Raw genomic sequence first — 116,685 nt, 5'->3', positions numbered from 1 at the left:
TGAATAATATCAAGGCATGGTAGTTTTGTTCTTCTTGGTATACCGGTGAACAAACTTTTTGGCAAAAACCCCCTCAAATCGCACAATTTATAAAAGTAAGAAAATAGGTGTGCAAAGACCTCAACAAATTTTTTGAGATAACAGTATAGATAAGAAATATTTTTATTTTATGACAACATAATGTAAATTCGAAGTCTATAACGTCATAAAATCTAATATGAGGACTAATTTACGCTTATAATTACATATTTGTAATTATGAGTAAAAGGTAACTCGATCGAGCATAGTGGTTAGTTTGTTTACGCTGTATTCCCTGCTTCTAAAACAGGAATCAAAGCATGGAAGCGAAGAAACTGGTAAAGCTTGCACTTGGAAAGAACCACGTAGCCCGTCAATTATCCTAACTTGTATTAGCAAACGTGGAATGATCATGTTAAGTGTTGTGAATCTATCATAGTGTACATCATGGCTGAAAATATATCAATGCAGTATTCAGTCCTTTTTTATGCTTGGTTTTGGTGAGGAACAATTAGATAACGCTGATTGTCGCCTGGGTCGATTGTTTGTGTTTGTAGTCACAATAGCTTGGCCGATTAATTTAGGACAAAAAAAAAATACTCCTGTATTGTCTTCTCATTTTGATGAGACAACAGAGACCGATCGACGGTTTGACCGAATAGGGAACCGTTTAGACACGATAAGATTGATGATCTTTTCTCGAAGTATTATTCCAAATAATAAAGGATAAATGTTCAATAAATTTCACTTTTTGTCTAATTTTGTCAAGATTTGTCAGAAACAATGCACTTGGATTGCCCTAATTTTTCTTTCAACGTAAGTTATGATCAAAAGTCAAAAATAAAATTTCTTTTTATTTATTTCTTAAAACAACCTCTTGCAAAAGCTTTGGCAAGAAACTTTAAAATATTTAATTATTAACGAATTAATCAAGTAATAAAGGGTCATAAATTTCTGTTCGCAGTGATCTATGGCAGTGATCAATATGTATTATAAATTGTATTCAATGTAATCAGAACGAAATGAGTACATTAGAATAGATTACATTGGCAGGATTGTTTAAAAAAACATGTATTTACTTTTATAAAAATTCATTGGAATTATATATCCAGTAGTTGCGTCATCATAAGCCGATCATATGACGATTAGTGTATTATTACTACTCTTTCCATAAAATATGTAAATAAACACAATTTTTGGTTTGTTTTTATTTGGGAAGCCTGGTCATTTCACAAAAATATGATATCTAAAATATTAAATTGGAATTCTTATGTCATCAATGAGAGCATCATGCTAATCTTCAATCAAATGTAAGACCATGTGTGAGTATCATGCCTTGAATATCATTAAGGCATAAAGAGGAAACGTGATTTTTAATAGATAATATTTATAGATAATACCCTATAATTTATAATCGAAAGTCTTTGTAAGATATTTAAAATACAAGTACTTAAATATAAGTTTCATATTATCATATGAAATCACTTCAGAATTAATATAATATTGCGTTTTTACTATCAAATCAAATGAAATGAAAAATACATAAAATGCGTCAATTGTCAGATAATTTTATTGATAAATACCTATAATACAATTGAACGTGTCTGTCTTATCTTAAGCCATTTAATTGTTTTAACATGTTTTGTGTAAAGGAAATTACCATCACGTATCCTAATTCACTTGAATGTAAAAAAACAGCTGATCTTAATTCGACAAGATCTGCCTGACTAGAAAATTCACCTCTCACATACCGTGAGTAGAGACGGGTGCGACCCTTGAGGTCCTCACGAATAACTTCCCAGTATAATAAAAATAAAAAAAACGACTCGACGGAATGTTATTAAATTCTTTTTGGCTCATATTGCTGTTTATACGCTTCGATCGGCACCTCAACGAAGTCGATATCATTTTTGTTCGCGCGATGTCGAACAGGAAAAAATTTAAGATCATATTCCTCGGTTTCACCTCGAGCATCATATCACTTAGTGCAGGAATCTCAAACTTTCTGTCCTTAAAGTGTAATATACTACTTTACATGGTAACAAGTAAATATTTTCAAGAAAAAATTTTGGTTCAAGTAAATTCTTAAGCAGTTAAATTTTTTTTAAAGCTTATATATCTAGATCATTGACTCAAGAAATATTTACTTTTTATAAGACGCGAATTAACAAAACGCGTCAAGTGAACGAGTTTACTTTAACTAAGTAATTTTTTGTACTATCCTTTTTGGAAAGACGTATTGCTCTGTTTGAGAGATGATCGCCGAAACAGCAGGTGAACCTCGCTGGAAAGAGTGTATCACTCTAATAGATGATAACGTTGACTAATAGACAATGGGTTCTGCAAAATTTCGGATTGACAAGGTAGCCATAATAAAAAAGGAAATGTATTGCATGATCGGAAGCATCTCATTGTTTGTTTACACACAATGTTGCATTTCTTAATATTAAATTTTCAAACGAAATCAAAATCTGACCTTATACTTTGAATATGATTTATTTACTAAGAAATAGGATTAAATTTTTAAATCCAATTGTAATCAGAAATTAATTACCGCTTAATAGTAATTAGACTTCATAAAAAATTTATAAAACCCGTCGCATGATAGTGACAGTGATAGTAAATTGTAATATCATGTTAGATGATTAGGGAAAACCTTTATCCAAATGTAAATAAAGACGTATTAAAAAAACATAATCCATATCCTACCTGTGTGGTGTAAAATGTTTCTGTATATTTACCGACGAAATATAACATTTACGACATTAAAACGAATATGCAATAAAGTTTACGACTGATGTAAACAGTACGATTCACTATCCTTACCAAATAATAAATTCATTTCCTTCGAAAGAATCAGGGCGATATCTCGAAACAAATCTTTTTAGGTATTTTATTGTAGAGAGGTCTGCGAAATCAACCATTTATTTTATTTTGCGGAAGTTTACGACATTAAAACGAATATGCAATAAAGTTTACGACTGATGTAAACAGTACGATTCACTATCCTTAGCAAATAATAAATTCATTTCCTTCGAAAGAATCAGGGCGATATCTCGAAACAAATCTTTTTAGGTATTTTATTGTAGAGAGGTCTGCGAAATCAACCATTTATTTTATTTTGCGGAAGTTTTGTTACGATGGTATCCTCTCAGAGATGTGCGTTATCGAGTTTTGTTGCGTGCTTAAAAATTAATTGCGTGCTTAATTGTTTACAATTTACTTGAAAAGCATGATGTTACTGAAAGTTTTGAATAAAAGTTGTAGCTGGCGTAATTTTCAAGACATGTTATTTTTTAGTTCATTGGATAATGGTAATAATACAAAAGAAAACTGATAGTATATTAAAGATATTATTGGAATGATGTTTGTTCCAGTAGAAGGAATGTGGCATTCTGATATTTCCTGCAAATGTGTGCAGTATAATTATAAGTTGCCTACTTTCGGAGGATCGTTATACTATTACTGCATTTACTGTTTTCCTATTGGTAAGAGAAAACCAGTAGATTAATCATGAAATCGGATTTAGATTATTGGCACCTGAAAAAACTGCTCTTTCTTAAGCCATCTAATCTTCATTCTCAAAAATTTTATTTTAAAAACGATTTAGACACAAAATGACAGTCAGACACACACACATAAACACACGTACATAGCGATCAAACTTAAAAACACCCCTTTTTTTGCGCCGAGGATTTAAAAATGTTTTCAATTTACATTACAGGTTTCTGAATTTAAAAAAAGTGGATCTAGCCTCTAGCTCTAAAGTTTATAGTCTAACAGACGGTATAATGCCAATCTTCATCCGTATGATAACAAAATGAGTCATATTTTTTTATGAAATTTTATTGATTTATAAATACGCCAGTCATAGTTTTTCTACCGGGTTCATATAATTTTTTCCATGAATAGATTTTTTCAGGAAAGTCTATACTGTTTTTGTAATTAAAATATCTTTCTTCTAATACCAATTATGATTGGTTAACAAATCAGTGTAGTTATCTATGATCTGATAGCCAACCTAAATGGGTATCAGGAGAAACATAATTTAAGTACGAAAATAATGATATAGGCTTGCCTGCAAAAAACTGTTCATGGAAAAAAATAATTAAAATTTATTTAAAAATAATTACTCTTGTACTATTAGTTTGTTGATTTTTGAATCTAATTAAAAAAGTTAACCAGATTAACCAGATTCAGTTGAAATTGTATATTGTTTAAAATTGACATTTATTTCAGATCCCGTGTTGGCCTTTCACACCACAAGTTGCCCATTTTTTTTAACCCAACGATTGTTTACTTTGGCATGCTCAGTACATAAGCATTTTCCTCAAATTTTTTTTCAATGTTGTAAATAGGTAGAGCAAATTACAGACTCAATAAGTTACTAATTAATAAATAAGAAATTATGATTTAATAAGGAATAAAAATAATAGAAAGATCTATTACGAAAGAAAAGTCTGCTAAATAATACAATATAAACACTTAACTTTTTCAAGGCATTGATGTGTTTCAGCACTAGACATAATAGTTTATAGATTATAAGGTGGGTATTTAGATTAAAAAAATCAATATTTGTCTTCGTTATCAAATTAAAACTAATATCATGATGAAATTAAAGAATTTAAATATCTTTAGTCAAGTGCTTTTTTTAAATTACAATATTATTTAAATTTTAACCTTTATTGACTTTTTTACTAATACAGAAAGGTGAAAAGCATTTAAAAAACAATAGAAGTGAGGAAAATTTCAACTTTATTATCAAACTACGTGCCCCGACAGACTTTGTTCTGTTAAAAGTAGTTGGCCTGTCGCAGTCCAAAAGAAAATATAAATAAATAAAACGTATTTCAGAGTGATCACAATATTTATTTATTTAATGTCTCAATAATAAACACTGATTACTTACAATAATAAGGCCATAATGTACACAATAAACATTAAAAAAGACCATAATGAACATAATTACAAAATTTAAAAAATCTCCAACAAATTTTTCGGGTACGGGACCTAAACTCACATTTGAAATATATCTAAGAAATTCTTCATTAAATTAGGTACATTTTTCCTTAAACCCTTTTTCAAACTGAGCCCATTTTGATGATCATGGCTAATTTTTTAGTTTTTTCGGGTAAGGAGAATAAAGCAAACAAAGCAAATCATTGAATGCTTAAAATAAGTCGAAAAGGATCTGAATAAGGTTCTCTGCAGGTAGAGTGACATCGATTCAGGTTAGCTGGGCGTATTCTAATAGTGTGCTTCAAATATTTTCGACTCTTATTTTAGGGTTAATGCAGCCAAAATCATTCTTTATTTCGACCTGTCAGGCATCTCTCTGGCCTGTCAGTATTATTTTGTTTTGTTATCCAAGAAATCATTAAGATTTGCAGAAATATTTTAATGAATTATTTTGTTGTAAAGAGTGAGATTGTTCGGTAATTAATTAATTAATCATCGACAAATATACGCTATAAAAACAAATGTTTTCAATTCGCAGAATCATGATCTTCCACAAATCCAAAATACATAATACACACAAAATATCTTACAATTATATCATAGAATCAATTGAGTTCATAATACTAGAACCACGCAAAATAACAACACCTTTGCTCATATTGCTTAGAAGTGCAAAGATCAATTATTATAATTTATTATTTTTTAATCAATTTTGTATTTTAAATATCGTATATCAAGATTAAGAACTTTAGACTAGTCAAAAAAAAGTCCTTGTACTTGCATTTAGACAAAATATGAATCATTTTTTTTTATAAATAAATCATGGAAATCCTGTAGTGAGTTGTCGTGATTCCCTGTAATGGGCCAAAGTTTAGCGTGACTCATATCTAAGCCAAAACAGTGGTTAAAAATACAATCAAAGTCTTCGTAATAAAAGCTACTCGTTATACTCTTAATTTAAGAATCAAAATAATTTCATCCGATAACGATAATCTATTTTAGCCCTCACCAAATCAAGTCAGGCGATGATATTTCGTTTGATCGAATATAAGACTTTAAAATGGTGTAAGTTTCAAAGTGTCTCAAGAACATTTTTTGCTTAGAAAAAATTGAAAATTTCATAGGTCACTGACGCCCCCCACCCTTCCAGCCAGGATGTCGATTTCACCATCCACATATTCGCATAGGTATTACTTGAAAAATCGATCCAGTGCGAGTTGGACTTGCGTGGAGAGGATGCGTCATAGTATTATCTAGAATGTTTTGTTTTGAAATATTAGCAAATATTTTAAAGGGATTTTTCAAAAGCATAGGGAAATAATCAATATTTTACTATAGTAATGAATAAATTTGACTATTTAAATTGCAGTAAAAAGTTTTGAAAATTGTGGTAGAATAGAAAATTATCATACTAATTAATTTGAAGCTTTGTACTTGATACTAGTTTTTTTATACACCGCAAATTCGTATTAATTTTCTGTAGTTACCAGACACTTGATTGAAACTGACGATGAAAGTTTTTGATAATTTTAATAAGGTTATGGAGTTTACTATATATGCTTTCATGAAGATACAGAGTGAGGCGTAAACTGATATATAGTAGAATCAGTTATTAATATTCATGCACTATGCGTGAAGTCCTTTACATTACTTACAGAAATATGTTCCTCATATTCGAGTCTTTAAATTGGTTGACGGAACCCTAAATGAATTGAAATAAAATATTATCTCAGGAAATTCTGCAATCCTTATATGTTAAATATAATCTTATGTTTACATTTTTTATTTACAAAACTAACAAATTAGCTGGTGGCTCCATAGAACCTCTATGTTCATTTAAAAGAATAGAACCGGGCTTTAGCTACTATTGACGTTAATATTATTATATAAATCTATGCACTATATCTGTAACTGTTAGGGGAAAAATATTTATAAAAATCCAGGCAAATTATACATTCAAACACACTGATCAATAGGTAAACGTGGTACATATAAACCAAAGTTAATTTCAAAGTGAACGAATTTTAGATAACTCAGCATATGTTTTTTGATGGAAAACACAGTCTTTAACGTAGTTTATTGAAGGGCGAATTCGACAATGCTGACAGTGACTGGAAGGCTTGAAAGGGATTGTAATACTCTATGTGTATTACCACCTTTTTTTCTGAACATGGCCACTACTCAGCAATTTTGAGAGGCTAAAGACACCTCTCACGAAGTTGGTCACTCTTATACCAACTTATACACTAAGGCCGGCAAAGAATCCACAAATCAAATAATTATATAGAAAGATAAAACTGCATTGCTACTAAATGGAAAGCAAATATAATGATTGTGAAATAGGTTCCACAAAAAAAAAAGATCAGAGTAAAAAGTAAATAGACAATATATTATTAGGACAGTATTCTTCTATCTCACTTGGACGTTTTCGTTGTTTCAGTATGTTTTTGCCGCTAGATTCTAAGGCAGTTCGATATGGACAAAATTTGAATGGAGAAAAAGGTTCTTAAGTATATTCGACGAGCAAATTCGGCATCTTTCTCAGGCGTCAAAAAATTTCACTCGATTTAACAGAACATTCTACATTCTAGAAAACTGCAGTTGTATTTTAAAAGTTTGGAACTCAAAAATGAACGTTATTATTAGGCTATTAACTGGAACTGTTAATGAATCAGAGAGAAGTACATTTTGGAACCAACATCGGACAAGTGACGCATTAAAACATTCGCTCCTAAAGTATTAGTTTATTTAAATAAAACTCTAGATATATCCTTCAAAAAGATGGCATAAATGTATGCATGTACAGTGAGGCACAGAAGCAGGTAGGTATATTAAAACAGTAGGAAGTTCAAACTGTCGAAAATATAAAATTTTTAGGCGATGATTGGGCAATCTATTTATATGAATTTTAAATTATCAAATAAAAAAATTTTAACCATGAACTAATTATAACTAATTGTTTATATTAAATTAATTTAATATACCTACGTGTAAAAGTACTTAACAGAAATACGCTATTCATTTTCAATTATTTAGTGGAAATTTTTCTATTAAGATAAGATATAAAATTTTAAGAAATGAAAGTCAGTCATAAACCAGTCAATAGTAAAACGAATTTCAAGTACCCCCCGCTATACTGGATATAATATTTGAAAAAAATCAAACACTTGAACTGCATTTTTTTTATTAATCAATTTAAAAAAACATATTACGACCTTATAATACTTATTGGTATCATCTGTCATTGATTGTTTTTCTTTATTTGTATAGTCTACCTAAGAGGATAAGATAGACTTGGTGGATTTGGTCTTTAGAGGCCAGACAAATACCTTTCTGAACAAATAAATTATTGTATTAATGGATTATAAGTAAAATATGTTTTCAACAAAATGAACTAAAAAATGGAAATTTGTTTTTAATTTCAATTGTAATGTAAATAACCCAATATTAGATAGGAAAATGGCTTTCTGTGAAACTTCTGCTTTTGATCAGAATGATACAAAGAGGGTTAGTTAGAAAAAAATTCATAGAAAAAAATTAAAAATATTTTAGGGGCTAGTCTAAACGCGCCACAATGAATATAGTTTTCCAAAATACATTGTCATCGAAACTAATCAAGCATGTCAAATTCCAGTGAAAAGAATCCGCGTATCCGCGGGTACAGTTATAATATATATTTATATTAAAATTAACATGCCTATAATAAAAAAGCATAAATTGAATTTCTTGTATTAAAATTCTGTACACTTTAATGCTACATAATCTTACATTTGGCCTATTCAAAATCAAAATTGTTTTGTATGATGAAATAATCTTATGAAATGTGCTCATAAATCTAAATCTTTCAATTGAATTTTCTCACGTAAGTCACTATAACTGCGCATTTCAGTAATACTTGAAGATAAATTTGTTTCTAACAAAATTAAAAAATTAATATTAATCCTAAAAAAATATGTTTTTTGATATTATCAAAATTTTCTATAGAGCACTTATGAATACAATGACTTTGTTAAGTCTCCATGGGGTAATTGTATTTCAATTAGAGAGATTTAAACAAATTTTTTTTCTTAATATTTGTCATTTATACTTATTCAAATCAGTATAAAAGATTAGATTTTGAAGTTTTCAGTTACTGACTACAAAATTAAATGCGTTTTGTATTTATAATTGTTTGTAAGATTTCAAGTATTACTTCGGTTTCCAAACTTTAAAATTACAGAAGAAAATATAAAAATATAAATTTTAAGGATTCAGATATTCAGTTTTTTTCATCAATACAAAAATTGTTTTCGTCATTTTCATAAGACGCTATTTGAATGACCGCGTCTGGACTTTCTGCAAAATTCGTTACTCTCAAGATTATTTTCGATGACTTTATATACTTCGTTGGCACCTAGAATGTATTTTAGAGAATATTTATTAGAAGTGTGCATCAACTTTTCAAGCTTGTTGACGTGGAGCGTTTAACCTTGGCGAACCATTAAAGAGTCGGAGCTCCTGACGTAAAACAAGTGTCTCAAACGAAGCAGTTAAAATACTTGGTTGAAACAATGTGTCTTTCACATATATATTGTCGATTGCGTCGCAAATCTTCGGTTTACAGGCAATTACAGCTCTGCTTTTGTTTATTAAGATACACAGGAGTTTCTGTATACATAAGCACAAAAATAGGATAGACACGAAGAGGTTACATATAATTATAATCACTGACATAAAGCAGGAGTGACAAAGTTGGTTACATTCTAGATCGAATATCTAGAAAAGCCGAATTTGAGTCCTTCTGTGTAATTTTTTTGTTTCTTTCTATTTGTTCAAATGAAAATACGTAATGTGCGTTTTCCATTGAAGTGTACAGTCTCACTCTCATATATTAAGTGATACAATATGTTAATATAACAAAAGTTATATTACTTAACACAAGTATCATGTATGAGAGACTTTGACTTATAAAGTAAACAAAAAATTTCGAATTAAATGTAAGAAGTTTATTTTAATAATAAAAATATGAAACAAGTTGTAGTTTAAATACGTGTTTATAGTACTGAAATTGATCTATATGTTATTTGAAATTTGGTTTAAAGAAATATATTCAATTTCTTGAGGAGGCTCTAGAAAGCGCTACCCAGCGCAACCGAATGTTATCCAGAAAAATAAAGTTTTATTAGATATAATCTCACTTTAACAGGTATCTAAAATTCTTTAGAGTTATTTTTCAAGTCATTGCTTGGAATAATATCTTTAAGGTATACAAAATATTTATTAATATGAAAGTTATGTGAGTAAACCGAATGTACATCCCACCCTAATTAATATTTTTCATCTCAAATAATAACATATTAACAAGATCATTTGGGATCTTCTTTTGTAAATAATTCAAATCAAAAAATAATTTTTATTTAATATGATTACTGATAATGAAATCTTGTCATCATAATACATTTATACTACATCACGTAATGTAAAATAAATTCTTTGACAATATAATAATTGTTCAAGTACGTAAGTATTTTTTTAATCTAAATCTTTAAAAAAAATACTGTTTTTATTTAACTCTTGAACATTGTACCATGAATTTAAGAATTGTTTCGTTACAAGCAATAAAAATTGTTCATGATCAATACAAAAAGGAAATTCAGAAAGGAAATTAGATGATTATGAACTTAAATTTTAAATTTATTTAAATCATATCTTTACTTAAATCGTCATCTGCATTGCGATTCATGAATGACTTTCGTCTGTTACAGAATACCATTCTAAACTGAACTTCCAAAGCAATTATCTTTCATTCTATGCTCAAGTTCTAAGTTCAGATCTGCCTCAACATTGCCTATCTAAACTCGCTGATCCAAACTGAACCGATAATTAAGACCAGCGCCTCTTGTTTAGTTGTTTTAGTTTTTTCGAAACCCTAAACTTGAACTTGAAAAAAAGCTAAGGACACTCTCCATTGAATTATTTTCTTTCAAACAAAAAATCAAAATCGGTTCATCCGCTTAGAAGCTACGATGCTATATGCATCGACATAGGACCGACAGACAGACAGAAACACGCACATAGTGGCCACCTATGTTTTTGGTTCGGGGGCTAAAAATATATAAATATACAATTGTCAAGTGTTCGTAAATAATCACTTTTCTGCTCAACTATTAACTATTTTAACTAGCGACTATTCACTTTTCAGACTCATTATGAGCCCGACTTTTCGAAAACAAAGTAAAATAACTTTTAAAAGATGCAGGAAAAAACAAAATCGAAGGCGTTAATTGAGTCGTAAAAAATAAAAATGGGAAATTTTCCTAATATGTCGACTTTGAAATCGGGTTAAAATGAGTTATGTTTATTTTGTCCAATTTCTGACTCCCAACTTGGTTCTTTCTTGATACTGTTAAATCATTATTTTTTTAATTTTCATCGACATTTGCTTTAAATCTTTTTTCGATTACATTTTTTCATAAAAAGTGATTTTTATCAAGAAAATTTCTCCAAGGACCTCGCACGTTACTATATTATTAGGCTTTGCAATTACCAAACGATAAAAATCTGGGCATCATTAATTTTTAAATGATTTTTTAGATGCTACTTTTGATTTTGGATTCTTAGCAAAATATAATAAATCTAGTCAATAAAGCCAGTAGTTTAAAATTTTTTTTTGGATATTATGAAACTTAAGTATCTACTATTTTAATCCTAGAAAAAAAACTAGCTGATATCAAAACACTATTAATACTGACGTCTAAAAACTATAATTATCACCTGATTCTTTTATAATTCATTATTTATAGTTTTAATAAGCATAATTTCGCAATTTCCTGCCAATAATTGTTTACTAATCTTAAGAATCCTTGAAAAATACAATATAAAACTAAATAATATTGATGTCTCTCAAATGATATACTATTTCTAAGGAACATTTAGATTAATTTTAAGGGAAAATGTTGTAACGCTGCTCTATTTATGAATACTGAAAAATTTTTAAGGTTCGCTTATCAAAATTGAAAAAACGAAACCCTTAGAATAAGTGTGTTTAAAACATTAAAACCTTTATAACTTTACCATTTACTCAATTTAAATAGCATATTGTTGGATTGCTCCTTCAGAAGAATAAAGAGTTTTAATTAAATTTTCTGCTCATATGGACACAGAGCCATGTTCGAAGCTCCAGAGGATCCAAAAGTGCACCCCCTCTAACCAACTGCTTGCACACAATCACACAAAATATGTTATGGATTTAAAATAAGAAGCGATAATACTTGGATGACATCGCTTCTCGAGAACCACTTCCACATTAAACGATAGCAGATCCACATTAAATGCACTTCTATTTTTTAGAAAATAAATTTACAGATAATTGTAATCCATAGTTCGCCGTTTAAAATTGAATGGATTGGCATCTTAGTGGCCAAACCCCCGACTATATTTTAAAAGGTACCGAGGTCTAAAATCTAAAATTTTTTTATCCAAATGGGATCCAAGGGGAAACCGTGTCAGGAAAATTATATAATAGATAGACTTCTGAAAATAAGTAATATGCTGGTTTCAGTCGATGTCATTGTTTTCCATAAATCCGTAAAATGGTTTTTAATTTTATCATAAACGGCATCAAAAATCTTATTAAGCTCATTAAATTCTTTTTTCAAGATAAACCTCTTGAAGAGGTTGAAAAACGAGTACAATTAATTTTTGGGTTTCTAAAATTTTTTCTCAAAATTATTATTTTTTTTCATATTCCAAATGCCCCATGAATTACATTTTAATATTTGTTAATTCGTAGTTTTATTTCTTTAATTGGATGAAAATGAAAAAGTAATCCATGGCCTCTCCTTTTCTGGCTCAAATCCTGAGACAGACAATTTTTTTTTAGAAATATGCGGTAGGCAGGATGTAGCGTGCCGTTTACACCTGACTTTTATCTTATGTTCTGATTAAAAGATAAGAAAATGGTTAGATTTTCAGATTAAAATGTCGAGAAAAAATCAATATCAGTTTTAAATATAATTGATAGTTAGACACTTATTACAAGACAATTTAAGCCACCTGATTGTTTCAATGTAATCATGATGCATTAAGAAAAAAAGTCGATAAGGAAACCTATAAATAAGAATTTGACGTCCAAAACTATAAATATTATCACCTGATCGATCCTCGAATTTTTCTAATTCTAAATGAATCGATAAAATAAAAACAAAACATTCTATTTCAAAATATTATATCTAGGTTTATTAATCTCAGTATCTGTCCATGCAATTTCAACCAAACAAAACTATTATTAAATTATCAAATATAATAAATAACAGCTACTTGTATTTGAAATTTCAATCATAAAAAATTTTTAAGAACATACTTTCAGACTACTATTCAAACTTAATTACTATATTAGTTTAGTAATGTACCTTTTGGACAATATACCAGCTTTTTTAGGGATAAAAATAAAACTATTCGAATGTATCGTTTTTTCTATCTCTATCAGACTAACACATGAGCTACAATTTATAAAGATATACCTGTTAAAAAATATTTAAAAATTAAATTTATTTATGATATTTCAGTTCGCCATCTATGAGTAAAATTATAAATGTAAATATATTTTACCTGTGTAAAACAAACTCCACCCCTATTTCGAAGGTTATGAAAGGCTTATAATAAAATAACCGATCAAGTGCTAGTAGGACTCGCACACGAACGGTTTCGTACGATCATGACTACTCATCACTACTTTTAAAATACTTTTATAAAAGAAAGAAACAAGAGATGCGCTTGAGGCTTGCAAAATTTTCATTGCAAATGCTTTTTTTTCGTTCATTTTCTAATATTGTATTGTTAATAGGGCTGTACCCGCATGCTCAATAGCAGCTTGATTGATTTTTTTACATTTGCATGTCAGCAATTTTGAAATTCGTTATCATTGTTTTAGAACCCTAATATTATAAATCTGGGTAAAGTGAATTTGATTTTCATGACATTTGGATTACTTTCACCTATATCATATATGTACCTTCAGATCTTACTTACCTGAGTTACCTTTAGCTTTATCTTAATTCAATCATTTAACTTACCTTTTTTATGGAGGTAGCTTAAAACGCTCTGTTCGAAAGATCATTGCCGATTTGGAAAAATGGAAGTATTTATTATTATTTTTATAAACCGAAATAATATTTTTTCGTTTTATTTTGAAATTGCAAATATCATAAATTTATACTTCATAAGAAAGGATTTTTAATTGACCGAAATTATCCATAATTAGTTCAAAATTAAATATAACTTCTAGCGGTGTGGGGTCTTGCTACGTTATAGGTATTTTTATATTTTTGGTAAAAATAAACTTACTAGACGGTCAAAAAATTGAAAGGCGATGAGTTGCGAAAAATTTTTTGAAATTAGGATTGAACCGTATATTAATATACCAATCATGATACAAATTCAGCCATATTAAATTCAAATCATTATCAAGGCATAATATATTTGGAAATTAGAGGAAGCGTAATTTTAATCAGTGTTATTCTGCTATGTGTCTATTTTCCATGTTCGATAAAATGGGAAAATGTAGCCAATCTTCAAACTTTAGATGCTTTTGTTCTTAAGAGGACTTGCGTGAAATGGGGAATTATAATAATTACAGGTTACAAAATGGTGAGTAAATTAAAAAGAAAAAAAAAACGAATAATTTTTTTGAAGAATTTTTATCATCAGTCTTTGAGTAATCTAAAAAGGGTTTTTGTTTTATTTTCTCAAATTAAAAACTATTCAAGAGTCAAATCTAAATAATGTGCTCATTTGGTGCGATTATTGTTACATAATATTAGTAGTTTTTCTCTATTCAAATTTGTACATCAATACTTACAAAAATAATGCTAAAAATATGAAGTAATAATCATAAACAAAATCGAAAAGGAATTTTACAATTACTTATTTACAGATATGAAGAGGTTTTTGAATTTTTTTTATTATATAATATATTATCTAATAAAAGCCTTGAATATATATTTCATGTATACACATCTTGACTTTGATAACAAAATTTACTTTCTTTTTTTAAATTTTACTATTTTACTTTTTATTTTAAATATTCAGTTGGTGTCATCACACAACCACAGTAAATGAATTATGCCTTTTTTTTTATTACATTAAAAATGTCTGGCCCCAGAAGTACGGATATTATTGTTATTTAATAGTATTGGTATCAGATAAATGCAAATCATAAACGCTCAATCTAGATTGGACGTTGGCCAATTTTGAAAATTCATAACCAAACCTATTTTTCTGGAGGAATTTTGAAATATCCAAAAAGTGTGACCCACTCTTTTCTTCGAAAATACGCTTCGTTTAGTTCACGGGTAATACGCTTCGTTCGTAATATAATACTTCATAGTAGACTTTGTGATCGGCGGCGTACCCAAAATATTGTGTCGTGTGACATTAAAAGCACGCTAATCTTGGGTTTGCCATCCCTGGTCAACTTGAACATAAATATTGTACATACATGTGATGTACATTACTAACATGCGTTGGAAACCGCTTTAAGATATACCATTTCAATAATTCGAAAACTTTTTTCGCTCGAGAGCAAATAGTGATTCGTTTACTTTTGTTTACTTCAAGAACCCTCATCAAACAGGCTTGTTTATCAATTTTTGAATTTTCAAAATTAGCAACCAATCTACTTTCCTTTATTTCGAAAAAATTTAAATTACGATATGCAATTAAAAATAAACTAAACAGTGCCAGTTAAAGAGTAAGGAGACTTACGTATGAAATAAAAGTACCTATTATAAAAATGTATGTTTAAATTTTTAATATTATTGCCTTTCTTCTTAGTTTGCCTAAATAGCTAGGTTGTCAATCGCGTCAAAAATATTTTCTCTTTTCTTATTCTTATATGTATCTTTAAAAAATAAACTTTCCTTTAAAACTAGTTTTATGTGCTAGTTTTTTGTCACAATATCCGCCCAAAACACCAGAAAACATTATTTATCTAAACTTCTAATTAAAAAACTGTCCACATTAGTTTTAACTAATAATATAGTCCTGTAAATGCATCATGCAGTTATGAAATGCGCTTCCACTGATTAATTAAATATCCACGAATATTTTGAGCTCGGTACAATCTTTAACTTCGCCTTTGGGTGGAGTACTTCAAACAGAAAACCTAGATCTTGAGTCTTGACTATCGAACTGGCTGATGGCGCGAGAAAGCAGAGGAAACGCTGGAGATGATTTCAGTAAAATTGATTCTTTCGGAGAGGCTTCAGAGGAGCTCCCACAATTAAACATATATTCTCGTCTCATATACACTCTACAAAGTAGGAATTTTCATCAAACAACGGAAATATTTAAAGGCCAAAGTTATCTAAAACTTTGCACTTCAAATAATTTAAAAAAAAATCAGTTTATTGAACATGGTGCTTAATGATATCTGTAGAAATTAATTTAACTTAATTGCGGACATACGGCATGGAGTTAGTTGTGATACGCTCTAAATATTTCTTGGAGTGACTTCCGTGGTTTTATTGCACTTATAATTATTTTAAAGAAAATCTTTCAATATTTGCGCAAGCGATATTATGCTCTAAAAAGTTCATGAATAGACCACCCAAAATTGAAATAAGTCACCTTACACTTTAATCGGCGCTGAACCTAAATCTTTAAAAGTTTAAATGGTATTAATCCAACTCTAACTTTTATAGTAACTTTATTATTTAGCAAATATAGAAATTAGTGCCATTGAAACTACATTGAAAAGAGTAAAAAATAAAAAAGGATGTGTGTACTTATGTACTCACGTAAGAAGTTATTCTTCTTTAGATGGCACTTAATCTGTCATCTAACTATTCTTGTCTATTATGACTTGTGAGTGGCATTTGGTTTATCGACTAACTTCATTAAGTTAAAATATTGTGACTAACTTCAACATGTACTTTTTTCGTCGCTCTGTGCGCCGCGCATCATAAAAATTCACTCCCATCAATTTTTCAAACCGCGTCTAAAGAAGAATAACTTCAATAATCAAAATAATTGGTATTAATAATAAACAGGATCATATAAATAAATAAATGGATATTTCGTAATGCAGAAAGAAATTTTTTCGCTACGAATGATTTATTTAGTCATGAAAATTTATTTATAACAAAAGTTGGCTTAGTATTTTTCAAGTCTATGGTTCTTTGATATTTGTTACAAATAATTTTTGTTATGGCCTCTGTATACAATTCAAATTCTCGGACACACGCCTAATAACAAATTTGAAATTAAAGTAAATGGAGAGCGTGGTTGGCAGTTTAATCGAGCTAAAATAATCTTGATTTCATTACGCTTAGAAATATGATTAAAGTTTAAACTGTAATAAAACATGTTGTCGTTCTGCTAACTTTAACAGACAACAAATTTTTTAAAAGAAATGTTTTGAACGACGTTTAACCTTAACTGTTTTTTGCTCTGATTATTAATGAGCTTATTTAATTCGTAAACATTCAAAAAATATATTTTTAGAAATAATTACCAAGCTTAAAAACTTATTCACTGGGAATGAAACAAGAGCTACAGTATTAGGCTACAGAGGATAGGGATAATTGAGATGTAAATTAATCAGGTACACACAAATTATTACTTTTTGACTCACTATTACTTGTGTTTCTTAAATAATTTGTAGATATTGCGTTTGTAATGGCGGAATTAACGAATTAGGATAATTAAATCGGCGTAGAACATAAGTTTAATAGATAAAAATAAAATTGGAACATAAGAAAACCAGTAAAACTTTCTTGATAGACACGCGAAGTGTCTACTACTACTGTTACTCAAAAGTAAAAACATTTTTTACAGTGCTCCATTTACTTTAACGTATGGTGTTTTTGAGCTGTTTGGAAATATACATGAACCGTATTAGAAACTATTTTGTCTTAATAACTTCTGAGATAATTAGATCTGCATAATTTGTGTCTTGCACTAGATAACGGAAAGTCCTCGAATTTTTGTTCCAATTTCCTTCAAGTTCTTAAAACATTGTTTCAAGTTCTTAAAACAATTCCAAGCGGTTCTGGCGGTTTATTATTTATGACTTGATCAATGCGATTAATGTATACATCCATCCATTTTAATCGGAGATATCGAATCGTGTACACAGGTCATTAAATAACTTCAAATTAATTTATATATTTTATAATTATTTAATTAACTTGAAATAAATATAAAAAAGAAAAGAATTATAGGAATATAATAAATATTTTTTAATTAATAATTAATTATTGTTTATATTTACATAATAACATCTGTGGTTGATTTTAAAATATTTTTTTTTTGCTATTTGTTCATAAGATGTTGCATACTCATACATACACACTCATTTTTTGTTTTTTTTATTATTTAACAAGCTAAAGGCCTCTATTTACAAAATTAACAAAATATACATATATTTCAAGATAGTATAAAAATAAGAAAGGTTCGTTAAACTAATAAATTTTTTATTTACCAATTTTTTAGATTATATTAGCATTTTTTTTTACAAATGTTCAATTTCTTTGTGGAAAGGTTGTGAAATAGGAACATTTCGTGTCGTATTGTGCATTAAAATGTTAAATTGATTTTTTATTTCAAAAAATAACGAAATTAAGAGTATTACAAAAATTGAGTTACTCTTAATTTCAGACATTCCGAGCTCTAGGTAATAAAATATTTTTGTATGTATAATTTATGCGTGTTGTGAAAGTTTAACTAACAAGTTGGAAAAATAAATACTGAGCGCACTTTTTATGCAATTCGAATTTTAAAGTGAAAATAAAAGTAAAACCTTGCTTGCATCCTTTTATTATAGTACATATTTCACTTTTATCTCTTGATGTATGACGCTTATTTTAAAATAAGAATAGTCTGTCAGCTCGTCTAAAGTGATCAGCTTCATATAAAAATGCTGGAAAGACTTTACTGACGTACTTCAATTTACGATTTGATATTAGGAAATTAAGAAACATAGTTTCATTATTTTACTTAAAACGCAAATTGTGCTTGTAAAACAATAATTCTTGCCAACGTGTCTTCATATTCAAATCCATCACTGATTCTTGCGTTCAAGAGACTCTGTAGTAGATATTAAAACATCACTAATATGTACTACGTTCAGTGTATAAAGAAATACAGTCCAAGTAGTCCTTTGTACACAGCCAGTTTCCTGATCGTTACAAATTAAAAATTTTTACATCATTTGTAAAGAATGTACAATTTATTTTCTGTATTTATACCAGTCCAAAAATAAGTGTTTCTACTGACCAGAAAGAGTTTTTTCTAAAGACTCGAAAGACAAGTCCTTCGGCGACGTGCCGACGTGAGAATGGTTTGCTAAACATAAAAATGTATTAGCCTGGTGGCAGCATTGAATTTCTTCCCTATCGAAAATTTGGTAATTTCGGGAGACAGCAGTATAGAAAATAAATTATAGTATTTAATTGTTTATAAATTTTTTCAAAAGCTAATACTTATATAATAGAATTCATTCAATTTATAATTTCGAACTTTAATAAAATTGATATTATCAAATATTTAATATGAAAATTTTGATTATTCATTACATTTGAAAAAATATAACGATTTAAAAATGCCAATACAATCTCAGTCTAAATAAAATAAAAAGGTTGGAAGAGTTCTTATATAATTTTTGTCATTAAATTGGCGCATATCCCAAATTTTTTCTTTGTAAGAATAAATGTATTTCTTGAAAACTAGGTCGTTCTGAAGCATTCCGTTTCCAACATTCACACATTAATTCATAAATATCTTTAACATTATTTGCAGTTTTTGGTAAGTAAGTGAATTGTCCATTATCATGGTGCATATGTGCCAAATTTTCAAGAACTTGTGGATCACTTAATCCTTCATATGGTTGCCGACGTGCTAATGTTAATATTTCCCATAAAGTAACAGCAAATGACCACACATCACTTTTCGTTGTATATTTGCCGAGAAATACGGATTCCCATGCCATCCATCGTATTGGAAGTGGAATATTTCCATCTACTTTATAATAATCGTTTGCGTAGACTTCATTTCCCGTTCCAAAGTCGGATATTTTTATTTGATATGCTTTTCCTACAAGGCAGTTTCTGAAAACAAATGAAAATATGTAGTTACAGTACGATGCTCATTTTGTAAAACGCATTTATTTAAAAATGATCAAATAATTAAAACCTACCTTGTAGCCAAGTCACGATGAACGAAATTTAAAGTTTCTAAATATCTCATACCAGAAGCAATTTGAGTAGCTATATAAAGAAGACAATTAAAGCTAATAGCCTTATATTCTAAAGGCAATATACGATTGTCTACTGTTAGATGATTTTTCAAAAATGTGCATAAATCACCATGTTCTAAATATTCCATAATAACACAAATTGGTTCATCTTTACTACAAATACCTAACACTCTTGATATATTCACATCCTCTAAAGCAGCTAAAATACGAACATCCCTATGGAAAAATTGCCTGCAAAATCAAGAAAAAAAAATTATATTTTAATTGACTTAAAATGAGTAATAGAAAATGTTAATTTTTAAGGGTGAAATATTTATTTTAATAAATTAAAATAGTATGAAAAACGATTAGAACCACGTTTCATCAATATCAATAAGTATATAGTTAATTATGTCAAATGAGAAAAAAATTTTTTTTTTTAAATTACTAAATAATACATACTTGTCTTTCTCAGCGGCATCCTGCAAAAGAAATTTCACTGCGACTAATCTTTTTCCTAATGTAGTTTGTGTAGCATACTCGGCAATACCATCTGCTTCTGCTATATATACCTGAAATGAAATAAACTTGAAATTAGTGAATTTTCTTAAGGCCAGGACGACATAGAAAAGTAGAAATTTGTTAATGAGTTCACATTAAGCCATTTAATCTTTTAATTGAATACATTAGAAGGTTCAAATTTTTTTAACAAAAACTGTTAGAGGACCATATAAATACTGTTTTTTTGATAAATACAACAAATAGTATATTTTTGAAAAGCAAAACGTAAATAGTCCAATTGTCATCCAGAAAGTAAAATGCAAATGCATAAACTTACCGTGCCGAATGTGCCTTCTGCTAATTTTGAAACCATCCGTAATCGATGTCTTGGAAATTCAGGAACTACTGTGGTTTCTAATTTTATTTTTAATGCGTTTAATATATCGTTCTGAGAAGTTAACTGTAAATAAATAACAAATTATTAATATCAACGTAAAAATGTGTTTTCCAAACCAAGTTTTTTACCTTTAATTCGTCAATTTTCTCACATTTTGGTAATGTATCAGTTAAACACTTATTTAAAGTTCTATTTGTGACTAATAGTGTACTATCGGAATTTAGGAGTGGTACAGTTCCCATTTCTGCTGGAACTGCATAATCATAGGATGAATCTAAAAAATAAAAGTGAAAAATCAAATCTTTTAATGATTTTATGAATAAGCTAAAATTATTGGGTGTTTTTATGTTATTTTTATGTTAAGTTATTTTTAGGTTAACTTAAGTTTTATGTTAACTTTTAGTTAAAGTCGATTGGAAAAAGAGATCACGATCATCTATTGAAAATGTCTTTCATATTCTAAATGGCCTAGAAAAATAAATACCAACCCATTTTACTGATAGTAAACAACATTGTATTAATCAAAGAATTTTACATTTCCAGAAAGAAGGCTTGAGGGTGGAAGAAGTTACTCGTTAGCCATTGGACAATCAGTTAATACGGTATACGAAAACTTAGGATAACTTTGAGAAAACTGGAGACTTTGAGAAACTTTGAGAAAAATCTGGCTTAGGTACTAAAACCTCCAGGAAGTCGTAATATTCGATAAATGCGCGCAAATTGTATTTTTGTTTTATCAACATAATACTGTTGAATTTTTTCGTGTACATTTTGAAGCTCGACATATCGAGATCCTACTGTATCGTTAAAATTTTTTACTCACCTTCACATTTATTAGGCATCATATCCTTCATTTCCATAACAACAGCACTATAACTATAATATGGTGCATATTTTAATGCTTGATACGGTTCCTGATATTCATCCAAGCGCATATCAATATTATTATCTATACATGAACTAACCAATGTTGAGCGTCCACTAATATTTAACATTGCTGATACTTTACCACTATGATTTAAATCATCAACATTTGTAATTCCATATGCAACAGAAGGCACTCCTTTTTCATTTGTTGTGCATGCCGAACTCAGTTGATTCTCTTCAAGACGTGATTTTGCTGTTAAGGGACTAGCAAAACATTTACGTTGTCTATGACGATTTATAATAATAAATATTGCTACAGCTAATAAAAAAATTATGGCCATTAATATTCCAATTATAATTGCCATAAATATTGGATCTTCAGGTTTGGCGGTTGATATTGGTAATTCTGATTCGTTATGTTTATGAACACGTACATCACTATGAATTGGTAATTTATCAACAGTTGGAGTTGCTGGTGTTTCAACATCAAATGTTCCGTGAGCTACACCTGAAAAAAATTAATTTTATAATTACCTTCTCTAAAATTATTGGTCCGTTTTGAAGCATGGTCGTGAGCCATGAAAGGCCAGAAAATTATAAAGTACGAAAGAGAAGGAGGTACAGTAAAGTGATGTTACAAAAGTCCAAAATCCAAAATTTCAACATTTTGTGGCCTATAATAGTCTTTTAAGATATGAGCCGAAGCAGGCTAAAATGAATTCTGAATGAATATTTTCGTTGAAAACCGAACAACGATTTTTGTTGTTGTGATTTTACAAGGAAAATAAAATTACTATCATGGAACCAAATAATTTTCTTTGATAATTACCTGAATCAAACATTATTTCACTAATCATTATCCATTTCGATGCAAAGGTTAGTTGAATTTTAACAAAACGACCTATACGGTGATGCAATTTAATACTGACATTTCGTGATGATTCAAATATTCTGTCCTCCATATAAGTATAAACAATTGGTTCGCCTAAATAAAATTCTCCACCTATACTGAACCAAATTTTAGCTTCTTGGAAAACCTGAAAAAAATTTATAGTTTTAAACAACTGAAGTTTTATTACATAGGATATTGAGCGCAATTGTAATAACTGAGGATAAAAAATTATATTTCATAAATTGCAAATGAGACATTAATATTCCAGAAAAAATTTAAGGCTTTGTTGTTTTGTCCTCAGTTGAAACAGTTCCTACGTGCCTAGCAGTCAAACTTCAACCTACCTGTACATCTCGTGTAAATTGATTATTGCAAAATATATGAACATCAGTAAATTCTCTAACAGTATCAAATTCAAATTTGATTTCAATTGGTTGACCATTTCGAGTATCATTTTTCCAACCAACCCATCCTTGACCCTGTTCATAATATCCAGCTTTAAAATTGTCTGGTCCAATTTTACCATCTGTCAACTGACCTAATCCACGTTTAAGTTCTCCATCCCAATATCCGTCATACGTTGCATCGAAAAATTCCCATCCACCTCCACGTTTATCTCCTTGAGGCATTGAGTAACTAATAATGCCATCTGAAATCAAAGAAAAAATATTTAACTAACCAAAAGGCAATAAAATTCAGTTTTACAGCTCACATATAACCCTCAAGTAATAATAATGCTTACTGACGATAAAATTTCTAACCCACAAGCCTGTGACATAGCTAAATTTTTTTGATTCATTCGTAATACTTTTTTATTTCTCCGATTCATGTTTCCCATAATTAATAAAGTTCCCATAATTAGTAAATACTACAAGTCACTATAATACCACTAAAGCGAACACAACATTCGAATTCAATTCGCATATTTTGTCGGTATTTACATCACCATCCCATGGCTCGCTGATTTTTCCTGTACCAGCAGCAGGCACATCTGGTTTTGCTTCATGATTCAGGTGATTCAGGGTTTCTATATTGTAATGCTGGTTGGCTATATAGTCATAGTCAAATCTGTAGGTACTCTCAAAAATAATGCTCACGTACCACAATTTTTCGTGATATAAAAGACTATTAGCGCACTTTTTTTATTGAGGGTTGAGGCAAAACTTCATAATTACAAATAAATAAAAATACAAATTAATAAAAACTTAATTTTACATCGAAAAATTGTTGTTAAAAAAATAGTGGTTTATAGAATATTACTTACCATTCCAATAACATCCATAAATTTCCACTCTCATACATACCGTACGAGTATGATAGCTGTACGGTAAAAATCGTATTTTACTTGCCCAAACTGGTGGATTTAAACTATATTTGGATTCCAAATATGTATTGGTATTAGCTGGAATAACTTCTTCACCTTTATAATCTCTATATCTATACCATTTTCCTAATTTTGGTCGCCAATATTCTAAAACATACGCTTCAGCAAATTCTACACCCTGACCATTTCCAAAACGTCCCTGTGTACCCGTTGCAGTTATTAAGTGTACTTGTCTTAGATTTATTTCAATCCATTCTTTTGGTTCTTTTGTAATTTGGTTCTTTGGACACCATGCACCACCGTTGATTTCTTTTTTTAATCTATGGATATAAACAAAATAGGTTATTATATAAACAAAATAGGTTATTATTGTTTCATAATTGAGTCAAAAAGGTAGTACTCAAACTTACCGTCCATGTTGTGGACCCACATTTTTACTATCAAACGATGAACTAGCTGTTATGAATTCATCCGGTATCGCACCACTTTCCATTCCCAAAGGCGCTATGCATTGTGCTGTAATAACAAAAAGTAAATATGTAAATAGTAACAAAATCTTTAAGATGATACAGCAATGTGGGAAAACATCAACAAGTTCTTTTCTTTACACCAACGCCAATATCGTTCTCAGAGGGATCAGTTTCCCAACTTTATATTCGGTTTTATTTATTTAATTATATATATATATATATATTTTTACAATATCATCTATTGTTTTCAATGGAGACTGGGGGCCTCTTGTATCTACCGAGTCCTTAGATGCAGCCCAAAAAGCCTTTAAGTAGATCCCCCCAGTAGAGAACGGTTGCTGGATGGAATCTGTGAAATACTAGTGGCAATCACGTTTGTAAAAGTTTATAGTGGATCAACTAAAAATGACATAATTATGCCGGATACTAAAACATCGCTCCAGTTCAAAGCGTCAAATAATATAAGTTCAAATGTGATGATGAGTTGTTGAAAATTGCTACCGTAAATACGTGTTGTTAGGATCTCCTAACAGTGGATTCTTATCCATCATAATCCGACGATAAAGACGATAGACTAGCTTAATACTTCATTATACACATTATTAATACACAGTAAAAAACAGTAGTCTGGGAGTTAGGCAAGACAGTAAGCTTAAAAATAAAACCCCATTCGATTGAACAGCCATGGCTTAAGACACTGGGCTTAGTGTTTTCTTCACTAGCTTGCTGACTTAAAAAAATACTTTACTGTTCAGGTTTACCAGTGGCCTGTACTCCGGAACTATATTGACTACTTATTTAATTCTTCATTTTAAAATATGGAAGACCCCACTCTCGAAGCAAAGAATTGAAAAGCACCATTCTGTTGACTTCTGGCAGTCGTGTTACGTAGCTACATCCTTTCAAAATACTATTTGATTTCTTTACAGAATCCTTAGCACTAGAGTACCAATTATAAAATGTTGTTATAGACATAGGTACTTTATGTAAAATTAATTAGTCTGATGTGTGTATAATGACTTCTTGAACCGATCTCAAGCTCAACCATACCTGAATAAATATTTATAATATATTCAAAGATGTATTATTTCTCGATGAAATCACATACAAATAATTTCCTCTTTTGTACCCAATCTGTAATACATTTCCTATTCATTATTTCAAGTCACACAGTTTTATAATATCATCAACAAAGAGGGTATGTGTAGTATGTATCAGCAATAGGGAGATAATATTGTGTAGGGGTAGAATATTAGCAGAATAATTCTAATTGAAGTCGGTTGGGTCTACTATCTACCGGGTATCCTACTATAAATGTCAATATTTGTATGGTTGTGCTCATTCACGTAAACACGGTTCAACGGATTTTGATGAAACTTGCTATACAGATAGTTTCTTACCTGTATTAACACATGCAATACTTTTTATCCCAAAAAAGTCAAGTTCCTGTGGTATTATCAAGAGGCGAACTATAGAACGTATCCACTTGAAATTTGGTATAGATTTGTCTTTATAACAATATTTCGAGGTAATAATAAAAAATTTAAGCTACTTTCGTTTTAGAATATGTGGATAACATTGAACCTGTTTGTATAAAAAAGTACCTACAAAATGTCTTAGCTGAAATATTAATTCCAACAAATTTACATTGTCACACTTCACCTAGAAAATCCGGTATATGTATAAATTGTACATACATATTAATATCTGTACATAATATACATATTTATATATTATAAAAGCTTCTGTATACGATACTTCGAACACAGTCTAAGTGTTCTTACATAGATTATAATAATCATATGATGTCACTGAGTTAACTAATCATGAGTTGTTCCTTGTGGGTAAATCATGCTACCCAATATTTCACTAAACACACTACTCTTAAACTTTGTCCAGAAGAATGACCAGAATTTTTAAATGTTTGCCGTTTCAAAGTATCGAAGACTTGTCTATAAAAGTAAATGTAAAGTTTTGCATGTTTTCAAAGTAAGAAGAAAAGAGTAAATAAAAATCAGGAATACAGCTTTATGAAAAGTTTTTTGAATAACCTTTCAATTTTGCTGTTGATTACTCATATTTTAGTTCTTTTAATCTGGAAAAGTCCGGAAGTAAGCAGTGAGGTTATGTAGCAGTGGCTATCGGAATGATACACTAAGCCCATAAGTGCCGTTGTACTGCCTTAAAAATGGTACCATTTCCAACGAGTCACTGTAGCTAAAGTCAGTGATTAGTAATTCAAGAATAGAAAATAAAAAACATTTGAAGTTGGTAGATTTTAGTGAGAGGGGCTCCCCAATAAATGTCTCACCAACGGGTTTTTCATAGGAAGAGATAGATACTGATATGTTTTGCATAATTTTTTCACGGTTTTGAATCGATCACTCCCATAAAATACAATAGAGAAGTTGCTTTAATTTTCTTTAGCCACAAATTCATATACACATAAACGACTTGTGATTGGTTGGGACGTCATTATATTCGTTGAAGCTATATTTGGAATCACGCTTTACACTTTTATCTATGTAAAAATATGTTGTAAAAAAATGAAAACAAGTTGAGAGACAACCCATTTATCATCCTCCATGTTATTTTACAATTTTTCCACACGGTGGCGTTACTGAAGCGATATGATGACGTCATTGGCGTTTGTATTACATTAAAAATCAATGGATGTATAGGAAAGCACCTATAAAATATGTATTAAAAAGTGGAAAGTATGTTAAATGGGTTTACTTCGAAGGTGGCAACACAAATATTGATTATTATTTGACTTAATAATTCCCGTCACGATACAAAAAGCAACTGAAGATCATTTCCCTAGGAGATTTTCTTATAAGCTTAACAAATCTAAATATGATCACATGCATAGGTATTACATGCTCAGTGAAATTGAAATGAAAACAATATACATATGACTTTGCTCTGAGTATGATGATGATACTTTGGTTTTAGTGGTTGATATAATACTTACACAATTCAACAGCGCTGGCAACAGACAGATGTATAATCGCTGCCAGAAGCACTTCTATCTTCATCTTCGTATTAGACAAGTAAGTCTCTTCATTTCACCATAATCTGGTTACAGGCTGTATGAATGACAAAATGAAAACAAAATATTGTTAAAATCTGTATTATATATTATCATTATTATTATTATTCAAATATATGTAAAAATATATGCATAAATATTTAATATTAATAAAAAAACTTTTAACAAAAAAGAAACCCGACTTAAAAAAAACTGTTTTAAAACAAAATAATATGCACTTAAAAGTAAAAAATAATTGCGTATTCTTCTGAATAACAAACAATAATTAAAATATTTTTAAGAGTTCTCCTAATATAAGTAAAATGAAATAAAAATATTAGACTACTTAAAAGTTACTTTTAAGTTAAAAAAGTTACTTTTAAGTTAAAAGTTACTTTTAAGTGCATATTAATTTGTTTTGAAATAGTTTTTGTCACTAAAAAAAGAATCATCTTATATGGATTTCTCATGGATGCCATTGTCAGAACCGAAAGTTCTGAGGTCACAAACAAAAAATACAGTCGAATTGAGAACCTCGTCCTTTTTTGTTTGAAGTCGGTTAAAAAAAGGACGTATCTAAAGGAAATACCGAGACAAGACATTTTTTCAGTTCGGTATCAAGGTGCTATTATCAACAGGAAATACAAGTGTTTTTCTTTTAAACAACCAAATTCAGTACACTTGAATCAACGATGACTTTAGAGGGAAGACCAATTCTAATTCCCACCATATTTTTCTCATTTTCAGTGCTAAAAAGTTATATTTCTACATTACTTGGCATAAGCCTATCGATACTCAATTTTGGTTGTAATAACAAATATTTTCGAAATGAACCTTCTGACCATTCTTACAAACTGAAATTGAACTTCAATTCTAGACTTCTGAAGATCTTTTAAAGCGGATTTCTATTTCTGTTCGCCTTCGAACCCTTAAGATGTAGGTACCTAGAACTTTGAGAAACAAAGACGGTATACTTGAAGGTGATTAATTTTACGTTTTATAATTAATTAACCGAATGATGTAAAGAAGTGATACTCTTTAATATAATTCTTTTTTTTATATTGTATACATAAATAATATTTAGGTACAGACTGTTGCCATTCAGATTATCTATTGAAATATTCAGGCTATGAACGGCTATTGAAATATTCAGGTTATGAACGAATATCATGACGCATGTATTCGCACCGTACGTGAGTTTTATTGAAGGCGTTTCCATTGTAACGATACACTACTTTAATTATAGAATTGTATGGATGCTTATATAATTGTATGGTTTGCATTTATGACTTACATTGAAAATTTAATACTATTGTCTCACAATTTACATTTGAAAAATAATATTTGTGCAATTTGATTTCTTATTTTCACAATTTTGAATGCATTAAATTTAATTAATTAGTGTTTTTCAATAATTTAAAGTTGACATTTTCTATAACATTAACATGTAAAGAACTGCAAATTAGTCATAACAGCCTCCTTTATCGCAAAAATTTTTCATTTTTCACTGGAAGCGCTGGCATCGATTTTATTGTGCCTGCCATGACTACTCACACAACGAATAGTATATTTTTTTGTAAAAACAAAAAATATAAAATAACATATTCTTGATTGTTGACATGCATTGTCAACATTAACAGCACTATAAACAGCATGCATAAAATTTTACTATTGTTAGGTATTTCAATTTTTCAATAGCTAACGTTTATGGTAACATAGTGTATATTGGGTTTGGTATTATCTAGTGTGTTCATAATTATTCTCTCTTATCAGTCAAATATAATGTTAATCAAATAAGAATTATCTTTTGTTAACTTAAATATTAACTAAACATATATTTGTTAAAAAAGTATGATAAATAGATTATAGGTTTCAAAGAACTTATTGTTATTAACTATAGTTAATGAATAATGCATTTAAAAAAAATGTCTACATAATTAAATTAGTGATTCAAAACAGGTCTTTTTCTTTACCTTTAAAATGAGCTTGAGTCGAAAAACAACAAAATAACATGCATGCAAACGATATATGTATTTTATCGAAAAAAGTATCGCGTTTATCTTTCGTTTAGCCGCTCAGTATATTTATATGTTTTTTTAATTTTAACTTAAGTTCGTTTTTTTTTTATTAAAAATTATTTGGTTTTTATTACAAAAAAGTAAATATTCTAATATCCGAACATTCAAAATTTTTATGGAATGAATTCGCAGCATATTTTTCATGAGTTTTATTATTAATTCAAAGATCTTATTCGCTTACAATACTTTCTGTATGGAATAGCCTCTTATTTTTCAAGTGCAATTTATAATACGTTTTTTCACCAACTCATCGTTTTTTTTCTTTGAAGAGAAACAGCCAAGTTTATGCTATTAAAAGGCATATGAAAAAAAGGTAGTCAGTCATGGAGACTATCGATGCAAACTGTGAAAACTTAAAATTTTTTTGCTTTAATGTATGAATAATTAAAACTTCATAATTTGAAAATTGAAATTATGAACGGGTATATAAAAACTATTATAAATAATAATCATAAAAAAGAGCCATCTTTGAACAGTAATAATAAGTAACCAAAGATCAGAATCAGTTAGTTAATAGTAAATGGTACAGCTTTAATTATTACTAGATAGATGTCGTTTTTTCGATTGAAAAAAGTTGTAGTTTTCTAGGTAACGGTTTTAAATCTGTACCTGTAGCTAGCTATACTCATACTATGTTGATGAAGAGAAATGAGAGAAGATGATGTTGAAAGAGAAGAAGATACGATATGGTATTCAGCCGACCTACATCGAGGGCACAGATGTAGAAATTCAGTTGTAAATACGTACTTTTAAAATAATTTAGCATTTATGCTTGCTACTAAATGGAAAAGAAGTAACCTATGAGAAATGAGATGGTGCTCAACGTTTATAACCAGGATGACGACTTGAAATAGGTCATTGCTATACATATTTAATGGCGTAAGCAGACAATTCTTGGAAATTGATTGACGTTATTTAATGAAGCTTTATTTGCAAATCTATATCAGATAACATAGATTTCGTATATAATATCTTTTGACGATATAACGGTACCGCCTCTCTAGCTTGTTTTAAAAATCACGATAAAAAAATTGAAACAAAAAACAACCGACTTCAAAAAAAAAACTCTAAAAAATATGCACTAAAAAGTAAAAAAATAACGATAATGTAATGTAGCTACAATTATTGTTATTTTGTCGGTGTCAGCCAAGTTATAGTAGCAAACTGCTCTGTCACAGTTGTTTCCTTGGCTGACATCGGCTCCAAAAATAACAATAATTGTGATTACATTTTACTATCGTTATTCTTTACTTTTAGTGCATGTTATTTTGTAGTTTTTTTGGAAGTCGGTTTTTCTTTTAAAGTTTTTTAGTTTTGTGATTTTTAGTGAATCTCAAGTACAATATTTGTCATTTAAAATAGAATCAACGAAATCGGTTGGCGTGATATACAGTTATTCGACCATTTGTCGTACACTTACTTAATCCAAATTTAAGACTTATATGGTTGCTCATGGAAGCCATTGTCAGAATTGGACCACATTGAAATCGGATCACGCGGGAAGCACTAGGTTTGATATAAAACAAAATCATCAAAATTGGTTCACCTAGTCGAAAGTTCTGAGGTAACAAACGTAAAAAAAATGGAGTCGAATTGAAAACCTTCTTCTTTTTTTGTTGGTTAAAAATTTATTGGGTTTTAAAATTAACATCTTAGAGCGAGCAACTGTGACAAGTAAAAAAGAAATTTGAGGATTATTGTATTTAAAGCTTTATTTTATATACCATTTGTTTGACTTAAAAATTTTACTTTTTGAAGTTTAAAAATATTCGTAATTCAATAACAAAGGTGTTGGACGTTATAATTTAGTCTTAGAATTTTTCTTTTGTACAGGGTTTTATGTTGTTTATAACTTTATCATTTCCACATTTGATTCAGTGTGCACTATATGTACTTTCCCCTTTTTAACGGGAAAACGACATATAATTTAAGTTTTTCAATCTCCTGGAGTTTTTTTTAAATGGCATATTAAATACGGCAAGGGTATACAACCTTTATTTTATTAATATTACTTACAATACTTCGTCATTTACATTATTCGTTATTGTTACCAATGAAAACGTTTACTTCTTATTCTCATACTGTGTGTTTTATGTGTGTAAACAAAGCCAGCTAATCAATAAACAGAAAATATTGGCCTAAATGTTTCATTGAATTCCATTATACTATATTTATACTAACATTGCAATACTACAATCATCGTGCCCGTATGCTTAAATGCGTTTCTAGTATTTATGTTTATTTATTTATTACGAAAAAAAAAAAAAAACATTATTTTCCTTCTTATACTTTGGACAAAAGTATTAGTGGAGGGGGGGTACCTCTTTGTTTTTTACTCACAATTAGCTCAAACATTATGAAGAAGTTTGTTTGTTGTACAAGATCTTTGTTGGACTACTGGCTGAAAGTTGTGGGTACGAATTCAGGCAGTGGAGACAAAAATAGCTAATGGGGTGGTAAATTGATCACACTGTCGTCACTTGGATAAGCACGAAGTAACCGACACCACACAGATCATAAAAAAATAAAGAATAAAAATAATGAAGTGGGTGGCCTCTGTTATAGACGTGATCTCTGAAATGGAGGTTAAACCCCATCATTATCATTTATTTTATCTATTATAAGTTTATTGAGAAAATCATTATTTTAATTGTATATACAATTTGATACTATAACTGGAACCCTCTTGTATAAGTAATCAATTTTGCCTCAAGAGCAAAATGAAAAAAGTGAGTTTTTAAAGATTCAATGAACATATTCTGTTAAAAATTCCAATCATAAATTTGTAGTATTAGTATTTTTGTTGTAAGCTTTCGGTGCTTTATTATTGAGTGGAATACTCGTAAAGAAATTACCGTTACTTGGTCCACTGCCAAATTTGAGAGGTTATACATGGCTTACACTTAATTTTTTTTACCTCTATTGTATACTTAAAGTCAAATAAATTTTTTAGGGAAGTTGACAGTCTCTCTGACGACAACATTCTCTTAATTTACTTTTAACGGGAGAATAAAAAATCAATAGTTATACACATAATATTTTCTATACTGTATAATAATAATAAAATCAATATCGAAAGAAAAAGAAAGAAAACCACACACAGACACACACTCACAAACTAAGACAGTTATAAAATTGAATTGGAAAATATTTATTAAATTTTACATAATAAAAATAAATATCTAATAAAAGAATATAATTTTAATAATATAAAAAAAAATATCATATAACGTTGTATAATATTATATTATAAAAAAAAAATCTTCTCTCTATGATATAAATGAAAATATTAAGTCATTTTGAACGTCTTCTAGAATTGATAGAATCAACAACAACGTATGAACAAGAGTGAACCACACACATTATATACAATATATATATATATATATATATATATATATATATATATATATATATATATATATATTATGTGGATATAAATTGTACGCTTATTTTCGGATACATCGAAACAACTTTTCCTTTAAATGAATGGTGAGTATTTGTTATAAAATGCAGGTTTATTCTAAATGAATTACTAGTGATTTTCGAAACTTATTATATATATCTATATATATATATATATATATATATATATATATATATATATATATATATATAAGAATTGCTCCTATAAATATATAAGATATAGTCCGTGAACCTATAGAAATTTCCTTGATTTATTTTGTTTGCCATTTTGACGATTAATTCTAACAAAGTGTTCTAGATTTACGTGAATAGTTTCAATTACAGTTTAGGTGACCATCAGTGGGTAGTTACCGTTCATCTATTCAGCAGATCTATTTATAGTTCCTTTAGGAACTGATAAAAGAATATTAGGAAATTAAAAAAAAAAAAAATTAATAAAATAAAGTTTGGTATTCAAGAAATTTTAATCATGACTTGAGAGTTGAATTTATGAAAATAGAATTTCTCAATGTTTGTTTATTTCGACTCATTTGTTGTCTTGTACATGTTAAAAGAAAGTCATTGAATCTATGAAAAACATGACAAAGAGCTTGCAACTGTCGAAAGAGTACTTAATTGTGATAATAGGATTAGGATATAATTTAAGACTTTTAACGATGCACATTTATATACTAGGTTTAGTCCAAAGTTTGTACCACTTAAAAATCTTGATATTACGAACAAAACTTTGGTAAACTTGTTCCTAAAATCACCTAAAGAGTCCATTTCCGAATGTATGCCTGTCCTGTCAGCACGATAACTCAATAAAATGAAAAGAGATATCGAGCTGAAATTTAAAAGCATACTCAGAACGTAAAAAGTGAGGTGGAGTTCGTAAATGAACATCATAGGTCGTCAATTGGATCTTGGGTCCGTAGGACCCATCTTGTTGTAGGACGATCCTTTTATTGTAGGACCCAAACGTTAGAGATGGAACAAAAGTTTGTATGTATAAGTGTATTGTATTGTATCAAGTATGCATGTTTTGTACGTACGTATGTGTTTGTTTACGACTATGTACACTGAGGAAGTGAAAAGAAAGATAGTCTTATTACTTTGTTTGCAACAGTCATTATCTTACTTTACTTGCATGACGTAAAAAACAAACGATTGCGTAATGAACATTGCCTCTACATGGCATTTCAACAATTAACTCAAGTCAAATGTTTGATTTCATTTTTCTTCAATCTAATTTTTGACATTTGACATATTTAGTTGTTATAGGTCTCCTAGATTTTTTTTTTCAGAATAGTTGGAATAGTTGTTTTATTAGTCTAGAAGAAAAGAAGAAATTTATTGAATTTGAGTGTATATTGACATATTATATAGAATATCTGTAGAAATGTAAAACACAATAACGCGTGTAAGCATAGTATATTGACTATTATAATAGCATATAACAAAGTCTTTCAGCATTCACATTATATTCTTAAGTATATGTTTTACAATCTGTATTCGAAATTAAGCGTTATTATATAAATAACCTGAACAAGGATCCAGTACGCTTTGTACGCCATGTAGATAGTTAAAGGAATTTCATTGAGCATTTATTGGCGCTTGTATCATATTTATTCTATTCGCGACTCCAAAAACCTTAGGTGGTACTTTAATGGCAGTTGAAGAAGGTGTGATGAACATCTATATCCATGGTATGAACAAACAAAAAATCATAGAACATATTATCTATTTTATATCATTTACAACTCTATTTCGATTGCCAAATAGTAGAAATTACCATGTTTACTGAATAAATTCTATGATAGAATCTAGAATCGGAAACGATAAGCATAAGTGTTGTAAGTGAATAAACGATTAAAAAAAGCATTCGATTTTCTGGAATCATGGAAATTTTGTTAATTTTGTTAAGTCAAGTATAATTCTGAGAAAAATTAAAATAAAAACCAACACTCGCATCTATGTCCTCATGTTTGTCAACACTAAAATACTAAAATACATAATATCCCTTTCTGAGGCAAAAACAAGAATAGTGATGAGCGAGACTAAAATGAAGAAGGCCAATTATATAGTTATCTTGGTCTTGATCTTGTCGATTGAATCTTCGTCTTGGCATTATAAGGCTTAGTCTTGGTCGAATCGAGTCTTGAACTTGCAGAGTTGAGTCTTGGTCTTGAAAAATTTCAGTTTTGATCTTGCATCAAACATATTTTTAACTTTTAAGTTTCGTCTGAGGCAAAACCAAGAATAGTGATGAGCGAGACTAAAATGAAGAATTATATAGTTATCTTGGTCTTGATCTTGTCGATTGAATCTTCGTCTTGGCATTATAAGGCTTAGTCTTGGTCGAATCGAGTCTTGAACTAACAGAGTTGAGTCTTGGTCTTGGCCTTGTAGTTTTGATCTTGCATCAAACATATTTTTAACTTTTAATTTTCCATTTCTTAATTTTAGTAATCATTACAATATTAATAAATTATCTATATACATAAATGAAGGTGTTGTATCGAAAGTTAGTATATATGTTTTTGTTTTTTCTTTATTTTTCTGGTTTTACTTAAAATGCGAAAGAAAAATTTACTCAGGTATAATAAAAAACCACATTGAAAATTTCTCTAAGGAGTTCATTAATTATTTTTAACAATAAGTTTGGAAAAAGTTTCATTATGAGTCTTACATACATACATACATACAGATAGGGTCTTGGTATTGATCTTGTCGAGGTGGTACTATATTGGTCGTGGTCTTGAAAAATTTGCAAGACCAAGTCCAAGAATGCAAGACCGAGACTAATTTTGTCCATTACTAACCGAGAAATTGAGACACCCAAATTTGTGACTGTCTTATAGTTAGCCTTTGATGTGTAAAAATTTGCAGTTTTGTAGAAAGTATTCGTGAACTTTAACTCTTGAGTGTTATTATCGATTTCTGGTTTTGATTGTAAAATATAATCCACAGTTTGTACAAATATTTCATATTTCGTATATGTATTGACAGAACACATAGATACAACAACATTCAATAGATAGCGTTATTATAGTGTGTGTACTTCAATATTATTGTTATTATCTGTGAATATGAAGACGAACGAACGTGTTTTCAAATACATATTAGAGATTTACCTACATTTTCATCGATATAATAATATTCTGTTATGTGTATAGAGTAGCTACAAGCTACTAACTCCTCGAACTAGATAGGATGAGGTGCGATAGGGAGTATATCCTTATCAATACACTTCTTTTTTTTATATTACCAACACTATATGTCATGTTTCCTTTATTAAATCCTTAAGTTTACCACTTTTTTTTTCAATTTTTAATATTTTATTATTATAATAATATGTTGATAAATTTATTGACATAATCTCTTTTTTTTGTTACTTATTTTAGTTTTATCAACTTCCCAGTAGAGGAGGTTATTGAAATGTGTCCGATTTTCGAAATCGAAATTTTGAACATATCTTTACGTTTCATGGTTAAGACAAGGCATTAACACCAATTTGGAGAAGTATGTATGTGTGTGTGTGTAAAAAATGACCACGATCGTACGTACGTGGTCATTTTTCTTGATCCATATCGTGCGAACGGAAAGATATTGACTTCGTTGAGTTGTCGATGAAAGTGTATTGCCGACAATATGATCCGAAAAAAATTACCTTACATTCGGTCGAGTCGTTTTCGAAAAATTTGTTTTTTAATTTTCGTTACTTAACTGGAAGGTTAATCGTGTGGACCTCCATGTTTGCTTGTTTTATTACTTATTTGTGTTTTATTATCATTTGCAGAAAAACTTGAAAATGACTTGAGAAATTTTGAGGTTTGTCTCTTCTTCCCCTTATTTTTGTATTAGGTATCTTCATGGAACATCCTACTTATTTTCAAATCATTTTTCATACTAGAGAGAGAGAAGACACACAAAACAAGAAGCAAACAAATTTAAGTTATTAATATTCATTTCTTATGATTGGCTTTTTTTAAGACGCCCTTCCTTTGGTTTAAGCTGAGCAGGATACTAATTTCAGAAATTCTGCTGGAGACGTAGATTACCTGTATCATAACGTATTTTATTTTCTAAATCGGCCTTGTCCTGAAATTTCCAAAACACAACCAAATTCATTTTGTTAAAAACCAGATAATAAACCATATTGATTTTCAAAGGCAATTTTTTCAAATAAGCCAAAGTAAATTAAAAAATTTCTTTCTATAACGACGGAATTAAAAAAAATTGAATAAAAATAAAAAAAAAACTATTTTACATTTATACCGACAGGAAGAGATAAGGAAAAAAAATATATGAATATTAAAAACATTTAATGAAGGCAAAGAAAAATTAATTTAAATTCAATTCCATATATTTATTATTCATGCAAATATCCGTCTTTACAGTTCCTATAATACATTCTCTATTTTTCTCGTATTTGCATAATATTAAGGAATAAATAAGACTTATTCATATAAATTAATGTTGATATATATACCTATAGATATTTTTTTTATTAGTTATATCATGTTATATATAAAAATAGTACATAGGGGCAGATTTGAAAATTAAGGCTTCATTTTGTAGATGAGTCAATATAAATATATTATGGTTAAACTGGAGCGAAATATAATTTGTCTAGACATATGTAAATAAATATTATAAAAATTATTTTAACATTAGTTTTCCTAAAACTGAAAATTCTTTATTATATTTGATTCAAAAAAGTTCGTTTCGGAACAGAGCAAAATGTAATTCGTATTAAATATAATTTTATTATGTTTTCTACAGGCCATTACTTATGCAATATGTATTGGAAATTCTGTAATATGATATACTGTGTACACTTATGTAATACAGGCGTGATACCCACCCACTTCGCTGGGTTTAAAATTAAAGATTGATAAAGACCACCGTGTTATAGCTTCCACATCTCTTGCACTCACTTATCCCTTTTCTATAACACTTAAAGAAGTGTTAAGGATTGTTTTACACAGGTAATATATATGAAGTTTTCTATTTTTTTAAATGTAAAATAATCATAATTCCTTGAGTAAATCAGAAAAGCTTTCCATGATATATTTTACTTGACTATTTTTTTTTATAAATCTGTAATTTTTGGTAATGTCAAATTAAATTAATTTTTTTTTTTTAAAATATATCTTTATAAATTATAGCTCATGTGTTATTCTGATATATAAGCTATATTATTGTTAAGTTTTATTCAAATCTATTCATAAGTTTTTGCGTGAAAGCGTAAAAAACAAACATCCTTATTTGATGAAGTTGATTTCTTCAAGTTGGAGTAGCTTGTATTTCAAAGTACTACAGCGATTTGATCCAAATTTTTTTAGCTGAATTTGAAGTAGCACTGAAGTTTGTCGGTGTAGTTGTATCTGTTGGCGATATCATAGTTGTCTAACGTATGACTAGATTTGAATCCAGTATTTTATAACGTTGTATCTCAAGGGTTCTGAGCTATGTTTTGAAGAAAAATTGACTAGCCATTTTTCTAGTTATGTATCTGATAAATATTAAAATAAGAAAATATTGACAAAATGTGAAAACGTTGGATGCCTCACCTATACTTGTGTATCCCCCTCCGTACCAAAGAACGTCTTTATTAATTATATTTCCAAATGAATAGTTTCCCAACACTTTCATAATAAAAATATAATAGTTTTAAGCACAAGACGCCAAAATTTGTGCTGTTTTTAATACCTATATTACCAATGTTTTGAAAGTACAAAAACCATAACATCAACCCAATAGGTTTCAATGAAATGCCTCATTTTAATATCCTAGGAAATGTGCATTCGATATACGGTAGAGAAATATTTAGAAAAGTCATTCTTGTGATTAAACAAATAATGCTTAATCAAGAGTGTTTTAGCTATGTTTCAAGTTCAAGTTCGATAACTAGAAAAGAAGAGATGATCTTCAAGCCTGAGCAGATTTTCTTAAAACAAAGCTTGAGACATAAACTCTCCATCAAATTAACATTGAAACGAACAAAAAAATCAAAATCGGTTCATCCGTTTAGGATAATTTTGAGACATTTTGTGTAAAATGGCATTTCTAGAGTCAAAGCAAATAAATGTCTGATAAAGGTAAGTATAAAAGAGAAATATTACTACTGAATAAAGAAAATTTTAGCATAATATACATAAATTACGTCACATATGTTAAGTTTTAAACTATCATTTTCTTTCACATTATATTTTAAACATTTGAAAAAATACCTGTTGAAAACCGAGTAAAGATGTATCTTTACGGATAATTTTTTTAAAAAGAATTTCAATTTATCGAAGCAGCAGATAAATGCATCAAAATTCAGAAAGAGTTCAGGAATCAGTTTTCTTAAAGCATGTACGATGGAAATTAAAACTAGTTTCATAAGAAGAATCGGCCTAAAATATTTTATGGATGCTGAATCTATTTGTAAGTGGTCACTTTCCTAAATTCCAGATATTGAAAAATATTTATCTACCTTAAACCAGGCAGAGGATACTCAAGAAAACTCTTTATGTTAGCTATTTTATTACAACGATAAAGTTTGAAGTAACATTAAGAATTTCTATTGTGTATGCATATGCATTGCTGTATTCTAACACTCTGTAGTTTGAATATAGAATATAATGCATATGTAATGATAATAATAATAACGTCATTATAATATAGAAATGTCGGCTAAACTTAGATCGGTTTACTTCACTTGACAGACAGGCAACTTACATAGTAGGGTAAGATGTATTATCTACAGTACAAAGCTCTTTGAACCAATCTGTAATTTTCAGCAGATCTTGACAAGACTTGTAGTGAAACGAGAGTATATCATTAGAAAACTGTGAGCTTTAAGACTGGTTCTCAATGTGGTTTTGGTTTTTGATAAGCTAAAGATAAAATTTTTTTATGCGAAAAAAAGTTAAAAATATTGATTATTCTGGCTGTCATTGGTTATTGATGCGTTAGTTACTATACCATATTCCAGTCTTAAACATAACGTTTAATTCTTGTTTTTGCTGCGTAACCAAGTATAGCTAAGTGAAAAGTAAGTGGAAAAACGAAGTTTCATTTAATATGAATATCCCAACAGAAGCGTGTAGAATTTTCAAGATTTTAATCACATATTTTCTGCCCTAAAGTAAACTGTAATGATTACATGTTGAAGAAGCGGCTTCAAGTACAACCGATGGGAGTAATTATAGGAAAACTAAATTTAATTTCTTGGTACTTCTTAATATTATAGCATGGTTTACTTGCATATATCATGGGTCACATGTTTTTATCGATAGTTCATAAACAATTAAATTTCCCAAACAATACATTGTGTTGAGACTATAGAATATTATACATAGATAACGCGAGGAATATGTTAGCCTGTAAGTGGATGCGATATAATGAATGAAAGAGAAGACTGCCAGCTAGTTCCTTTGTGTCTTGTCATAGTCATATGCCATAATCATATGATGCATAGGGCTTTGTGCCTGCTACTATTATATTTGTTTTGTACAAAGCGGTTACACTTTTTTTATTTTTTCTTTTGACGTGTCTACTTTTTGAATAACTTTCAATGTATTAAATAATATTCCATAAATCGTTTTTGAATTACTTATTTAGGTACCTCATTCATCATATCGCAAATTTTGGGCCATGGCGTTCTCCATGTATAATATTCTATGGTTGAGACATAGCAATGCTATAAACAGCGACAATTTCCATTGTGATATTTTAATGTATATAGCTTTAAAAAACATATAAATGTTAATTTTTGTTCTAGGTACTACACCCACCCCTATACAGTATATAGAACATAGAATAAATTACAAAACTATCTACTTCTATATTCACGGTTTATACTTTTAGTTTTATTTTATATTTTGTTTATAACGAAATAGTTTAATATAGCATAGTTATGTATTCAAATGTTTGTACAAAATGCCTTAAGAGAATTTGATACTGCCTGATTCATGCTGCTTCATCGTGAACCATTTTGAATACCACAAACCGATTCAGTTTTTGTTTAAAGATAAAACATAAACATTATGCTTAACAATATAAGGTGGTATATTTCATTTTCCAACAAAATCGAAGAACACAATGTTCCTTCTATCCTACCGCTGATTGTTTTCATGGTGTTTAAGGAGACAAGGTATTCTATAATATTCTAGGATAAGTGGGAGTGGAAAAAATCTTCCAGTAGTGGAAGTTATTTGGCAAGCGGCAGAAATTGTTTTCAATTTTATCTTACTTTGTTTTACAGGAGTTTTCGGGCTTTATTCCACGCTTAATTCCAAGTTGCAGTCATTCTGTCAGTCTACGGTATAACCTATTTTGACTTAGTGCTTTTTTGTATATTATTGATCATTATTCCAATAGTAGTTGCACAAAAATTAAACATAGTTAACTGAAGTTGGCATAAACATAAATTCTAGCATTTCAAAACTAAGTTCATATTTCACTTTTCTTAGAACATACTGTAAGTATATGAAGCATAAAATATATTATTGTACTTTATAGTTTTAGAATCTAGGTGACATTTTGTAAGGTTTATTTTTGCAAGTAAAAAGTTTATAAAACATATAACCTAATACTAAACACACATATTTAACACCATTGTATCGTCTGATGCGGTTTTCAACTTTTATAAAATGTTATGCCATGTTCTCTGTGTAATAGTTATGGAATATTTAAATATTTATTAAGTAAAGTTTATTTTTAAGTTTTTTTTTTTTTTTTTCATTTTGCTTTTTTCTTCTTTTTTTTTTATTAAATATAGACAAAATGTTTTAATGTTTATGGTTTATTTAAATGTTCTAAGCAAGTGTATCTAATTTAAGATGAATTAATTTAAGTAGAAGTATCTGTTCGGATTGAACATATGTCATACGTTTTAAAATAATAATCTATTTTGACGGATGTTATAAACAGAAATCAGTGGAATAGTAATCATTATCGTTTAAGGTTGTTGTCGCGATATTTGAGTAGCGTCAGAAACTTCTAAATGTTTGTGTACTTACTAAAGACATAATTATACAACTATCCTTAAAATTTGAATCTGATTGACCATCTAGAATCCGAGATAAATTTAATTAAAAGTTCGATATTAAACATGTATGGTATACACTCTTTATACTTTTGCATCAGTTATTAATTTATAAAAAACAAACTAACTGTCAGATTATTCAAATTAATGTCAGATATTTTCCAAAAACTAACAGTCTATTAATTGATTTGTTTCGATTCTAAAAAAAAAAAAATAAAATAAAAAATTTTTTTTTGACCATCTAGTTATTTTTAAAAAATGATTTAAAGTTCAACAATTTATAAGCAAGTATACATAGTAGCGAGTCAGACAGAAAGAAGTAGTAGCGAGTATACAGTCAGACAGAAGAGTGTTAGGATTGGTGTTGTATACGTACACAGGCTTGCTTAAATATTATGGATCACTTAGCTACAAACTCGTATACTTTTACACCGCGCATATTCCATAATATTTATACCATGTATACATATATTGTACCACGCCAACTACCTTAACATCATATAATTTTGATACAGCTTAAACCGCAGAAACAACTCATTGAAAGCTTTTCAGTTTAAATTTAAAATTGCCTCATCTTGAAATGTGGTATTTTGATAGATATATGTATAATCTGAGATTTGCTAGTGTTATGAAGGAATGTAACCTCAACCTTAATTTTCCTCAACTCCCCGCTTGTTTTGTAAGCCCCCATGTACCTGCTCTTATGGATGCATATTTTTACTGTTGTCACTCTCGATTTACATGTTTACTTTTATTCAAAACATGTTTATAATACTTCTCACTTAGATACATTGCTTAACACATGTATTAAGTCATAATCGTGATATTTATATGCCTAGATGTAAATCGAACATTCTGTATATTTCATATATACTGGGTAAAAAATTACCCTGGATGTAGGTAGTAAATAAGTATCAACTATTGAATGGTCGTTTTAATGGGGAAAGTCTAAGAAATATCAAAGAAAAATAAATACAAAAATATAAAAAATAAATAAATATATATGTGAATATTTGGTTCTTGTGTTAAAAACAATAAATAATATGTATGTCTATCAAACAATCATAAAGTAACAAACCAATAAAACCGTAACCATTTGTTATATTTACCTCCACTATTAGATTTTATTATCACATATAACCTCAATTTCCGATAATCATAATTGTTATTTATAGGATTTATATTATCCAGACAAAATATTTTATTTTTTTGTCTTTTACTTATATTTATATTTTCTATTTTTGTAATCGAACAATGAAGTAAAATATATGAAGATGAGAAGATATACGTATTGATATTCTCTAATCGCTAAATAAATATTGGAATTTTTTTTGCTTCTAGGATGACGTCATTTGTAGAAGATATTGACGTAAGATCAACCATACCAAATTAATAAACTTTTACCATTTTTCCCATTTTTGAGCCTTGGATTCATAAAAACTTTTATTGATCAGAACATCGAAAAGAAGAAATATGCAATAATAAAAAGTATTATAAATATTTATTTATTTACAGATAAAAAAGTACACTTTTGCAATGTTTACTGTTTTAAATGGTAAATTATATACAAATAAAAATTTCGAGCGATTCGAACGGCAATTCTTTACGCTCTCACGGGTAAACAGTGATGTTTACGAAAAAATATTCTGAACAAAAGTTGTTTATTTTTTTATAAGGAACATTTTTTACCCATATACTTTTGTTCTATCTCTAACGGATTACAAGATGGGCCCTACGGACCCAGGACCTAATTGACCTATGTTGCTCATTTACGAACCTCACTTTTTACGTCCTAAGCACGCTATATCTCTTATCATTTTTCAGCTCTTTTCATTTTTGATTAATCGTGATGACAGACGGACAACAGACGACAGATAGACGACAGACAGACGACACACAACCGGAAATAGACTAATTAGGTGATTTTATGAACACCTACACAAATTTGGGACTAAACTTAGTATACCTTGGTAAATTTCATATACATGGTATAAAAATAATTGAAATAAACATCCTTGGAAAATTATTATTGGTAAACAAAAAATATTTCAGATTTAAATTTTCCAGTTTCACTGAATGATAGCACATTAGCTTTTCTTTTCGATTTTAAAATACCAAACTTCCAAAACTACCATATACAAATTAGAAATTAACGTTTAAGTAGTAAAAATTACAATGTGGAACAATTCTCACATTATTTACACACCGTTAAAATCAGTAAATTCATCAGTATTAGTTAAAATTAGTAAATTCATCATAATCGAATTGAAAAATAAGTGATGTATAACTGATTAAAAATCAATGTTAAATGAAGTGATATTCACACACGTGTTCATATCAAGGTGTATATTATGTAAGTTAATACTCTGATTACAACCATAATTAGGAAGGTTTATGTTAAAACATGATGTTCATTCATACTAACTGATGTTACCTTGTCTAACTTCTCTATATAACATAACAGAAACGACTAAAGGTACCTTCACACTATGTATATTATTTGGTACCATAACATTGGCAATTTTCGTAATAAAGGCTGCAACTGAGGAGCTGTACTTACTTGTTATAAATTTTTGAATCTTATAAACCCTTAGAGAACCGAGATAGACATTTTTTCGTAAACATCACTGTTTATCCGTGAGGTCGAAAATTAGGTGCAAATTAAAAAGTATGTATTATATGGGAATATTAGTTATGTATGTGTAGCTATCTAAGAGTGGCCATCTTTCTTTACTTACATGGCGTAAGAAAAACAAATTACTGCGTAATTAATAATATCCATACGTGGCATTTCAACAATTAACTCAGTCAATTGTTTGTTTTCACTTGTTTTTAAATAGTTTTTGTTCTGTTTTGTAAATTTTTATAATAAAGAGTATCATGTAACATAGTCTTTAATCCATCATGATGCCATTATAATAACTTCCTAATTAAACAGTGTCTTTCTTAATTATATAATCCAATTACAAGTTATTAAGGAGGGTTAATGAGTTAATTTGTGCGTAACTAAATATATATATAATTGGTCGTAACTTCTTGATAATATGATTTACCCATATCTAAACAAAATAAATTGCTTCACTTAATGTTTTGTAAATCACATATTCACGAGTTAAAAGATATATATATATATATATATATATATATATATATATATATATATATATATATATATATATATATATATATATATCTTTTAACTCGTGAATATGTGATTTACAAAACATTAAGTGAAGCAATTTATTTTGTTTAGATATGGGTAAATCATATTATCAAGAAGTTACGACCAATTAATAACGGATTATGGTTTCTGTTTATAGGTATATTATATGATTTCATTTGATTGTTATTATCTCTTGTTCGTCACTCACTTATATTCGATATTCTAATAAAGTTTTAGATCTCAAGTTAAATAGGTCCTATGGGGTTCTATATGCGGGTACGCCTTTGTTGTCTATTGGGATTTTGTAATTTTCGGTACTAATTTGTATAATAAATAAGTATAATGAGTTACCGGAACAGTTTTCTTAAGAAAATTTAAATCTTAACATGATTTACAAATACCGTTAAATCCAGTACACCAAATACAGGGTTATTCAACATTTAAAATCAGTCAATCATGCGAATCAAAAATTCATCGTGAAGTATTTTATTGTGTTTAGGTATGACCAAGGTACTTTGGTACTGGTATTTTTTTGAAATTTAACATAATTTTCATTTATTTGCTTTACTGATTTGCGTGCCACTTTTTATAGTAGAGAGTGTAAAGTTATGTCAAAATTAGAAAAAAGATCACTTTTTCTTGACGATCTAACATAAACTGTTGGTCGGAAAATTTCTACCTTTTTCTTATGAAAATTAGAAAAAAGATTACCAAGTTTTCTTGACGATCTAACATGTACTGTTGGTCGAGAAATTTCTACCTTTTTCCTGTCGAAAAAAATAGATCAGTTTTAAGTTATAGGACGTAAAATTTTTAGATATAAAGGAGAATGTAAATTATCGGAGTAGGATATCAGTGTTTTTTAGAAAGATTCTAACAATTGGTCAAAGCAGGTTTAATAGGTCTGCTTCATAATTTAGAGCCCTTCACCATAAAATGAAGTTTATCATAATAAATCGGAAATATTGATTTGAAAACAGATGAATATTACTCACTAAGGGAAAACGGTACCTCCTATGGAGACTACTTATTAGTTATTAACCATATGGCCTACTCACACTAAAATTGGGGATGTAAATTCTCAGAAACCATATTTTGTAGCCAATAAATGGAACATACAATGTATGTTAAACTACTTACATAAAATTGATTATGAACGGTTGTTGAAACCTAGGTATAAATTTCAAATATTATATCTTTAATATTCTTTTAAAGAAAAGAATAGAAAAACATTATTTTTTGTATAATTAGCTTTCTTAGTAGGTAGCTTAACATACAACACTGTATAAATCTTTATCTATTTTAAACGATGGGCGTTATTTATCACCAAAAAAAAAAAAACAAAAAAACTAAAATTCTATTATAAAAAATAGTGCAAAACATTTCATGAAACTAATTGATTATACAAAAAAATAAGTTTTGTTAATATATTTTTAAACCGGAACGTTATCGGCTTTAATCTTTTAATCTTTTTTTTCGTGATTTAAGCGTAATATAAGAAACAATAACGATGGTTCGCAGGTTTGTATAATATTTCTAAACCCCGACAAAAAAAGTTTCATACCTTTTAAGCGTTTGTTTGTCGGCCTGTGTACTTTCCTGTTGCATTGTCACTTTCAAACGGCTGAATCGATTCAATACAATTTGGTTTACTTGAAGACTGCTTTAATAAAATAGCCCATTATTTTGTTATGGACTTTAATCAGAGTAGCCCCTACTGAAAATTTGATCTGATTAACAGAGAGATTATTAACTTTTCATTTGGTAAAAATAGGGCTGAACGTGGAACAAGTCCACGGTTAATGATAATTTCCAGAGACGAAAAATGTAAGACGCTCAATGTTAATCACAATTGTCAATAATCTGTTTAAGCCCTAGACCTTAGTGGCTCTAAAATTGATAATAACTGCAAGAAAATCTTTAAGTAAACAAAACTTAATATTTAGACAAATTATTGTTTTTTTTCAATTTTAGATATTAATAATTTTACTTCGATGAATAAAAGTTTTTTCGGAGTGAAATTAGGATTTTCGGTAGGACAAAACTGCATTTTTTGTTGATTAAAATCACCTGGATATTATCCGACGATTTTTTCTATTATCTAAAAACTTCTTAATAAAATTTATCAACAAAATTTATATTTTAAATCTATATCGTAAATCTTAATACTTTCATCTTGATAAACCAGAATTTTTCAACCCCTACCTGTAATGGCCACTAGTCAATATGAGCTCTTCAAAAATCAGTTTTGAACGTAAAAGTGGCAGTTGAAAATCCTTATTCACTTAGTTATTTGATTATGCTTTTTAAAACTATGCAACGTGGTACAAAATAAGTTTCTAGTAGCGTTTGTTTTTTTATCTAAGGAGCATTTAATTTAATACCCAAGAAAAAGAACAATAATTATTGCAGACACATAAATTATCAATCGAAATTCGAGTTAATTTATTGACTAACTAAAACTACAAATATATAGGTAAAGGGAAATATAGCTGAAATAATATATATTTAAAACTTATATAAAGAGGAGTAGAATATATTTATCTATTTGAACAGAGCTAGAGTTGAACACAAACAAAAGAGAATCTACCATTTTCTACACACGTTCCATCTAATTATGATACGGTTTTGGTTACATTAAGATTTATATGTGTGTAACTTGTTAGGTTATGTGAAACATCCTTTTTACTAATGGTACTTGTCAAGATGATGTTTTGTTATGTATTGAGTGTAACAATAATATTATGAAATTAATTGGTATTATACAGTGTACGAAATTGGCACTTTTAAATTTTACAAAACATTTAAGTTATAAAAATGAATTTTAATAGTACAATATTGATTATACCAGAACTGGGACTGCGAATGGAATGTGTTTCCATGGCACATAATAGGCAATACGCCAACACTGCTAATTATGCACAATAATTTTGCAAGCCATACAATATTTTAAGATTAACCACCTTTAAGGTTTTTTGGCCAGTAAGAAACCTTCAGTCGGACATTATTAATAAAATACTTGGGATTCGATTTGAAAAGAGCTATTCGCACCGTGCGTGAGTTTTATTGGAGGTGTTTCCATGGTAAAGATACACCACTCTAATTATAGAATTGTATGAATGCATTTATAATTGTATGGATAGCATTTATGACTTACATTGGAAATTTAATATTATGTCTCACAAATTTAAATAAATAGTTATACATTTGAAATATAATATTTGTGCAATTTGATTTCTTATTTCCACAATTTTTAATGCATTAATTTTAATTAATTAGTGTTTTTCAATAACTTTAATTTGACATTTTCTATAACATTAACATGTAAAGAATTGCAAATTAGTCATAACCGCCTCCTATATCGCCAAAATTTTTCACTGGAAGCGCTGGCATCTATTTTATTGTCTCTACCATGACTAAGCACACAACGAATAGTGTGCCTCTAGATTAACACTTCTTCTTTAAATGTCTAAATCTATAGATGTGCTGTCTGTGTTGAAAATAAATGTTAAATTTATGCTTTAAAAAGTTAATTTCTTTAATGAATTTTAAAATCATTCCTAAATTTTATAACTTAAATTTTTATTATAACCCAAAAATTAGAAAAATTTAGTGTATTTGTCTCATACGGACAATAATTAATATATTTCTGTATGAACGCAATCCTTTAGATAGTTTATAAAAAAGGTCTTTTTATTGGTACACCTTGTAAAAACCATTAACAATACACATTATAAATATATATAACCTACATATAAAATAAGTTTATGGTGTAAGAAATTCTCATTCGTCTTCTACCTGTGTTCTCTGTTTTATGTGCGTTCGTTCGTTGATTTGCTTGTAACAAGATTTCAGCAGCCTCCCACAGTGGCTCTTTCAGTTTTAACAATAATTATTATTTCTATTGTTGTTTATGTATATAATGTGTAACTAACTAATAATGATTTATTAAACGTTTAGTAGAGACAGAGGACTCTCATTGTGTTATTATTATTATGGCAACATTTGACTACCTACTCTACCCTTAACTTGTTACTGTGACAAGCCGAAACGATGAATTGTTCTTGCTATAATAGAAAATTATATATAGGCTGAATTTTATAGAAAATTACTCTTTTCGTGAAAGGTTACAAAAAAATAAGTCAAAATTTGTAACGTTATTATTCACAACGTTCATGATCAAAATTTCTTTCAAAAAGTTTACTAGAACAGAATCTATTATTTTGGTTAAATCGGATGACGACAAACGAATGCTTAGTACCCTACCTAAGCCTTTTTTCGTTTCCTACTCCAGAAAAATAGGAGGAATATAGAAATGCTTCATAAAATGGATTCGAAAGCGGCAACAGGAATTTCTTGGTCACATCATCCAAATGCAAAAGCTAGAACACCTTTCTTAAACACGACGGAAGACGTCGAAAAAGAACAAAGTTTTTAAACAACATTTTACCAATTACAAAACTTTAAACCACCACAGATCTTATCTATAAAACCCATAACAGAGCATCCTGGAAAAGTATAGTTGTCAAAGTCTGGAATCAGGAGGGTTCTGGCATGAGAGGGAGGGTTTCCGACATTTTTATTGTTGGAGATAGCTAAAAGTGAGTAGCTTTATGTATCATTCGACGGAAATCTACACGGAAGCTTTTTTCCTATCGATAAAGCTCCAGCGTTTTTGTTCTAAGTAATAGTTTTCAACGAAAATCGAAATAAATAATTTTAACAAACAATTTTAAAAGAATCAATGTTTTTTTAATTCTAATACTTTTCGAAATAATGCATTTTAGGTAGAAATGACGCATTTTAATAAGATTTGAATTTTGTCTCCATAGTTACGCTAACATCAACACTTCAAGTGATTATAAAATGAGGTCTTTAATTATTATATTAAAGTATCGGTTACGCAAGTTTTTATTGGCGTATAAAAATTAAACCTTAATTAACTTGAATTACTCGAGATCGTAACCAAAATTTGAATTTGATTTCTCGATTCATAATAATAATAGAATACAGAAAGTATCCGTAAGATGGAAATTGGTATTATAAGCAAAGTTGCACGAAATACATTTTTCTAGAATATTGTTAATCATGAGGGAAAAAAGTAACTGAATTATAAAATTGTTGGTTTAGTACTCAAAGACTATTTATCAGGTCTTTTTAGATTTTCGATGTAAAGAATAAATAATTTATTAATTATACTTAGACAAAACAAATCTACAGAGACATATAATTAGACGGGATTTATAATTTATTCGAATCGATCTTAATAATATATTTTATTTTATTATAATAAAAAAACATCCCGTATATTATTCGGTTCATATGTTTACCCTCTGTATATTATTATATTCTTATGTCTGTTAACTGTTCTTCTTTGTAATAAAATGATGATGCGTCTCCTCCTACACCATTAAAATGTTTAACCATTATATTTTATTTATTATCACCCAAAAAACAAAAAAAAAACCAAAATCTAGAAGGTTATCATTGTTTTACATATACATATATTTTTTTTATGTATTTTATGTTGAAATAATATGTGTTCTATGATTTCACACTGTTAACACATTTTTTCCAAAACGATTATTTATGTTTTCTATTTTACATAATTATGTTTTTTTGTTTTTGTTATGATGAATGGTAAGGGATGTAAATATATATAGTACAGAATGTTCCAAGAATGAGCAGGTAATGATTATGAATAGCATATTATAAAAATAATTATTGATGATAGATAGGTAGATTTCGTTAAGATTAAGACCTTTGATCACAAATATCGTAATTATGAAAAAAAAAAACCGAAAGTTCTCTTAATAATAATTTTTGTCTGTTTTAATTTTACCATGACCAACCCTAGCAGCTCAGTTGGTTAATATGTGTCCAATTCTGTACGAGCTATGCCTAAGTGTATCCCTCGTAAGTTAAAAAAAAATTGTGTCATTTAGAACAAAATCATTTTAGTGGGAAAAAAGCGTGGGATGCTACACTTCAATTATTTTAAATATTTTATTGTAAGATATTGGTAAAAGTGAAGTCATTATGAAATATCTTAAAAGATATTTCACGATTTTTTACCATAAATGAGTTTTTTCTTAATCATTTTATTCCGAACTTTTTATTTCAGCTAGTTTCGAATGAGTGTTTTTTTAGTTTTTTAAACTATTATTACTTAATTATATTGTATATTATCTGCGCTTCCACCAGAATTATATGAAATATTAATATTATAAAACCGTTAATCCTGAAGATCCTGATCAGGATAATCGAACAAACTAACTAATTAAATTATTCTATTAAGTAACTTTGCGAAGTTTCAATTTAATCCGATGTTTTTAAGTGGGTGAAAATCACGATCCAAGATTCCGTTACTTGTATACATAGATATATCCCAAGCTAATTCTCGAATCCACTTTGATTCGTTTGGTTGGAAACGTTTTAAGGACTAGTTAAAAATACTTATGAATGCACTAAAAAGTAAAAAAAAAATCGCCGAGCTATCCATATAAGAGTTTTTAGGCTATAAGGGCTTCATAAAAATACATATACAACGATATTTCCAGTTACTTTACTTAGCAATTTTAATGATGTGCAAATAGTATTTTACATTTGAGAACAATAAAAGCTAATGTTTAGAAAAATAATTTTACTAATAATAATGGGGGTTTTTACTAAAATTTTCAATTTAAGCTTAAAACATGTAGGTAGATAACCAAAATATTGAAATAGCGGTGAGAAAATTCAGATTTGATTTACTACGCTTCTTAACTTTGTTTCTCAACGGGAAGTAGGTACGTTTATTTTAAAATACGCTAGCACAAGATTTGTACACAAACAATTAAATATGATAAAGCCAGTTAATTAAAAATATTGTCAAATACACAAAACTTGCATTAAATTTTTCAATATTATCGTTTTCACGATATAAACTACACTTACTTTTCTTGATAAAAAGAAAAACAAATTCTTTAACGAATTCACGTCTTAACAAATTCAGTTATTTTTTTAATGATTTTAAAATTATTCACTATCATGAGTACCTTAGGTAACTAAGGAAGAAATCTAAATTTATTGTGTATAGATGCGGTAAGTTTATTTAAAGTGGATGCACTTCTTTCTTATAATAAAAAAGAAATTTGCACGTGATCAGAATTTAATTAGATTTACCTCTACAGTTTCAATAAAAATATTATTATACCTACATTAAAATGTTAAATATAAAATTTGATTATAGAAACTGAGTTTTATATGACACCTTTATTTAAAAAAAACAAAATTTCTAAGTGGCAAATTAAACGACTCAATCGGTTGACATTTAAAAGTTTGAATTTTTACTATTAATTTTTTAATAATTGGACTGGAAAGTCCTGGGAGAAACGTCACTATAAACAGCGTGTTTTGTTCCCTCGTATACTTGAAAATTGGGCTGTCAGACCCACAAATCAATAATTCTTTGTGTACTCAAAAATTAACATAATAGGACATTTTTGTTACTCATTGATTGTACGGATGATTTTGTTACTCAATGATTATTTGACCGTCGGTATTACGGACCAATAATAGTCATAAAGTGTCACACAAATTAAATAACTTTAAACTTGCACAAACAACAAATTAAAACAAATGAAAAAGCTACTAAAATCCGTAAAATCTCAGTAGTGTTAATTTTTGAGTAATCAAGGAATTGTTGATTTGTCGATCTAAGACACCATGCACGAGTATATGTGTCATGGAGTTGGGCGCGACCTTATACGAAGTCTTAGAAAACGTACATGAAGGGATTTGATATGCCGTTAGCGTGCTTCAGGTATTTCCAGCTTGCCTACTTTTTTTTTAAATCGTTAAAAATAGTGGAGAAGACGGTGAGTTTTATATGCTTTGACCTTCGAAATCATTTTGAGAATTTTCTGCAACTTCAAAATCTCAAAGCTAACATTATTCTGAGTCTGTAAAAAAAAGAGATCTGTTTTGAAAACTGCCCGTTATTTCTTTTAATATGCTATCTCTGGCAACGATGTCTTCATATCTGAGCTACATTGTCTCAAAACAAGAAACTTAAACTTTATTGAGCCACAATAATTCCGTATTTTAATGCGAGCTTCTGAAAATGCCAATCACTACAATTTCAATTCGTACTGGGTAAACTTTACTTGGCTTGATTTGGTTGAATTAACACGAGTCAAGTGTATAATAATATTTTTTTGCATTAGGTGTTTACAAAAAAACAATAATAATGTTCAAGTTATTTTTGCGGTTTGTTTTGAATTTTTTTTTCATATAATACTTAATGTAAAATAAATAAATGAAAATGTATAGATATTTAGTTTTGAACGTGTTCATATTATTATAGACAACACACGATAAAGTACAATGACTCTTTATTTATTTACGATCAAACTGTTCAATTTATCAACAATTTATAATTTGAAGTATAAACTAAAATAAATATTTAATAGGTTTTATGAAATAAACCATATGTGTGAATACATTAGTTTATTTAGGATTATTTCAATGCAGTTCTCAAGAAATTGAAATCAATTTTAAGTAGGGCAATTATAACTAAATACGCTTGAGAAGAATGATTGCATGTGCTTAGAATATAAGGTTTTTTTACGCTGAACAGAAACATAGTAAAATTAAATAATCAAGTAGATCAAATTTTCATGATTAATTCTGGATTTTTAAATTAACAGTAAAAATAAGCCACTTTTAAAGATATACGAATGCCAGGACAATTACAAATTTAAAAAAAAAAAAATATTCTTTCGTTATAACTTGACAATATATGACGAAAAGTAAGAATAACATTTTTCGATTTCTGGAGTAATTTTCAAAATATCCAATCAAATTGAAAATTTAGTTTAGTTATTTAGCTTTCGATATTTTGAAAACCAAGGCAGGTATCGAAAAATTGTATTATTATTTTTCGTCTAAATTGAAGTTACAACAAAATTCATAGTCAAAGTTAAAAATAAGTTACAAATAATTTCAACCACAAGTTTAAACTTGCCTTGGCGCTCGTAATGCCTTATGTGTTAAATGCTTTATTTAATTACGCTATTTGGGTAATAAATATTTACAAATTGCAAAACAACTAAATCTGTGCTTGATGTACCAGTATAAACAAAAAGTTAGCGTTATTTCTAAAGTTTGTGGTCAGTATCGATATATACCGACGGAATAAAAACATTCTCTCGCATACAAATTTTTGGGATATTTTTGTATATACAACACATTCCAATACCTATTTTGACCTCAAAAATCATAATCAGAATGGTTTTTTATAATACTATTGGCAAATGTTGTATCTATAATTGAAAAAGGTATGACATATAATTTTAACATTTAAATAATTACTATGGAAATGAATGGTCAAATAAACATGGTTCAATTCATTTCGAAAAGTGAAATAGTAAAATAATTAGGTAATTTAAAACAATAACTCAATAGAACAAAGTCAACTCAAATATTTCAATTTCAATTAAAATATTTCCGAAAATTTGTCCCAAAAAATTATAGCTCTCTAAGTACCCCCTTCATCTTATCTGATGTCCTTGATATTGATTTAAGAAGGAGTGTTATAAGTTTCAAGTGTTTATCTGTGCGTCCGTGGCATCGTGGCCCCTAAACGGTCGAACCTACTCGATTGAGAACATTTGATAGCCAAGTTTGCAAAAATCGGTTTACAAGGAATAAATCGCATTTGTCGGGGTTTTTTTAAATTTTGTAAATTTCACTTGTATTTAAATTGACCTAAAAATATTTTTGAGTGTAAAAGTATTGTTATAATATTTATAAACAATTAGGTATAATTATTATAAAAAACTATAATAACTGTAGTTAGAGTAGATAATAATTACAACATTGTTTCACAAATATAAATGTATTTATCCAATTATAATTTTATTTTCATTTATTAATAATAATAATGATAATCACAATAGGTAGGTAATAACAATTGTTATTCACAAATGAAATAGTTATATATTTGTATAGTTATGATTATTATTATTGTTATTAATTATTGTATTTTATTTGTTACAGAATATTATGAGGAGTTTATTTTATATAGAATGTTCAAATCGTGAACATAAACGAAATAAAAAATACAAATCCTGGAATGTTTTTTGATAGTGAATATACTCGTGAAGGTTTTATACGAATTGAATCCAAAAAACTTTACCACTGAATTGCTACTTTAGGTTTTTGAGTCTAAAAATACTCCAAAATCGTTTTTTTCGTTAGATTCATTTGAAACATATCAACATCAAAATAAAAAACTCAAATTGTTAATGTACTTTTTTGTTCTATTGGATATTGAAAACAAGTGAAATTTACAAAATTTAAAAAACATTCGTCAAATGCGATTTATTCCTTGTAAACTGATTTTTGGGGACTTAGCTATAAAATGTTCTCAATCAAGTCGGTTCGACCATTTAGGGGCTACGATGCCACTGAGAAACACACAGAAGCTCAGATAAACACTTTAAACATATAACACTCCTTCTTATATCATTATCAAAGATGGTCAAGGACATCAGATATATGAAAAAGTATTTAGAGAGATATCATTTTTTGGGACAAATTTTTGGAAATACTTTCATTGAAATTGAAATATTTGAGTTGACTTTGTTCTTTTTTGAATTATTGTTTTGAATAACTTAATTTGTTTTATCATGCCTTTCCCAAACTGAATCGATTTTGAAGAAAATCGCCAATTTTTTACTTTTTTCGGGAACGGAAACCGAAGCTCTCACTTCATAGCTAAGAACACTCCCCGTTAAATTACCTTTCAAAAGAAACCAAAAAAATTAAAATCGGTTCATCCGTTTAGGCACTAGGATGCCACAGACAGACACACACATAGCGGTCAAACTTATAACACCCCTTTTTTTAATTCGGGGGTTAATAATTATAGTTTTAATTAGAATTATTCTTTTAATTGAAGACGCTGAAATATGATATTGTGGCACCTATGACTTGATTATACCATCGCTTCTACAATTAAAATTTATTCAAAAAACATTTTTTTAACCCGTGAACTAAAAATAAGTTTGACCGCTACGTGTGTGGGTCTGCCTGTGTGTCTGTCTATCTGTCTGTCTGTGGCATCGTAGCGTCTAAATGGATGAACCGATTTTGATTTATTTGTTTTGCTTGAAAGTTAATTTAATGGACAGTGTTCTTAGTTATGTTTCAAGTGTGAATTTAAGGTTCCGTATCCAAAAAACTAAAAAATTGGCGATTAACTTCAAAATCGACTCAGTTTGAAAAAGGCTTTAAGGAACAAGGTAATTTCATGGAGAGTTCTTAGACATGTATCAAGTGCGAGTTTAGGGTTCTGTAATTTGTCGGGGGGTTTTATGAATTTTGGAAATTTCATTTGGTAGAGGCAAACTTTTATTGTACAAGAAAAAATAAAATAATTTTTCTGGTGAGTCACTCATACCTGACTATTGGTAAACGCTTGAGGAGCTACGAATCATTCTTGATATTTTGTTTCAAATAAATTGTTTTGTCTAGAAACAAAACGCTTAATTAATACACCATGCCTTCGAATCTGCGTCTTCTATTCGAATATTCCAGTACTTCCATAATGGAATTTAATCTGACGATAAATAATAATTATTCATGGGTTTTATTTTAGAATAAATTCCGGTACATCCGGATGGAACAACCTTTATATGGTTTTTAGTTATTATAGATGATATTTATGGAAATTATAATATATCCACATATTTTATGCACACACACTCATACGATGTGATGGAGTTTATATGTTAACAAATTAAACAGACATACACAATTTAATGTTTAATTGTTAATATAACAATATAATATTGCATTCTATTCTGTATTGTTATATTATTACGCTTTACACTAAGTAATATCATATACCATTCATTTGATGGAATATGTTACATAGTGTGTCGCATTTAAGATCAAGGCTCTAATTTTCAATGTTTATAAAAAATATCAATTTTAAATTGATGATGGTTTACATTTTTTAAGATACTAACCGAAATCTGAACTTTAAACTCAGCCTACTAAAAATCGATAAATAGGGTCGATTCTTAATATTTTGATATCGAAAAAAAATGTCCATAACACAATAGTTATAAAGTTTATTTTTTAATTTTTTAATTAGTGTGCTATGGAATGTAAAAACTGGACAAATTATAATAATATACTATTAATTCTTTTCTTAATTTCACGGGTGGTGTTTCTTGGGTTTAATGAATGATAAAAACGTTAAAGCGCCTTTAAAAGTAAACTGAAAAAATACTTTTTATACTAACAAAATATTTTTATAAACATGCGTTTAATAGCGCACATTGATCAATTAAATGGTTTTGTTTAAAGAAAAATTTTAATAAAAAACACTTTTTAACTTACAAACTTTTATTGTACTAAAAAGTAGAAAATAATTTTATTTATGAGTCATCCTAATTATTTTTCGCTTCATTCTTGATATTAGGCGCCCCAGCTTTTACAAATAGTCGGGTATGAGTGACTCATAGATAAAATTATTTGTCCCTTAAAAAGTATTTTTTTATTACAATTTTTAATTTAACGCTAAAAAAAATGTATGTATATCAAATATGGTTGAAGCGATGGAAAAATGAGAATGCCATAACCTTATACTGCATTGTCATCCAAAGTAAATGTACATGTAAAATTTCAGTTCAATCGCAATCCGGGAAGTGGATTAAATTTGACTTGCAAGATTTGATTACAGACAGACAACAAGACAGGTGAAACTAAATAAAAGTTTGTAAAACAGAGAAAGAGTTGCACTAACGTTTTAACTACAACGTAAGTACATTTATCGTAAAATGTACAGTGATAATCATATATAATGTTCATTATAACTGCTGTGCATAATGGTTATTATTTAGTTGGGTACATTGCGTACAGCCACATTAACAATGTAACCTATTAAAACATTTTACGTTCAAATTCATTTGTAGAGAAACTAGAACTAGAATGTACTAGAATACATATGTACAGGGTGGAAAGAAAAACTTCACCACATAATAAATCGTTTACAAAATTTTAAAAATCCCTTCCTTAGTTGAATATTATTAAATGAAACTTATTAATATCTACTGATTATCATTGGCTACTGGTTATCGAACGATAGTCAGAGAATGGACAAAAGTATCAATTTTTGCCATACCCGTATCTCCCAAATTAGGCCTCAGATAAAAATTTGGAAAAGAGTTTTTTTGTTGCTCTTGATGAGCTTATTTTGTGAAGCTAGGTTTCTGCAGTCAATAATAGAACACGTTGTATATACATCCACCCTGTAAGAAATATAAACATAATATCACATATACATTTACATAAACATAACCATCAAAATGTGTGTACACAAAATACACATCATTAAATTTTAATTTAAAATTTTCATTCACTGATTTTTATTCAAAGTTTTATCCCGAAGTATTTTCAACTTTTTAGGATTCCGTACTATCGGTATATGTAGTGGAGTGGAGAGAAATATCTTTATAACTGTTTTATTTATGCAACAATCAATTAACATTATAATAATAATATTTCCAGAGTGGGGCATAAAACATGTTTTATACGGAAGCACTGAGAAATAATTATTTTAAAATGGCTACTATACATATTCAATTAATTTTCTATTTCCACAGATTCTCTGTGTGGTTGATCATTTATCAAAGCACTTAGATAAAAAGTAAAGTCTATCTTAGTTTTCGAGGAATCGAGGCCTGAAGATTTATTAAATAAAACACCACAAGTAGCGGTCAAACTTATAACACCCCCTTTTCAGTTCGGGGGTTAAAAATAAGCCCAATTTCTATTCTTCTCAGATTCGATTTTGAACCCCAATCTGTTAAGAAAGGAAATTTCGGCCACTACAAGGTTCAAAATTCGTATTTAATTTAACATAGTAGTAGAACCTACTTTGAGCCCACAAGTCCGCTTGGAGAACTACCTTCTCAGGCTTTAATTTCTACTCGGGACAAATATCAGATAAAATTCATTAAATATTTGTCATATCTCTCTATTTTTTATAAGACCGCTCTCTGTTTTAACACAGGGCAACGGTCGATATATTTTTCGTGGACCCTTGCGAGCATTTTACGAAACCCTTTATCATTATAAAGGCTTCGTCAAAATTTATTTTATATATAAAAAGAGAGAGGTAGAATAAACAAAAAATTTCAATATCCAAGCAAATCATACATATATATGTGATGATTATTGAAGCGTAAATTCCAACAATATACATGTATTTTCGATTCAATCGATGCGATATTATTTTGTATTTTTTTCTAAGTAATGTTGGCTATCATTTTTCAGTTAATATTTCACTATGTCAATTAAAAAAGACACAAAACTTCTGAGATTTATTTATTACATTCGAATGATCGTAAATTGCTTCTACTGTTTTTCTTTTTAAATTATATATGTTTTAAAGTTCTGTGTTTTTTTTTGTCTTGTTATTTAACATAAAACTTTATTGCTAACACATTTTAATTTGACTTAAGATAGTTATACTAGTGATTAATGTATTTTATATTGGGTGTTCTGTTATTAAAGTCTATAAAGATAGCACTGTTTGATAGTTCAGTAGTTCTAATTAGCTTGAACTTATAAAAACAAATCAATGATTTTGAATGAAGTTAAAATCTAAATCAATGGTTCATCTCTCAATGTGTAAATTTTAGTAACATTCATAGCGTGATCTAAGAGTCATAACACTTTTTGTTATCAAAGAAGTTACCAAGTTACCAAAAAAGTAATTTTCCAAGATAAATACTTATATTGAAAAATGAAATTTCTTTAATTCTTTGAATATCCTTTAACAAGTAAGCAATTGCGTATAATTTAACAATTCTGAACATTAGAAACTTGGGACTAAACCTTAACATACTCTGACATATTTCATATATATTTAATATAAAAATAAAAAATATAATTATAAAATCGAAACTGTTCTGGAGAATTTAAATTTGGAATATTTCAGTGTTCATTTACGTATGTTTTACTTTCAAAAATTACATGTATATACTTACTTTTAGTTCCAATGTATGTTTAGAAGGTTTAAATAGGCAACATTTCTTTCGATAAAATTTTAATCTCTTTTAAAATTAAAATTTTAATTTTACATTCGTAATAATAAAAAAATCATGATTCATCTACTTTTGCTAACTTTACAGACTTCTATTATTTTATTCAATAAAGTTTAATGGTTGCTTAACGTTTTATATCACCAATGAAAAAAATGTCCCCAGTTAAAACTTATTTATATTAGAGAGTATTTATAAAAAAACAAAATATAATATATTTTATATAATTTCAGTAAACAATGGTCGTGTCTTAAGAAAACAATTATCGATAATAAAGGAAACATTTTATTGTATACAGTTCAACAAAAATTATGTACCGGAACAAATACACATTCTTACTATAATTCATATAGCAATAATTAAATTACGTTCTGATAAAAGTTATTAAGAATGAATACTCTTTATTACAAAGGATTCCTACTGTTAATGCAAAAATTTATACTGCCAAGTGCTTCTTAGACTTTAGTGTTAGCAGAAATAGAGTTTAGACTCCTTATTATAAGCTAATCAATCATGTTTATATCGACTCCTCAATCTATCCGTGTCTCTCGGTATTCGTGGCAAATTACAAGCAATGTCTGTGACACAAAATATCAATAGTAATTTACTTTCTTTTATATGGACAAATTTATTGCAGATATAATATGAGAGTTTATTTTTCGCCATTACCCAGCACGATAAGCTAGAAAATGAGAGGTAAATCATGGAATTTGGTAAAGGAATAAGGAAAATATCTCATGGACATGAAAAAACAGGCTAGAGAAATAATATAGAAGTTAAATGGCATATTTATGTACATTTTTCAAATGCTCGTTTTGTGTCTTCTTCTTGAAGCTTCAACAAAGCGATTTCATTTTCATTTTCAGGGATTTATTTTGTGGGCTATACGTTTTTAGTCTATACTATTGTAATTTATGTTTGCATGTAGGTTAGGTTTGAGTGGCTGTCCTGGGGTGGGACACACTTAGACCATAGGATGAGTTGTGATACCGAAATAGGGTTGGCCCACTCCTGGCCACTACTCCATGAACCATTTGGAGCTGTTTAGGAACAGTAGGATAGCTTTGACGTCGACGGACTCCAGGTCGGAGAATCGTCAAGAGACTCTGGCTCAAGTAAGTCCATCTCCACATGACAAGAGCTGGTCAGTGACAGAGAAGATGATACATTGTCTCCTCCGCCTCACCACTGTGACAGCTCCTGCAGTAGTCGTGATACACTGCAGGCCCAGGCGTTCAACATGCCTTCAGCCCAACCAGTGTCCTGTAATAGCAACCTGTGTCCTGTTTGTATGTAAAAATTATAAAAACTCACCAAGTAAACTTCAGATAATTTAAAAAATAGCATATTTCATAAACTCGGTAGTCACTTCGTACGGAATCCTTAAAGAAACGCACCCAATTCTTAAATATTTATATATTAATGATAAGTTTTATAAAATAAATTAATATGACTGATAATAAAACTTAGTCAGTCACATCACAAACATATATTATGAATAACAAGTGAAAACAAACAATTGACTGAGTTAATTGTTGAAATACCATGTATAGGCAGTGTTGATAACTCTGTCACATTTCACATACATACCTACATATCTGACATATTTAACTGATATTCTCATATAATGCGCAAGTGTTGATGCGCACTCGTTTGTTTTTTTGACGTCACGTAAATAACAAAAGATACTCACTTTGATATTTATACATACTATAAAATTTGTACCTAATAAATGCCCTCGTGGGTAAACAGTGATGTTAACAAAAAAATGTTTCAAACAAAAGTTGTTTATTTTTTGGTAAGGAACATTTTTTACATTTAAACTTTTATTCTATCTCTAACGGTTTACAAGATGGGTACTACGGACCCATGACCCAATTGACCCATGTTGCTCATTTACGAACTTGACCTCACTTTTTACGTCCTAAACACGCTGTAAAAATTTCAGCTTGATATCTCTTTTCGTTTTTGAGTAATCGTGACCACAGACGGACGGACGGACGGCCGGACGGACGGACGGACGGACAACCGGAAATGGATTAATTAGGTGATTTTATGAACACCTATACCAATTTTTTTTTTGTAGCATCAATATTTTTAGGCGTTACAAACTTGGGACTAAACTTATAATACTATGTATATTTCATATATACATGGTATAAATATAACAAACAATTACATATAAATAATATCTACTTTTTATTATCAGTCATATTATTGTCTATTTTGTGAGTAACACAAAGAAATTGTCTATTTATTTAAACGGTTACGTTTTACTGATAATAGTTTTATTTTATGGTGGTAAAGTGTTGCACCTTGGAAACGATATACCTAACAAACAGAAACTATATGAAAAATTGCTAAAATTTACTATGGGCAAATAATCGAGAGAATGTTTATGTTCTTTCAATTATTATAAAATTTTGTTTAAATTTACTATGCTAGCTGTATATATAAATAAAATGCCCTATCTACAAAAAACAGAGATTAAAACAAGTGAAATTTACAAAATTTAAAAAACCCCCGGCAAACGTATCTAAGAACACTTTTCATTAAATTATATTTTTCCTTAGAGCCTTCTCCAAACTGAACGGATTATCAAGATCATCGCCTTTTTTGCAGTTTTTTCGGATACGGGACCCTAAACTCGCATTTGAAACATAGCTATGAACACTCGATGAATGAGATCGCAGATGCAGATGAGATGCAGATCGGTTCTTCCGTTAAGGCGCTACGAAGCCACAGATAGGCAGACACACACATATAAAGCTCAAACTTAAAACACCACTTATTTTTGGTTCGGTTATTATCTTTTCGGGGGTTAAAAAACAAATTTCTTCAGCATAAAATTTTAATTTTTGATTTTAAAGACTTTTGATTTATAAAAGTTTAAATTTTGTGACGATGTGTATACCTAATATGCACCTCATAATATACAATGATTCACTTATTTTTAAATACAGATATACTTTTTATAATATATAGAAATGATCGTAATATAAGGTGAGACTATTTCTATTGTTATGGTTTTGAAATCATAAATCTATTATCCTAGGTACAACATTCTCCCATATAGACGATTTTATTTATTTTTCCTTGTAGCTGATTCAAAGTATATTCCTTTGGTAGGTAAATTTGGTGTAATATTGTTTTTGTTATTCATCTTTTTTTCCATAATCCACAATCTATATTATTTATTTTTATAAAGATACAAATTTTCTCCATAATATCAAAAAGTACTACATGAAGAAGACAAAATATATTATATTTTTGCGGTTTTCACAAAATTGTTATTATAAAATGCTTTATAGTGGAGAAAAATTATGATCACATTTATTCACAAAAACCGCTGCTGAGCCTACAAATTGTTATATGGTAGCCAAAATTATAAATACTATGAACAATCTTGAAAATGAAAAGTTCGGACCCAAATCCTGAAAAAATAATATTTAGGCAATTAAGACACTGTCGAATGAAATTATTTTCAATTTTTCTAAACTTTTAGATAACAAAAATAAATTTTACCCCTCATTCGTTTCACCAAAAGAAACTGAGACAAAAGTTTTACGTATTTCAAAGACCAAACACTCTTTACGCGATACTTTGCCAGTCTTTTCATAACACACTTTCACATTCACGGGAAATCAAAATAATGTTTACGAATCAACGAACATACATGTGCACCCTTAAACATCAATCTAAAAGTCATGTTAATACATTGTCCTGATTGGAACGTTAAGATATGAAAATTTTCGAACCCATAAAAATAACTTCTCTGAGGTAAAGTTAAAAACTTTTAACAACATGCACAAAAAATTTTAAATTTCCCGTTTCACTTCATCTTTTTTTGAAAATATTTTGAAAAGAAATTAATTGAATAACTAAGTTTTTTATTTTAATATTAAAATAAAGTTCATTTAAACAAGTGAATACATACAATTTACTGAGTTAATTGTTGAAATACCATGCATAGACAGTGATGATTACTCTATCACATTACACATACATACATGTCACACATACATAACTGATATCCCCATATAATACATACTATTTGCGCCCTCGGGGGTAAACAGTGATGTTTAAGAAAGAATGTCTCAAAAAAAAGTTGGTTATTTTTTTAAAAGGAATATTTTTTACAATTCAACTTTTATTCTATCTCGATTGGTTTACAAGATGGGATACGAACCCAAGACCCAATTGACCTATGTTGCTAATTTACAAACTCGGCCTCTTACGGCCTTTTTACGTCCTGAGTACGCTGTAAAAATTTCAGCTTAATATCTTTTTTCGTTTTTGAGTTATCGTGTTGACAGACAGACGGACAGACAACCAAAAATGGACTAATTAGGTGATTTTATAAACAACTATACCAAAATTTTGTTCATAGCATCAATATTTTTAAACGTTACAAACTCGGGGCTAAACTTAGTATACCATGCATATCACATATATGCATGGTATAAAAATTACCACATATATTTTTATACCTAATCTAATGATTGCTAAAGAAACACAAACTTTACAGCCACAAAAGGGGAACAAACTACAAACTTTATCAGCTACCTATCTAACCTGACACAAAATATATTTTATGAATACATATATAATTAAAAATAAAAATTGTTTACAAAAGATTGAGTTATATATTATATACGTGCATATAGTCAGAAGTCTTCCTTGCATACACCCTATTTAAATTCATTAAAAGTAATTAAAAATAATAAGTTTTGAAAAAAAAAATATCGCATCATTCGTTCGAAATATAATACGGTGGTGTTGTATGAGTATATTTTACCAGCTAATTAGAAATGGGAATAATTTAATGTGTCCAGAATTCATATATTTTTGAATAGTCCGCGGGACAGCACCCTGTTTCTTTAAATGATCAATGTATATTTGATACTTTGTGAGTGGCTTCCTTATGACAAATCTGACAAACTTTCTCTACGATTTTTTGCGATTGTGCTGTGTTTCCCAATGAGCATGAAAACGTCAATAACGTCATACTTAAGTTATCGGTCTGAAAAAACCCAGCAGGGAATTTGCCGGACAATATGACCACTTGATTACACTAATAATAAACACTTAAGCAAAGGAGAACAATGTATGCGTTGAAAGAAGTCCGGGTTCGAGTGTATTTTTTTTCAATTCTCTTAAATTAAGATTGCTAGACAAGATATTTGTCAATATTTAATTTACACTGTTTGCATCAAATTAAAAACATCAATTATAATCGAAGAGACCATGATATAAATAAATATCGTATGCATGGTTAAAAGTAAACAACAAAAACAAAAAGTAATTTTTATCGGTGGTTTGATAAAATGTTTAGACATTTCAGAAAACACAAAATTCTTAATTTTCTTTCCTCATGTAAAATGACTGGTTGGATGTGCGGTATCGTATGCATCATTGAAATATACAATTTATTATGTAGAATGGCTGAGGACCCTTTTATATAATGTTGGATAATAATTTATGATTTTTATATTTCATTTTTAGCCCCTTTATTTCTTTTAGTAAGTTTTCATACATAAAAAACATATTCATTTGAACGTAATATACACAATGTTACAATTTAACAAACCGTAGAACAAAATTTCATGTTTTAAAACATATATATAAATATAATGTTCTGTCAATGACGTAAAGTAGTCTGCATTATGTCGTATTTTCAAAATTATTGAGGATAATTTATTATTTGATTAAAAATGAAAAATAAATTATAAAACAAACAAAAAATCCTACTAGACTTGTGGCAGTTCTACCGGCGATTGTATTAAATAAGCCATGACGTTCTCTGTCTATTCTAGGTCACCCATGCATTTAATACGACGCGTGATGTTTAGGTTTTAGGTGATAATTGACTAATTTATTCACTTTCATTTATACATTTCGGGTGTTAAAAGGCTAACTCACACTGTTTGACCCGTCAACACTCGTGTTATGGGCATTTTTCTCACGCTCGATTTCAAACACAAATAGAATTATGATTTTTTGAACCCACCTACAGTTTTTCTAACGTATTTATTTCAAGTCTTTCAGAAATTGTGACAATTTCTCTCATAACGAGAGTAAAGGTGTAAGCAAAGAAGTATTAAATACGGAAATTTTCGGTCCTGTTCGTATACTTTCGTTAATTTAATATAAGGATTACTGAGTAAATAAAAACAATTGTGAAAGAAATATGGTGAAATTAGTTAAAATGAATTTAATTATTTATATTAATTCCTTATGCTTTAAACATTTTCATTCTATTTAAATATTTAATGCATGTGCAGAACGTGTGAGCAAATCTCTCATCATGCGATTAAAGATTACTAGACGGATGACGCGAGTGCTGACGTATTAAAATATACATCCAGCGAACATTTTCTGGAATTATTTTGAAATCTAAAATTTATGGGGTCGTAGTTTTAAGGTGGTCAACAACACGCAGAGTGCTCCCTGCTGAGATAGCTACTACGCCTTTCAACTGCGGGGTAAGTTAAATTAAAAAATTTTGAATTTCAAATTCTAAAATATTTTCTTTTCGTGACTCGAAAAAACGGCGTGTGTGTCATTTGACAAGAATTATTACTATTAATTACAACTATTACTATTCAATTCCGTTATCAGCTGTTTAGAATTTTCGAACTTTAATTCTTGATAATTCAATTATAAAATTTGGGATAGGGGAAAAATCTTTTAAGAAATATATGTTAAAAAGTTTGAAATGTGATATTTTTGATTTCTTTGTACTTTGTTAAATATCTATTACGATTATTTCTGGTTGTTGCAAACAAAACATTACCCTTTATTTGACTTAGCTGAGGTCATTTACCGAACAGTTGTTCAAACTAGAAGGGTTAAAAGTAATTTATAATTTACTGTAATTCAAATTAGGTCAGATATTTAGCCTTTTGTTCACTAAAATTTTAATATCACCTACTGGTTTTGCAGAAATAATTCAAAAACAACCATCCGGTTTTCAAATATAGGACTGTATAAATATAGAAGGTACTTACAAAGGAGTATCAGATAAAAGCAATGAGCATGTTCATCAATTTTTATACCATGTATATGAAATATACCAAGGTATACTAAGTTTAGACCCAAGTTTGTAACCCTTCAAAATATTAATACTACGAAAAAAATTTTGGTATAGGTGTTCATAAAATCATCTCTTAAGTCTATTTCCGGTTGTCTGTCTGTCTCTCGTCTGTCTGTCCGTCTGTTGTCACGATTACTCAAAAACGAAAATAGATATCAAGCTGAAATTTTTATAGCATGCTTAGGACGTAAAAAGTGAAGTTGAGTTCGTAAATGAGCAACTTAGGTCAATTGGGTATACCGTTAGAGATAGAACAAAAGTTTAAGTGTAAAAAGTGTTCTTTATAAAAATAAACTTTTGTTTGAAACTTTTTCTCATCACTGTTTACCCGAGAGAACGCAAATTATACGCAAATTGTATAGTATGTATTATATGGGAATATAAGTTATATATGTGTAATGTGACAGAGTCATCAACACTGTCTATCCATAGTATTTCTACAATTAACTCAGTCAATTGTTTGTTTTCACTTGTTTTTTATTGTATTCGATATATTTCAGTAAATATTTTATAAAATTCTTTGAAATCGTTGTAATAAAAGAAGAATATTAATTAAAACCATTTCTGTGTAAGGTAATTTAAGTTTTACTGTCACTAAAAAAATTTTAAGACTAAACGAGAAAATTTCGAGTTTCTTTTCATAAAAATTTTAGTTGTCGACTATCTCAGAAAATTAAATTATTATAACGTTTTACGAATGATGTAATATGAAGAATAGCTTAAAGTGTGTGTTAGACAAATCAATTTGTGATCACGTCCCTAATTTCCGCCATGTAGCTCATTCTTTACAGAATAGTTTTACGTATTCGTGACATCTTGTGGAAAATGTTTCAAAAGCTGGGATTTGAGAAACTACATAAAACCTTCATAAATCAGCAGCCTTCATAAAAAAGAAAAATCATCCTTTAACTTCCCAGTTTTAAGCACTCCAATTTTTCATCTCTCACATATTTGACTGTTAGACGGACATTTTATATTTCTTTGTGCTAGCCAGAGCTTCATTTACTACAAATTATGGAAATTTATTAATGAAATGAATGAGTGCCATTTATTTAGGGATCATTGTAGAGAAATTTTCAAGTTTCTGTAATTAGTTATCCAGTGTGTGAACAAACAAAAACCCTTATAATTTTACCTCGAGGTGCTTTTAGTCTGGTATATATTGCGTATATACGGTTCTTTTTCATATACAGGTGATTTTTAAAAAAAATTGTCCAGCCTTATATGTGGAAAACTGAATGAATAAGTGAAAAACGGAAAATCATGTATCGGTTCATTTTTAGCTCCGAACCAAAAAGAGGTATGTTATAATTTGTATCGCTCAGTCTGTCTGTGGCATCGTAGCTCCTAAACGGATCGGAATTTAATTTTTTTTTGTTTAGTTTGAAAGGTAATTTTATGGAGAGTGTTCTTAGTTATGCCCCAAGTGCAAGTTTATAAATTTTACTTATTAGGGAAAATGAAAAAACAGTATTTAGTATCTTTTATACGAAAATGGCCAAATGGCAGTCTTTGTTTTTGGAACTACGTATTTGTTCTTGTGATGGAACTACGTATTTGTTCTTGTAGATTTTTGCTTATTTTCTGAAAAAGAAAATTTTCCTAGCACATAGTTTTGGGATTTTAAGGCTAAAAACTGTAAGAATAGTGTCTATGCATAAAAAATTTTGTGGACAAAAGTTACTTTTGGATAAATAAAGTATCTGCAAAAATAGTATATTACACATCTAGGGAGCAAAAGTAAAAAACTCGCCTCGGCTTCGCTTCGGCCGACAATGAACATGAGACCTGAGACGTGCTCCGGTGGTGTCAATGCTATTTTTCTCCCCAACGGGGACAGAAAACGGCAACTTCATTTTTGCACAGCGGGATGAAAGTTGACACTTTCTGCACGGAGGTGAGAAAAACTATTATTTTGAGAATTTGCATCAATTTTTTCTCTGGCAATTTTTAAACCTGAAAAAACCTTATATCAGCTGCTTAAAATTGAAGTAAAGGAAACCAGATTTGCTAACAAAAGTAGAAGAAAAAGAGTAAGAATCTGCTACAAAGAACATTCAGTTCCATTTTAAAAATCCAAATTGACCCCTGTTTGACCATGTAGGCGTCCTCATATAAAAAACGTAATGTAATAATTTCTTCCACTAAAAAGAGCCGATACATAGGCCTTTTTTTTTTTAATTTTCCATACCTTTTTCGAAATACAAAGGTTTAGATGTTTAAAAAACACCCTCTATGTTTTTATAACAAAATACTTAAAAAAAAATTATTACATTCATGTTGATTAAAATATTAAAATTTAAGAAAACATTAAATAAATAAATAACTTTAGAAAAAAATTCAGTTTATTAAAAAAATTTTTTTCCTTCTATTTACTTAAATATTTTCTACAAAAAAAGAAAAATTAAATGCCTTTTAGGATAAAAAAAAGAAACCTAATAATATATAGGAAAAAAATTTTAATTTAAATAAATTATAAAAAAAAAAAGAACACACCTGAAAAGTTAACAAACTTAAAAAGTTTCGTGTGCTTTTTTTTTTTTTTATAGAAATATTCACACACAGTAAAAATATAGGCCACAAAATAAATGCGAGATATTTTCACATTTTACCATCTTTGTTAAATTCGATTTTGTTTATTGCGTATAAGTTAACTTTCTTCTTCTTTTATATAATAAACGCAAGCGACATACCGTGCTCACGTTTAAAGACGCATACCGTGTTTGTACCTCTGTGTAGTAAATTTATTTTTACAGACTTACAAAAAAGAAGTAGATTTTCAATTTGTGTTTGTCACAAAAAAAAAAAATAAAAAAAAAATATATATATATATATACCCTGTTTTAATCTCTATCTCTATATATTATAAATGCGAAAGTAAGCATGTTTGTTTGTTTGTTTGTTACGCTTTCACGCCAAAACTAGCGAATGGTTTTTAATGAAACTGTACAGCAATATAGCTCATACTTCAGAATAACACATGAGATATAATTTATAAAGATATATTAATTTAAAAAAAAAAATAAAAACTAATCTAATTTGACATTACCATAAATTACAGATTTCTGTAAAAGTAGTTATTTGACATTACCATAAATTACAGATTTCTGTAAAACAAGTCAATATAAAATATGCTCAATGAATAATTACGACTATTATACATTTAAAAAATAGAAAATCATACATATATTATACCTGTGTAAAACAATCCTTACCATTATTTCGAGTGTTATAGAAAGGGGATAAGCGAAGGTAATCTTTATCAATCTTAACTTCTAAACCCAGCGAAGCGGGTGGGTATCACTCTAGTTCTAAAATAAATTAATTGAAAATTCTGAAGTTCGTTCTATTTTTTTGGTAAAAAGTATTTGATTGATAAAATTCGAATCAGTTTTAAAATATCGTTGGTATAAGCTATTTTAAGGTTTTTGCTTTTAAAGTTGAAACGACATTTACATGTTCAAACTGTCAATCGTATGAATAAGGTTGATGTGAGTTAATTAAATATTTCGTGCTTTATGTGTGCGCGTGTAATTTATTTTATTTCCTGGAATTTTTTAACATTGTGATATGAATTAAGAAAATTTATTTCCTACCACAAAGTTAAGAAATTATTGATTTTCTTTAAAATAATGTCAAAAAGTTTTTTCCAAATATTTATACAGCAATATGCGTACGTATGTGCTATATTTAAATAGGTTACGTTTCAAGGAAATAAATTACGATCAATTGGAATGGCAAATAATACCTGATAAGATTCACAGTTGTGATTGGTAAAAATGAAAATGGTTTTTCTTATGAAAATCTTCCTGTTCTTCTATTGAATATTATATACTTTGATTGATAATTTATTTCTTTTAATTAGAAAATAGAAATTTTTTAATGTCATAATAAATCAATTTGGTTACAATTTTCCCATTTTCTTAATAATATAGACTCACAAGCAATCAGAGACGGGATTGAATAATAAATTTCTATGCTTTTGAAACCGCTGATTCCATAGACAGCGGCTTGGAGGTCTAGCAAAGTGAAAGTAATTAATTAAGGACAAAATGAGACAAACAATTGACTGAGTTAATTGTTGAAATATTCTGTATAGAATATGTTGAAGATCAGTATTATCCCTATATATAATAAATGCGAAAGTAAGGATGTTTGTTTCTTTGTTTGTTACGCTTTCGAGCAAAAACTAGCTACTGGATTTGAATGAAACTATACAACAATATAGCTCATACATCAGAATAACACATGAGCTATAATTTATAAAGATATATTTTAAAACAAAATTAAATTTATTCTGACATTTTACTGCTCCATCTATGATAATTGTTTTAAACCATAAATTAAAGATTTCTGTAAAAAATTATAATAGTAATTGTCAAACAATTCATTGCCTACTTTTCTGATATACTCAATGAATTATGACTATTTTACACTTAAAAAAATTGAAAATTGTCCAAATATTTTAGTGTAGCGGGCGGGTATCATGCTAGTCTTTTATAAATTAGAAGACTTTGAAAAACCAACACAACTGTGGCAACCAACACAAGTATTTTCTAAATTTTTGTTTTTGTTTTTCGAGGTTGTTTTACAAGAACACTAATTGAAGTTACTTACAAACTTTCCACTCCCTAACTTTGATAGTTTTAAACTTGAGACTTAAATTATTATACCATGGTATATATTGCATATACACAGGGTATACATATTACAGCAAGAAATCAAATAAATATTAATAAAATACAGCAGTCGCGTGAATCTACTACTAACTGTAAATCTATGAGAAAAAAATGTTTAAAAAACCATTTCTACATACTTCTTACATAAGAATTTCTTTAATTAAATTATAAATGAAATATGATATGTTTTTCGGTATTTACGATATGTGACATAATTAGGCAAAAAATACTAAATTAATATATTCTTAAAACAACATAAAATATTTCGTTGCGCATATAGATATAGATAGATACACTCACTCAAATTGTGTGAGTGAATAACTCAATGTTTTTAGAAACATCCTCTCCTTAATCTGATCAAAAGATATAATTTAATGAAGTTAGTTTACAAAGATGCTTTTGTGCATAATATATTTATATACATAGATATATCTTTTATATAATATCTAAAAGAAACACAACGTATATATATATATATAATATAAAATAATATAATATAAGATCTTAGAAAATGTATGTGCATATGACGATGAAACATTACTAACTTCCGTTAAAACATCGATCAGACATTTCTGATAGTTATTTCTTAAATTTCAAAATAATATATTTAAATAAACACAAGTTGATTGATATATTTATTAAATTAAAAATTGAAAAATTTAATTTGATATTGAATTTATTTTATTCGTAGATATACAACATTTAAAGCCGACTTCAAAAGAAAAACTTTTCAAAAAAAAATTTTTTTTATGCACTAAAAAGTAAAAAAATAACGATAATATAACGTAGTTAAAATAATTGATATTCTGGGAGTCGGTGTCAGCCAAGGAAACAACTCTAACAGAACAGTTTACATTAGCTTGGCTGGCACCGACTCCAAAAATAACAATAATTTTCACTTCATTATATTATCGTTATTTTGTTACTTTTTAGTGCATATTAATTTGTTTTGGAAAAGTTTTTCTTTTGAAGTCAGTTTTCCTTTTGTTAACAGTTTTTTTTATTTTGTGATTTTTAGTGAATCTGAAGTACACTAACCAATTTGTCACTAAAAAAAAGAATCATCAAAATCGGTTGGCGTGATATTGAGTTATTCATCCTCTTGTCGTGCGTACCTAATGCAAATTTAAGACTTTATGGTTTTCTCATGAATGCCAAGTATTTATTATAATCTTTGGTTTAATTTGCCCGAGCCTAATCAGAGAGCCTTATTATGTAAAAGTAGCCCTTCTTTTTCAAGTGTTATTCAAATGTGATTTATAATTAATCGTAGAAAATAAAAATTTTTTAAATGAATTACATATATGCTTTTAAATGAAGGTTTTTGTTCAAATATTGTAAAATTTAATAAACTATAATATCAATAAATGTAATATTTAGTCTATTTTGATATTGAAGTCAATTCAGAGCTACTAATAAATCCTTTGTTTTTATGATTCATGAAACAATAGAATGCATTTTATATGATTCATTTATAAAAACTCTGATTGTAAGTGTAAATAGATATTTAATTATTTTATTTTAAAATTTTATTGTATTTTTAACCGACTACAAACAAAAAAGGAGGATGTTCTCAATTTGACCGTATTTTTTATGTTTGTTACCTCAGAACTTTTCACTGAGTGAACTGATTTTGATGATTCTTTTTCTATTTGACAGCTGGTGCATCCCGTGTGGCCCCATATCAATTTGGTCGAGTTCTGACAATGACATCCATGAGAAAACCATGAAAGTCTTAAATATGCATTAAGTATGTGCGTGACAAATAGACGAGTAACTCAATACACCCCAACCGATTTTGATTATTCTTTTTTTAGTGCTTATTTAGTATTTATTTATATTTGTTTCATTTTTTTTACGAGAATTCCAAAAAATATTTTGATTATTGTTTGTTATACAGAATAATACGCAATTTTTTTTTTTAATTTTTTGTGCATATTAATTAGTTTTTGGATAATTTCTATTTTGAAGTCGGTTTTGTTTTTTGTTAACAGTTTTTTTGGTATCATCATAAAATGTAATAAAATAACACTCAAAATGGATATAAATTTTAATAATATTTTATAATTAAATTACCATATTTTATTAAATAATACATTTGTGTTAAACGAATTCCGTTAATCCATAGTAATAACTCAAATATTTCAAATTTACCACCTTCATAGTTTTATAAAATTTATATCCATTAATTTTGAGTAAACAAATAAATGAAATAAATACCTAGTTTTTCGAATCTTTACAAACTAAAACTTCGTAATTCTTAGTCATGTAAATAGCAAATAGATATACTATTTTTCAAAATCATTATTGATTATTTTTTTAAATCGTTAATTGAGATCATTTTGAATATTTTACTTCATGGAAAATGGTGAATTATACATCTTATTTATGAAGGGTACTTAAAAATAAATTTGAGCATGCAATAAATTTTGGTTCACTTTGAATATAACTTACACACCACTCCAAAACTTATTTTGAACAGAAAATTAAATTTTTATTAAAAAAACTTTTAACAAAAAGAAAACCGACTTCAAAAGAAAAACTTTTCTAAAATAAATTAATATGCACTAAAAAGTAAAAAAAAAATAACGATAATATAATGTAGGTAAAATTATTGTAATTTTTGGAGTCGGTGTCAGCCAAGAAAACAACTGTGACAGAACAGTTTGCTACATTAGCTTGGCTGACATCGACTCCAAAAATAACAATAATTTTAATTACATTATATCATCGTTATTTTTTACTTTTTAGTGCATATTCATTTGTTTTGGAAAAGTTTTTCATTTGATGTCGGTTTTCTTTTTGTTAAAAGTTTTTTTATTTTGTTATTTTTAGTGAATCTAAAGCACACTAACTAATTTGTCACTAAAAAAAAGAATCATCATTATTGAGAGAGATATTGAGCTATTCGTCCTCTTGTCGTGCATACTTAATGCAAATTTAAGACTTTTATGGTTTTCTCATGGATGTCGTTGTCAGAACTAGACCAAAATGAACTGGGGCCACACGGGAAGCACGAGATTTCAAAGAGATACAAAATCGGTTAACCCAGTCGAAAGTTCTGAGGTTACACACATAAAAAAATACAGTCGAATTGATAACCTCCTCCTTTTTTGTTTGAACTCAAAAGTAATAAAAAAACTAAAACTTGTGTAATAATATAACCAGCTTCAAAAATGTATATAAAATAGCTAATTAATCAATTTCTTGGTAATCTTTTTTTTTCCAATTCAAAAGTTAATCGACATTAGTCGCCAAGATGACGGTAAACTTCATTTAATAATAAATACAAAGTATAGAAATAGAACAATAAATTTCCCTACCTACAATATTATTTCAAAGAAATTAAAATGAATCACACAAACGATTATCTACAGCAATATAAATTGATATATTTGACACATCTGTGTACGATCACACTGTACATACTGTATTAGTATTATATGTAATACCTACGACACACGCATTCATTTTAAAAGTGTACTTAGAATAATTTATGTGCTTAAAATTCTATGTAGTATGTACTGTGACTGTAGGTACCTACATGTTGTATGTTAGTTATCATGTTACTTCTTTCAAGTCTATTGTTTTTCATAAATCTTATTTTTAATTATTACACACTTAGGTAGAGGTATATAGGATTATATACTTACACAAGTTCACAGTGATTAAGGGGGTATTTGCTTAATACACGTTGTTTTTTTTTACATATCGACATAGAATTTGTTGTAGAATATTTTAAATGAACTGAAAATTTATTTTAAACTTAATTTTATACATTGTATAATGTCATTTAAAGTATATAAAAAAACTTCTCTTCAGCAAATTTTTTAATTTAAAACTAGTTAAATTTACAAATTTTTAAATGTGTTTCAAGTGCAAAACCCTAAACTGGCACTTAAAACATAGCTAAGTACACTCTCCTTTAAATTACCTCTTTCCTTAAAGCCCTTCTCCACTCTCAACTAATTTCGAAGATCAAGGCTTTTTTTTAAAGTTGTTTTGGGTACGGAATGCAAAACTCGCACTTGAATCATAGGTTCATCCGTTCAGGAACAAAAATTAGTTCATCCGTTCAGGAGCTACGATGCCATAGACAGACATAGTGGTCAAGGTTTTACTATTCTCTTTTTGGTTTGGGAGTTGAAAATAAAAAATAAAGCATACAGTGGGTCGGGTCTAATGCGACCCTTGAGGTCCACAAGAGTAACTTCCCAACATAATAAAAAGTTTTACAAAAGAAATTGATTTCGGATCAAATTGCTGTTAATACGCTTCGTTCGACACCAGTTTTTTTTATAGCTATGCCATTACTTCTGTAGCTAACTTCTCCCTCAAGATATTTCTATAAATTAATGTTGAGCATTTAAAAAGATCTAATTTTCCTATAGTTATAAAAACCTTCTGTCCCCTCATGTAACCAAATTAAATTTTTTTTATGAAACCTAAAATTTGTATATAAAATAATGGAATTAGTATGGATATAACAAATATTTATATTTCAAATATGAAAAACAAAAAAAATATTTGCATTTAAAACATACATATACGGACGGTCATTTAATAAAATTAAATTACTCTGTGAAAAACGTTAAAATTTACAACCACAAATAACCCACCATGTTGTTCTGATTTAAAAAAAAAAAATCAACAAGCCATAGCTATATTACCTACAGTTCTGATAAATATTTTTCCGATAAGGCCCTTATAGTAAGCATTATCTTGTTAACCGACTTCAAACAAAAAAAGGAGGTACTCAATTCGACTGTATTTTTTTTAATTTTTGTTACCTCAGAACTTTCGACTGGGTGAACCGATTTTAATTATTTTTTATCTATTTGAAAGCTGGTGCTTCTCGTGTGGTCCTATTTTGGTCCAGTTCTGATAACATCCATGAGAAAGCCATAAAAGTCTTAAATTTGCATTAAGTACGACAAGAGGACGAATAACTCAATATCACGCCAACCGTTTTCGATTATCCTTTTTTTAGTGACAAATTAGTTAGGAAATGAAATTATGTTGGCTTAAAGTTGATACATAGTTAAATCATGATGTTAGAAATCGTTATCACATGATGCTAGAGATAGTGATAAAACTAGCGTTAATTCTTGGAAATTGTTGTTAAGAAGTCAAAAATTAAGCATGCGTGGTTCTTATGTGTTAAGGTCGGCAACAATGAGTGGTATCGTTGTTTCAAAAGCCAAGCTTTTTAAGTACGAGGCTCGGTATATTTTAATCGCACCTTCAACTTAAAATTGATGAATATGATTTGAAAACCTTTTGTTCTACACTCAACAAAATTTTTCGTATACAATGAACATTGATTTTATTGCGTGACAAAGTGATTTTTGCACTGTTTTAACTTTGTTCTTATTTATTATGATAATAAAAAAAACTAAATTTCATCAATTTCACGCTGGTATCCCAGTTAGAAAATCGACAAGCGCTTCAACAGTGTGAATTTTTAACTTGTTGGAAGTAATACCAGAATATTTACGCGGACTGCCTTAATCATTGTAAGCAGTTTAAGACATCACAAAAAATTTTATTTTAATTTCGAGGTATAGCCCTTAACTTTCCGTCAGAAAGTTAAAAAAAATCAATAAAGGTAACAAACATTCTAATAAAAGTATTTTTAAAATTCATAATTAAAAACTTTATTAAAATAAATTTGATTTATGTAATGACTTACAAAAACGTTTTAAAATTAATAATAAAAGTTTTCCACGAAAATCTGCGTATATTCATACAATGAAACCAAACCACTTTCTTTAGCTTCTATACCATAATGTTGATTGAAAAATATACGAAGTTAAAATAAAATTAAAACTAATTGAACTCTAGAAATAATTATTTTTTACCAACACACGTACCTAAAACGTATAAGAGTTTCAATCGAGCTTTCTTTCGTCTAATTAAAAAGATATACACATTTCATTATCAAAGTTAATAATTTAATTGTAATTATAAAAACGTGTCAACTTTGTATGAGAAACACTTTTAAAATTTATTGGATTACTTTTTTATTAAGGTTGATCAGTACTCAAACCATTTGTGACAAACGATTAAAATAATGTGTCTACGAATCAATGTTGCTTATTGCAGAATTTATGGCCAATCCCACTTAATTCTTGAATATTTTCTGTATTATAGCAATTATTTTAGTTTCTTGAGTTATGGCGCTCATAGATAATTAGTCAAGAATAATACTTAAGGAAATGGACTTATTAGACATTTTTTGTTATACGCTCAAAATTTTGAACTAAAAAGTTTAGGTCTTCAAATATTATTTTTGATTGAAACATTGGTATACTTTATGTAGTAGAAGAAATTTTTTTAGTTAAAAGAAATCGATAGACAAATATAACGAGCAGGTTATCATTTTTGAAAGAAGGGTAATTATATTCGCACTAAAAATTGTAAGAAATTCAGAAAGAATAATTTTCAAAAAAATCATCTACCTACTAATTTTGTTACTAAAATTGATGCCGACCTTATATATATGTATTCGTAATTCGTTGGAGAAAATAAAAAATTTCCCAGATCAATTTTAACATACATATTTTTCAAAAAATTTTTGAGGACATTGTTCAAATTTTGAGGCAAATAAATAATAGCAAATAAAAAATAATTGCTATGAGTTAAAAAAAAACATAGTGTGATTAAGAAAAAAACCATTTTATCGTAAAAAAGCGTGCGGTGCTAGATTTAAACTATTGTAAATATTTAATTGACAGATACTGCTAAAAGTAAAGTCATTAGAAAATATCATAAAAAGCATCCCAATCTTTTTTACGATAAAATGATTTGTTTCTAAATCATTTTATTAATTTTTTAACTTATAGAAATTATTTTTGAAGTTTAGTTCAGTTTGTTTTTTAAACTATTATTTATTTTCTAATTTTTATTTCAGCTGCTTTAAAAAGCGTGTTTTTTGGTTTCTTAAACTATTATTTACTCATTAAATTGGATTTTATCTGCGCTTCCACCATTAAAAATTTTTAGTGAATCGTCAATCTTGTAGGTCCTGATCTGGAAAATTTATCCTAAGCTATTAAATTATTATACTGTCATTGTCATTTTTAGATTCGAGAAATTTTTGATTTTTATAACTTAAACATGGACAATTCAATTTTTTTCACTACAAATAAATGTGACTGTGATAGAATATAAGATCTCAGAATTATCTTGCACTTCTAAGCCTTTCTGGATCATTTATACAGTGTATTTAATTCAGTTCATATTATTTTTGTTTTTTATTTTTCGTAACTAGTATAGTTAATACGTAACTAGTATAGAGAAGCAGATTGGTAAATCACTTGTAACCTTTTATGAAACGGAACAAGCCTTTTTGAAAGTAGTAAAAATAAAATTATTTCTCAGTGACAAGAATGTAAAAAATTATCAATGACAATACTCAAATTTACTTTCTAACCCTAAACTTTGGGTTTATTTTAAAAACAAAAAAAAGTAGGTCTTAGTAGGTCCAATCAATATTTTGTTGATTTAGATATTGTGGAACTTTGATGTTTTCAATTGAAAAGGAAAACTTCGTTTTAAATTATTTACAACAAGAATTGGAAAATTTGGAATTACAACTTTTTTTCTATCCAAAAATAGAACAGTATAAGAACTACTATAATGGTTCTGTTAGTCCATCTATAGCTTTAAGTAAGGTTGTGCTACAAAATTATTCTATAAACATGCATTTGTTTATTCGATAGAGGTATTATTTTTTTACCTTAGTATAAGTGATCGAATAACCTTTATTGGATTACTTTTAGTTAAGTGATTTTACTACAAAACTTAAATCCTTAATATATATTGGATTTAAGTTGTTGAATGTGTTATTTTCTTATACATATATTGATAATAATGATAAAACCAATTTTCACTTTCTTTTCACTTTATTTTGCCTTATTTCTATTCTTTAACGATGGTATTATCGTCGTATTATACCTTATAATACGTTAAAATAATCGAAACGTTTATAAGATTATCATTTTATTTGTTTTTGGATTGTTTCATGATTAATTTACAAGATTTTAACCACACACAATTCAAAATTCTTTAAGTAATTATTCATGATAATAAAAATTTTCATTAGATGGTTGGCTAGCAAAATATAGACATGAACAATGGATTTTTTATTTCAATAATATTAAAAAGAAAACGAAAATTTTCCAGAAACAAGATAAAAACTTCTTCTTTTCGCTCCAAGAATTTATTTTCTTAGTAAATTTTCATTTTAAGAAACAAACTTGATCCAGAAAAAAATTATTTTTCTTCGGTTTATTTTCTTTTTTATCATACAATAAATTTAGTCTCTTATCCTTTGTTAATTTATATGTCGATGCCTTTAATAGTTTTAGAAAATTATTTTATTCGATTTCAATTTTTCGTTTTGACGTTTTCAAATCGAACTTTTTCAAATTTGTTTCAAAAATCTATTATTGATCATCAATGAGATCATTGAAAGTTGATTAAAGTCAAATTGGATGCGAACTATTATCATTATTCAAAAGAGAAGAATTGATACCAAGCAATAATGCTTAGTTTTATATATTTATTGTCTTATGACTCCAGACTGACTTCAAAAAATTGGACAAGATTGTTTTGTTTCTCTCCAAGGCGAGAATTCAATCGCAATTGTCTTGCGTAAGGACTTAAGAGCTTTTAAGTGGTCCTAGCGTTTACAATTTTATTAATTTTAATTTGCTGTCTGTTTCACATTTGAAATACAAATATCTATCAATTAGTTCCAATTGAAATGGATTTTCAGTTTACACACAAATTTATTCCATGAAAATTATGGTTTTATTTCTCATAATGTATGTAATTTCAAAATAAATTTTGGAAAATTGTAAGAAATAAATGGTGGAAATGCTGGGAAAAACAGTTTCACCCTGGATATAAACTCAAAATCAATTTTAAGCTTATAGAATATAAATAAAAGCTTCAACCGCTCAATGTTATTGAATTAACCATAAAATGTTCTAAAATATTTTTTATTTAGCATTTTATTTCTTCGTCTCTCTCCGTTTTAATTCTTCGAAAAACTAGAAGACTTTCTAGTTTTCTGATAATAAAAGCTTTAAAAATGAATTTTTTTTACTTTCTTTTAAATTATTTTCGATTTATTCAAATTCGCGATGAGGTGTCCTAAAAAACTGCATATACAAAATATTTATTGCATGAATTTCTGGTAAAATTGGTAGAATTTCTTTTAATGCTTCTAATATGTTTTTAAATTTAGAGGAGCTGCACAATAACAAATATTATACACAATATAAATGAAAAAGCAATGGGAATCAAATATTTGAAAGTTTTAATATTGAGGAGACACTTTTTAAGAGAACCTTTTAAAAGCTCTAAGGACCCTGCGCCGGATCAATCCTGTTGAATTTAAAATTAAATAAAAAATAACCAGTCCTGCTAAACTTGTTGAAATCCTCCTATAAAGTTATCAAGAGTCAAAAAATAATGGAAAGGTGAGTATTTTGGATTCTCATCGATTTTAAAAAATTTTATTTTTTCACCGGCATTTTGTTACTAATTTCTTACCAATCACTTTTAAATGATTCTATTAATGATCTATAATGAATTTTAAAATTTTCATTCAATTGATTTTATAAACCAAAACTTTTTATTTTTAAATTGAAAATTCACCAAATATTTTAAAATTATTTTAAATTATTTTCACTTATTCAAACCGCTGAATATAATATAGGAAAAATAGGAATTTCATGAGCATATGTTATTAGAAAATTTCCTCAAAACAATAACAAAATTAAAAAGAAAAAAATTAACTAAACGCACCTATCATTTTCGCTCCATAATCTCCGGAAAATATGTTTATTTTTTATACAAATTATCACAAAAATACACTACGATGAATTTTTATACAAAAAATTCCACATTCAATAATCACACTGAAAAAATTTTCATCACTTGTTTTTCCAAAAAAAATTATTTTTCACCAATACATAATCCAGAAGAAAATTTTCCAAAAATATTCACAGTATTAAAAAAAAAAAACAACAAATTCACATCCAGAAAAACCAGATTGCACTACATATTATTGTTGTAAATTTATAAATATTGTATCTATATGTATGTAATTGTTGACGTTAACGCCATCTATATATACAAAACGTTTTATAAAACAAGCATCACTATCGAACTACCCCACACAAACGATACGATGTAACTGTGTTCAGATCGCATGTCGAGGGTATGACGACCCACTACTACTATAGTATACTCTGGCTTGATGTTAACATTCCGAAGTGGGGACTAAACAGTAGATGCTCCCCTCTGGTGGCGGACTACATAAAATATTTACTACACGAATATAAAGAGAAGATATTTTATATAACATACAGAGAAAACATCAGGTTTTTGAAAGTATCATATATATATTATGATCATTTCAAAACTTACCAACTTAGAAATTTTGATAATTTATGCCTGAATGTAAATTTTGAATGCAAATGTTATCATCTTCTTGGGAAATAGAAATGTTTTTAAGTCTTGATTTGCTTGAAATGGACGTCAGTTTTATTTTTTGGATTATAACATTTTTCATAACATTTTAATAAAAGAAAAACATACTGCCAATAATGTCCCAGAAATTATATATCCTAAATTAAGCCTGTGTGCCTTCCACTTAAATTTTTTAGTAATGAACCTTTACTGGTTGATTAAGCCTTCGGACTGGTGAAAACGCAAGCCAATACATTCAATATATTTGTAACAAAAGAGAATGTTAATTGCGCTTCCACCATAATTAATAGTTTTAGCGTCTAAGGAAAAATTTTTCAGATAATATTTATATTACATAGAATAAAATTTGTTTCAGAACATTCTTAAAATCGTATCAATTAATGATCGATTTTTTATTTTTACTTCAGAAAATTGTTATCGTATGCAATAAGGATAAATAAACTAACAACTCAAAGCTATCTAGATATTTCCACAATTCTATGTTTTCAAGTTTTGGAAAAAAGCTTTGGAGATCTCAATATTTATACTTTTTCATGTATGTTCCCGGAAAGTGTAGGACTAATGGGATAATTGGTAGTTCTAATATTTTTTCTATTTTTAAAGTTTGGTTTCAACAAGTTCTAGAAAGATAGAATTACTCCTGTTTTTGTTCTTTTGATTATTCTGTCTTTTAAAACGTATAAAGAGGTTTTAGGAACGGTTAATAAAACGAATTCATGAAAAAAATTATAATGACAAAATTAAAGGTTAACATATTTTGTTTTTTTTTTTACAAATTTGATATTTAATATAGAGCAAATTTATCTAAAAATTTCTGCTTCTTAGTAATCAAAAATAAAAAAACTTTCCAGTAAGGCCATACAAAATTTTAGTTTAAGGATGTTCGAGCACCATGGCAATTTCAAATAAAAAATTTGATTTTTGCTAATATGAAGTTGGACTAGTAGGAAGTCTAAATCAATTCTGAAAATTTTAACGGAGGTTTTCTGAATATTTTAATAATTAAAGACTTCAAAAGTAGATACATTGCTTTTATGGTAAAACGGTAGATGAATCATATGAATTATGTGATAACTTGACTGAATTAGACGAAAAGTAAGAATAAAATTTTCGATATCAGGAGTAATTTTCAAAAATCGAAAATTGAAAATTTTGTTTAATTATTTATCTTTCAATATTTCGAAAATCAAGGCAGATATCGAAAAATTCTTGAAGCTATAACAAAATTTATCACCAAAGTTGAAAAAGAGGTACAAATAATTTCAACCCTAAATTTAAAATTGCCTTGGTGCTCATACTAACTTAAGCTTACTTAAACAAGTTTAAGGCAATGAAATTTGTATCAAAGTATATTTCAGTTAGACAAAAATAACCGGAAATATTAAGTTGAAAAGCTTTGAAATGATCACTCTCTACATGAAGCTGAATACACAACATTACAATTCCATTTCTACGGTGTTTTAGTATGGTATAATAATGCTTTGTCGTTGAATATAATATGTGTGTGTAGGCCTTTTTCACCAACTGGATTTTTCGGTGGTTTAAGGGATATTATACTTTGGTTTCATGTATACAGAGGAAAAAAATACTAAGTTTTTTTACGATTTATTTTTTCAGAGATTATAGGTCATCCAGTCTAGGAGATGAGAAGAAATAAAGGAAAATAATATAAATTGTATATATGTGGTTTTTTTTCTTCATTTTTTTATTGAATTATTGATTTCATAAATTTAGTGAGAGGCTTTTTTATGATTAATGGTTTGTTATATCATTTTCAAAATCATTTTTTGATTATGAATGTTTTTATTAAAACTATAAGATTAGGCTTAGTACTTTGAATCACTGGTTTTCTCGCCAGATATAATTGTATTCGATAGTTAAACAGATATTTACTGGACAAATGTTAAAAGGAGGATATTTTAGGAAAAGTAAAAATATAGATTCTTCTGATTGCCTATTTACAAGCTGGTTCTTGCATATTTTATAAATCATATAGGACGTAAACCGTTGGCTATTGGCGAATAAGTTGTCATAGCATATTTACGTTTTAAATATAACTTTAAAAGGTGTAAAGTTTTAAATACACAGTGAGTAACCTCGAAACATGGAGTAATACATGGTAATATGTTTGCACTTAATTTTATAATTATAACCTTGCTTTTATTGACTACCAGATATAGGCAATTGAAATATAAGTGAAAAAAGCGGATATTCATCCAGAGGCCCAGTTGAAGCTGTTATTGAACTCTTTTCAATAATTAAGTCACATAAATTCTATGATACTATTCCCTTAAGTGAGCTGTAACTCATATGATTGTTGTACCATAGTTCACACATCATGTGCCATGGTTCACACGTTTTTATCGAATGTCGCAAACAGAAACAATTTCAATTGTGATAATTTAATACATTGATTTAAAAAATACGCAATAGTTGTTTTATTCTAAGTAGGTGTATTTAAAACCCCAACCTATAAAAATTCAAAACACTAAAAAACACACGCATCCCGCAATAATAGGATTAAACATATTGGATTAAGTTTTCGTCTCAAATTTTTTGAGTTTTAGTAATCGCGAATTTACTGAAAAGTTCTTTCACAGAACAAACCTTTTAACACCTAACAAGCCGAGGAGATATGATAAATTTGATCACTTGTGTAGTTGCCTGGAGTACCGTAGAACCGATTTACCTGTGTTCGAAGGCGGTTTTAATTGGCCTGACTTTTAATTAAATAAGATATTTTCTCGAATTCGTGTAAATAATGGTGGTAGCTGATTTAAAAAGAGTACTCATAAAAACACTTTGTATATGTGCTTATAAACAAAAATAAAAAACATACAAGATATGGTTATTATTTGACAATTAGAGATCACCCTCGCAATGGCAGATAATATGCTGATAATTACTCGATTTTAAGGAAAGTTACAATGAAAACATGTAATGTTTCCCGTGTTTCAAGCAATTTCGCGTCGAATGCCGAAAACCACAAATTTCTAGCATGTCTAAAGGTCCTTTAGAATTTGTATAGATAGTCTGCTTTATTATGGCGCTTCAGAGGCAGGTGCTCTATATCAAAAACGGTAGAGAAAATGTTTCAAATAAAATTTGTCGCAAATTGGATGTTCCATAATTTTTATGATGGTAACATCATTGGAGCAATAGAAACAGAGATAATCGTGAAAACTGAATAATTTACGAGACAACGACAAAATGAAGTTACAGAAAAAATTGGTTACATTTGTTAAAGTGGCAGACAATAAATTTTCCTGTATTTTATCAATGAATACAATAATTAAACTACTCAGAACAATGTACGTATGGGCTCAAAAAGCCATATTAATCTTAGCTTACTATTTCTGAAGAATACTTCAAATTCAATTTCTTAATTAATGCAAATTTAAATCAGATTGCTCTGTGAAGAATAGAATGAACTTGAAATACGAACTTTAGACGTTAGTAGCGTCATTTCATGGACCAACACCTAGTTTTATGATAAATAAATTAAATAATACAATTAACAATGTGAAACAATGTAAAACAAACAAACCAAACAGAATAAAAAAAACAACACATTTGAATTGTTTATAATAATATTCATGTATTCCAAACGAGAGAAATATATGATGATCGTACAAAATAATAATGATTGGGTATCGTACTTGCAATTGGTTGGTAGATATGTACTAAGTTAATTGAAATTCATAATGAATAATACTCACTCACATACCTTCATTGCTCTATCTATATGTTGGTACTCCTCTGGTGAAAAGTGAGATTAGTCATTTTACCTCTATCGTCCTAATCATTATTGTAGTTTTCAACCCTAATTTGCATAAATAAATTGGGTTTTATAGTGTACAACATCAACGTATCTATATAATATATAACGTTTTATACAAAGTGTTCGAATATATTCATTGAGTCTTTTTTGGTTTATTGCACGGTACATACATATAAAACCAAATGCATGCTTTGTAGTCAAGTAATGAGTGATTTTTGGTTTTTCAATACCACGCAACTACAGAAATATATAATATATTGTGTGCAAGTAATGCTTATAAATTTGATAATATAGATATCGCTCTTCAATCATCAATACTCTAAATATAGTCGTCTCTGTTCATCAAATGATGGATCTTCGAATTTTAAAATTAAATTAAAATTTTGTTTTTATATCATCAGCAACCTTATATTTTAATGCCATTATATTGTAAACTATAAGATTGTCTAAATATTTTAGATAGTTTTTATCACACTGGCGTAACAGAGCTTACCAAATTATCATTATATAACTCATATGTAGGTTAGGTTAGGTTAGGTTATAATGGCTGTCCACGAAGGACACACTTAGGCTATAGAGCCCCTTGTGATACCTGATCTGTGTTTTACCACTTTTTCCGCTGGCAATTTCATTTATCAGCTCCTCAATTATTTTCAGAGACTTAGTGCACCTCTTTCATGCATATACCATGCACGACACCAGCACATCCAAACTACTAATTAAATTGCGACGGCGGGAACCGAACCCGCTACCTTAAGCAGCCGCGGACGGAATTGGTTACGCTTTAACAAACTGAGCTAATTGGGCGACAACTCATCTGTAGATACAATCTTGATTCGATAGCCTGAGAATTAACATTTTGGATGACGTTGTACATATACTTGTTGACTGTTTTGCATGTAAAGGTATTTATGTATACGTATTTCATATACTTACGTAGTACTGTAGTAGTCTAGCTTTAGGTACATGTACGTGTATACGTGTAGGAGTACACGGTACATGTTGTATAGAGTGTCAAACTGTTAATTATTATTATTACATTAATTCTGTAACGATGTATCATTTTTAAATAAATTATGCTTTAATTTGTTTATGAAATGTGTGAAAATTTATAACCATTTATAACACTCAAATTCTTTTGTTCGCGTATATTGTAATAACTCAAAGAGTTATAATAGTTATTTTATTATTTATCTTTTATGGGATAACGTTCTTGTAATAGGCTTTTGTCCACTAATAATAAATTGGTTGGATAAAAGTTTCTAAGGATTAATCATGACATGTACATAACAAATACCAAATTCATTTTTATAAAATATAAGGATTATTATTATTTAAAAAAAATTCTTTAAAATTATACATGCGGTCACGTGACAGCAAACACCAATCAGATGTACTTTGAAGGTCACACTCTATGAAAAGCTTTGTAAGCTTTCAAATACAAAAACCATGTAAACTTGCAAAAACTTGTAAATTTGCATTTACAAAAATGATTCATGTCACGATTTGATGTCATTCAGGATACCAGGACGTAAATAGATTTTTTTTTTTTAAATCATACTTTCTTGGTGTAAATCAAATATTAATGTAACGTATAAACCAATTTTTCAAATTTAGGATATTAGATTCAAAAATAATTGTAATAAATTTTTTGTTTTAAATTAAGATTGAACCTATTGCTAGTCAAGTCAGTAATAGCCAGTTTAAGTCAGCTCTCAAGGAATTTTGACTAACTGAGACACAATAAACAAAAAGTTAGACGTACCAAAGTTTCGACGTGCACTGGACTGGACGACAGGGTGTATTTTTAGTCACGATGTTATCATCTGACCAGATGTTTTTCTAAGTCAAGGACATTCAAGTCCATGTGTTGATTCTCATCCATGTTAATTTAATATTAATAAAGTCAACTAATCGGGAACTTGGATTAAGCGTTTTCAAATGAAAACATGATGATATCAAATTAAGCATGATGACGTCATATTTAAGATGTTGTTCTAAAAAACGCAGCAAGGAATTTGTAGGACACTATGACCACTTGATAACATTAATAATTATTAAACAATTCAGCAAAAGTGAATCATGTACGTAGGTACTCAAAAACAAAAATACTAAAGTAAGGCATGTTCGAAGTGGTTTATATGCTCAACGGTGCCGTATTTTTGTCGGAAAAAATATGTTATAGTTTAATAATTATTTGTCGGACAAAATGTTTTATTGTTTAATAATTATTAATGTTTTCCAGTAGTCATAGTGTTTCCGACAAATTCCAAATTTGTTTTTTTATTTTGGCTAAGTTGGAAACGTAATCCTAATCACATAATATAGTTTGAATAATTATAAACTGTTAAATAATCAAGTTAATAAACCGCTTTGGGAAATTAGAATGATCTTTTAAACATTTTTATATTGAATAAAATTATTTAAGAAAATGACTAAAATTATAGTTTTTATGAAGATAAATAAGAGGCAACATCCAAATAATGTATACTGTAATTGTCAACACAATATCACTAAAGGGAATAATTATATGCAAAAGAAATTTTTATTCCTTGGGCATCTTGTTACAGTACAAAACTTTTAACTTTTAACATATAATTTTCTTCTTAAAGCTATTGGGTAGTCAGAGAAATAGCTCGTATTTGACGTATAACATGATATCATGTACTTTTTTATTTAAATTAAGTATATAATCCTAACAAAATAATCATTTTATGAATATAATCAATAAATGCTTCTTCATGAGAATGTAATTATGTAATTATTTCATTCACACAAAATTGATTTAAATATGAACTTTAAATTTCCCAGATATTCCTTACTTTTGTTTCTTGAATTATATCAGATATTGAATTATTATTTTTATGGAATTTTTTTAGTTCTAGTCTTGTAACAAAACTTTGAAAGTAAGACACTTTATACCGATATCCGATGTATAATTTTGAAACAGATTTTTTTTTGTTAAAAAATCGAATTGATAGTGTAATGATTTTTTGTAGGATCGATTCAAAATCCACGGGTAAATTATTTGAAACTTTTACATATTTTGTAGGTAATAATGGAACAATAACTTGTCTCACAAGATCAATTTATAAAATGTGAAAAAAATTTCATAATTAATATATTGTGAATTATTCTGGAACTAACCACTCATATCAACGCTTCCGTACCAACTTATCGTACTGAACTGACTTATTTTCACAGTACATGCATAATTACACTTTTTCATATAATTACGTAAGATAAATACGATTGGATAGCCTAAGACAGTTGGCTAGGATGAAGTTGCCACCTTAGATTACACTCTCAATTCCATTTGTTTCCACATCACTCATTTTTTACTACACTGTTCTGTAGTGGTCTACACGATACCATGCTCGTTAAAAAAGTTTCCGGCATTATTACGAGCAAATTTTTGATCAGTTTATAAAATGGTTTTTATAAACGTAAAAAATTGCAAATAGCCAATTCTTTTAGTGGTTTGATGGGTAGTTACTGGTATATATGTTATTTTGTCCGTCAACCTCAAATTTAATTATATTACAATTACATTTTTTAATACATTACATTTTTCGCATACTATTTAACCATTTTTAAAATGAAAAATTACGTGCAAGAAGTCAATTTGCAGATAATGTTACATTTACAAGAAGAAAATAAAAATTTTTTGTAAAAGAAAGATGAAAATTGTCATAAACATTTATAAGTGAAATGGTGTGAAACAAATTTTACACAGAGAAGTAGAAAAAAAATCGTACTTATATTTTGATAAATGATTTCTCTTTTCTGATGGTTCATATTCGTCGTACATATAGACTTATAATACGTCTTGTTTCATTTTCTACTTATTAACTTTCTGATAGAAAGCTTTTCTTTGTCTTTCGAAAAAAATTGTATGATTTCCATACGTTTGACGTATCGATAATATTAACCACATTAAAACAAATGTGTGCTGTATTACATTCGTTTTCCGGGAAGTATGCATGTCTTTATCTGGCTATTTGTCACATAACATCTAGCAAACGATTAAAAAGTGATGACTTATGAACAGCTTTAACTAATTGCTGGGGCTGCATGCGGAATCAATTTTATTGGCACTAATAGTATTTTCTAACTGGCAGATTTTTAGCGTAGTCGATTAGCGTTTGAAAGAAGTGGTAATCAATAAATTAACAATTCCATATTTATAATTGAGCGAAATTGTAAAACATATTTTTATGATTCTTTTTTCTTATAAAATATTTAATTTCAACAGCAAATGTTCTCAACCCTAAAATTGTGACTGTAGGTAAATAGACATCGGTTACCTAATGAAAATGGATAGAAATGATGATTATTTTCATAGAAAGTTACTGATCTAGCTCTTAAATGTAGTATTTACTTCTTGTATGAAATGGTTGGTCGACGGACATGGTGGTATAAGAATGAAAATGCTCTATTCAACACAATATACATTGAGCTGGGGGTGGAAAAGTAGAAGGTGGTTTAATAGCACAGTTATTATTTCTCGTTATTAAATTGTATTTTTAAAGGTACGCACGTTGAAATTTCATTTCTTTTCTTTTTCATATATTTTTGCATTTTTATAATGTTAAAATATTTTTTTTTCTTGTTTTGTTTTATAATTTCACAGTATTTTTAATGTTGGTGTGGTTTTATTTATTTATTTTATTTCTTGATCTCTTGTTCATTTTCTTCTACCCTCAATTATAAATTGAATAATTACCACCAAAGGGTAATTGAAAATAATATCTTTTCAGTTTTGTTTTATAATTACTAAATTTCATGGCAACTTTTTTATTTGCTAAATGAAAAGAAAAGAAAATGGTTATTCATAGAGTAAAATTAAACAAATTTGGGTTCAGTAGAATATCGGTGGAGCGTTAAAAAGTGTTTCGCGGATGCCGTTTTTATTTTAATGTGGCAACTTTTCTGATTTCAAATATTTATTAATGTTTTTGAGTTTTAGTCAATAAGAATATAGCAATGATTTGTTTGTGATTAGAAATGTTGACATGAATATGTAATTCTATCTTAGCTTACCAAGTTTAAATTGACTAGAGGAAGCATCCCTTTAACTTCAAAAGTTCTCCTTTCATTATTTTCAGATTTAAACCTTCTTCTTTTTATTGTGACATTTTTATATTAACAGTTTTTGTCATTTCATTAGTTAGTATGAGTCTTTCTTTAATTGTTACGATTTTGCAAAATACTAATTTATTTTTTGTGAAACTCTTGCATTTACTTCTATATAATAAATATTAATAAAACCCCTCATGAAATGAGACCCTATGAGATATACTGTGAGACTATGAAATATGATTAAGAAACAAAAAATTATACTTTCTTTTTTAAACAATCTGTGGCTGAATCTTTTGAAAATGTTTCCTACAAATAATATACATGGCAAAACAACGTTCGCTGGGTCAGCTAGTTATTATAAAAAAATAATAAACAAGAAAGAAATATTGAATTTTTGATTGGATTTATTGCGTATGATAGACAGTAATAGAAGACGTTTTGGCATCTTCCATAAACAATTCATTAATATTATATAAACAAACATTATTTATTTCACAGAAAAATAAATTACAGCTTAATTATAAATTTATTTTTATTTTTTTCAAACATAAACAATTTAATTATCGATAATTGATGTAATAAATGAAATGTATTATAATGTATTATAATTGTTCATTAATTTTTTTTCTATTCATTGATTTTATATTTTTGCAATTTTTTATGTCCTAAAATTATTTAAATCTGTTTATAAATGTATAATATTATTATTCTATTTATTCAATTAATATTATTTTTTCTAAGAATAAATAATTGATTACAATTAATTATCACTTTGAACTATGTTAATTTCTGCGAATACATATTTCATAAATACTTTCATTCATAACCAAATTGTAAACTAATTTACAAATTAAATTCATTAGAAGGTGAATGATTAGCGTTCAAGGAACTCTTTCAAATGAATTTAATCAATTATATTGTCAATCTGTTCCAATAAATGTTATCAATAAAGTGTTTTTAAATTCCCAGTATAGGAAGTTATTGTAATGGGTCCGATTTTCGAAATCGAAATTTTCAGCATATCTTTACGTTTCATGATAAGGACAAAGTATTAACATCAAATTGGAGAGGAAGTATGTGTTTGCGTACTTGCGTACGTACATACGTGCATTCGTTGGGCTTCTTAAAAATGACTTCGTTGAGGTTTGCATCGGAGCGTATTAACAGCAATATAATCCGAAAAGAATTTCAGAAAATTCGTTCGGGTCTTTCGACCCTGAAAAGTCCAGTAAACACTAAAATCATGAAAAAAATGAATTCTCACTACTCTAGTTGCTGGGGTCAAATCCATCGTGGTGGTGATTCACCTTCTAAGCCCGTGTCTGTCCGTCTCTGCCAACAAGTTTGAACCTTCATTCACCAACCATAAGAGTTTTCGGTCTTCGATTTAATGCAAATCTCGATGTACCATATTAGTGGATTGGTTTTATTTTTTCGGGAAGTGACTAGTTTTGCGAAATATTTTTGGAAATATCGTTTACAAGAACTTAACTTTCAAGCCGTAGAACTTAGTAGAAAGATTAGTAGAAAGTGGCTAGAAAAGGGCATCAAATTAATATATAGGATAGAAATTTAAAGGAGAAACTTATTTTGCAGTTTTGATTTCGATGTACAGATTAGATAAGTTTTTGCGATCAAAAATAAATATTTTTTGTGAAATATAGTTTCCTTCAAAAAGAATACCACTTGTATGATAAATAAAGGTAGCCAAATACATAAAACGAATATTTTTTGTGATTTGTATTTGACCATTATTGTTGAAGAAATGTTTTATATCTGTTGAACAGCCCTAAATTGTAAGCATATAGGCTAAAAATATTCTTGTTAATCATGATAAATAAAAAAACCGAAGAAAATTTTTAGAATTGCTTTTTAGAATTGTTGGCAGTTTAATTCGAACAACAACGATTTGACACTTATAACAATATCAAATTTTTATAAACATTAAAAAAATTGTTCGAATTTTTAAATGTTTGACCTACTTTAATTGTTTATATGATAAAATTCTTCCATTTAAAAACATGCTCTACAATAATTTTATTTCATAATTCGCTATGTAATGTCCGAGATATTTCATAAATATTTCAAATGAATTTATTATTGCAATTGTAAAGTAGGTACTTTTAGAAATTTTAAAATATTTTTTGTTGTTGTTGAAAAATATAAAGCCATAAGTGCCATCGTAAAGTAATGTAGACATAAAAAATATGTATTCTGTTAGATGCATTCTAGAAGAAGAAGAATTTTGTCAAGTGTATAGAAGAACGTAACATAAAGTGTACTCATTTTATACATTTAAAATATGTCAAAATGTTTTCTACAAAAAAATTTTGGTTTCAACTTTACATGCATCATATATTTTTCAACCGAATTTTAGATTTTTGTTTAGATTCTGCTTTGGTAATAAATAAAAAGAGATATGCGCAGGTACAGATTAATACAGTTCGTCACCCTAGGCAGGTGCAAAATTGTCACGCATTCCCCATTTTCTTTATAATCTATCTTACAATTCGTATAGGAATTGCGTATTGGCGGATACAAGATTAAAGGTTATTTATAATTGATTAATCCAAAACCTATAATTAATGGCTCCCCTGCGAAATTTGATGTTTGTCCGGAAAATTCAGTTTGTTCTATAGAATTTATTTGAAGTATCTTCAGCAGTTAGGTTAGTGATAAAATAGGAGGAAAGTTTTCAATTTTTCTTTAGATTTTCTTTTAGCAGTTTGTTTACGATATTCGGACCATATTATTTAAACGTATAATCATATTTCAGTGCAAATTTGTTACATTTAAACAATATATACTGCTGACACACGATGACGAAAATCTCACTTGGCAAAGCAGAAAACAGAAAATGAAGATAAATTGAATTTTTTCTTTTCGGGAGTAAGTACTCAGTTATAGCGCTACGATCTACGCGGGAAATTTAAAATAGTGTATTATTTCTAATTATCGCAAAATGTATTAGGCTCGTTCTATTTCGAATGGACAGTCCAATTCTTAACACCCCAAAACTGTATCGCTCCTAAAATTTTCAGCTCTAGGGAATTAGCTATCTTGCCTTATTAATAAACCCGCTACTAGTTATGCGAGTATTTCGTTATTATTGTCATATTGAAGCACTCCTAAAATACTTAGTTATTATACTTATGCTATTAAAATTAAGAGTTATTTCACGAATTTCTCCAGGTCACCATAAGATGTTGTAGTTTAGGACTTATATGTATTTTATAAGTGACCAACTCCAACATTGAAAACTTTCAATTTACATGTATATAAAATGGTAAACCATAATCAATATCCATTTGGCGCGAGTCAATCAATTACATTAAAGATGTGTATGTTATACATTTCATTCAAAAATCGTGGATTTTGACCATTCAACCGCCTTCTGTATTTCAGAAACTATGGGTGTCTGAGAGCAGCCACCAAAAAGTGTTTCATTCGAAATTTTATATTGATTAGAAGTAAAACCACTTTTCAATACTTAAACATATGAAACTTATCATTTATAGTTGTTATAATTTCAATGATTTCTTAGAAAAATACATAATTTCTCTGTAAAAATACAGTTAGTGAATTCAATATTGATTTATATAAATTATGGTAGAACCTTTATGACCCATATTCGGTATTTCATAGGTAACTTGTTACTTTGAAGCAGAATTCTATGATCTGAATGAGTTAAAAGCACATATTTCCTTTGTTGTTACCTTCTCTAACCTCCTTAACGTTACAGAGCACTTAACATAAAAAGTAAAATAAAAATTACGGGAATATGAAATGAGAACTTTATGTTAATAACATGCATCTGTTCAAAGAGCCAGGAGATTGGTCACAGTTTAACAAAATAAGGACAGAATGTAAAACTTTGATTGATATTAACGCTGTACTTACCGAGCCATATGGATTTTTTTAGCAATGTATAGGAGAATTATATTTGATTCACTCACTCTATCCCATTCTTAGCAGTGCGTGTTTTTCTTTCATTACTTGTTGGTTATAAGTGAGTAGTCTGTATTTCCGAGTAAGATAGTGTGACCAAGGAACGTATAAATGTGTAAAATGGTAAATTCGTTCCAATGCGTAAATCAATTTAATGGTAAAATTGAAAATTTTAAAATACCCAAAGTTCTCATAAATTATCTCTTTTTCGTTCTTAAAATATCGTTTATGAAACATAGATTCCTGTCTACCATAACCCAATGTTGCTGCTATAACCACCGTAGTTGCTTGCCATCGATTTTTTATAATAAAAATCATGGAGTATTTTTCAATGTCCAACTTTGCCAATGCTTTACTCCTTTTTAACTGGGGTAACTTAAGGACTGCGTCTGTAAGACTAATGTCCTCATCTATTATATGGCAGTTATTAGAGAAAAAATGACGAAAATATACGGTTTTTCAAAATATCAGACAAAAAATTTGAACTAGCTTTTAGACTACTCTACTAGGTGCTCTAAAATACAGGGTATGGTAGAGAAGCGTGAGATTTTGAAACCGCTTTTAAATGATACTCCATCAATTTATCCGAATTAGTTTTTTACCACTTTTTACTACATTGAATAGCATTTGACAAAATTAAGTACTATAGAGAATTAGTTGTATTTAAACCAAATTTTCTGTTTTGAAATCAGTAAGTTATGTTTTCCTTCGTCTACTATGTTTTTCCTGTCCTTCATTCAGTCATAATATAGTGTTGGATATCTATCCCTGGCATTGTTCTTTCGTTGTGAAAGCGAACAATTCCGCGAAGTGGATAAAATCTCAATGAGTATGCTGCGGTTAATTTACAAATAACATCAAAACTCGCATTCCAAAGTAAAGTGATATTAAAATTCCAAGGAGATAAAAATTATTTTGGAAAAATTTATGGGAATTAATTTCACAGCGTTTTCAAAGTCGCATACTTCTCTGCCTCACTGTGCACATTCAAATATATTACTATTTCGCCCACATCAAATTAAAAACTAGTGATAACTATTCATACGTATTTTAAGTACACCTACGGACCAATGATATAGTAAATACATTGACCTATTTTACAAATGAATCCATCCATGCCTATGCAGTGCATAGATATACAAACATAGGTAAGCTTAGAAAATTGTATAAAACCCATAAAAGTAGTATGTAAAAGTAATTATATTTTCCAAACAGTTTGTTTTTACAATTTTATTTCATTTTAAATTTAAAACCAAGAATGAATCTCTAACTATGTATTAATAATTTCGTTGTAAGCATTCACTTTTTCTATACATGCATAAAGTATACATGGTTCAAAATCACCAAGGTGGTAAATTTTCATTCGACTAGGTAACTAAAACACGCATATAACCTTGAGTAACAAAGCTAAATGTACAAAGCTGTCATGACTCTTGTATTTCTGAAAGATTATTTTGTAAGGCAAATTTGATTTCTTTGTTGATTTTAATTTTTCGAGTCACTGATAGAATGGTCAAATGAAAAAAAAAATTAATTATGATTTGATAATTTTATAATACGCAAATAATGTAATATGATATTGCAAAAGTGACTTGTATCGTGGTTTATATGTTGTAGTGCATCTATGAAAGTCCCACTCTCCAAGCGCCTTACAACTATCTCAACGCATATCGAAGCTTCAACACATGTATATAATACCTCTCACTTTGCGCTGCTTAACGGATGAATTCTGTCATACTCGTGATATTTATATGCCTAGATGTAAATCGAACATTCTGTATATGCGTATGGGTAATACGCCAATAATCTTTGACTGCAATGTTGAGAAAAAAATGCTTCAAAAAAAAAAAAAAATAAATTTTTTGATTTAAAAGTTTCCGATGCACATTTCCCATCTTGGTGATTTTGTGTCACTGTACATTCGCTTGCTTAAGTGGAATTGCATGGATTTAACGTTCTTATGAATAATTTTTTTTATTTATGTCAATTTGTTTTGAATTATTAATGAAGATTTTTTCTAATGGTTGTGTAAAAAAATTGAATTTGCAATATATGAGAATGAATAGACATTATACCATACCTATAAAAAAAAGAAGTTATATCGTACGTATAAGTGCGGCATAATTTTTTTTTTAATATTGCATTAAAGAAATTTTTATGAGGAATAAACTTTTAAATTTCAAATTAACTAAACTGCCTGTTAGCCCATAACGAAGCGATATTTCTGTGATTATTAAACGACTTAGAAAAAGTTGAAGGAAACTTTTTCAAAATGATTTTAACTAGCAACTTAATACGCCGCACTACGCACAGTAACAACATATCGACATTAGCGCTCAAAAACGCACTTAACTGGCTAATCAAACTCCTCAATAAAATGTCCACCGTTTACCAAAAATATGCTATAACAGGTTATTTAAACTGATCAGTAACGAAAGCACTCAAGTTAAATATAATTGGGTCAGTCAACTCAGATAACTATTAAATAAATTAAGTTTAACACCGTTTGGGAAAGCGAAGACCAACAAATAATATGCGAATTCTTGGAACAAATAATTAATAAACATGAACAACACATATTACACGAAATTGGTGCACAGTGTTACCTGAAACTGCCTCTTAATTTCAATAAAATACAATTTATAAGCCAAATTAGAATAATGGGATCTCTAACCATTAAACTAAGTGAATAAATTATATAATAAATAACCTTGAATTCGATTTTAGAAAAAAACCACAAAAAAGTTTAATTTCACATAAATATGAAACCTGCTAAACCTGTAACTTTGAAGATGTGATTCCTACAAGAAAAATGAAATCAACTTTTTTGTTAGAAATTTTGTCCACTTTTATTTGGTAAACGAGTAAAATTCTCAATTGACAGTTAATAATAATAATAATAATAATAATAATAATACTTTATTTAGAATATTACAATTCTTTATAAAGGAAATTCAAGTTTTAGAAATAAGAAACAAAGAAAAAAAAAACAAACTCAATGTTAAAAAGAAGGAGGGAAAAACGAAAATTAATTATTTAATTTCTACAAGCAAAAGAGAAACATGATCAGCCCAGAAGTTATCGATGGAATCGCTATTGATCTAGTAGGAAGGAACGTATCAACAATATTGTTCTAACAAGCCAGAAAACTCTTTTTATATGTCCGATGCTCATGTCATGTAACATCTTTTCCAGATCAGTTTGGTTGCAGCTAGCTTTTTGAAAAAAGATGAAACGCTCGTAATTATAAACCGGGCAGATACAAAGCAAATGAGCAAGACTCTCTTTTTCGTTTAAGCTGCAGAGGGAGCAATTAGTTTCTCAATTGACAGTTACGCAGCGTTAGCTACGCGTTCTTTTAAAAAAAATGCCCTACCTCCGGCACTACTGCTACAGCTTGGAACTTTTTGTATATTTTAATAGTAAGTAAGTTTAATAGTAAGTACTATAAGATATGTTTCTCTGAACTGCTATCATTTTCTGTTATTTGAAACACAGGAGCATACCCTTCTACCTTTTTAACAGAAGGCTACATACAATGTAATACTTCCTAAGATGATATCTATTGATTCCTTAGCAATGTAATTTTATAATCATCAACAATTATTTTTGAACATTATTAAATATAATTGGATATAGATATATTATTGTAACACAATATAACAAACGTATCAAGAATAAAATAATGATTGGTGGTTTACAAAACATCTACCCTAATAGATCCGGCAAAATCCGTCATTGAGCATATAGGATATTGTTTAAACTAACCCGGTAGGATATGATTTAAACTAATTTTTTTAAACTAATTTTTATCATATAATTGGGGTCAAAATTCAAAAAAATTGTTACTAGACATTTTTCTCTAAACCGTCCAGTTTTCGAATAAAAAATCCGTTAAATTTGAAAAACGCGATTTTTACGATTTGTATCTCTCAAAAAGGGTATGAAAAAATCAGATTTTAATATTTATAAAAATTCTTAAAACGCATGAAAAACTATCCAAAATAAAGATTTTCTGTTCTATACATTCTAGAAAGATGGAATTTTCACAAATCGACTCGAAAAAAAGTTAACAAAAAAGTTCAAAAAATTTCATCACCAATATCGTAGCCCTCCAGAAAATCGAAACAACCATTTTTCCGTTTCTTCGGGAGGTTGGGTTCTAGAAAATGGTTTTTTCGAATTTTTCTGTTAACTTGACTTTATTTCGAGGCGATTGATGAAAATTCCAACTTTCTAGCATGTGTTAAACAGAAAATTACTATTTTTGGGTGGTTTATCGTGCACTCTCTTAACAAAAATCAAGCACATAAAATGAAATTAGGCCAAAAATTTTTCCAGGATGTTGTTGAGTAAGCTTTACACTACAAATAAAAATTATATAAATTTAAAAAATCAGATTTTTCATACTCTTTTTGAGGAATGAAAATTGTAATAATCACGTTTTTTCAAATTTAACGAATTTTTGATGCGAAAATTGGAGGGTTTAGAGAAAAATGTCTAGTAACATTTTTTATTAATTTTGTCTCCAATTATGTGATGAATTTTTTTCCGAAGCGATTTTTAGCAATATTATTTATTTGTTTAAAAAAATTAGTTTAAAAGAGCTTTTTTTAAACGGGATCCTGCAAAATTTTTCCAAGCGAATATTATTTATGCTCAATGACGAATTTTCCGGGTTTATAACAAACATCCATACCATGTGATGTATAGATAATAATATGAACGAACTAACAACAAAAACAACAACAACAGCAACAACGTTAACGTCATTAACTTGTAAAGTAATATGTTAAATTAACAGTAGTTTTGTAGTTTTCCTCTATGTAGTAAGTAGGTAAGATACATTATGTAAACATTATTATGTAGGTAATATATACTACATAGTAGTGATGGGACGAATGTTGTATTTTGTACTTTCGCGAATGGGAATGCGAATATTTAATTCCGATATTCGCGAAGGTTAACTTTCAAATTGCTATATACCGACGCTCCAAATTGCTATATACCGTCATTTTTGAGTTCATTACTTAAGAATAGAATGCTACATTACTAGCAAATAACATAGGCTGTATTTTTTTTTTCAAAACAATTAGGGTCCGCACCACAGTTAAAATCTATTTTTGTTGTTATTAAGTTAAATACATTTTTTGTGGAAAAAAATCACGAAATGATTTTAACCCTATTTAACCCTGGTGGAACCCTATTTAAAAAAATAAAATACAGGCCTTGTTACTTGATGATAATGTAGCATTTTTTAGTTGAAAGAATTTTTAAAATCGGTTAAGTAGTGAACTCGAAAATGAAATGGTTTGTATATTTTTTCGCACAAACTTTCATCTTCAACTTCACCCTTTTAGGGGATGAATTTCAAAAAATTACTTCTTAAATGACATCTATACAGTATAAAATTTATATCCTCTCGAAATTTCAATTTATCATAAGCCATTTAGGCTGAGCGTTGATGTATCTGTCGAGTCACTGCCTTTTCCTTGCCACTAGAAAGGCAAATTTCAGTTTTTTTTATTTGAGGTTAGTTTGCTAAAATTACATTTGTTCAACAGTCAAATTGAACTGTGATTCAAAACTGAAATAAAAATATAGGTACATATAAGTTAAGTTTGGGGTTATTTCGCAATTTATGATACAAAATTTTGATGATTTTTTGTCAAAAACATTCGCAAAACATTCGCATCGTTTTTATGCGAATCAGAATGGGAATGCGAATGTTAAAAAATGTGCGAATATAATTACATAACTACAAGATCTGTACTATTTAGAATACGTCGGGCAAGATATAGTGCCTAGAATACAATGTACATAGAATCATTCAGTAGTTTTTCGGCAGATGTTGTATAAAACAGCACATACTGGAAAGTTTGTATTGAAATGATGATATTTTGTTTGAATGCAGGTAGGCTGAAGACTGGTTGCCAATGTAGTTTTGTTTTCAACTAAAAATTAAATTCTTTTGTTAAAAAAAAAGAATTTATTTGTTAAATCCACTATTATTATATTATCATTTAAACAGTGGCCTCTGGTCGAAAAATTAGTCGGAAATCTGTCGACATGTCTTTTGAAATAACGATGTAGGTATCTAATACAAAAAGAATAGAACTGAAACAAATAGTTAGAAATGTAGAGTAGTAGTAGAGTGGGATTCTAACACAATTGATATGTATGTCCCAAGGAATTTTCAGCCGTATTCACGCTAGCGGTAGGTATATTAAACGTGTTTTGGCCTATTATCCTCACTATGGATAAATAATTTTACCAGGAGCAAATTCGTCCATTACTAATAAAATATACATGGATGTAGGTTATAAAAGATAATAATATGGCACAGGATATTGGAAACAAAATAATATAAATACGATTTTCTCTACTACTTACTATCTTAAACAAACTGCTGTTGTGTTTATATTCATTTTATCCTTCATTTATTCATTCAAGTAAGAAGAAATATCATTTACATATTACACAGATATTTGTACGAGTATATGATATTTTGAACAATACTGTGAGCTATAAAAGTTTTTTTATTATATATTTAGCAATAGAATGAGAAAGATGACGTTGAACGATTCGCTCAAACGATTTGAAATTGGGGCGAGTAGGTACTCTTTTTTCTTATGATAATTGCAAATCGGCATCTCGTCAGCGCAGAGACGCTTATTCAATCAATTTTTTGTCAATAAAATTTGTGAAAATTGTTAAAAAAACTTAAATACCATTTTATTTTTTAAGCAAAATAATTTTATATGTAATGAATATTTTACACTTTCCAAGAATCTATAATCGATTCAAAAGGGTATAGACATTTATCTCCATGGTATAAGGAAACTATGACACGCGTAGAGTGAGACAGTCAACCCTAGTAGCTCAGCTGGTCAAACCGTAACCAATTCCGTTTGCGGTGTGGCTAAAATTAAGTTAATTAATAGTTGTGATGGGCTGATGTAGTGCATGGTTAAGAGGCACACTTAGCCTTTAAAAAGAGTTGAGAAGCTGCAAAATGAAATTGTCAGCGGAAAAAGTGGTAAAAGACATATATGGCATCACAATGGGCTCTAAAGCCTAAGTGTGACCTTCGTGGACAGCCAATATAGCCTAACCTAACCTAGATAGACACACCTTTAGGTTTCTTTAATTTTTAATTTTTTTAAATTTATTAAATACAAAAGCAGCAAATATCTCCCAGTGATTAGATCTTCATTTTCTAGCTAAGAATGGGATAGTATTTCATTCAAGTAATTGTCTAAATAAGGAGTAAATTTTTCTATGTTAGATTTTGAGCTTCATTTAGAAACTTTAATTGCATCTTTCAAAGAATTAAATAGCCTCTGGACGATTATTAGCATAACATTTGCACTTTACTTACCCCAAATAACATTCCCACAGACTGTAAGTTAACAATTTCTCTTTTTTAATATTTTGATAAATTTGAAGTTTCGATGGTGTAAATACTGAATATTTCCATGCTTTCAATGATAAGTTTCCCAACGCATAAATTAAGCGTGCATCAAGTGCATCAAGTGCATTTCATTCATTTGTCGTAATAATCGCTTCAAAACTGAGGCAAAATATGCCCTATCCTATATCCTCTAGTTGGTGAGTCAATTAGTAACATTACCTCACTATTACCGTCGACGGTAATCAGCGATACTGAATTTCTTTCCTTAACAGATTAGTGAAGTCCAACACTGTTCAATATTTTGGAGCCACGAATGGATAAAATCGGCAAGAGTGTAGCTCGAATTTATCGAAATTCTCCTACTACATAGATTTCTTGAATACAATTTTTATGGCATAAATATAAAATAGCATTTCATTATTATACATAACCATATTTTCAATAGATGTAAAATTGTTTGTGAAGTTTATAATTCAAAATATTGATAATAAATACTTCGTTGGTGATTGATAAAGTTTTTGTTATAAAGCACCTTACATAAAAACTTTTTGAAATCATTGTTGTACATTTACATAGAATCTATACTATATATAAACTTTCAATGAACTCTTGAACTTCATGGTGAATTATGTTTATAACAATTTGGTGGTATGCAATTTAAGTCTGATTAATGAGTATTTATCAATCAGTTTGTAGTTTTGTTTGTATACTAGAATGTTGGAATGTTTGGTATACATTTTATGGAGTTGTAAGTACAAATCAACTTATATATAAATTTAAATGCTTCAGTTTGTTTGGTATGCTATTTTATTTGCTCATTTTACATAAAGAATTACTGTATCAATATTTTCTCAATGAAAAAAGAAAAATGAAATTATTTGTGAAATAAATGTTCTACAATTTATTATTTTCTGAGTTTAGTAATCTGTGCGTGATCCTATTGATTATGTTTCTAATGAAATCATTCTATATATGCCAATTATCTACCAACGAGGTTTCTCTATTAATAAAATTATGCGGTATTTGGATTCAAAAAAATTCGATCGTTAATGTAAATTATTATAATAAGCGGAAAATCAGAGGGCGCACTGGGCAATTATCCCCCGAAATAATCAATCCCATTTATTTCTATTTTGACAAAAAAAAAGGACATAAAAACGATTTACCTTGTGTTGTCTAATTGGCCTCTAAAATACACACAATAAGGGGAAACCAAGGTGGTACAAGGCCTACTGGTGCCTTCCTTCCGTTTGGTCACCTGTAGGTATATGCCTTTCGTTCCCACTAATTGTATATATTATAGACGCAAACTTAACCATGGCGTAGCATCGATTAATTCGTTATGTGCCACTTCTTAAAATTTTCAGAAATTATACTGATTTTTCAGTATTCTAAGAGACTGGAAACAGTTTGTAAGAAAATTGAAGGAAGTTACGGAATAGTTTTTTTTTTTTTTTTTAAATTATTAGTAATAAAGCGGAAATTTATGTATACTCGATACGATTCAACTAATGTATACGCAATTTTCACCCTAACGAGTAATCAGTAATGTTTATGAAAAAATGTTTCAAACAAAAGTTGTTAATTTTTTTATAAAGAACTATTTTTCTATATAAATTTCTGTTCTATCTCTAACGGTTTCGAAGATGGGTCTTTCGAATCCAAGATCTTATTGATCTATGTTGTTCATTTCAGAACTTTAACTCAATTTTTACGGCCTGAGCACGCAATAAAGATTTTTAGATGTGTATTTTTGTTTGTGAGTTATCGTATTTACAGATGAAAAATCGTTTTTTTCGATTTTTCAGGATTTTAAGCGGTTGAATGAAGAGTAAACCATACATGTAGATACATCATTTTCAAATAGACATTTCTACGGGTAAAATAAGCCCGAGCAGAATATGGAAATCGAAAAAAAACATCAAGAGAGTTTGTCGTTGAAAAATGAGCAATTTTAACGAAAAATTTGAAAAATCTCACATACTGTAGTAAAAAAATTGGTTTTCCTTAGAAAAGGTTCATGAAAATTAAATTTGTTTTGCCTGAGGTTATGTTGAAGAAACTCCCGTACAAAAGTTTTCCAATTTATTACTATCAAGAACTTTCTTGTTGATAATTTTCAGCTAGGAGGTCATTTTTCGTCCTAAATTGCAAAAAAACTTTTTCAACCCTTAAAATGAATCCCATTTCATAATTTCTAAGGGTCTCGAGTTTAATTTTTTTTTACTACGTTACTTACACCCCAAACTTACATTTCCAGCTAGTCACTACACGTAATTTTATTGCTCTCAAAACCTTAGTATATTAGACTATATTGGGAAGAGAAGCGGCGGAGGATTGATTTTTGTGCTGATCAACCTTGCTTATCATAGGTATTTGTTAGGTATGTCTTTAATTATATCAGATTCTATGTTAACAAATAAAGTTATACTTACAAAATTTAAATGAATAGATTTGACTATAACAAATATGTATAAAATATTTATTATGGTAACGATAATTTCAATTCAATTCAATTCAATTGTAGAAAGATGAAGGTCTTCTCTCATTATTTCATTCCTACCTTAAAAATTTGTTTATTCTTCAATGGATTCATGTAAAATACTTTCTCTACCTTCTTTTGAATAATCCCTCTCTAAAATATGCCTTAATTCCCGAAATTGTTGCCTTGATGTTTTGTCATGTTTGTTGTTCGATACAATAAATAACATGAGATGGTAAAATAAAAGGTTGAAGTGGAAACTTTCTAAATATAATTTTGATTTTTATCTATCAGTATCAGAGAATGAATGAATTTTAACGAATAACTTTAACATTTACCCTTCTTGCTGAAATGTATGTTTGTATAGATTTTTTTTACAAAGGTATACTAATTGGGGAAATTATTTTCTTAGACCTAGAGTCTGTGTACATTTTTATAACTCATTTTATTCACCAATAGAGGATGTGACAGCAAGGCCAATAATCCTTCAAGGAAGACTCAGTATTGTATTTACTTTGAATGATAACATCGTTTCAAGTTTAGGTGTCAGATATTGATCTCTCTCTTTTTTTCGGGCTTTGCTAAAACCTGAGCAAGTAAAAAAATGGAACTTTGCGTATTTTATCTTATTATGTTTAGTTTTACCTGCATCGATCCCTTTGATTTTCTGATATTTGTCATCCATCAAAACATGTGTTTGCTTTAAGTTAAACGGCTCACACGAGCCATTGTCTACATAAGCACTTTTTCCAGAGTTAAACAAGACTAATTATAACTACGTTCAAAAGCAGTTTTGCCAACTCAAAATCAATCTAGGTGATAGATATGATTTAAAAAGTTGGTTGTCTAGAAATCCTACTTTGAAAAGTTAGTAAATCAACCTCCTGTATTTTTTTAAAGTTTCTAACAGTGTTACCGATCCAAAATCTCTCTAGGTAGAAGATATGATTTAAAAAGTAATTTTCTCATATTTTGATTACATAATTTTTCTTCTATAAGTGTTTAATTAATGAAAGGGCTATAGAATCGCCGATAAAAACAAAGAACAGAATATTATGAGAATATTTTAGTTTTTTATAAACTTAAAAAGTGGGTAGATTTTTTTTGCGAGGTAGTAGATTTGAATAAGATACCTAAAGTAGGTAGAGTATCTAACTAAAAGTTGGTAGAGTTGATAAGACTTTTCAAAGGACACATTTGCATGATATCTTTATTAACCGTATTGTTGTTGTCCTCTAGGGAAAAATCAATCACGCGTTCTTACTGGGGATCTCTACGTCTGTAGTTAAAGCACTCTACGCTTTACGGTCTACAGTTTTAACTAAAGCATTTGACAGGTTTTGCTCTTGAGTAAATTAGCAGACTGTCCCTCCAAGTCTTGGATACGTAGGCCCACTATCATTTCCATCGTCAACCTTGGCATTGCTTACTTGAATTTTGTCAAAAAGGGCTGCTTCATAAATAGCATTCATGGTTCTAGGTAGTATTGCTCTAGTTTGAACATCCTTTGTATATTTAACAAAGTTTAATAATTTATTCCATAAAACATTGATTGTATATTTCCATAATATTTTGAATTATTATGTGACCTAGTGACGTATGTGTATGTTATATGTATATTGTATGATACGTTCGTATACATAAATATAATAGTTATACATTTTATGATAATCCTGTACCCTGAAGACACGTTTCATCATTTTATACACGCGTGTGTGGAGTAGAGCGAGCACAAGTAATACATCATCACATATACTATTTTATATGATTGAAACATTTCTATTCTATGTTACATAAATTTTACATTCAAAATATAAAATGAGGGTATTTTAATAAATGTCTATGTCAAAACACAGAATGGGGCTTTATAAAACTAATAAAGACTACCTAAATTTGATAGCTCAGGTGAAAATACAAAAATCTAACGTGGATAAGTAAATATTGTTCTGGAAGTGAAATTTTGATGACTGTTTGGTCATTCTAATACTCACATGCACTTAAATCCCTGTTGCAAGTGATCTGATGCTTTTCGACTCTCAATCAGCCCAGGGACTCAGTTGGTTAAAGCGAAACTACATCGAATGCGATATAGCTTGAGTTGGGGGTTCGATTACCATCGTCGCAGCAAAAAATTAATTTAAATGGATGCGATGGACTGGAATAGAGTAATTGTCTTTCTTGGTTGATATAATTATGCATAAAGAGATTGCATTAAGTCTCCCAAAATAAATTCGAATATAAATTAGAAAAACTTGATAGATGTAAAGAGATTCTAGGCATTTTATAACATTGATTTTTCTACCTTTGTACTTGCAATATTTATAATAAACAGTAGAGTCAGTAACTAGGCTTTATTGTGTATACATAACGATGATGGTTCTCGTTCGAAGATCAAAGAAATATAAAATAAACAAAGATAGAAAATAATATATACCTATAAATTTGTATTTTAAATTAGGGTGCTTAAAATTTGATTATTATACAGAAGTTAATTATTTATTGTCTTTGAGGATAATTAATTTGAATAAAATATACAAAAAAAGTATGATTCTGTAGTAGTCACAATAAAGTAGTCTTCTTCCATCAATTACACTTTGTACAAATTTATAAAAAGAAAGAGTACCTATTAAAATATGAAAGCATAATTTCATATTATTTCATGGAATTCGCTTAGTACATGAGTGATTAGGGTTTAATATGTTAATATGTTTTGAGATATTTTGAAAAAGATCCATTCCATTTCACATACTACTGAAACTCCCAAACGAGCGTATCAATATTTCATCGAAAAAATTAAGAAAATTAAATTATGAAATTACAAATGAATTAGACGACGTACCAAATTCGTAAGTGAGGGTTTCAGGATTAAAAAAAATGATTAAATATAAATAAATAAATAAAAAAAGTTTGTTTTTGACATTGACCCAAAATTGATTCTGGGATTTTCACGACCTACACTAAAACAGTTATAATTGATTCACCAGAGGAACTAGAAATATATCTTGTTGTATTAACCAACGTTTATAAAAATGATATAAGGAAATGTAATTACCTATACGGCCTATAGCAAACAATTTAGACCCTATAACCTTACAGTTTAACATTTATTACAGCTTGCGCTTTCATCAAAATACAAGTTTACAAAACACTTCCGTTAGAGGTAGACAATCGCAATTAATAAACTTATTATATTTCGTGTTAAAATATGACTTCACTTAAAAACATTTGTTTACGACATTTATGCAAAATAAATGTGTATGTTTAATTTTATATAAAAGTCTTTAGATAACTTATTGTTAATTTTAAATACCTTTTGGTCTGACGTTCACAAAATACGACTTTTTTTTATCATTGGTAGATAAAATCGAGAACCCTCAAGATACATGTTTTCAAGATACATGATATTTTCTTCGTTGAACAAAGTCTGGTGTACATAATATTATCTTAGTATTCATATAAATATAGGGTATAAAGTGACCCGTGACCATTTTCTGTAATTGTAGAATGACGACCTTCGATATCTTTATTGGGGACATTATGTAAGAAGAATCCTGGTCCAGACTTCTAGATATTTAACAAAATGTTAGGTTTGTAATACAAACGAAACTATAAAAATAGGTGTTGCATAATATATTATAAATTTTGTCCAATTATTTTGATTGATCAAACCAGTCTGAATGGTAATTTCTATTTAACGTGTTGTTTCAGCGGTAAGAAAATTTTTTTTTTTTAAATCCGTTTGTAACGAACAATTTTTACGTTTCTGGAAAAGGGAACAGTAAAGAAAAAAGAAGAATGGTGTTATTTGATATTATGATTTTCATTTTACTTAAAAAACAAAATGACCTACGAACTCTAAGCGTTGTTGTTTATTAATCGTTTGAAGAATTTTTGTTTATATTTAGAATACTTTTCATTTATTTCTTTGTATTTATATCAAGAAACACAGTTTATAAAAAAAAACCTGGAGGGGTTTTTGTACAGCTTACAAAGAGTACTAAGCGATATTGCACCACCATTGCTTTCTATATAATTGTATGATATATTTAAGGTTAGTTAGAGACTAAAAAGTGTGTCCTATTGACATAAAATAAGGAATATAGATTGGTTTGAGATTTTTTACGGTGAACATTTATGACTATTGATCATTATGATTCCCATCGATTAGCCATCGACTGACTCTCAGTGTAAATGATTCATTATTCTGTTTACATTTTGATAGTGAATTTTATATTATGCCTTTTTATTATTTTCTGTGTACTATGTGCATGCTTGTTAATTATTAGCAAATTTTTTTACTTTTTTTTATACTTAGTGAGATATAAGTACTATCCTATCAATTAAAATTTGAAAATCATGTCATGATTTAAAAAAGACCTAGAAAACTAAAATTTACGAACATAACCTACCAACAATAATGTTCATAAGAAAGGAAAAGCCATAAAAGTATGTAATTGAAAAATTTCTTTAGTCGCGTCATTATTATCGTTTTTAACCCCCGAACTAAAAAAAGGGGTGTTATAGGTTTTACCGCGATGTGTGCGTGTCTGTGTGTTTGTCTGTCTGTGACATCGTAGCGCTTTTTTTGGTATCATTTGAAAGGTAATTTAATGGAGAGTGTTCTTAGGTATGCGCGAGCTTAGGTTTCCGTGCCCGAAAAAACTATAAAATTGACGACGATCTTCAAAATCGATTCAGTTTGGAAAAGGCATGACGTATAAATAATTACTATGGCAATGAATACTCAAATAAACCTGGTTCAATTCATTTTGAAAAGTGAAATGGTAAAATAATCAGGTAATTTAAAACAATAATTCAAAAGAACAAAGTTAACTCAAATATTTCAATTTCAATATTTCCAAACATTTGTCCCAAAAAATGATTTCTCTCTAAGAATCCTTTTCATCTCATCTGAAGTCCTTGACCATTACTTTGATATAAAGTGTCCAAAATTCGGTTTACAAGGAATAAATCGCATTTGTCGGGGTATTTTAAATTTTGTAAATTTCACTTGTTTAGAATGGGATGTAAATTTTAGTTTTAGGATCACCATGGTTTGGATTGTCACATAGGACCACGTGATGTACACACCACCTTAGAAACACGAACAATCATTGTAGCAACATTGGGCAAAGTAAGCACTTGGATAGGAGATCGCTTGAAAACATTGCTTGCTGTTGCTCTATATTACACATCGTCTAACGCGTCTAAAATTCAGAAAAAAACACCAATTTCCAAAGTTTTCTGTCGGCAGTCCACATGGCTGCCTATCATTTTTAATTTCTTTTAAGGATCATACTATATCAAAACTATCAACACTAGCCCAATCAAAAAATAGCTTGTAACAAATGTCAATAATTTTGATGGAGTTTAATTTTTTTTGATTCGGCTTAGAAGACTTTAATTTGGGCAAATTAAAAACAAAAAAAAACTCAAATTAAAAATGTTCATGAATTATTTCTGTCATTGGCTATAATTTGGTCAACATATATTTTGGTCAAGTTGTTTGGGTAATTATCATCATAGATTATTTTTGTAGCACTGCGTTCATATGTTCTTACATAAGCCAATATATAGAAGGTGAACACATTAAAATAATTGTTTTCTCAGAAAACAATTCTATTTGACAGAGTTAAAATGTAAATAAATCAGTTCCAATAAATGCATACTCCACATGTAATAACAATAATATTTACTCAAAGGTTTATTAGAAGACTTTAATATTTGTTGTAACTTTACAAGATCATCGTTACTCAAAGGGTTGTTTGTGGGTACAATTCCTTTATAGACTTCTTATTGAAATTACTTTGTGGTTATATAAAATAGCAAGCGAAATGGTAAACTTAAATTTAATGTGCATGTATCGTCATAGTATATAAGAAATCATTTGATGTACTGATTGCGAGAGTGTTGTACCTCGGATCAAAATTTACTCTCTTCTTGGAGCATCATTATTCCAACACACTTTATACGTTATTGACAGTTCAAATATTAAACATTAATCGGTAAATATAGATTAAACATTAAACTATATTTAAAACCGATTTTAAATATAATCATGAATGGAAGTGTAATATGTGGAGATGATTCAAAGTAAACTAATCCATGGCCCATGGTATAAGACCAGAATGCTCCATATGCCATGGTTTAATTAACTTTTCATTACGTACTCATATTGTACTTCTATTCATGAAATAATATAGTTAGTTCGCTCGAGGTAACAGTATTATAGAGCACATGCTTTTAAAGCATGGTAAACCGTTCATTTTTCTTTATAGGCCTCTTTTTCGCTAAGCGTGCAGTAAAAACTACAATACCTTGTTCCATTGACTCCTGATTTAGAGAAATCGGAGGGTTTCGTTCATAGTATTGATATTCCGCTGCCTGTGGCTAAATGTACTTTTATCCATTGATAACTTACTCAAGTTAAGACAGAAGATTATATTTTTTGAACTAAAAAATATTATTTTTATTATACTTGATAACTAAGGCACGTAGAAAACCACTGCCTGGTACTTGTTTTCTGTCAAATATCCTTTATATTCATATATGTAGTTGTTTCTCATATATAGAATCTTTGAAGAAACTGAGGGTTGATCATTGTCCCTGAGGTAAAACACTTTACCCTTCTATATAGTAAGTACACAGTTCTTATGTTATACTTCGTGTTTGATAAATATTTCTATTCATAATTGAATTTTCACAAACAGATAAATTTTCTACATGTCATTTTCTATATTTCAAATTAACATTTTATATTATTTATATAAAATAAATACGATATTGCATGGGGTTTTAATGTTTCCTTATTTTATTTTATTTTTTTTTTTTTTTTTTTTTAAATAATAATAATAGTATTTATTCGGTTGGTATTTTGTGAAATATGTTTCGATATAAATTAATATTTGTAAATGATAATAATAAAGTCTACCATAATATTTATGAAAAATTTTTACTCATCACTTTAAATTATAATTAAAGTTTACGACATAAAAATGTCAATAATGAGAGTATATTTTATTTTATATTTTTATATTTCATCTTTTTTTAGTATAATATTTAGAAATTTTTAGTAGTGAAATGGAATAAATGTTTCAAAATAAAGGATGCTCAACGAATATGTTGTCAAAAGCTCAATAGTTAATAAGCTATTCATTAAATACTACAAATTTTGTCTTTTAGAATTCTCCATCCTCTCCCGTCAGGCTGAGTCACATTTTACACAATCTCCTGCATATTTAACGTTACTCTTCCAATTTCTGGACGCCTCCCCTTAAAAACAAATAGTTGGAGAGTTATTAATTGGTAAATAATAATTAAGTTTAGACAAAAATAAAATTGGAAAAACTTGACGTTTGCCTAGAGCCATCCACTCGCAATGTTACGCTTCGTCGAGATTTGTCCACCTCGTTCTTACCTGTGATTGATGTATTTTCTGAATAGCTGCTACAAGTATGTATGTTGTCAATAAGTATGAGGCCAAAAGTTTTTTTAATGTTTTTGTAAATAACCTTCGCACCATGCTTGTTATAATCAAGTTGTGAAATCTATCGATACAATAATTTTATTTTAACAAGAACTTGAGAATTTATCTATATTAGCTGGTTTCAAAAATATATGAGCCAACGCCAGGTACTGAACAACGGCATTGTCATAAAAAAACTTTTCGGAAAGAATATTTCTAAAGTTATAGTTAAGATTATTATTTTGCTTATTTTCTCATTAATGAAATAAAATATTGAAGTTATAAGAAACATACCGTATATTATAATTAAATTTGCATATTTACAAATATGCAGTTGTATTTTGTTGTGTATACTGTTTAGGGTAATGTGTTGCACCTCGGGTCTTTTGTATCTTGAATTATTTTAGTTTCTTGAAAGATATTGGTATCTACAAGATCGAAACTTTTTGAAAACTAAGTTCATTACACATAAGACAATCAACCGAGAGAATGATTATCCTTGTACATTTTTTTCCAAGCAAAATAGAAATAAAAACAATTAGAATATAAACCCCATTTTTTTTTATTGTTCATTTATTTAAGTTTAACTACTGTGTTTTGTGTTTGGAACTATAACTCAATCTCAATATCTTGGAACTTGTTTTATTAAGTAATACTCAAGCTTTGAACACAACGTCTAATCAAAAACTAAAGTTTGATTAGTCGGACTGTCAGAAACCTTGGATCAAACAAGGTATTTTACCGCAAAAGAATGCTAATATTGGTAAATGGTACACACATAATTTTACAGTTATTTTCTGCTTTGTTATTGGTCCCCATTTAGACGTTCCCAAAGTATCTACCACAAATTAATAACATATACCGATTGTAACTGTTAATGAACGCTCTTAGAAAAATTTATACGAGGAATGGTAGAGTTTCTATAAGGAGTGATGATGAAAATTTTGGTCACAGGCACGGCACTCTCCCATATGCTGTTGTAAACCAAATATTATTATTATGACTATGATTTGCTGCGGTTTTATTATCAAAGTCATGAAAATAACATCAATGTTCATTATTTATTAATAAACAATATAAAACTTTCTTATAATTTTATAAAATAAAATATTATTGTTCCAGAGAAGTAAAAAAAATATTGTGAACGATCATCATGGTTTGCCTCTCTTTTAAGTTTGACTTCATAAGAGTTACAATTTCGTTAAAGAAACAATTTGGAAAATCAAAGCCGGACTGCTTAGTTTGAAGGAAAAGAAGTATGTATAGTAGATAAAATATTACTGAAATAGGTGCTGAGAGAGTAAAGTAAGTTAAATATTAAACAGTCTACTGAAACGTTGTCCAAAATTTTAGGATGCTCTCAGTGCTATAACAGCATATATATGGGTAATTTATCTCAAATAGTGTTAATATTGTTTTAGAGGCGCAGAAGCTGCTTTTAAAAACTCTGTATGCGCTTTGCTCGGGAGTGCGCAACTTCTGGCGCGAGAACAACGAGACATAACAAACAATTGTTATTGCTTGTTATGCTGTCTGAATCTTTTTTTCCATTTCTTTCGCCGAAAATGATTAAATTGCAAAAAGGAAAATTATTTGTCCCAAATTTTCCACTAACTTTTTAGTAGATGTGACTTACGCAAAAAACGTCGAGGACTCTTGTTTGTTGGGATGTTATGGCAGTGATGGCAAAAAAAACTAACTAATCCCTTCAAACCAAGTTGGCGGATTTCCCTCAAGAGGTAGCATCCTGTCTTTACAAATTTAAACTTACCTTTGACCATACTAGCCGGAACCAAAAAGTGGGGATTCCCACCACAAATACGATTGACTTAATAGCATTTTGGCTAGGATTACTGTAATATTAGATGTACATCAAATATTTAATGCTGAACAACTATATACATAGATTTTAACGTATTGAAATAAATTGGCTTGAATAGCATGAGATAACTTTTTTTTCTGTATAAATAAATATATGCGCTTTATATCTTTAAACGAACTTTAGAGACTACACACGTAAACTGACATAGTTGAATCTATCTATGTATAAAAATATGAATTATGATTGTAAAAATGAATTTTTATAGTAAAGAAATGTTGTATAGATAGATGTGTATAATAAGAATAGAGAGCGAAATAAAACACAAAATGCCTATCTAGAACAACATAACCTACAATATCTACGAATATATATATATGTATAAGGTAGAAATATATATGTAGGCAACATTTGTGTAGCAAAGTACAAGCAGTAGTCGTTAGTATAGGCATCGATCGTACAGGTGAGGGCAGTGAACAAACAAAACCCTCTGTTTGATGGGGTTGCTTGGAAATGTAAGGGTAAAGAAATATGTTGGTATGAGCGACATGGCGATATGGATAGATAGACGGTGTTGCAAAAGTAGATTGTAGAGAGAAAATATTTGGTCCGCGAAACCATTGTCTTGGAGGACGATTTTGAGGACGAGCTTTAAAAAAAATCTCCATTCTCTTGTACAATTTGATGTGCGTATCACAGCTTAGTTATTTTTCATTGTCATGGCATGAGATATTTTGTAAGCGGTGATTAAATATGCCCTCAAATATCTTTGAAAACAAACTGTACGGTTGGTGCTTAAAAAAATTACGAAAAATTATACGGTTAACAAATTGGTTTTCATAAAAAAGGAATAAGAACTCAAAAAAACTTAAACAAATATAGTCTTTAATTAAATTAATTTAAATCAATTTTTTCCATAAACATTTTTTTGTAGGCAAGTTTATACCATAATTTTTATAAATAAATTATCTTTCTTCTAATAATTTCTATTTGGCAGATCGGTGTAGATCTGTTTATACCCTTTGAACAGGTAATTTATTATAGAGAGAAGATAATTTAATGACGAAAATAATGGCATAGGTTTGCCAGCAAAAAGCTGTTCATCTGAAAAATTGATTGAAAATTATCTAAACAAAAATAGCCATTAACATATTTCGATATCTAAGCTATCATAGACGTGTTTATAAATCAAAAAAATTTCTTAAAAAATATGTCTCATCTGGTTATCAATCAATTTTCTAACAGTTTGTCAATTTTCTGATAGTCTGATATTAAAAAACATAACCTCTACTATGTATGATAATTGTATTATAATATCCTTATATATTATAAATGTGAAAGTAAGGTTGTTTGTTTGTTTGTTACGCTTTCTCGCAAAATCCAATGGGTTTGAATGAAACCCTACAACAATATAGCTCATACATCAGAATAACACATGAGATATTATGAATAAAGATATAATAAGAAATTAATAAATTTATAAATTGAAAATTTTTGTCAAGATTGTTTAACCTAAAACAATTTATGGTCATCTTTTCTGATATACATACTCAATGAATTATGGTTATTTTATTACATTAAAAAAAATTGAAAACTATATATATTTTACTTGTGTAAAACAATCCATGCGATTATTTCGAGTGTTATGGAAGGGTCATAAGTGATAGCAAGGAAGGTGAAGGCGGGTATCGAGCTAAATGGAATATCTGACACTATGCCCATAGCAAAGAGACAAGAACTTTAAGACTAACTTTCTTGTCTGTTTCTGACATCAGTAAGATGTAAAATTTTTAGAATACTCTGTAAGCTCTTCGAACAAGGTAGGTATTGTAACAATGGCTCCATTTGTTCATGTATAGGTGTATTGTATGAATATGTATGTATATGTATGTATATGTACTACATTGCATGCGCTTTCTGCTCAAAGACTATAATGCCCGACTTTCTCAT

At 28.6% G+C, this 116,685-nt stretch overlaps 1 protein-coding gene across 1 annotated transcript; it reads right to left on the bottom strand.

Moving 5' to 3' along the window:
- Positions 1–19,600: 19,600 nt before the first annotated feature.
- Positions 19,601–82,124, bottom strand: LOC123294822 (discoidin domain-containing receptor 2-like). Its single transcript, XM_044875986.1, has 12 exons — positions 82,058–82,124; positions 27,617–27,731; positions 24,583–24,688; positions 24,113–24,492; positions 23,193–23,497; positions 22,786–22,993; positions 21,913–22,464; positions 21,218–21,363; positions 21,030–21,152; positions 20,654–20,763; positions 20,153–20,443; positions 19,601–20,063 (listed from the first exon to the last, which is right to left on the bottom strand). The coding sequence occupies exons 2-12, from the start codon at positions 27,678–27,680 to the stop codon at positions 19,625–19,627; spliced, it is 2,724 nt and encodes a 907-aa protein (XP_044731921.1). The 5' UTR covers positions 27,681–27,731; positions 82,058–82,124; the 3' UTR covers positions 19,601–19,624.
- Positions 82,125–116,685: the final 34,561 nt, after the last annotated feature.

The sequence above is a fragment of the Chrysoperla carnea genome, chromosome 3 (genome assembly GCF_905475395.1).
Source record: "Chrysoperla carnea chromosome 3, inChrCarn1.1, whole genome shotgun sequence".
NCBI classification, from domain to species: Eukaryota; Metazoa; Arthropoda; class Insecta; order Neuroptera; family Chrysopidae; genus Chrysoperla; species Chrysoperla carnea.
Note: the sequence above shows the minus strand (reverse complement) of the source record. Positions and strands in the feature narration are given on the sequence as shown.

Bases quoted from the DNA above. Each gene is read 5' to 3' on its own strand.
- LOC123294822 (XM_044875986.1), bottom strand. From the start codon at position 27,680: ATGAAGATAGAAGTGCTTCTGGCAGCGATTATACATCTGTCTGTTGCC. The intron at 24,689-27,616 runs GTAAGTATTATA...TTGTTATTACAG, and splicing joins TGCCAGCGCTGTTGAATTGT to CACAATGCATAGCGCCTTTG. The intron at 20,444-20,653 runs GTATGTATTATT...TTGATTTTGCAG, and splicing joins GATGCCGCTGAGAAAGACAA to GCAATTTTTCCATAGGGATG.